This window comes from Stigmatopora nigra, chromosome 5 (genome assembly GCF_051989575.1).
Source record: "Stigmatopora nigra isolate UIUO_SnigA chromosome 5, RoL_Snig_1.1, whole genome shotgun sequence".
Taxonomy (NCBI): Eukaryota; Metazoa; Chordata; class Actinopteri; order Syngnathiformes; family Syngnathidae; genus Stigmatopora; species Stigmatopora nigra.
Window position 1 is genome coordinate 6,647,362 of NC_135512.1, and position 119,775 is coordinate 6,767,136.

Sequence of the window (119,775 nt, forward strand, 5' to 3'; positions counted from 1 at the left end):
TAAATGTTCCAAAAGTGTATTTAGGAATTCCATTAGTTGAAAAGTTTCCTCACTCAAACGTTTTTTTAGAATAGAATATACAATTATCCAAATGATTCTGTTTTTCAATATATTTGCATTTGTCATTACTAAATACACTTAAATACATAATGTTTATTTTACTTGTTAAGATTTACATGATAATCAAGAATGTGTCAAGTTGTTAACATCCCTGCAGTGCCTTAAAGCTTGATCTATATTTGCACAGTGTGAGTAAAAAAAAAGACTCTATGTTAAGTAAAAAAAAATATTGCAGTGATTAGTGAGTACCTTTGGTCTGCAGATGCATTCTCTCCTACTATAATGTCTTATGTGGTGCAAGTATAAGAACTCAACTAACTGACCTCACTGTCCATCCCTTTCCCAGGTGCGTCCGTGTCTATGTGTGTGTGCCTGCCAGCTTATGTGTGTGTGACTGCTGATTAATGAGCAACAAGGCTTGATGGATTGTCCTGATCACAGAAGGGACAGTCTACTCTAGACACACACAAACCAACTGGGTATAGGCAACACCAAAAAAAAAAAAAATACACACACACAGATCTAAATACAAACATATGTATGTGCACACACTCTTGTACAGACTTTTCCGGTTTGCTACAGCTTATATATACCATTACACGCATAACTCTTCATCATTTTTTTTTTTTTTTTTAGCCCACCTCACACATACACGCTTCTCGGACTTGGCCAACACCATCATGGTCTCATCTCTCTTCTGAAAATTGCAATCAATGGATGAAGGAAAGTATCTTGGCAGCAGCAGGTGAGGCGCGCCGAGACGGGCAAGGTCAAAGCGGCTGGTATGTTCCGCCTTAAGCAGTGAACAGATGTAACAATGCGCTTCATGTTACTTCCTTGACACGGCTGTTGCTTTGCACTTTGCCAGGGTGCCTGTTTGACTGAGTTCTTAAGGAGATTTCTATCGACCCAGCAGGGTTTTTTTTCTCAGCCCCGGTGCATCATATTTTGAAAGTCCCATTTTGCAACACAAACACATGCAAAAGTACGGAGGCGCGAGGCCCATATACATACACTCCCCTCGAGCAAACTGATAAGGCCGGCTTATCGGGAAAGAAATGGGAGGAGAGAGGAGGTGGGGTCGCCGTGTGATAATGGCTTTCACCAAATCCCTCCTCTGTCACAGATTAAAAAGCCTTGCTTGGAGAGCATTAGCAATCTCTCTTTTCATCTGTCTGCCCTTTTTTTCTTCTCTCTACCGCCGAGTACCATCGGATTTCTGAGCCAATCTATTGTCACAGGCCTGCCACACATACAAGGAGAAGTCAACCTCAATCTGATAGGCCATTGTCTTATTCTCCCCATCGCTGATTCCTGCTTATGGTATTGATCGCAAAGCTGTACCACCCCCCCCCCCCCCCCACCCCTCACATCTCATCACATGGTTCTGTGGAAGGACTGAGTTTGTCTGGGAGCACATATTTGGAGTTGTGTCACTCGTTTGATAGAAATTCTGCTTAAGACTGCATTGGAGGGATCTTTTCCAAATCGTGAAAATGTTGATAATGTACCTATTATCCGCTTTAATTACTGATGAATAAAATGATAAAATGTGCATGCTGAGACTAATCAGTTCCTGGTATCAAGGGGCTAAAATCAGTGGAATGTGCGCATACACAAGAAACTTTTATTCCGGGAATGGTTGCCAATGTGAATATGCAGATACTCAAAAATTTGGGGTCATCCAGATATGCTTTAATTGGAGCCAATTACATCCGACAACCAGACACTGACACAAAGCACACTTACAAATTATACAATTACTATTAAGGAAATGGGCTGATAGCTTGTGACTTTTTAAGCGGAAACAAAATGGTCTGGGTAACCCTAAACTTTAGGATTGTAGTATAAGTGAGCCCTCCCAGCACAATTGAGAGGGTGCCCTATCACAGCCCATAGTGGGCTCCAGCACCCCCCGCGACTCTTGTGAGGACAAGCGTTCCGTAAAATGAATGAATGTAGTCTATAGAAGTGAATGTTTAAAAATGGAATATTGATCTTGGTCTGTGTTTATTGATTGAATGTAAATGTCACCACTACAAGATAGATAGATACACAGCCAGAAAGTAACAGGGTTCATGCATTTTTATGCATTCAAAAAGACTGGTTCAATATATAAATGACAATAAATATAAAGGAGTAAGCATTCTACAAGAAATATATGCAAAGCGGAATACATACATATATACATACATTCACACAGATGTACATGTATACATATGGTTGGTCTCAATACCTAAGCACAGAAACGATAGTACAAGCATGAATTTCGTTCGTTAACCGATTGGGTTTGGGCCACAATTTAAGACATTGAAAAAGTTCAATTGAACATGTTGGATCACTCTGTGATGGTCTGCCATGGGCAAATACAGGTCTGATTAAAGATTGAAGTTTGTTGCTGGACTGCTTGTCATTACGTTGTGTAGGTGTACCTAATAAAGTGGCCAGCGACTGCCACAACTTCACCAGCAACTCTTCTTCCTCTTCCCTTCGCTTGCATTCAGCCCCTCCCTCCACCATGCCTCACAGGCCCGTCTGTCACCCCCCTATAATTATGAGGAGTGAGAGTAATGTGTCGCAGTATGAATAGGATTGTCGGCCTGATTGTGATGTATAGGCTTTCATTACCATGTCCAGGGCTGTGGCCTTCGCCATGTAGGAAATCCTATTTAGGCCCTAATTTGGGAGCCTCCCCGACCGTCCCGCCTGATAGCAATCACACACAGTAATTGTGTGCTGGGGCAAATGACATGAGTGGAGACTCAGACATGGACGGTGGGAGGGAGAGAGGAGGAAAGGAAGAAGACGATGGAGAGGGTCCTGACAATGACATATATATCTCCATATTTCTATGAGTTATTCTCTGCTCAACATTTTTCTTTTACATGTGCAGTGTGCATCCACTTGGGTGGTTTGTTAGCACAATTTAGGGGCCATATATGCTGAGTTGCATGTCAACTATCATGCCATGTTATGAGGGACAATTGTCGACCCCCCCCTCCCCATCCTTCATCAGTCCATCTCAACAATACCACTAATTGGGATGGGGGGATTGCGATAACTCAATAATTATGATTTATGGGACAATCTCTGGAGAATATCTCACATTATTCCCTGATTTGACAACAACGTGTAAGCAGCCCTGGAGCAATCAATATTTACACATTTGCTGTGTCTAAGTAGTTAACTTTTGAATATTTCATTAGTTCCTTTTTAAGCAGAATTTAGGCCCTGCGATAACATTGAAGCAGTTCTGAATCCACTTACAATGCTTGGAGATAATGAATGTCTAATTGACTCATTTAAATACTGTTTGCCTGCAGGAAGGCCTTTGCATTAAGTGTTTGATTGCCCTCATATTAACTATCATTAATCCCCTCTGCTCTTAATAAGGACTTTATGGGTCTTTTTTTTAGAACTTCATCTACCTTACTATTCTCTTTGCATAATTAAGTAGAATATTCAAAAATATGGAAATGAAGAGGCACTCAGGATTTTTACTAATGGTCTTTGTGCCAAAGAATTCCAATTACAGGAAAGCCACCGTATTTTATGTTCTGCATCGGGTCATGAATCGTTAGCTCGGGTCAATGCGGGTTGAAGCCTTTGGCTCTTTTTTTTTTTTAAATCCATCATACTGGTACACCAGTTGTGCTTGCTAACACGATCACAAGTCTGGTGGTGGGACATTAACACTTCAATGTGTCCTTCGAAGGAAAGCAAACTTTAGCCATTGGTTACAAAGCATCAGCAGACCTGACAGGGTAAGACGCGCAAACTTGTCTGTGTTTATTGCTATTATTCTTTACTACCATAAATTGCACTCTGCCCTAATCTTTGGGGGGATCTTACTGGGCCAACATGACAAATGGGGAGGAGAGACTCAGCCAAGCGTGGGCTCTGTGGAGAGTCTTCAGCTGCAAGTCGCACTAAGCCTACTTCGTTCACCCTGGATCATCTCTACCCTGGCTTGGGCTCACCTTACAAGTGAAGAGAACACACACAAACTCAATTAGGAGTCCAATGAATGTTGGGGCATAGACTATGAAAAAACTAAAATAAAATAAACCCATATCTTGCATTACAGTATTGCTCCATTGAGTATACAAGTACAATCCACCAAGCAGGAGTGTTTACTAAGATTTACATATTAATACAAATCAAAGATGGCATTCAAAAGAATACAAGAAGAAAAAACAGCACAACTTTATAATAAAGTTTCATTTCATGTGTTAAGATTTCCTACCTGTCAGACTAGAATTTTTTTTTTTTTTATCATTTCAAATTATGCAGGAAGGATGACATCTTTTGTACAGGGTTTTTTTCAGTACTTTTTTTGTAAAACCCATCTTGTTTCTTGAGTCTTTCTTGAATCTTGAATTTAGTGCAGACTGATTGGGCACCCCGTCAACATTGGAGAATATTTTAAGACTTTTAAGTTCGCCCCATGTATAAATAATATATCATTAATGAGGGGAGCGATTGGCCAAGATTGACGGGTATGGAATTTGATTTTTATTGTTAGGCCTGTCCCCGCATAACACCAAAAATGTGCATGTGATATTACAGTATGAATTTGAATTGTTTCTTAATCATAGATACCATGTGGGAGGAAATGTGAGTGCAAACCCAGGTACTACTATGTCTACGCCCACAATTCAATCATGACCAATCCGGTGTATAAATGAATCCACCCAAATGAAGACGAATGATCAGAAAACTAATGGCTATATGCAGAAGTTCTGATATTTATATGGCATTGGATATTTCTGTACCTATTGAAGTGACCCATAAAACACACATACACACACACCAAATCTTGTAGGTTTCCAATTTGCTCATGGATCCAGGCCGAATGGATGAAGCCTTGCCAGCTCTACTTTAGTACACGTATCGCATGAATACAAGCATGAATAAATGACTACAGTATAATAGGGTGGCTGTGTGGATGTACTCTGAGCTATGACACTGACAGCGCTTGGGAATATAGCGCATGGAAGCCCCGCAAACACCTCCCCACCCCCTTTGTGCTCTATGCTCCTCTGCGCCCCGCTGCCTCTCAGCCACGGGATCAGCTGCAGACGCTAATGAAACGTCAGTCAGGTAATTGAGGTTCTGGCGGTGGCGGGCCGAGCGGGCAGGCAGGCAGTCGGCCCGCGAGGGTGATGACACGAGGACGTTGGCAGGCACGGGAACCCGCCAATAGTCCACCCCCCACCCCCATGCTGAACCCAGCCCCCCTATGGAGTATCAAAGCAGCGGATGCTGCTGCAGAAGCAGCAGGCTGTAAAATATGGCGTTTATGCTGACATTTCTCCACGTCCTCCTCTTTGGACTTGAGGTGGGTGCAGCACATTGTTAACCACATGTAGTGCAAGCTGCCCAGGGTCGGAGTCAGAGGTTAAAATCCTTTGTTATTGCACCCCAGAGGGATGTTGCCAGCCTGGCCGTTTACTGACCTGCACAAGCACCTTGCAGTGAGTTATGGGTAATGTTTCATTCTCCTGCTGTGACAGCTGTGGATCCACATGGCAAATTGGATTTCCGCCTTTCTTTGGGTGAGGATTGCGTTTGAGCAGGTAGGAAATAAAAGACGTTGGCTGAGGTCTGTCACATTGGCCACGTGGGCCTTTCACTCAAATCAAGTTGCTTTCGGACCATCATTGGTTGACCTGCAGTCGAGCTGCTTTATCCAAGTTTATGGGGAGTGTGCAATCACATGCGTGACCCGGGCGGAGTGTTTTTGTCGTGAACCCGACAGGATTGCTGACTTCATCACGTCGTACTGTACATCCAATCATTGCAAAGTCAAATATGTGAACAAGGTGTCTTGTGTATCAGCCTGCGGTGAAGGAGAGGAATACGTCGCTAGTTGAAAAGGGCAAATTAATAGGATGACATTCCTGTTCATGTAGGCCATAATCCTATATTCCTGCGCATCTCTGATCTTTAACATGTTGGCTCCCTTCAAGTCGGCAGATTCTCCGCTTCAGACTTCCAAAGCGCCCATCCAATTTAAACCCGCCCCAAAAGCCAGGATTAAAATCTGAGGGTGGTTGAATGAAAGGTTCGCGAGATATGTGCAAATTGTCATGTGTGATAATATGCCATTTTTGTCATACGCAACAGGTTGCAGAATGAAATTGGAGTTGTTCTGGAGCAATATCTTTTATTGCCTGGAATTTAATTTAATTTGGGGATGACAGTTGGATTCAAAGTTTCCATTTTGTTTGGAATTTATGATCTTGAATGTATTTCCCATTGAGCTATTCACATGTTGCTCTCCATAAAAAAATAAAAAGTTCCCTTAAGACGTTACATTGGCCTTGAAGCGAATTTGAGTGATTTTTTTTGTTAAACAGTCTCTCAACTCAAAGTAGACATGTTAGCGAGAAGAACTGAATGAGTGCAAGTGCTATATTAAACGGACAAATTAATTATTAATACTGCATATCTTGCACTTGGTTACACGGGAAAAAAATGATCATGAAAAGTGACATTTAAGCACTGGTGCTTTAGAATGTAGTATTTTGAAGTAATGACCAAATTTAGACACAATGTACCGTTTTGCCATCTAGCAAAGTAAGAGAGCTTGAAGGACAACGGCTGTCCTCGGGCCAAAAAAAGCAGCATAGAAAGAGGGAATAGGAAGTCTAGATTTAGTTCAGTCTGTCCTCCCTAAACTCCACTCTCCTCTTCCTCCCGGGGGCTGGAATAGGAAGGAGGGGACAGTGAGGTTAATGCTTGGCTGTAAGCACTGCTTAGTACTAGCGATTGGGTTTACATCGTAGCAGGACTTCCCCTACAGGCAAAAAAAATCCAGTGGAAATGACTTCCACCGTCTACCCTCTGGGCCCTGCTGATTTTCCAAGTCCTCTTCTTTCCCCTTTTGTAGCTCTGCGTCCCGACGAGGCCACGGGTCAATTTGATGTGATGATTAAAAGTTTTCTCCCTCAAGGTGACCTCAATAGCGGTGGAGGTAAAAGACAAAGTCGGCCACATGAAGATGAGAGGCAAGCATGGAGGTGACAATCTGTTTGGTGAAGCACTCGTGCAGACACTACTACACAAGACACGCCGCTCCTACCGCCGGCTCCTCCTCCTCCTCCTCCTCCTCCTCCCATCCTCCTTTTCCTCCCCCCCGTTTGCGGCAATCAATGATTGTATGTGACATGATAGGTATAAAGTGCCACGCCTCGGAAAGGAAGCATCGACAATCTAATCATTGTCACGTCAATGATTACCAGAAGGCATGATGCATTTGAAGAGACTTCTATCACATCTGCAATTACCTGTCCCCACCTACATTAGGCCCCTCGGTACACAGCCTTTCTCTTAACTGCATGTTCAATCACTGGCGGCGGCCTATCGGTCCAGCCCAGAGACCCCTCCCTACCCGACACTGACGTATGCCCGCGATTAGCCTGGATACAGTTCAATTATTATAAACAGCCGGGCACCTGCACACCTCTTAGGCCGTGATTAAAGCTTCATCTGAGCTTAGAAAAAGACACACGATACACACACGCTTCCCACATGTGAAAAGTCGGGTTCGAGCCCCTCTTTATCATTCACACAAGAGCGGCGAAGCAATACTCCGAGCACGCCGATTTTCAATTTAGACTCTAGTATTTATTAATAATCTCCACCTTCTCGAAGGCCAATTTACACGATACACCCACAGCTGCCGCCCCGTAACTTAAGATAGGTTTGGATATTGAGAGATAATCGGCTGCACGGTTTTTGATGAATGGATGAGAGGTGATGAAGAGGAGATATCAGGAAGAGAGGAGCATTAATCTAGCATTGGGCCGGAGCTACGGAGCCGTTGGGGGTGTTGAAAGGGGGAGTCTACGAGGGAAGGAGACGGCAAAAGAAAGATAGCCTCTTGGTTGTGTTCTGTCAAGGGAGAAATTACACATTTACGGAGGTTTTTTCAAGCAACGACGGGCCCCATAGATCAAACCGCTGGATTTATGAGCCAATTTTCAACATGAAATATAGACACAGGGAATCAATTTTATCCATGTTTACTTGCTTTCTCTCTTCTTTCTCTCTAAATCAAACAGCATACACACACGTTTGTAACCCTACCAGCACATTTTAAAGAGGAAAATGGCATTCAAATGCATTATACTTTCAAAAAGCTAGTATAAAGTACTCCCAAATTCAAGCTTTTTCTATCATAATGCAGTACACTGAAATGTTCCAAAATAACACCGAATTATAAGATAATAGTAATAAGTTGGCTTGTTAAATCCCATAACGGCACACTGGCATTTTGGAAGGAATTACGACTTTGAAATTTAAGTTAACTTTAACATGTAAGTACTTTCTAAAATGCTTTCGAAATAAAAACACAAAGATTGAAGCATATCCAGGCAACTATGTGAACCCTGTTTACAAGTTATCTGTAATTACAGATTCCCCGTGATCCTTCTTATGGGCTAACATGTTCGTAATTTGCATAGAAATGATGTCAACATAGGTTAAACGACAGCATTGAGATGCAATTAGCAGAATTATCAGGAGGGACACTAATTACGATCCCATGACTGTGCCAACATACTGATCGGTGCTTAATTATTGCAGTAATGAAGTCGTTAGTTGTCACTTAATGTAAATGACACATAAAGTGAGGATGTAATGAGTCTACATTCTCCCTCGCAAATGCGTATTCAAAAGTGATTTTCATCGCATTCAAGTAAAAGGTGCCTGAAATGTGAAAGGTACATAGATTTAACACACATGGGCACAAAGTGAAAAAGAATAATAAGGTTTATTGAAACATAGACTCAAGTATCATCAAGGTCACTGGAGTACAAAAGAGAAATTAGACCAAACAAAAGGTAGCAGAGCTACTTAGAACTACAACAGTAGAGAGAAGAAAGAAAGAAAAAACATCTCCAGTCTACATTACAGCATTAGTGGGCTACCAAAACATGTTTCGGGCCTCTTACAACCCACGTTCCTCTTTCATTTCAATTACCAGGTCATTCCCATCTTCTTCCCCATGTCGCCATTAGCTCAGCCTGGCAATTTACAGTTGATCTTGCCTCATCTAAAGCCCAACGTCGGTAAAACAGGGGAGAAAGTAGTAATGGAATGAAATGTCACTCAGTCGTCGCCTTTGTCCCAATGATGCTGAGCAGCCTGAGCTCAGATGGGTCAGGGTGCTGCCATTAGTAGCTGAGATGTTGCGTTTTCCAATCTGTGTGTGTGTGTGGCAACCTGCTCTGCTGTGTCTCGATGCCGTCACGTTTTCTTAAGGTGAGTCCTTGTTCCCGTTCCCATATCGTCGAGTTCTCATCAAGGCTTCTTTACCTTCTTCACTGATGAAGAGCTGGATGCCGATTCTCGCCTTTTGCGCTGGAATGTGAAAAAATGACACAATCTTGTCAAATCCATTTAAGAAAATCTCTAATTGATTATCCCTTCAACATATGTCATTTCCATTTGTGGATCAGCTTTGTTTTTATTGGGCCCTTATCTGAAAGAATTATCTTCAGCCTTGCGATTGGTCCAAGAAAAAGCACGCAAAAATATATATATATATATAATTAAATCAAGGTATTACCAAAAATATTTGTTTATATTATAGATAGAGGGGGGAAATCATCACACTTGAGAAAATTGCTGTAGAAAAATAATTTCAGTAATATTTAAATATATATATATATATATATATATATATATATATATATATATATATATATATATATATATATATATATATATATATATATATATATATATATATATATATATATATATATGTTTTAATAATGGATGTGCACATACCACTGTAATGTGTTCTTTTTATTGGTGTTTGTGGACTAGACTTTGAAACTACACACGTTTATCATGCAAGTAAGTTTCAATTTTAATTGCACATTCTGCTCATTTATTCAAGTTTCCCACATCATGCATTTTTCATCGCAATTTAAAAAAATATATATTTTCTTAAGTACAGACAGCCAACTAACTCACCGAATTGGGCGTCAGTGGAGCTCCAACCACATCAATGATCTGCTCCTTGGCTTCAATCTTAATGTCATCAGTGCCGGGCCACGCCTGGGCTTCTCCCACCGGAGTCGATGCCGTCATGCTATTGGCGCCGCCGGGTTCCATGACTTGCGACGCAGACGTGGCCATCATGCCGCACGCCCCTCCGTTGCCGGCCTTCAGCAGAGCTTCGTAGCGGTGGCGCAACATCTGTTGTTCGTACTCACAATTGCTGTGCGCCTGCTTCAGCTCGTAAAGAAGCACCAGGTCGCTTCGCAGCTCGTTGAACGTCTGCACAATTTCTTCTGTCGGCATTGGATTATGATCTATGGTAGGAAAACAAATCTGTTCAAAAATAGTTCAATCAAACCTAACAAGGCCAAAAACAAACTAGAAATACAGTATGTGGAATGGCTCCAGACATGTCACATCTATTCCAGGTGTGGGCAAGGGCTACTTTAAATATTTAAAAAGTGAACAGATGGGTTAGGTCAGGGCTGATGCTCATAGTTGACTGGGATAGCCTCTAGCACCCCCGCGACCATTGTGAGGATAAGCAGTTTGGAAAATGAACGAATTAATATAGTGTGTTACTAAAACTACCCTACATGCTTATGATCATGATAAAAAAATGAAATATTTAAATATGTACATAAAACAGTTCACTAATGTCCCCATTTTCAAAAAATACAGGAGCTGTGACCATGTAAATGCTCCGTGAACAATAATCTACATCAGATACTATAAACTTTGAGTGAAAATTCATCTATTTGGTTTTTCCATGTTAAAAGGAAAACATTTAAGTACAGTGTAGTGTTACTGTTGCAATTGAGGAGTTCTATAAGATTTGCACTCACCCACTCCTTGATCCACCAGGATCTGCTCAATTGCCTTGATCTTCTTCTGGCCCACAGAGCCGGGCAGTTTCATCTTAAATCAGACAACAAAACAGAGCGTCAGGGAAAAACACACACACACAGAGATGTGATTTAAGGTAGGCAAGGCATATGATGATAAACAAATCCGACTTTTTAATTCGTATGAAATGCACTTCAGCGGGTCAGATCAAAACGTCTTCATTCACTGAACTCGATCTGACTGATTAGCAGGGTTGGAAATCCACTACATAGTTGGGCTAATGCATTTCCCATCGAGAGCAGCGCCTCCTCATCAGTTTTGATGATGAATCAGGCACCACCATCGCTGGCTTTTACAAATACCATCATGTCAACAGCAGAATTAATCATTAGGGTGCTAATGAGGGATAGCGAGCAGAAGTCAAACATTTTGGTTCAAGTCTCATGTAATTCTATATCTTGCTTGAAATCTTTCCGCAAAATAAACCACTATAAAACATGGCCTACAAGAAAGTTAGACACAAGTTACTGTACACAAGACGACAAGCCAAGAAAATATAAACTGTTGGAACTATTATAGTCATTTCTTATACAGCGGCACACCAGACAAACAGATGTACTTTACAAATAAAGTATTTTTTTTGTATTAATTCTAATGACGGTAAATAAAACTGCATAAAAAAAGAAAAAACACATTTCCAAGACTGAGAAAGTGTGAGAAATGATGATATTATCATGAATAAAGGTTGTGTTTGTTTAAATTTGGATACTCACCCTCTGGCTGCGAAGTGTAACTCCAGAAGATTTAAAGTCTGGGAATTTGATACCTGCTGTTTCTGGCACAGCCTAAAAAGTGGAGAAAAAAAACAAGAAAATAAATATCAGGCTCATCTTGCTATTCAAATGTAGTCACAGACTAAGTGGTAGAATATAATATTATCCGTATTCTTTCCAGTAGTTGTTCAATAGAGTATGTTTTTAAGTGTTTGTGCTCGAGTGCTCACCGGTTTCTCTGTTTCTCTCTTTTGCGGCAGTTTCTTTTTGGAAACTCTCTTTTCGGCTCGTCTCAACTCTGTGGTGGTGTCGGCAGCTTTTATGAGCTTCTGCAGATCTTGAGCGTTCTTTTCCCGTTCCTTCTTCCTGGTCTCAATCTTTCTCAGCTCCTGAATCAGATACTCTTCTTCTGCCACCTGTAGGTAAAACAGAAGACATACAAGTAAATATTGGAAGAATGATTATATACATAGAAGACAAACATATACATAAAAAGCAACGTTTTTTACTTGTTCAGGTGTGCGATTGAAGAGCTTGTCCAGCTGCTCTTTGCGTCGTCTTTCATGACCAGCGTCAAAGATGTAGATCTTGGGCTCAGTCCCTGAAGGTGCCCGGACCTTGGTCAGCTTGCCACAAATGGTATAGTAACGCTCTTTGAGGTCTTCCACGGACCGTTTCTGAAAGCATGACGAGAGATTCACTGACTTTATTTCAGAAAATTCAATTAGCCATAATCTTTCTGCTCTAAATCTGTAACCTTCAGTCCTTCGGCAGCCTGATGCTGGGACGAATTATGCTACTGAAAAATTGCATTTACTTATAATTAACCAAGTGTCTATTTACTTTTTTTTGCATTATTTTCTGATTATTGCGGAGGCCATTTACAAACTTTTTTGTATTTATTTTTGAGAATGTAGCCGAAGCTATCACTTAGGATAGTGAAATTTCCGTTCAATAAAACGATACTACACACAATTTACTATATCACAGCTGGGTTATCATTATTTGAGATCACTAGAAACATTTTAACTCGAATATCTTATGGCTAAAACTTGAATACATATTTGATTGATGTTAATGTGAAGAATTGCCATACACTGTTATTGGTGCAGAAAAAAAATAAATCATTATATGTTCTATTTCTTAGCGATTATGACACAACTACTCAATATAAGAATGAAAAACAACCTTCCTGTGAATTGTATTTGCAGGTTGAAAAGCGGAAAAAGTCCAGATTTTTTTTTTCTTTGGACTGGCCTTTTGTTCACATACGGAAAAAACGTTCATAAAGAATAAGGTGAAGTAATTACTCTGTACTGCTGGTGATCATAGCGGTCGTGGACGACCACAAAACGCAGGTCGAAGCGTTTACACAAATCGAACAGGTGATCTGTCTCTGCTTTAGTCCAGCCATCGTCATGGAGATGCAGTTGGTACTCCTGCTCAGAGTACACAGGTACCTGCACCGTCTAACCAAGGAAACAGGAGAAAGAACTTGTAATTAGTGGTAAAAGTGAGTGAGCGATGAGTTTCATTCCCACCTTGTTGAAGCGAGCAAAAGGGTAGTCTTTTCCCTCCTCTGCCACCCGTCGCCAGTGGTGGAATATGGCGCCATCTCTTCGAGCTGGATTACTGAAAGACATCCACTTCCAGGGTCGAACCTTTTTACAGCCCAACTTGGCTTTGACTGTCCTGTAGCCCTGGGTGGTGTCACTTGGAAGGAGTGGGGGTGCATCTCTGGGGATTGACGAGAAATAAACTGTAAACTTATTTCAATTCAAACTTTTTAAGAAAGGCATTCTTATTCCACCTCCAACTTTAAGGGCAAAAAACAATTCATTCTGAATCCAACACAATTCTGTCTTTCTTTTTTTTAAGGTTACATGCATTCAACAAAAAGTATTCATTCATTCATTTTATGGACCACTTATCTTCACATGGGTCACGAGGGGTGCTGGACCCTATCCTAGCTGACTCTGGTTGCCAGCCAATTGCAGGGCACGCTCATACTCATACCTAGGACCAATTTAGTGTGTTCAACAAGCCTATTCTGGATGTTTTTAGAATGTGGGGGAAAACAGAGCACCTAGAGAAAACCCACACAAGCCTGGGGCGAAGATGCAAACTCCACACAGCAGGACTGACCCGGGATTGAACCCAGGACCCCAAAATTGAGAGGCAAAAGCACTAACCACTCGGCCACCGAGCCACACCAAAAGTATTAAGTGAAAAATACAATAATACATACTTTTTATCCGAATACAGCAGGGCATAAACTTCTCTGTGCATTCCCTCTGGCCTCTTGAAGGTCAAGGTTTCATTAGTTTTCTTGGATTTTTTCTGGGATAGACAGATCATCGATTAATTGCCTTAAAGCACACCATAAACACAATGTATGATGGAGGATTTTTTTAAAATAGAAAAGTATGTTTACCTCATACTTTACATCAATTCAAAAGAATGCAAACACATAAGTAGTATTGTATCTCTCACCTTGTCGGAATTGATGAGGTCCTTCTTACTGATCGGGGCATCGTTATCCCCTCCAGTCAACTCCAAAATGTCCCTCACATCAGCACCGGTAGTCATGATGGGAATCCTATCAACTGACACCTCGCAGTACTTAGAAATACAAGATTCCCGTGAAGTAGCGCTTGTGCATAGAGTTCTACAGAACACATTGATCACTACGCGCTAAAGCTAACACCGCCATTTCTACTTATTTCTCTACATAAACGCGCAAAACCACGAGGCGGGGAAAATTAGGTTTAAGTACATTTTAGGTGGTTAAATGCGATTGTATTGTAACAATTGCAATCTTTTGGTTTAGTATTCCTTGCTATTGTTCTGTTTAGCTAACATTTAGGTACTATTTCCGGCTCCACCGTTGACGTCTGCATCGTTGTTTACGTTGCCTGTTTTCTATAGCGCCACCAAGTGGAGGGAAATGTTTTGTCGATCCTTAATTCAACAGTCATCAATTGACAGTAGATTTCCCATATAACAAGATTTTTGTGCGCCAATAAAATAAACGCCGTCGCTTTTTCGGCCATTCTAAATTGGGCAGCACAACAACATATACTTTGAAAGATCTATTTTACACATTTGGATTGTCATAAACCTCAGCAGCGCAGTAAAATATTTAGGCGTCAATAGATAAGCAAATACTAACCGAACAAATTAATAGTGTTAATAAAATATTTTTGTTTGACTTTTTAAAACTGTCAAGTGTTTTATTTTCAAGGAAAATTACGGAAGTGAATGTGGCTTCCACGTTCATTTTCAAAATTCGACATCCGCCCTTGTCGGATTTTTTCATCCGCCATTTTCAGGAGGTGATACGCAATTCAGTCATCGAAACTCAACCGCTGTCTTCTGAATTTTATTTTTTTGTAGAATTTCACCGTCTTCATTAGTATTTGGGTGAATCAACCGACATTATGTCTAACGAGCAGAGCGAGAACATTTCTGTAAAGGCTGAGCCCTTGGAACAGACGCCCCAGCAACAAGGGTAATGCCATCTGCTGCCTTTCTTTGTTAGCGCTAGCATACCGGCTAACGAAGCACACGATTATGACGATTTGGGACATCATGGAAACATCATACTAATTTTAATGCTTGCATAGTGAGCCTAGTGTATTGAACATTCCCTGCCATTTTCACGCAACTATGTTAGTCTATTTCTTGTCTCTATCTTTAATCATTCTATTTGCTAATGGCGTGCAGCCATTTTATGCTTGAATGCTAACCGACGACGCGCAAGAAAGGTTTTTTTAAAATATATTTCCCTTGGGGTAAAAGTATTACAATTTCAAAGGGATGTATTTTTACCACCATATTGTATTAATAGATTTCAGTCTTTGTTGCGTCATAATTGACTCTGGAGGCTGCGTTGTAAAGGATAAGTCAATTAACAATAATCTCGATCTTAGAAGAGTATTCTATGAAAATAAAATAAAAATGCCAGTAACTTGAATTGAATTATCAGGTGTTGGGGTCAAAATTACATGTTTTAGTAAGCAGCCCTTGTGTGTACTCTAAATTTAAGATTTGTTAACAAATGTAAATTTGTGCTAACTTAAAATTGATCTAACTTCAAATGTTAAAAATGTGTACGCTGGCAGCAGCATAGTTTTCCTTCAAAACCTGCTAGTGTAATAGTTCTGTTCAGTCAAGTTATTTACATTGTCCAGTGGAAAGTATCATTTTATCCTGTGTCTAATTGTACACTTGGGGGCAAAAGTAATTGAAGTAGTTTTTGTTTACTGTTGTTTCCACAGAGAAATGAATGGGAAGAGCAAGAACGAGAGCAGTTCTAGCAGGAAGGAGAGACCCCAGAAAAGAGGTGGTGGGGGACGTTTTGAACCTTATGGAAACGTCAACAAGAGATACCGGGTGTTTGTCAGCAATATCCCCTATGATGTGAAATGGCAAACCCTGAAAGACCTCATGAAAGACAAAGGTAAGATTTTTAAGATAAGAAGTTTGATTCAGTCCATGAGATTGAAATGGATAGTGGGAGTTTGGGCTTTTTGATTGGATTACTAGAGCTCTTTTAAGGGCTTTGGATTTTTCAGTTGCACATCCTTTTTGGAGAACTTGGTTCGTGGTTTGGAGAGTGTCCCAATTGTATTTCAGTGGTCATCTAATGATTTGTCATAGGCTAGCACTGAGGCTGTCCTCGTGGAGATTGGCCAGAAAGACCATTTCTATTGGATTTTTTTTTTGACTGAAAAAAACGATTAGTGGCTTTTTTTGAGATGCGTGTTTAAATCTTGATGTCACATTATAGATCAGTAATAGCCAATGGCATGTGCTAAATGAGATTTAAGTTAACGTGAGTGACAGAAAATCTGTCTTGATCACTTTTGTCTCTATGCAATAAAGTTTAATGTGAGTGTTCACATATTTTTTGACCTCCAAATTCTTGAAAATTGAATAGCCTGAAAACAATCTTGGAATTCCCTCACCAATGTATACTTTTGACTTTGGACTGAGTATTTTTCCACCCCTCCCTTTTCATTATTTTAAGTGACCTTGAATATTTAAAGAAGCATGTTCTGAAATGCTTTTTGTGGGCTAGTTTAGAAGGTCTAACTAGTATTATTTGACTGTGGAGTTACATTTTATGTTCTTCTTTTAGGTGTGTGCCCATGACAAGCAAAATGTTTTCTCAGCAGGTCTCCAAGTTGTGCCCCCCAAAAAAGATGTGTTAGGATTGTTTGGGGTACAGGTCTACAAAATGAAACAACTTCTTACTTCCTACTGTCCTTGTTTTTAGAGGTTTGGTCCATTTGTTGAACTAGGCCAATATTAGAAGTGAGCGCATGGCTGTGGTCGACGCTGAATCTAAATTGTAGTTACTAAACAGTGCTCAAAGAAATCCACTTTTAAGAGACTATTCTTCCCACTTATGTCATTACTCTTAACTGAGGCGATGGTTAGTAGACATTTCTAGGTTCCCCCACTCGGCTGTTTGACAAAGGTATTCATGCCTTGACCTGAGGTTTTCAAGGGTGTCTCAGTGCACACAGGTTAGCAATGAAGTGAAGTGAAGGTTTTGAACAGGGTTTGCAGACTTTCAAACCTTTTGTTAATCCTCAAGTCGTTGTTTCATTTCCTAATGGGAAGATTTCTGGCAAAAAAAAAAACCTGTATAGCCTTTGGTGCTTGGGAAGAATCCCTTTACAAGGACAGGGTAAGAGTACATTTGTTTGAAAGAAAAAGTTTGCCTTTTGTAGACCTGTACCATCTTGTGCTGCGACCGAGGTGCTGGAAAAAGGCTCGGGACTGCAAGTCTGAGCTCACCGGCCGCCTTTGTTGTTTCCACTCTAAACCCCAATTGTTCTCTCGGCTTCTCTCCCTTGGTGTGTGTCGTCTGGGATCTGATTTGTAGTGGGTGAGGTAACGTACGTGGAACACTTAATGGACGCAGAAGGCAAATCAAGGGTAAGTGCAAATATATACAAATACACCATTTTTGAACTGTCCTTGACAAACTAGCATTTGTCAGCTTTAGTTTCTCTTTTTTTTTTTTTATTGTTGGGCAATTGTCAGCTTCTGAAAACTGACGGCGCGGGTGAGATTGTGACCCGTCGGAGGCGTGTCTTTTGTGGTGTCACCTGTGACCTACTCGCGGGGGTTACTTTAGAGTTGATGCTCTTTAAGGACTTCAGCTTTTTTCCTTTAGCTCTGAGATAGCTATACGCTCAAACATTACATACTCTGTTGCTGGAATTTCTTCTAATGACCTTTAGAAGGTGTAGTCTGCAAGTGGTGGTCCGAGGTCCTAATGATGGTTGTTCAATCCAAAAATGTGTTTAGAACGAAGAACATACCTTCTGGAATAGTAAACTCCAATATTTCAGTACTGAGGAATCCAATTTCACGGTGGATTTCCTCTTTTGGTGTTGGAGAGAGAAAAAAAATAAGCAGGTGCCTGCTTTGTTAATCGCGGGGGATTTAAGTTATTGAAAAGTTGTGGCACTTGTTGTGGCCAGGGATGTATGATTTGATGTGCATGATTTTCATTTTGTGTTCAATATTTTGTGAAATGTAGTCTATTGTCATTTTTCTAACTTGGATCACGTTTCTATTCTGGGTTGGTCTGTGGTCTTCAATCAACAAAGGGTTGTGCGTAAGTAAACTCTTTTGGTCTCTGACCTTAATCTGCCATTGTTTCTGACATGTAATTGGCCATTGTGGTAATCATTTCTTATTTTGGTCTCTAGTGTGGTGGAATTTAGGACTGAGGAATTAATGAAGAAAGCAGTGGAGAAGGTCAACAAGCACAACCTCAATGGCCGTCCCCTGAAAGTGAAAGAGGTAGGCCACAACCACTATGTACACATATGAAGACCCTTCCCTAAATTGAGCATTTTTGATATATATATATTTTTTTAGGATCCTGACGGTGTGATCGCTCAACGGGAAATCAGCAAGGGACATGGGGGTGGAGGGCCCCATGGTGGCATGGGTGGAATGGATCGCATGAACATGGATAGAATGGGGCCTGGGATAAATGGCCCTATGATCAATATCCCACCCAGTTTGATGAACAATGCCAATATTCCCATGGAGATCATCCACGGTCTTCAAGCAGGGAGAATTGGCAACACTGTTTTTGTTGCAAATGTGAGACTTCTTTTGATGATGAAAACTAGATAAGATAACGGCATTGGCGCAATTTCTAACTGTTTAATCTGCTTTCAGCTTGACTACAAAGTGGGATGGAAGAAGCTTAAAGAGGTGTTCAGCATGGCCGGTTTAGTCGTGAGATCTGACATCCTTGAAGACAAGGAAGGCAAGAGCAGAGGGATGGGAACTGTGACATTTGACATGCCCATTGAAGCCGTTCAAGCTGTCTGTATCCTTCCTTACAAAACGGACTGTAATGGAGTTGTTGAGATCTTTTCATCCAAGTTGCAAAAAGTCTGGTGTAGCACAATTCTCCTACTTTCCTTAATCATTTCAAAGCCATGTTTAATGGACAGTTGTTATTCAACCGAATCATGCATGTAAAACTGGTAGGCTGACAAATTACACTCTTCTTTACAATTTGTCTACTTTTACAAGTATACATTTTTATATTGTTTTTGTTTTTCTCAAAGGATGAGAAGTCCATGCCCAAAGACTTTGTGCCACCTGACAGAGGTCCTTCTCTTCCACGTGAGTCTAAAATAATTACATGAAAGATTAAATGATTTTTCCTTTTCTGTCATAAACAAGGCTTTTCTTCTCTTTTTTTCCCAGGTGGCCTGAGTGGCATTGGTTTGGGGTTGGGACCTGGTGGCCAGCCTATAGACGCTACTCAGCTTAATAGAGGCGCAGCTGGAATGGGAAACATGGGTATTGGAGGTTATTATCTTCATTTTTATGATTTGGAAAAAAAAAGAAAATACATTTGAGTGCTCATTGGTGTCTGTTTTGACAGGAATGGATGGAATGGGCTTTGGCAACATGGGAAATCGTATGGGTGGTATGTACAAAAATTCAACCTATGTATGGGTGTTCTTGTCTACGCAACATTTTTTTTCCTGCTTGCTTATGTACTGTGTTTTGTGGTGGATGTTTAGGTATGGACAATTTTGGTGGAATGAACAACATGGATCGCTTTAGCTCTTCTGGAATGGGCAGAATGAATGGTAAGTAGAAGCTCCATACAAGGAAACATGTAAGGCTTGCTGAATCTCCAATGGTTGTATTTAATGTTTTATCAGATATGGACCGGGGTATTGGTGGCGGTGGCTTTGACCGGGACTTTGGTCGAAATGAAATGGGCATGACTCGCAATAATTTTGGAGATTCCTTCGATCGAGGTATGACATTTTCTTGGAGTCTCTACAATGTACCATAGACCGGAAGGCACACATTTGTTTCTCTTATTCAGGAAATTCAATGGGTATGGACCGCATGAATTCTGGAATGGAGCGTCTTGGAGGAAACATGGATAGGGTTGGAGGGATGGATCGAATGGGCATGGACAGGATGGACCGCGTGGCCGACCTGGACCGGATGGGCTCTGGCTTTGACAGGCTGGGTACCACCGGGATGGATAGGCTGGGTCCTAGCATGGACAGGCTTGGGAGCGGCCTAGACCGTATAAGCTCCACCATGGATCGTCTCGGCCCGACTGGGTTCGATCGATTGGGGCCGTCTAATCTGGATCGCATGGGTTCCGGTCTGGAATTCGGCACCCCAATGGGCATGGATCGCGTGGGCAACGCTGGGCTCGACCGAATGTCCAGCAATTTTGACCGCATGGGCTCGGCTGGAGGTCTTGACCGCTTCCCATCCGGCGGCCTCGATCGTATGAGCTCTGGAATGGATCGAATGGGATCTGGTGGTGTTGGTGCTCAGTTTGATCGTTCTTCAGACCTGGATCGTGGCTTCGGTGGCAATTCTTTTGGAGGAGCAGGAGGCCCTGGAAGTGGAGCAGGGAATGCCAGAAAGGGTTGTCAAATCTTTGTCCGCAACGTACGTTTCTTATCTTCTGTTCAAGATACCGGTATAACCTAGCATTCTCTTATTGTTTGATTAACCCTTCCTGGTTTGTTTCTTATAGCTTCCATTTGACTTCACCTGGAAAATGCTCAAGGATACCTTCAATACATGCGGTAAGGTTGATGACATTTGTTTGGAAAGACATGAATCACTGGGAAATATTTTAATTTCTCTGAGAAAGAACGTTCAAATGTTTACGTGTGGATTTCATTTCAGGCATGGTGCAGTATGCTGATATCAAGATGGAGAATGGAAAATCCAAGGGTTGTGGCGTAGTGCGCTTCGACAACCCAGAAACTGCAGATCGTGCATGTCGCACCATGAATGGCTATCGTCTGAATGGAAGGGAAATTGATGTTAGAATTGATAGGAATGCATAGATTGATTAGAGCAGTAAGCATTGAGTTGCAGATAGATTTTCATGGCCCTCTGGTCTGAAGCATCATAGAATTTCTTCACTCACTTGGTTTAGCATTTGTCAAATTGTCATAGTGAAACTGTTTTAGTTAACAATTTTTAGTTTGTAAATGTTACTTTTTTTAGACATAAGTTTATGTTCTGTCTGTATCTGACCTCTTTGATCCACAAAGTGTTTTGATAATAAACAGTTTGGCTGGTTATCTTGTGATTGAATATAGTTCTGGAGTCACGTTACCCAAATAGGTTTCCTTCCTTCCACATTCACCTTTTCAGGTCCAAGGCTTGTTTTGGGTGAACCCCATCGTCATTATGGATGACCTCACACCCTGCTCCCCAGTCCACAGTCAACGAGGACGACCTGCAAAAACTAATCAAGATCACTGAGGACTTTGGTCAAGAAGGCTGATCGCTTACCAGATTCTACCAATCGACAGGTCACACACACACACATTACATGAAGGTCATGTTAGACTGCAAGCTCTGATCGTTTTTTATACAGGGCTCGTTTACCATACTTATTTATTTCTCAGTTTGTTTTTATTAACCCTTATATTTTTCTAAGAACTCAGGATGAAATTATAAAAAACATAACTCATTAGTGGTGATAAAATGACCAATATATCTGATATCTATAATTCTTTATTCACTTTATATTTTGTTTGGCCACATGCTTGAGAAATGATGATCAACAAACATTGGAGCACACATTTGCTCAGTTTTTGCTTCTGTCATAGAAAAGTAGAAATATGACTCATTTTGAGTTTTGGAGTATGGGTGGTTTTTGGGTTGTATTAAAATGAAATCCCAAAACTCCAATTATTCTCTAGTTTCTATGTATATGTTGTATCATACAATTGAACTGAATTCCAAGAATAAACAGTCATTCATTAATGAATACATCTCTAAATAGTCATATTTATTTGCAGGGTCATTCATTATTTAGTGCATTTATCTTTACATATTTACTTGGAGATAAAAATGACATCCTTCTGTTTCACCTAAGGCCACTGTTAGTTTCTAATGAGAATATATATATATATATTTTAAATCAATCTGATGTGTAATTGCAGGTATTGTATAATACACAACAAAACAGAACATATATGTAACTGGCTCTCTAGACAAAGAAAATTGACTCAAAACAGTTATTGAAAGGAAACATACAATAAAAGGAGCTGCCAGTGTTAGAACAACACATTGGGAAGACCACACAATTGCACACTTGCAATATATTGGGGGGCCGCCATGCTTTTTGGGGGGAAGGAAAGTCAGGAGTGTAGCTAGTATATACTGAGAAGATGACATGAATTTGTGCTAATTGGTCGCTACAAAGAACTGGAAATTTTCTGTGTTCTACAACTAAAATAAAATGTAAAAGCACAACATAAGCACAACTTCAAAAAAATACAAAAAGTGAGATGTTGGTATCTGACAAATACAAAACACAAACACTTAATCTATCAACCTGATAATTCACTCTTCATTTTTCATTTCTTGAGCAGGGTTACATTGAAAGTGCGGAAGTTAATGGATTATTTTCGGACCATCCTGAAAGCTTCGCAGGCAGAGAGGAAGCAGAATGCTGCATGAATAAGTGGAGCAGAAACGAATAAATACTTGTAGTAGAAGAAAATCTGCACAATGGCTACTTAGAAGACGGAGAAGAGCGAGCCCAGCGCCAGACCCGTCGCCGCTCCCGCCAGCATGCCCATCGCTACATCGCCACCGTTATCACGCTGGCGCTCCTGGATCACCACGTGGTTGACGCCAGGCGCGGCGTAGCCACCTACCGAAGAAGACGACAGTCGGGTAAGTTGAATTTTGTGTCAAATATTGGGTACCAAAACGCGTCTTACCCTGATACTGATAAGGGTAGGCGACGGCGTAGGGTTTGCCGTCAGCTGCATAAACAATCTGTGTGGTTTGTGGAGAAGATGCCACATAATCTCCGTATGGGCCTTGAGTGTAGTACTGATAGGAGGGAAAAAAAGCAACCATGAGCGTGGACTATAACTACTTAACTTAAAATGTGTCTTACTTGGGGTGGTGGGGCGTATTCCGAGTATGGTGGCGGAGCAGAACTCATCACCTCTGGTGTGAAGCACACCTGAGGCGTCGCAACCATCTAAGGATGTTAAAAAGAATAAATCATTGTAATGATGATTAATACTGCAATTATTACTTCTAAAGTGAATGTCATCTATCAAAATAGTTAGTAAAACCAAAAGCAGAACCTTACCGCATTCATTCGGGCATCCTGTAATGCCATGGTCCATGCCCTGGAAATAAAAAACATAATCATAATGTTCAAGGCGTGTATTCGGCGTGAGTCATCAGCATGGAACAAACTCAGAGGCTAGAACAAAGTAACGAATGTAGTTTTCCCAATTATCAGAGATCTAAGAAATGTGTGATTTGCTTACTAAATAATATTTGGAAAAACTCTTTCACATGAAGGTCATTAATCAATACATGTTGTCTCTCCCTTTGAGTTGGCACATGAATAGTACACCAGAAACTACATATTAAAAAAAAAAAATCAAAAGTGGTCGTACATGGCATCATCCGCGCTGTCTGCACAAAGGCTAATGACTCTTCCGTCCCTGCACACAATCTGCAGCAAAGCATCACGAGTCTTCCCGTCCGGAGGGTTCAATTCTGTGGCCGAGCACAGAAAACCATGTCATGAACCAAACACGTAGTTATCGTGACATCAGAGGTGAAGTAAAATTGCACCTTGGCACGCGGCAGAACCGCGAATGTTGATGCAGTCCACCTTCATGTGGATGTCATCTTCCATGTCCCGTCGCTGCTGGTCGTTGTAGAAGATCAGGCGTCCGTCGGACAACAGGTCGAACCAGTTACGCTTCCAGCGTCGCAGTATGGTACCTGTCGAGTAGATCAGACTATTAGTCAAAAGTAATACTTATAATTACACTATATCAAGTTTCATTTGACTTTTAACTTTCACTCCAAACATGGAAACAAGTTATGAGAATTCTTACTTTGTCAAATTAGGGTAATTACATGCCGCAACAAAAACAAGAATGAAACTAAAAGGCTTAAATTCCACTAAGTTCCTGAATGTCACTTACTTTGCCTGTGAAGCCAACCACTCTTCACCATAGCCATTTTGGAGGAACCTGAACGCAACACAGTGAAATTGATCAATTTTACATAATTGATCTGAACTCTTAAACATTTCTTGATTACCCAGTCTATGAAAGTCATGTATGATGAAAAGCCAAACACTTAAAAGCTCCACTTTTTATTTGATAGTGTGAATATCTTATTTTAATTGCATTGTCAACAAAAAACAGGGAAACTCTGCGTCAGTGTGGACGTGGGTGTGGCGTGTCCAACCAAAACTTGTGACCTGCTGCTTTTCCATAAACTGATGTGTACAGTCGTCATATTTTAATGTATTCTTCGAGTTAGGATCAAATTAAAAAAACTCAAATCTATTATTAAATGGTTTGGGCAGAATACAATTCGATTTACTCCGCAGTAAAGCCATTTCAAAAACGCACCGATGACGACACGGTTACTCTTCTTTTTACTTAGCCTACGTTTGATTCATGCTTTGATCATATAAGATGTTGGTTAAACCACTTTTATTTATAAATAGCGTCCAAACGAGCCGTTATTTGGGGAGAGTAAATCGCACTTGCCAGGTTTGTTGTCGTGGAAATATGGAGGCTTCAACTTGAAACCCGAAGCGGAAGTTAGATGGGTATTTTATATAAAAAACACTGATGGTTCTCTCTTAGCGAAAACCCTAAGACAAATTATAATTAAAAATATTCGACTAAAAGGATTTAATTGATTTGGGTAATCAATTATCCAGGCTAATTAAGATTTTAACTTAAAAAAGTATTCATTAGAGGTGATAAAAACATGCCATGCCCCCGCGAGTTCATATTCTAATAATAAACGAGTGCTACAACTTATTTATAGAAGATCTTTGGTCTCTGTTTGCAGTGAAATATTTGTTGTTGATGACGTAAACTATCAGCTGACATCTTTGGAAAGTGCGAGCAAAATTTGGGGTGTGCTCACTTTGCCTGTCATGTTTTCCATTGTAGTCACGTACCCGAAATACTGTTTTTGATAGCTAAGAGGCAGAAACATAACGGTTTGACACAAAATAAATATATATTTTGTTAAAGTGCTCACAATTCACCGTATGCTTGTACTACGAGCGGGTAAATTCATGTTTAATCATACTTCCATTATTTAATCACATGCTTTCTTTCCCCGCCCGCCGACGGTCAGGCGTGTATGAAAAACGAGCGCAAACTCGCGCATCGACAGTCCATAGTTCACCAGCGCTAACGAAGTGACGTCACTCTCAACCACTTCTCAACTATAATCCGAAATGGCGACGGCAATATATCTCGAACATTATCTTGACAGTGAGTATACGTCCGGAGGAGTAATACTAATGTCATTGCGAATACTTGTGACATTGTTCGCTTATTTGAAGTAACTTCGAGCACTTCTTTACGTTTTGAGCTGCTAAGTGACAGCGAGTTACTGTCAGTCCGCAAGCCCATTTTTTCTAGCATTTAGCATACTTTATAACCCACTCTTAAATTAATAACATGTTTACAGAAGTTTGCCGAGGCGTCTTAAAATGGCGACTCACTGTTTTAAAGTGCCTGTTAACTAGTGTAAAATAATGTTTGTTTTTCAATATTAAACGGAAACACCATGCTTTGCAACATGTTGGTTGTGGGCAGCCGCCTTTTTGTATTAACTATTTCGGTGCCAGGCAGATTTTTGGCGTTTAAATTACGCTTCAAATAGTGTGTAGAATTTACTGTTTAAGGCCATGTGATTAAACAAGCCTGACATTTTTAGAAAAAGTATCAAACAAAAGTCAGTATAGGAAGATACAAACAAAATAAAGTCACATAACGCTCACTAGCATGATAAGACTGCTGAATAAACAATATGAATGTCATACTCATTTGTTATAGTAAAAAGCAGCTGGTGATATGACTTGGACGCCATGAGAGGTCAATGATAGTGACCATAACTTCTTTTTTTTAGGTATTGAAAACCTTCCATGTGAACTGCAGAGAAACTTCACACTGATGCGAGATCTGGACAACAGGACCGAAGGTGATAATAGTTTTCAATATTGGAAAAAGCTTTGTTAAAAGCACACATTTGTTATTGAAATGCTTTCCTGATATAAAAATATGCAATTATGGCATCCTTGCAGAAAAAAAGGTGGAAATCGACAAGCTAGCCGAAGAATACATCGCCAAGGTGAAGAACTTGGCGTCGGAGCAGCGGGTGGAACACCTGCAGAAGATCCAGAGCGCCTACAGCAAGTGCAAAGAGTTCAGTGATGACAAAGTGCAGCTGGCCATGCAAACATATGAAATGGTCAGTCCAATTAAAGCATTAAAAAAACACTGTTAGTGGCTAATAAATACAAATAGGCCTGCACAAATGATTATTTTGAAAGTGGACTAATCACTGATCATTTTTCACTATTTGGTTTAAATAGTCCAACTCATGTTTTTTGTTTTACTATATTGCTTTGTGTTAACATTAGCAAAAAAATAATCTATTCCAATTGATCCCTGTCTTTTTACAGGGCAATAACCCAAGCACACTGAGCAAAATCTTGTGATACTTTTTTGTTGACACAGGTGGATAAACACATACGGCGGCTAGATGCTGACCTGGCGCGCTTTGAGAACGAGCTGAAGGAGAAACTGGAAGTCAGTGGATATGAAAGCTCGGATGGACGAGCGTTGAAAAGTCAGTGCCATTGTGAAAAGCTCCCCATTTTGCATTAAAGCCCTTTCAAAGACAGTGGTCACCAGAGATGTCCCGATACTGATTTTTTGACTTCCGATTCTGTCCAATTTTTTCTTAAGATATTTTTTTGCCAATACCTATCCAGGGCCAAATTTGAAAATGATGCTTAATTTACTATACTACACTCAGCGGGACATAGTTGCCTAAGGGTTCGATTTTTATAGCAGCCAAAAACCATAATAGTACTTAAAAACCTGATACTGTACTAATACTCCAAAAATAATAGTCATTTCAGGCGCCAAAAACGATACTGTGCATCAGATCGGAACATCACTGGTCACTGCAGTAAACGGCTTTTCACTTAAGTAGACACAACTATTTTAGTTTATTATATTAATGTTGAATATTGATTTATTTATTTTTACCAACAGAGACGGAGTCCCGAGGCCTCCGTGAAAAACGTGGCTCTCGGGGACGAGGAAGGAAAGGCTCTGAGGAAGATTCACCGAAAAAGAAAAAGATAAAAAACAGGTTCATTAAAAAAAACAAAAAACAAATGGAATCTGGCGGTAGACTTAACTTGATTTGTTTATTTTCTTTTGGGGTGATACATAGCCCGGACATGAGCGACGCCCTCTTGCCCATGCAGCCATCGGACGTTCTGGACATGCCGGTGGACCCCAACGAGCCCACCTACTGCTTATGTCACCAGGTGTCGTACGGCGAGATGATCGGCTGTGACAATTCTGATGTAAGCTCACGCGGGACAGTTTGCAACATTTTAGGGGAACAGCATCATATCCAATGCCTAAAATTTGATGTGTTTGCCGCCAGTGTCCCATCGAGTGGTTTCACTTTGCCTGCGTTGACCTCGCCACAAAACCCAAAGGAAAATGGTGGGTACGCCCCCATGCTTTTCTCGTGGGTTTCATATTTAAATTAATGTTTCTACCTCAGGTTTTGTCCGCGATGCACTCAAGACAAGAAGAAAAAATGAGAAGAAATATTTGGATTATATCGTGGTGGTAATTGTGTACAGAAATATATTTTAGCTCGTCTTTATGCAAGCTTTCTTTAAAAAGCAGATTGTGGATTTTGGAAGTGTGCTACTAAGGGTGTAAAAGTCAATTAACATTTTTAAAGTGGCTTAAAAGCAACATAAAGTGGCAATTTTTTCGTTTCCTAAGGGAATATAATAAAACAATTATTATTTCAAATTATAGCATTGTAGAAAAGGCAAACACAGTAAATATTCTTGAATTGGCTTAAAATAAGCAACAACAAAAAATAGCAAGCACAAATGTTCATGTTCAATTACACCCATAATAGCTCCACTAATCCACATCATGTAGATTTCAAATTCACTTGAGATCTGTGACACTGGGTTTTTAGACATTTAAGATGGCATTTCCCCACCTTCATAAAGGCCCAAACTAAAGGGAATTCCGTAATTTAATTAAACAAGTGTGAAGTTTAATTCATTGGCTGCCATTGACAGTGCTAGACGTCCAATCCAATAGGGTCGTCAATGGCACTGGTGTGTTAAAAGAATGATTGAAAATTAGTTCTTTTTATAAAAGCCTGCTGAAAAATTAAGCTTATTTCCTTACCAAGATTAAAACTGACAATATATGTCCACTACCTCCAGGACCGGCGATGAAACTAGATCGGATTAGCTCATACCAACAAAAAAAAAAAACAATAGTGACATTTGTCATCGTTAAATGAATAAAAAGCGCGACCTTGTTGAATGTATTTTTGGTACCTGTGGTCAGTGATATTAAAAGCACTTTTAACTATGTTCCCCTTTTAGAGGTTTGAGACTGCAAAGATTCTTTAAACCTCATTTAAAAATGCACAGAAGAAATATCTGTTATGTCTAATTTGTTTTTTCCTCACTAACAAATCATTTAATCAGTTTTAATTTTTTTTCACAATTGACTGAACATTAGTCATGTAAGCTACAGAGAGAAAGCCAAAGGCAATCTATTTTGTATTGTTAATATTTTGTATATCAAATAAATATCCTCTATTATTCAGTAGTTGACTTGGCATTTTCAAAATGTTTTATTAAAATATTGTAACATTCCTTGATCAGGAATAAAATCAGCATACATTTATATTTTAAATTGACACAATATCATATTTCAAGTTCTGTTTACTGAAAAAAAACTTTAACACAATATTCGCTTTCTATAGTCTGATGTAAATATAAACAAGTTTATCACTAATAAAAGTCAAATCCATTTGAAGGTGTGTCAACGAATGAACCTTCATTTGCTGCCAACATCCCACTTCGACTGGATTGGACATCTTTTTTTTGAGCTAAAAAGGTATTTGTACACTACAAATTCATCATCCATTTTCTCCCATTGCAGGTTTTGGTTCATAATACTATTTTCAGTGCAGTTTTCCATTCTAGGTAACTAGTGTCATTGTAATCGTTTGTGGTTTTAGGATAGTGGAGCAACATTTTTAAAATCCATCTTCAGACTCCTCATCCCAGCTGCATTTTTCATCAGTTCCCTTGGGAAAATCCACCTCCAGGTCGTAAACAAAATCGGGATCTTCTCTGTGTTTGCGATTCTTTTCAAATAGCTCGTCCATCTGGTTTTTCTTAAGAGCCAAGTTCTTGTCGTCCAGCTTGTTGAGGTCTTCATTGGGGTCTTCGCTGAGGTCTACGTTGAAGTCTTCGTGGAAGTCTTCGTTGAAGTCATCGTCGTTGTCCAACGGCAGCGAGGTCAAGATGTCCTCCAAGCTGTAGCCCTGCAGGTGGTACTGCAGGATGAGGTGCAACCTCTCTAATTGACTCTGGGAGACCCCTTGCAGGTAGTTCTTGTGCCGATGATTGTTCTTCAAATTTGCTGCAGCCATTTTGTAGTCTTTGAGCAAAGGAAAAATATTAATGTCAAACAAGTAAAACATTTTATATCATCTAACTATGCCAGTAGTATACTAGTGTCAGGAAGGGGAATTAAATGCTTCTCTTTTTGATAGTAGATTTCCTTGTTTGGGGGCGTGGCCTTTTTTTTTTTAATTGCAATAGTAATCTAAAATAGGTAATATTAAGAGTTAAACGTACCAGAAGTGGATGCTGAGAAATTTCGCACGGGAATGACACGTTTTCTCAGTTTGTTGGTCTCTGTGTCTTTATAAATCAGAACTATGGAAGGTGGTCTGAAACACAGTCCGCAACGAATTGCCTCGAAATCCATGTTTAGTTAAATTTACGGAAATGTTAAGAGAAACGTCATCAGAAAGGACAGTTACTAATCATTTCGATCGCCTACCAACTGCCACTTGGATTAGGACCCCTCTCTCTTGAAAACATGCCTGATTCTTTTTACTTGTAACGATATCCAAGATATCAGACGGAATAGTGTTAACATCACTTGTTTTAGTTGTCTTTTTCTGTCCGAAAAAACTTTCGCACACTTTAATTTTCATTCATTGTTTGGATGCAATTTATTTAATCAGGCAGCATTATGGGCCCTTCAATTCCACCAAGGGTCCTTCAACTCACACTTCCGCAAACAGATGCCTGCTATACTAGTCCATGTTGTCTTAAATATATAATATTGCTCCCTTGTCATAACTATTTGATGCATTTTACACGTTTATATGCGACTATTTGGGGTATTTTATTAACATGTTATTCGGTTGTGAATGGTAAGCAATGTGGTTACACGTTTAAATCTTCAATTATCTTCGAATGCCTTTAAAGATATTTTACTAATATCCTCATTGTGTCTTTTACATAACTTGAATTTTCATAGGAGGAAACAATTGTGGTTCTCTAAAGACGTTGCTCCAATCAAGTGCAGTTTCACTGAAGATCAAGAGCAATGGTTTTCACAGGTATAATTTTAAGAAAAGGACAAACACGTCTTAATCAGAATTGCTTGATGTAAATGCTTAAAATGGTTGTCTAATTTTGTTTTAGAGAAGTAGAGTCGACAGTTGAGCTCCAGCCTGGTGCGTCCGGGCACATTCAGGTTTTGCTGGTTTTTAATTGGCCAAGGGGGGTCTATGTGGACCCCTACCAGCTCGCTTTCCTCAGTGATGCTGTTGATTGGCAGGTGAGCAAAAACAGCAAGTTGTAATAATACATAAAAACATGACCTTAGATTTTAATAAAGCATTAAATACTACAACCATTTCATGTCACTGTGAACCTCATGTTCCTTCAAATTAATGGTTTATGAATCTATCGTCATCAGATTTTAGTGGATTCCACCATTGACTTGGAGTTGCCTGCACACAAAGCTTCCAGTTTTGTCACCTACGTTTATCCCTTCTTTCGTGAGGAAAACCCTGGCAAAATCCAAGTTAGCATCCCCTTTCATGGCCGCTATCACCAGCCCACCTTTGTTGGGGAAACTTGGGAGTCCATTGTAATAGAACCCCCAAAGCTACTTTTGCGCTCAGAAAAATGTAAGTAGGGGAAGTTGGATTTGCTCTTAATTTACTGTAAATGTTTTCTCTTTTGTTGTTCTTTTATTTTTAGGTTGGCAACTGGGTGATTTGGAGCCTTATACGACAACAGAAGCGCCATGCCGTGCTGACAATGCTAGCGGATGTTTGTGGGTTCAAGTGCAAAATGGGCAGGTGATTTGCCAAATGAATGACACGATAATAACCTTTATATTTAATGAGAATAAGTTTCATATTATTACAAGATACATTTTCTACTTAAAATGTTTGAAAATCCTGACACCACATTTTCCCATTATCTTTTGGACTTCCTTCCCACAGAGTCCTGGCAGCCAAACATTCCGTTTACCAGTGGGCGACGGTTCATTGGTGGTGCCAATTTGCGGCGTGACGTTGGTGGTCACTATCATCTGTACCCTGTTGCTCTCAAAATACATGTGGAAGCATCGCATTGTTTAATGCTATGGAAAATCATACTTGAATTACAGTGTTAAATATCATTGACAGATATTCAGATGTTTGTCCTCAACATAAGCACTCGATCAAAATGGATGCACCGTGTTAAAGGTTGTCTTTCTTTTCCTGTCTTGTTTTTTTTAATTTTCTTCCATTTTACACGCAGAGGAAACATCTGGTTTTAAGATGTGATATTTTTTTCTCATTAACATTTTATTACTAATTGTGTTGTGTTGGAAATTAACTAAATTGTATTGGCTTTCAATTATACACTGGAAATAATGTTTGAGTACAGTTACAAAGTGTACTTAGTTACTTCCCACCACTATAGTCGCTAGTTCCGCTTCCCCCTTCTCGCCATAGCGGAATTCTCCTCGAAGGACCCCCAAAAGGCAGAAGCGGTTCGGAACAAAGTTGCCTTATACATATCTATCATTTAAAAAAAAACTATTCTTTTTATCGACTGATTTTCGAATTAAGTTTCGTATTTCTTTCGGCCTTGTTGACATATTTTAAATCGGCGAGGGACTTCCAGGAGTTCTCTTCACGTTTTAACTGCCGTGGAAGCTCTCCGGTGAGAAAGTGGCGAGAAGCCGGATGTTCGGACGGTCAGCTAACCGGGGCAATTCCCTCTTCTGGAAAAAAAATCATATTAATTTCCCTTTTTATTCACCGTTATGTTACTATGCTAAGTTGTCGAAGAGGGGTTCCCGTTAGCCGCTTGCTAACCCGTTCTCAGTGGTGATTGAGTGGAAATGCTAACGTTAGCTCCCGCTAGCCGCCCCTGTTGTACAGTAACTTACAAAGGGCCCATATTAGCCCGACAGGCCATCGAAGTATATATACTTGTACGCTTGAAAATAATACGTTCATTCATAGGTGCAAAAAGAAAGTTTTAATCAGGTATTCATACAAAGGAGAGATTTTTCCGTTATCAAATTCGAAGTTATGTGAGCGAACGTTGCCCCATTGTTATTCTTCCTGGGCTGGCCTGCTACAATGTCTTTATAAAGTACATTAGTCACAGTGCCCAACATTTGAGAGGTTTTCAAGACATAAATGAGTGTAATTGCTTATTAAGAGACATTCACACTATCATTTGTGTTGGAATTAAACAATGTTTATGTTTATCATATAGTTTTATTTTTTTCCCATTAATTATATTCCTTATAATAATCCCACTACATTTTAATTAGCCTTTACAGGTAAGGGTATGTTATTGTGTTGTATTTTGGGTTCATTTGTTGACAGTTATTGTAATTTAAGTGCTATTTTGCTCTTGAAGTAGTACAGTATTTTTCTGGTATTTTATGGTCACCTAGACGGCTACTTTTTTAATGTATTGTTATGAATCTGCGGGAAAAAACTTTTCCATCTTGGAATCTGCTGATTTGACTTGTAGAAATAACCTAAGTTATTTTACAGGCTCCAAACGTCACCTCACCCTATTTATTGTTTTTCCTCGTTATAGCTCTTCCTTCCTCCATCCCCCTGATCCCCCCACGGCACATCCTGCAGCGGTTCGGTTCATGAGCACACGTGTGCTTCATGCCGATGTGATCCTCCCTCTCCGCTTGCCGCCCTGTCCGTCCTGCCCCCTCCCCAACCCCGTCCCCCTCCTCATCCGCTGCTGAATCCACAAAAAAACAAAAGTCTCGCGTGAGCAATGTGCGACAACGGCGACCCCGAGGACAAGCCCCCGGCGCCGCCGGTTCGCATGAGCAGCACCATCTTCAGCACCAGCTCCAGCAAAGACTCATTGGCGGTAAACCACAGTTCCAAGCCGCTGCCGTCAGTGCCCGAAGAAAGAAAGCCCCGTAGCAAGATCATCTCCATCTTTTCCGGAGCCGAGAAAGGTGAGCGTAAATAGATTTTCAAGTGGGGTTAGTTTTTGGATTTGATAATGTTTGCCACTTTCAGGCGGAAGAAAAAAAGATCGAGACAAAGAGCGACCGGAGATTTCGCCCCCCTCCGATTTTGAGCACACCATTCACGTTGGCTTCGATGCCGTCACCGGAGAGTTCACTGTGAGTAGGATATTTCTTCTTCTGACTTTCTATTTTAAGATCAAATTCAAATGAAGATTATAGATGTAAAGGGAATATTTCTTGTTTCCCCTTTTTAAATCAATCATTGCAGAAGATTTGTACTAATTTGAATGTCAAAAAATTATTTATCGATCAGCACAATAGGAAAAAGCTGTTAATTCATGAATCGATTTATTTTGGCAGCCTCGTAGTTGGAAGACTAAACGTCTCTCCGGACGAAATCGAAGTTATGACATGGCCCGTGACAAAAAATGAGTTTGACACTCCTGCCTTACAGGGTATGCCGGAGCAGTGGGCTCGGCTACTACAGACCTCCAACATTACCAAGTCGGAGCAGAAGAAGAACCCGCAGGCCGTGCTCGACGTTCTCAAATTTTATGACTCGACGGGCAACGGGCGGCAGAAGTACCTCAGCTTCTCGTCTTCTGGTGAGATGACCCATCCTTATTTGCAGTGGGGTCTTGGAAGTTGTTAAGCACTTCATTTTTTATTGTTAATTTTTTATTCTTTAACAGAAAAAGAAGCTTTCACTCCAGGGCCACAGTCTGTAAGTACATGACAACTTTTGTTGGAATGGATTATCCCTATTTTCTGAAATTCTGAAGAATAAGATGTGCTATTCAAAGATAAACCCTAAAAAATTATTCATACCAGTCTTCTTGGTCTGTGTGAAATAACATTTAAGAACATGTATATTTCTATATTTTTGCCATTATATGAATCAGACCTAAGTATAAGCCGCAAGCACCCAAAATGTGCATTCCAGGAACAAGTATTTATGGTTAAGACATAAAATGTTGATAGAAAACAATATATATCACCTGTCATAACATTGTCTCATCTCCCTCTCTGTATTCTAGCCAGTGAAAAAAGGGGCGGAACCCGCATCTCCGACTGTCAAAGACATTGATGATGACGATGATGACGAAGCCCCACCTCCCATCGTGGCTCCTAGGCCGGAACACACTAAAAGCGTAAGATATCACCTGCATTTGTCAGATTTCAAAATGTCGCCAGTTTTCTTATACAGTGTTTTGTTTTGCGTTTCCAGGTGTACACACGCTCCGTCATTGATCCCCTGCCCGCGCCTACACCCAGCACGGAGGGGGATGCGGCATCCAAGGCTGCTGACAGACAGAAGAAGAAGGGCAAGATGTCAGACGAGGAGATCATGGACAAACTGAGTAAATGTCATTCGCGTTGTCACGCTGTAAAAAAAAAAAAAAAGTCTTGTTTCACAAGCTTTTCTCCGTTTTTCTCAGGAACAATCGTCAGCATTGGCGACCCTAAAAAGAAATACACCAGATATGAGAAAATTGGACAAGGGTAAGTCGTGGACGAGTGGCGTCGTCTTGCCATAAATTATTATTTTTATGGAGGACAAAACCAATATTTTTTTTGACTAATCAACTCATTTTGAAATTATGTTAACATTTATAATTAATACCCATAAACAGTGAACATAATGACTAATTGATTATCAAATTAGTAAACCAATATTGATATTCAATTTATTGTTAAGAGGCATTTCTGCCCTAAAAAAATGTGTAAATTGAAGCATTTGATGCGCCTTGTTTGGAGCATCCTCATTGAATTGTTGTCGGTCTGCCCCTGCAGAGCTTCTGGAACAGTCTTCACTGCCATTGACGTTGCCACAGGACAAGAGGTAAATTGAGCAAATAAGAATGTCATACAAACACGTAAAGGGACGGGTATTTAATCACCTGGATTATCTGTGTGTAGGTTGCCATCAAACAGATCAACCTTCAGAAGCAGCCCAAGAAGGAGCTGATCATCAATGAAATCCTTGTGATGAAGGAGCTCAAGAACCCTAACATTGTCAACTTCCTGGACAGGTGATACCAACGAGGAATCATGGGAGCCTTCCAAAAAAAAGAGCATGTCATCACGTAATACACTGCTTCTTTCAGTTTCCTGATGGGGGAGGAGCTATTTGTTGTGATGGAGTACCTGGCGGGCGGCTCGCTCACCGACGTGGTCACCGAAACGTGCATGGATGAAGCTCAAATAGCCGCCGTCTGCCGAGAGGTTTGCCATCGAAAAAGCCCGGCGTGGTGGAAAAGATCGCTCGCCCCGTACCAACGGCCGCGTCCCGTCTTTGCTTGACAGTGTTTGCAAGCGTTGGAATTCCTGCACGCCAACCAGGTCATCCACAGAGACATTAAAAGCGACAATGTGCTGCTCGGCATGGACGGTTCCGTTAAGCTGAGTGAGTGGTTGGAAAGTGCATGACGCCAAAAATGGCGGTCAACGGTTCACAACCTAAACATTCGGCATCTCTTCTCTCCACAGCCGACTTTGGCTTCTGCGCCCAGATCACTCCGGAACAGAGTAAGCGCAGCACCATGGTGGGCACGCCCTACTGGATGGCCCCCGAGGTGGTGACCCGTAAAGCCTACGGGCCCAAAGTGGACATCTGGTCACTGGGTATCATGGCCATCGAGATGGTGGAGGGAGAGCCTCCCTACCTCAATGAGAACCCCCTACGAGTGAGTAAACTTGATTTCCACAAAATCTCATCTGTACCCCATACATTCAATCATATATATATGGTTTTTTTTTTCGCTCTCAAAATATAAGGGCTCTTGTTCCCCAAATCTTCCTTAAAACTATTTGTTTTCCCTTCAGGCCTTGTACCTGATTGCCACCAACGGGACTCCCGAGCTCCAGAACCCCGAGAAGCTGTCGCCCGTCTTCCGAGACTTCCTCAACCGATGCCTGGAAATGGACGTGGAGAAGCGAGGTGGCGGCAAAGAGCTCCTACAGGTCACTCGCCGCTTTTCTTATCACGCTATTATTTATCAACAAGCCAGTTCATTTGACCTAGTTTTTCCTTCTTTGTTTTTCTTGCACACAGCATCCCTTTCTGAAGCTGGCAAAGCCTCTTTCCAGCCTCACGCCGCTCATCCTGGCCGCCAAGGAGGCCATGAAAGGCAATCGTTGAGACCCCACACGTGCATATACAGCCATTTCGAATTTGTGCCAGACAGAAAGGCTGAGTTTAAAAAAGTCACTGTGAAGACCAAAAAAATATTGACGACACATATTCATCATCCATCCGCTGTCCATATGAAGTCTCTGACAAACTCTGGTTAGGAATGGGCTTGTATTTAATGAAGAAGACGCCTCGTTCTAGTTCCTAGTCTTGTTGTTTTTAATCAACTGCCTTAAACAAATGCAAAAGTCTTGCCTAATGTATTGTTGATTTTTTTTGTTTTTGTCTCTTGTGATTTTTCCTACCATTTTGTAATTTGACCTTTCTCTGCTCTGTCAGTGTCTTTTTAGTTGGTTTTTTTTTATACTTGAATCTCTGTCTCGTTCAACTAGTTCACTGTTTTTATAGGAAAACTTTCCAGAGCACCACGGTGTCTTTCTGTTCATTTCACATGCACACAACAGAGCTACTGTACCACGTTAGCCCCTTGATAGCTGAGGTGCACCTTACGGGCAAGTTCATTTTACATGGACAGGGTTTATATTTTCCTCTCAATTGTTGATATTAAAAGTGGAAACCTTATTTTTGGTTTGACTCATGGATTGATCTGATACTCCTCAACTCTTTTTCAGCTTTTAATGGCACTCGACATCCAAAACATTTGAATTTTACTCTCTCACTTTAAATCAAAGAACTTTTTATTTTACAGTTGGGGGTTTCTGTAAGAAGCATAATAACATTATGCTTGTATAAAAAAAAAACGAAAGCCTTATTCTGAAGTTTCTACAATATTCCTAGTTTGGCGCTTTATTTTGAAAATAAATACCCGGAAGCAGATGGAACAACGAAGAGAAAAACAACTAAGGGTGAAACAAACACTGCAAAGAAAAGGCTTTCATTCGCCTCCTTAATTTAATTTTGGCAGTATTTACTTATAATGGCAGGAAATATCAAGGACAGAGAAGCGTATTTACGACTCAATTATCTCTACCAGGTGAGTGGAAAAACATCTGAACTGAAATAGCTATGTTCTAATGCCATTGGGAACGTTTTAATTTAACCCTTTTTAAAATTTTTGACAGGCTGCTCATTGTGTTTTGTCTCAAAATCCCCAAAACGTGGAGTTGGCTCGTTTCTACTGCTTTACCCAACGGACGGTAGCCAAACGTCTTGTTCTTCGACAGTAAGTTAGCTTATAGTTAGCCCCTTTTACCCTAATACGCTCGTTTTATTTTAAGGGCGCTGTGATGAATGTCATTACTTCCTGTAAATGCTATTTACTTTTATTTAACCAACAAAATATTTCATTTTTTGTTGTTGTGTAACTGTGGATATTTGACAGTGTTAGTACAATTTCTGTCACTCTAATGGGATAATTTTATTTCAAGATGATATCATTAATACTCAATCGCATTCACCTCTGAGTCTATAATTTAATACGTTTGTTCCTGAAAATTAGTTTACTCCTAAATTACGATTTTTCCCAATGGAAAATATTAACTTGTTTACCTCATCCAATTATTATCTCCCGAATGTTCCAATTTGAAATTTTCCAGAGATCACTCCATCAAAAGAACAATCTGCAAGAAGTGCTACGCCCTGCTCATCCCAGGTGTAACAGCAACCACCAGACAACGACGTATGTCGCATTCCCAAATACAATTCAACTTCTACTCTGTCTCTGCCATTAACAACATTAACAGTAGTATGTTTATTCCCAAATCAACATGTCTGCTAGGAAAAAAGGGCAAGAGACATTTGACCGTGATGCGCTGTCTCAGCTGTAAATGTACCAAATCACTCCCCAACAACCCGGATTATTGCTTGTGGCAGGACCGTCCGGAGTCCCAAATACAACAAAAACAACCAGGTAATAGAACATCAGTTAATGTGCGTCACAAATCATTAGGAGTTCATCGATAGTCTTTTATGGCTCCTGATACCGCATTTTTTTGCACCCTGGTATATTATCAGTGCAACAATACTAATTATTATTCAGGAACCTGAAACGCTTGATTTTTATTATCCATCTACAGATGCTGATTCTTCTGGTAAAAGTCAGCCCCCAAAGCCAAAACCTAACCAGCCGGATTGTTCCAAAGCCAACACAAGTTCTGCTACTATGACGTAAATAAGTTTGTGAAGTTTTTTTTTTTTTGGCTGTGTTATAATGGGAAAATGTGTCCAAATGTTTTTTTTTTGGAATACATTTAGTTGATGCTATCCATCATTTCTGATCAAAAAGAAACATTAAGTACGTTTTTGTTCAAAAATTCAGCATCCTTGCCTGACATAAATACTTAATGATTCTGTGATTTGTTTTATCAAATTTATTTTTTGAAAACATAGATGCAAAAATTAATTTGGGTCTTGGTGTACCATGAAATTAAAAAGGATCACGGTTCATTTCTTCTTTTCTTTTTCCCCTCCTTTGCGCACCCGCAAACGCGTCTTCTGAAAATAGAGCAGGTTCTTGGCAAAGAATCGCGGGATGTGACCCATGTACAAGAGGATGGCCACCATCATGCCTAGAAGTCAAACATAAAGCTTTTTTAGACATGTCTAGCACCCTTGATGGTAGCCAATGAGTTAAAAACTGATTACAATTTACCCATGATGGGGGCCAGCCAGTAGACCACCGCGTACTCGCCGAAGGTGAAGCCGCTGCAGTGGAACGTGAGCCCGTAAGCTAGCGACGGGTTCACGTAAGCTGACGTGTGACTTTTGGCTGAAAACAGACAAATACGGGTGCTTGTTAGATTACACAGGAAATCTTTATTTGAAGTTTAGGACTATTTGTTTTGATTTTGACTATTTACAAAGAAAATACCTTGGAAAATGCTAGTTTTTTTTAATACTGTAGCTAAATATAAACTGTCACCCACCCACTTGAAATGCATGGGATTTCTTCTTTTAAAAAATTCACCCACATACCCACGTGTGACAGGAAGGTGAGCATTAGGACTCCGAGCGGCACCCGTATAAAGGCCGTCCTCCTTCTTAAGATGAGGTGCACCACGTGGAAGAAGAACGCGCACACCCCCTCGGTGATGAAGCCCTGCACGGGTGACACCAGCAGCGACGTGCTGCACTCACTAGCCATCAAATTCTTGATCATGTGCATATCGGTCAGCTCCAAGCTCCAGTAGTATTCTGCCACCACGATAGCCAGCTGCGCCCCCAAAAATTGGCACAGCACCACCAGGACGGTGGCCAGCGCCGCGGCATCCAGCTGGAGGAACCTCTTGATGCTCAAACAGGGGTTCCCCGAAAGGTCGCCGCAGACGGCGCCGTGGACCAGCAGCACCGCCAGCAAAATGGTCAGCGTCACATCCGGGCCCAGGCCCCCGGCCCACTCGCCCACCTCCACAATGGTTTGCACCTCCAGCCGGCACGCCACCAGCGCGAAGGACGATGCCAACTCGGAGAGGAAGGCCAAACGGGGCCACCTTTTCACCAGAGCCCGCAGCATCGCCGCGAGGGCCATGCATCCGAAAAAGTAGCCCAGAGACGCGTTGAGTCCTGACATGTTTGATCGGGCTTCCCTCTGTTCTGACGACGTGGCGCATACGAAGAAACGTGCTTCTTATCTGAAATAGCGACCCACCGACATCTGCCAAAATACACATGGGCTTTTTGTGCAAGGTCAGGTCAGTGAGCAGGTCACTCAATTATCTTCCAACAACCAAAATTGAGCAATTTTTCGGCCATATATTTATAAAAACCCACTCAACACAATTTTTTCATATATGCACACGATAGTAATTAAGGCAAACTCACAATCTTTTCATTAGCAATTAAAAATTATTTCAATGCCCCGGAAAAACGGCGACATCTAGTGGCAATCATTGGTTAATAGAATGGCCTGTTCAGTAAAATGAATGGAGTTTAAAGATAAACTTAAATAACATAAGAAAGGGATGTAAATCAGTTTTGACCTATGTTGTGCAGGGTTGAAAATCAACTGTATTCAAACATAGAAGGATAATCACAAACGTTGACATCAGGCATTAAATAACACCGTTAAAAAGAAATGAGAATCTAATTAATACATGGATGAAAAGCAAAAGTCCTTAGAATTGTGTATTTTTTGGCTCATCTCGGGAACCCTATTATCAAAAATTCCCAGTACTCGAGCAGGAAAAAAAACGAATTGAGAGGCGTTCACTTATAATTTCAGACTCAGCGAGGGATATTTATAATTACGATACCACATGAAGGCATCATGAGATCACATGTGCCTGCAAAGCAGGAAAAGCGAGTAGTTTGGGCGGAAGTTACAGCGCGTAAAAATTGGGTTAAACCTGACTTGCAGACAAATCACAACAGTTATACTTTGTGTGTTTCTGGTATACTCAACGAATGTGGGAAAAAAATGCTTAACTATAAAGTCCCTTGAAATATCGGTGCAATCTCAAAAGTCGATGTGCGCACGCGCAAAAGCCGGTGGCAAGCAGCGAAGTGAATGGCAGGGCGGCCGAAGCCGACGCTCTAACAGTGCGGAATGACAACTCGTCGGGAATGGCGGACAAACCTCCGACGGTGTACTTAAAACTGCTCACCGCCGGCTTTTACGCCATTTGCTCCTTCCTCCTCGTCGTCGTGAACAAAAGCATCCTCACAAGCTACAGGTAGGCCGGCGTCAAAAACTAAAGCTAAATGGTTAGCCAACTTAGCGCAAGGTAACTTGAATGTAGTCGTTTAAATAGCTCTCTCTCACCCTCACACGGTATGACTTTTTGAGTGCATTTTTGTGAGAAAATTTCTCTGAATTTCGCTCTCTTTTTTGCATTCTAGCTTCCCTTCGTCGATATGCGTTGGAATTGGTCAAGTGAGTTTCGCAAGCGTTTATTTTTAAGCAAGTTTCATTGAGGTTGTGGCTGACATGCAGCTGTTTTTCTTCTAATGTGTGTTTTGCTGTGTGTGTGTGCAGATGTTGGCAACAGTGGTTGTCCTGTGGGTGGGCAAGGCTGCGAGGGTGATCACCTTCCCAGACTTGGACGAGAATATACCTGGCAAGGTAAAGACCACCTGTACAATAAGTTTTTACACTTTATTTTTGCACCTCCACATAAGGTTGTGTCCTTTGTTTTTTTGTTTTTAGACATTTCCTCTACCTCTCCTGTATGTGGGCAATCAAATTAGTGGTCTGGGTGGAACCAAAAGGCTCAAGTAAGTTATTTTATTAGTGGAAGAGTGGCCACAAATTATTATTTTTATTTAATAAGTCTCATCACTAAGGATGTGAGTCACCAATCTAATGGCGAAACGTCTGCTGAATTTGATTTAACGGGAAATATGACACTGTATAAATTAACTTCAATGGAAAGATGAAGATAAACTAACTGCTAAACTGTGTGTAGATGCCTGTTCTGTTTTTTTTCATGAATCATTATTTAGATATATATATTTTATGGATAAATACAATTAAAGATCAATGAATAAAAAACACAAGTGATACAATTAAAATCAATTAAAACACTGCCTTTTCTTGACATCAGTAAATGTCCAATTCATTTAAACTGGGTAGATTGACTGGAAATACTAACCTTTTAGTGGATATTGAATGGTGACCTCTCCCAGTACAAATGATTTAAACAAGTGCCCTTGTAAAAGACGAACTCATGTATTGCTTTAATTGAAATGTATCCATTTATTTTATGTTTCTATGGTGTTTCCTCTAGCTTGCCAATGTTTACCGTGCTCAGGAGGTTCTCCATCTTGTTTACAATGATGGCCGAAGGATTCCTGCTCAAGTAAGATCTTTGTCGCACAAATCGGGACTCTGGATTGCCTTTCATGTGGTGTCATTTTCCCATTTGACAGGAAGAAATTCTCCAAGTCGGTTCAGCTGACCGTATTTACCATGATACTTGGGGCCTTCATTGCTGCCAGGTGAGTTTTTATTTATTTATTGCATCCTGTTCCAGGTGTCCTGCTTCTTTAGTCACACCCCACTTAGAGAACAATGCCACCTTTCAAACATTAAACACTCATAATTGGAGGTGCAAAAATTGCTTTTGCTTTGGAGAAAACTGAAAACACGGCTTCCTTCTTTTTTTTTTTTATGTCCGACGGATCAAATTCAAACTAAAACTATTTGTTATGTGATATGCAGGCAATATGCAATGACAAAAATTGAGCAGAATGAGGAAGTAGGCTGAGTTCCTCCAATCTTAAATATTTCAAAAATTCAGCCCTGTTCAACCTGTGTTTGCGAGCCATTTCAAATTAAAACTGACAGTTTGTGAAAAACCCTAAAATGGCCACCTGTCAGTTGAAGGACACACTCGGCTCTAACATTGCAAAAAAAAGATAGTTCTAACCTTCTTAATCAACCATATGTATATACATATACAAGTATATACATTTTTTTCTTCTTCTTATAATCTGGGCTTTTTACACTTATTAATGATAACATGCATAACGTGGACACTTTGCATTGAAGAAATCTCCAGAGATCTGAAAATCTTTGAATTTAAAACTACGTTGCCTATATTAACAAATGTCATTCTCATCAAGGTTTTATCAGAAAAAATCACGTAAACCTCCAAAGTTATTCCAAAATCCAATTTTTCACACTGACCTAATATCACCAAAAGTTGATGTCTGCCTCACCTTGCACTGCGTTAGTCACTTTAAATGGTAATAGCGCCACCTATCACAATTCTAACTTTTTAACAATTCAATCTAGTGCTACAAAATGTTTCTTTTGATGAAACCAAACCTTTATTTATGCGCCGTGTTAACATTTTGTGTCTTCCTCATTGTGTCTCTATAGTGCAGACATGTCCTTTGACTTGCAAGGCTACATTTTCATCCTGCTCAACGACGTGCTCACGGCGGCGAATGGCGCGTACGTCAAGCAAAAATTGGAAGCCAAGGTACGCGGTAGCGACTGTGTGAATAGCGCTCATTGTTGGAATGGGGCTGTTTTTCAAATGGGGTGCCGCAGAGCTGACCTGCCCTTCAATGTCTGCTTTCAAGGAACTTAGTGCGTGCTTTGACTGAATATGTCATTGCGTTTACATTTTTTATCAACAATGTTTATTTTGGGTCAGAGGTGTCCAAAACTTGTTAAGAAAACAACTTGAAATCAAGTGGCGTTAAACCTCGCAGTTCTGGGGTCGAGGGTTCGACTCCCATTCGGTCCTTACTGTGGGGAGTTTGCATGGTTTCCTGGGCTTGCGTGGGTTTTCTCCGGGTACTCCGTTTTTTTCTTCTTCCTCAAACATGTCCCTCCATCTTTTACAGGAGCTGGGCAAATATGGATTACTATATTACAATGCATTATTTATGATCCTCCCCACTTTGCTGTTGGCTCACTTGACCGGCGAACTGCAGAAGGTAAGCCGAGAGTAAAACGGCATGGTTTTGGAGTGACCTGCTTGTCCGTGCGCTCGCTGTCTTAAGTTCCCGTTTGAGGCCCCCGTCGTCAGAAAGACACAAAGCTACCATTATGTACTTGACAAGAACTCCCTATATGTGTCGCTCCTTCCACAGACTGTGCAGTTTCAAAATGTTTTCTCTTTATAGGCTATCGACTACGATGGCTGGTCGGACGTGCTGTTCCTCGTGCAATTCTTCATGTCCTGCGTTATGGGGTAAGAAAAATGTACAGGGGTTGTTCACTCTTAGGTTGTCTTCTTGCAGGCAACACGGAATGTCCCCATGCAGACTTTTTGAATTCCAATGGGATTAAATATATACGTTGCACTTTTTAGGAGGGTATTTTTTATTTTATTTTCTTCTTAGAAACCAACAACACATGCATTAAAGGAACATTAGTAAAATGGAGAAAATTGGGCTAATTAGGTATCTGTTAAGACAAGATATTTAGACAATTATAACCTCAAATAAAAGCCCAACATAATAGGCGGTCATGCTCAGAGAGAGAGAAAAAGCATACGAGACCACTGTATCAGATCTTGTGATGAAATCCGATCCATTCCAACGCTCCCAAAATAGCTGACAGCCCTCGCTTGATGCTAAAGTTATAGCATTGATCTTTTTATTTCCCTCCTATCTAGTGCCGTGACTTTTTGTGTTTTTTGCACAGGTTTGTCCTCATGTACTCTGTTGTTTTGTGTACACATTACAACTCCGCACTGACCACCACCATCGTGGGATGCCTCAAGGTGAGCGATAATCCAAGGAAAACCTTTCTTTAAATTCATCCAAGAATTTATATTTCCCCATTTAAAAGCAGTGCTAACGCATTTACTCGCGTATAAGCCGCACCCTTAAAATTGTTGAATTTTACAATTTCTCGCGTCTAAATTTCGCGTCCAATTTCTCGATGTCCAATCCATTTGAACTGGGAGGTCTCCCAGTTCAATTGGATGATACGTCCATCGTCGACAGCAGGGCTGAAATGTGAAAACTAACCCCCCCTGCACCCACCTGCCATTTTGTAGAACGTCCTGGTGACATACATTGGAATTATGTTCCTGGGCGACTACATCTTCTCCTGGACCAACTTCATCGGTTTAAACATAAGGTATGAAATATTTTCAGCCCGAGCCACAGCAAAAACTCAATCGCTCCTTCGCCGTTGCTGAACGTAGTTTTTTTTTTTTTTTTTTTTTTTTATGCCGGCAGCATCGCGGCCAGCCTGGTCTATTCCTACATAACGCTGCGAGAGGAACCCAGCAAGGCGGGTGAAAACACTAAAATGGAGATCAAGGGCAAGGTTGTCGTATGACACTGGATTCTTTTTGTTATTATAATCTTGTATTTATGCACCAGGAGAAAGCGACTGGTCAAAATGAAACAAATACAGTTAGGATATTTTTTTAAACGATGGTAGTTTTGTACTTTTACGTCGTGAGAAGGGAAACAAATATTTATGGAACTTGATAAACTTTTCAGACATAAAGACACACACGAGCTGTTACTTTGACCTTTTAGCAGTTTACAGGGATTGTATCAAGGATGCCTTCAATGCCATGTATTTTTCGGTGCACTCTACCTTAATTTTGCACATGTACTGTTTCAGCATCGGGATAGGGTGGGGGGAACAAGCAGTTTATGCCCGGGTAGCGCTTCGAAATTCTTTTGTTCCACGTTAGTGCACTTAACTGGGCGACCAACTCTGTACCGCCAATGAGAGAGAGTTTTGTACTTAATGGGTGAACTACAATTTTCATGTTTGCTATGTTTTTTGTTTTTATTACTACATTTTTGGTTAGAAAAAAAATCTTCTTGAGTCAAGTTTTGTTTTTGTTTTTTTACCAACGAAAAAAAAAAGACATTACATTTGTTCCTGCCATCGAATTAAAAGATGAGCCATATCTTTTTTCAGCTAACTGTGCTTGATTGACTTTCATTTTTCAACCATTTTAAGATGAAAAAAAAAGGTTTGAAACAGTCACTTTTGCCAGCTTTTTGGCTTTTTTATTTATTTAACAAACAAGTACAAATTACACCAATTAAAAATGTCTACTTTGATTACAGTATGTAACATGCTGTCCACCAAATAAGATAGAAAGTCCCTCATACTGAGAAAATGACGTCATGTTTTCCTGAGCATTGAACAGAATTTAGCATTCATTGCCATTGACAAAAAAAACAAGTTAAAGTGAAGCTAAACATGGTTAAATTCTCAAATACATGATATAATCATACTAAAAAAACACCAAAACCTTACACATTTAAATAATGGCTAAATTGCATTGTCTTTGCATTGTTTTTCTGTGCAATCCACACAAGAAAATACACACACATACCAAGTGTGTAGTTTATATTTCCTTATGATGAGCCGATGTTATTCTTTTATCAAGTCCTTCAGCAGGGGTTCTTCAAAATCACTATATAATTTTTTTTTAATGTTTCACTTTTTACGAGACTCCCATGTTTCTATTATTACATATCAATCATCAATTACTAGAAATTACATTGCATGTGTATATATATACAAGTTATGCAGTGGGTGTGGCTTTTCACAGGCAGTTTAACCAATGCTGTTTCTGCTGAAGTAAGGGGCACCTGGCTGTAATCAATTGATTACACATGCAAGACATCAGATCGGTTTGGTAAAAGTGTTTGTATTTTTAACCCAAAAACATCATCTGATGTCATGTACTTTTTTTCTTTAGTGGTATTTGTGATGCCATGAATAAGAGACAGGTAGTATAATGGCAAAGAAGAGTGATGATGGACTTTGTGATGTGGAACACTACTACCAGCCCAAATTGACAGAACTTGGTAGGAGTAATGTTTTTTTTTGTGGGGGAAGATGGCTACTTACTATTTCAAGTTATTATTCAAGCTGAAATACTGCATCAGTCAAAAAATGAGAAGAATGGAGTAACAACCAAAAATTCTTCAGTGATTATTTTCTCCCCCTGATGTGTCATCAAAATGGTAAGTCTTTTTTTGTTATTTCTATTTTGGCTTGACTCCTGTTGAAATTGGAAAATGTGCATATTTTTTGTTGGTTGAAGTGTTTTTTGCAGTTTTCTGGCCAATGTTTACATGTTTCTTTCATTTGCATTTAAATCAATTCATTTTCTGCAATTGACAGCAACAGACGTCCAATCCATTTGAAGTGGGAGGGCAGGAAACTAATGGATAATCATTCATATATGCAAACATTCAGGCTAGGGAAAATAACTATTTTTTGACATTTTAATCACTAATTAGCAAAGAAAAAGAGACTAGTTATAACTCCCTTTTTTTCCAGAACATCATTATAATTAAAATTAGATTTAGCTTTAGCCTTGTTCTCTAAAAGTAAAAATAAACAGAATGATGCTTGTCCAAATCACCATTAATTTAACCCAGCAAAAAAAACATGGACGCTAAACTCATTGGCTGCCATTGACAGCGATAGATGTCCAATTCATTTGGAATGGGAGAGTTGGCAGCGAATGAATGCTTGATATACACACTTCAAATGGATGGATGGACGTCTACATATGGTAAAGCAAAATTGGTTGTCCCATGTTTTCTTCTGCCATCGTAGAGGGGGGGGGGGGGGAAGGATACGGAATACATATACTGAATTATAACTTACATTAAAACGCAGTGGTGGCGGTTTGAATTATATCGTGCTGAGGTTCTCCGCCATGTAACTGAGGCTATAGAAGTTGCAGGCTAAGCAACACACGTTGCACAGGGACGACAACAGCCGGTAGAGGCGCAGTCGCCCGCTCAGGTGGCGGTACTTGGCGTCCGATTCGCGCAGTTTGGCGTACGCCTCGCGGTTAGACGACAGGCCGATGTCTTGTCCCAGCCCACAAGCTTGCTCCACCAGGTGCATGTCGGCCATGATTTCCGAGGTCATCTGGCCGAACCACTGGGCGTTGACGGCCGCCACCGTCACCGACACGAAGAAGATGAAAATCTGGCGAGGGGGTGTGAAAGAGTTGGCCATGTTGGATGTTGAAAATCTATCAAATTAACGTTTAGGGGAATTTGGGAATAAGTTCCAGTTCATTTTGGATATGTGTTGTTGACCTAATGCAGTTCCTATTCATACATCACTGCTTGTTGATTTTAGGAAATGTTTCCTATTGATTTGAGGGCATTTTCGGGGCACTTTCTTGTCATTGGATGACATTGACAGTGATAGACTTATAATTAGTTATGACACATGGTGCATGGTGTAGAAAACCCACCTGGAATGCCTCTCGCTCGTCCAGCAAGTCGCGAGGATGGTACACGGCGTATATTGTGAGGTTAAAGAAGGCGCAGGCAGAACCCAGGTGAAGATAAAACGGGACCAGGCGGCTCTGAATGAAGGCGTATGTGTGTCGGTTCAGATGGCTGTCCATCACAAAGCCTGTTGGAACACCGGTCCAGATTTGTGCTTTTAATAGAAGCTCCAATAACTTGATGCCAATTAGTTTTCTGAGCCCACAATGGAAAAAACACAAATCTCTCATCTAGCGTGATAGTGGAGCATCAAGCTAATATTTGTGATGTGTAACCTTTGCCCCACTTTCTCCGTGATAGTTGTCACTAACGATCAAGGACACACCTTCACCTTGCTAGATAAACACGTGGCGTGGTTGTATTGAATGAATAAATGAGGGAGTCAAAAATGTGCTTTCTTCGATATCCCTTATTATTTTGAGGCGGAAAAATAGATGTATATTAATACGTTTTTAAATGGCTCATAAAGTGAAGAAAATGGCTCAGAGTGCATTCTTGTGTATGTATATTTTTGTTTATACATGTACACAGGTATGGTGGGTGTGGGTTTTCTCTGGGTACTCCAATTGTCTCCCACATCCCAAAAACATTGTAGGCTGGCTGAAGCAGTTCAGAAAATGAATGAATGAATGGATTATTTATAATCTTTTCTTTTTTTTTGTAACGCGGAATATGTCGGAAATACTAACATTACAATTGGGTTGCTCATCTTTTGCGGCCCCCCAGAGAACCAGCCAAGCTGGTGTGGGGGATTTTCTATCTGTTAACCTGAGGTATTTTAAAACTAAATAGCGTCATGCAACACATTACTTTTGTCTTCCACGCTTGCCTCGCCCAACCACACCCCTTAATAGCTGCAAACTGGCCCTCCAGGGTGCCCGTGTACAGCCACAACCCCCCAAAAGTCCGCCCCTGTTCTTAAAGGTTAATTTAGGACATTTCCTGCTGCAGGCCAAACAGGGCATTACTTTTTAGTGGCCAGCAGGAACTAGTTTTGCAACAACAAAAAAATCAAGTTTTAAAGTGAAACCGGTCAACTGTTCAAAATGGGTTGTGTATAGGTTTTATGTGGGTGTGGTACCAACTTGAAATGAAGGTAACCCAAATCTGCATTCCCCAATAAGTGGAGAGGAGCAAGAGTTGGGCCATCTTGATGGTGAAGGAGGGCTCCTGGTCGGTGGCCATATCTAGTTCAATGGGCACCCTCGCTTGGGTGGGGGGCGTTGTCCAAATCCCCCCTGAATGACGGGAGTGTCGTTCAGCCAAGCCTTTTGCCGTAAAGCTGTTTGGAAGACATGTCAAATTTGAAAAATTTGGCCAATGCCAAAGTCATCTTGTCAAATAGCCCATAAGGCTTTTGTCGGGAAAATTAGCATTGCATGCCTAGGTTACAACATTTTAAATGACAAACTAGAAGCGCAGTAGAGAAACGTATCGACAAGTTATAAACGTCACGTACATGCTGAAAGATTCACACGCGAGAAGTCACAAGTGCGGCGCAAGGTTAAAACTCCATACAAAATGTTATATGAGCATTAAAAAATTACTTTTAGTACCACGTATTTCATGTCAAGATTCAGAATAGTTAATTATTTCTACCTGAGTGACCGATTGCGAGGATTAATCGAATGCTTGACGAGTTGCGTTGACGGGACACCTGGGTGGACAATCCGCGTGTATTCCTCCGCCGCAACAAACTGGTTTAACCGAGATTGGAGTCAGCACGCCAAGAAACGCAGTTGTTCAGTAACAACACTTGCGTTTCAAGGACTATTTTGACACTTGGCATGTCATCTGCTTGAGTGTTTGGGAGGTAACAACGACAGAGGTCACGCCTCCTTTCTGTTAGTTCTTTTACAATTCCCACCTTGTCCTTGAACGCACCTACCATAGTTTTAGCTCATAGTATTTTGAAAACTGACAGCTACTTTTCTTTATGATCTTATTAACCTTTGAGGACATTTTTTTTCATTTTCAATACTTGCTTATAGAATCCGTTTTCCCAAAATAAATGCAATTTATCCACTTTCCCGGTCACTTTTTATATTTTTTTTATTAATAAAAATACAAATATAATTTGTGCATTGCATAAAAGGAATAGACAAGGTTTATTTAAAAAGGTTTAATAAAAATAAATCACCCAAATCCCTGAAGATATTTTTCAACAACATTTAAAAATCACAATAAAATCTACAGAACACATCACCTACAATGTAGAATATCAAAATAGCATAAAAGTTCATCAAAGAGCAAGTTATTCAAAGAGCATGAAAGTTCATCAAAGAGCATAAAAGAGCAAGTTATCAAAGAGCATAAAAGTGCATAGTCCACCACCAACCACCTAAAATTGATTCTTATAAAATACTAATAAAAATGCTAAACATGGGTTTGTAGCTTTTGTCCTCCACTGTCCATTGAAGTTAAAAAAATTCATAATGCGATTGTGGTAATCATTTGAAGTCTGCTTGGGCTTCATTAAAAAAACAGAGCATGTTGCAGGTGGAGGATGTGGAGGACAAATGGGCTGGCATGGGAATCTTGGGAGCTGATGCTGCAAATGCAAAGAAAAAAACAAACATTACAAGATGACTTGAAATCATTTGAGGACATACAATGCGATAATCTGCTTTTAATAAGATCAGAGTAAAATATGTTTTTTTTAATTGACTCAGCGGTTATAACTAGGGTCGTAGCCATCGCACGTTTTGGCATGCGTGTCGAGTCTGCGTCTGCTGATACCGAGTACCAATCTGATGCCTTGGATTTGTTTAAATACCTTTTCACTTGAGATTTTCCAAAAGTCAGTCGCTCAGTATTTGTCAACTTACATTAACAACTTGTTGTGATTTTTACAACTTCCTCTAAAATATACCATTTGAAGCTTCAACTGACACACATTAAGAATTAAAAAAAAAAAATCGCAAAATTCACATTACAATAAATAAACCCATCAAAAACACTCACATAAGCCAAAATCAAAACCCAATGAAAGAACTGTTTCTTTTCCAATCTGGCTATCTTTTGCATAAAAAAAAAAGTATCACCAAAGAAAACAAAGACATAAAAGACCCCATTGTCAACTGCCAACCACCTAGATTGAACGTAATGAAAAAAATAATAAAAATGAGAAAACATACCAGTTGGACTATTGCTAGGAGGATCATCATTGCTCCACTTTCTCTTCTTCTTTTTACCCTGCAACAAAATGGTATGAACATGACCATCGGCATGTACAAAGGGGCAAATACCCCACTGAATACCATAAATTTCAATAACAATAAGTTGTACAGTGTACTCACGTAGTTATTCCTGCATGACCAACCGGGGTACTTAATGGAATGCATCGTACTGAGCCGCTCCGATTCGGCAAAATATTGTTCCTGCCCCTCCGTTGTCAGCTCCTTCCACTGCGGACATCATCATCGTGTATGTCAGCACGGTTCAAAACGACGTACATTTTTACCGACACTCACCATCTGTCCGAGAATTCGATTGATGGAGGCGCTGTCTTTTTCGGCGTGTTTGGCTTTCACTAAAGGCCGCTGTTTGCTCATATAGACCATGAAGGCATTCGGGGGCTTTTTTATGTACTGTCCTTTGGTTTCTGAGGACTTTGAATGCGTTCTTCTATGACTGGTAATATAAAAAAAAATGCGTCAAACGCCGTCTTTGCATGCGATGAGAGACATTTTGACAGAGAATGCTTACTTTGGTACGGAGTATGGATTTTGGGGTGGAGTAGGAGGTGGGGTCAGATGAGGGGGGACGGAGTAGCAATCCACTGGGAGGTCATAGAAGACTTGTTCATTGCTGTACACACAAAAAACATGGGAGATAAGAGAACACAAATCATGTGTGAAGGAAGATGCAACCAAAATGACTACTTACCTAACCTCAACTGGCATTTGGATTGTCATCATTTCAACTGTGTTGACCTGCAAATAAACGACAAAAACATGGTTTACCAACCCGCTTGTTGTTATTAGTTTATCTGTCAATGATGGTTGTAGTCGAGGTACTAAATTAGATTAAAATTTAAATGATATGATATGAATATTATGAGAAATAAGTCAAAATGTTACAAAATTGAAATCATAATTACAAAAAAAAATCATAATATTACAAATTGATTTGTGATTACGTGCACCAGGAATTGTTTAGTTTTATGGGCTGAAACTTTTGCAACTACTTTTGGCGTAATATTAGATGATTGCCGTGATATTATGAAACAAAAAAAGATTATTATTAATGTATAATAAAACAGAATCGCAATCACTGAGAAGAGGAGAATTAGTTGAGGTTGCCAGGTATTATGTGTTCGCTAATAACGCACTTTTTACACAATTGTTTTAGAAGTACTTTTAAATAATGGCAGTTAACACGGTAACATGTTTTGTATGTATATTCATCTGATAGTGATACGTTTTTCAGTTATTCACGTAGTGACGTGCGTCAGGACGCTTCGTTCTGGCGTCATCGGAGCACTTCGAGCACACTCGGGAATCAGTTAATTTCGCCCATCACTACCAGTTACACTGAAATATGCTTGATATGAATGACGCAATATGCCATGTTCACCATGTAATTATCTTACTTAAGAAAGTTTGGGAAAACCGAATCTTTTTGTGCATGGAAACGTCCAAACATGGACAGTTTCAGATCGTATATAATCTGTAACAGACACCTGCAATATAAATTCAGGGCAAATGTAATTCCTCAGAAAAGATTTACCACACTAAATCTACTAAGAAGCATGACTGCAGATTTATGTATTTGCGCTTTGGTTTGAGGGGGGGGGGGGGGGGGGTAGTACGTTAATTGCATGCCCTTTCCGCAAAAGTTTAAAAGTTTCGACATGTTTTACTCTACAATCACATTTGGATTTGGACACTATTACAAAGAATACCAATGAAATCCACGAGTTATATATTGCATTTCGAGTGTTATTTTTGCATTATCGTCACATTAAAAAAGTTTTCGAAAGGGCGTTCAAGTTCATATCGATGAATACTATTCTCCCTACCTGTGTCTCCTCTTTACGATCCGTAGAACACAGGTCGGCGTTAATAACTTCCATGAGTAAATCCCAATCATCATTATTAAGTGGCGTATCCATCTTATCTCGTCCGAGTGGTCTTTGGTAATAAATTTTCGTTAATAAAGATGTTTCTATCAAACGTCCAATCCATCCAATCCGGGCCGCGGCTCTTGCATCTTTGTGACGTCATTACATCTCCCTCCATTCGGCAAATGACGGCTTCTTATTGGTTTAAAGGTAGCAAGTTAAATGCCCGATGATCGGAAACGGAGCGTTCTGACTACGATTTGTGGGCGGAAATTGTAAAGTCTCGTCCTCAAAGTCATTCTTTCGTCCGTTACGAAAAAAAAACGAAAAAAATATATACTTTTTTTCCATTTGAACTAGGATAGTTGACATGATTGCCAGTTTCTTCCATTGAATTAGTTAAACAATGAAAAGCATGTAGAATTTAGGTGTATGTTTACAAATGCTAAATATTCCTTTACAAGTCGTGGCAATTGCTCATAGTAGACCAATATTTAAATAATTTAAATACTGGTCTCAATTTTTTTTATTGTATTCAAGTAGTTTTTATAATCGAGATAGCTGCAATGTGCAATGTTACCACAAGATGCCAGTCAGACTTTATAATATGAAATATTAGTTTATTAATGCATTATGCCAGTCAATTTTGTTGGAGAAAACATATACTACATGAAAATCTGTAATTAATCAAAAAATACAATAGTACAGCTTGTAAATAAAATCCTCTTGCTCATACCAATATATTACATTACAGTGAAAATGCCAAGTACACAAATATTTTTTCAACTAGTGAATAAAACGTGTTACAAAAATAAGACATGTTTTTTTCTTTAAAAAAATAACTGGTATTGATTTTCCAACAGTAGCAGATTGTAACTTGAAGATCAAATTTAGCAGCAAGCTGATAGACAACGTTTCTTCATCCAGTGTTGGGGCCTAACGGAACTAGTATCAATGTCTAGCGGCTTTACAGATTTTGTCGTAAACTTCTGGGAAAGCGTCTTTGCACCCGAGCTCCTTTCTTAGTTTATGATACAGCTGTCCATCAAACATTTCCCAAAACTCGTCGTGTTCCATGTAGACATCTGCGTACAGCATCTGAAACCTGCAAAATGTATATAAATGTATATCTTTACACAAAACATTGTATCAATTAAGCCATGCAGTATATAGTCAAAATCATTCCCCTAAACTGATTAGTTTTTGGTTTTTGATATCGGGTTGGAACATCATTCGTGTAAACCAGTCAACACTGCGCGAAGCATACCCGTGGACATCTCGTACAAATTTCTCCAGCCGCCGCGTTGACGTTATCGCCTCAAAGTGTTTGACTTTGGGTTCACCGTATGCGCCGATGTCCACATAGAGCTCCTCCTCTTCGCCTTTGGGGTGGGTCATACCCCTGCCGGGTGGCAGGATGAACGGGCAGAGCCAGAGAGGATAAACCTGAGTATAGAAAGTCACTTATTTTTACCGGCTTGCCAATACTATACACTGGTAGTCGCGTGTGAACAGTTGCAATCCTACTTCAATATTCTGGTGAAAGCATGTGACGGCCGAACACAAGTCCTTCATGGGAACGAGCATGTCCTGGACCACGTGGTGCTCTTCATAAAGGCGCCGGATGGTCTCTCCCTGTGTCAGTTTCAGCAGGGAGATCTTGGGCGGGACCATCCACCCAAAGAGCCAGCGGAACATTGGGTGGTTCCCGAACGGGATGATGTCCTGGCGGAAAATAGGTTCCCACAATTTTAGACTGACTTCATATGGTCTCAGATTAGGTGAGTCAGCACTCTTCTGACCCGACAGAAGGCAATGGTGCGGATGAGCACCCGTCATACCGGCGCAATGCATAATTAAATATGCCATTAACTCACTGTGCCAAACCGCGCGCCCTCGGCTAATGGCCTAATGGGCCGCACGTGGGGGAGAGGTGAATGTGTGGATACCTGAAGCTCCCAGAAAATGCTGCGTGTGTGTCTGTGGTAGTATTGTCGAAGCGGGATGTATTCCACTCCGGCATTGCCGCTTGTCAGGTAGCCTTCCACGTGTTTGAAGAACCAGGGTTTGAAATGTAGGCCGATTCTGTTGATCTAAGGTAAGATAAAGAAGAGATCCTAGATGGGGGAAAAACTTTAGGTTGAGGTTGATATTTAATCCAGCAAGTGTGGAAAAAGTCTGTCTACAGTTGGGCAAATACTAGCAATCTGTTCCTTAAAAAGTCTATAGTTGATGAAAACAACAAAAATTCTACATTGTAATGGTGAAATTGTGTCATAACTCCTGGATAGATGATGACTTAGAATAGAATTTTCGCTAAAGTGGCACGTATAAAAGTCAACTGTTTGACACTTAAAGAGTTCAGGCAAATGCAATAGAAAATGTCATTCTAGTGCTAACGCAAATTAGCATTGCATCTCAATATTTTGCCTCTCCAAAATTAACATTCCAACAATAACCCAGGTAAAACTCACAGGCATATTAGAGACAATTTGGCTTGAGTTGATTGGCATTAAGAAACGATACCTTGTCGGGTTCGGCATGCTCACTCATGCTGCCTGTCATGATGACGGCAGAGTCCAGCGAGTATTGGATGCCCTCCACAAAAGTGTTGCGCTTGTCTCCGGACGCCTCGGCGAAGCGGCGGCAAATATTGTCCAAACCTCGCACGGGTTCGTACTTTAGCTTCACCCATGATTTAGCAGGGACAATTTTGATCTCGGCCGCCACCAGGAAGCCCAGTGTCCCGCAGGACCACGGGACGGCGTGGAACAGGTCTGAGTTCTCGTGCTGGAAGTCGGAACATTGTATTAGAACGAGTGAGGATACAAGCAATCATTTTTTTGCTGTATTTATTTTTTTTACAATAATGTTGCAGTTAATATTGTGCCGCCAGAAGACAAAAAGTTTTGATACATTGTCCCAAATCGTATCAAACAAACATTAGAACTAGTGGCTTTCATTTTAAAGTGAATGAAAAATACCATTTCAGTACAAGTTGCACCAGCCAAGAATGAAAAATAACTGAGTTGTAGCTAAACTGTAAAAAAGTGGGATTTATAGTCCAGAAAATACCCCACTATTCAAACTCTGTTGTAATCCCTGGCATCTGGCATCCAGTATTGATTGCCACATACCCCCTACCAAAGCTAAGGCCGCTATTTTCCATCAGAGGCTCACCTCAGTGCAGCGCACGAAGCTGCCGTCGGCCAGAACCAGCTCAAAGGCTACGCAGATGTGCTGGAAGAGACCGTAAATGTGAGAAGACGACTCGATGCCGGTGCCCATCACCAAACCACCTGCGACAGACCAGAAGGGGGCAACCAGGGATGCGGTGTGATTTAATTTCTGGCAGGGCAAAAACAGATGCCGCTCGCTATGTACCCGTGCACAAACGTCAGGATAAACGAATACACGGCGGCCTAATGGGAAAACATTAGGCCATGTTGATGTGAAGTTTATGGCATCAGGAAACCCATTATGAAACCCGACCCTGGGCGCCTCGGACTCCTCTGCCATTTCCGTCCCGCTTTTTATCTGTGCAGCCCCAGCGCGGCTCCTCTAATAGGATTAGTGACGAGGCCAAACAGGAAGCAGTGATGGACAGGAGACTGACACGTGCCCCTCCCACCCCTACTAAATTAATGCCACGTACCCACAGTGAGATCATCCAGTTCGGGTAGCACGGGCAAAGTCCAACCAATGGATGTGAGCCGCGCCGTCACCTGACCCATGTTGACAAGGGGCTCTACTCGCACCACCTGAGGAGTAAACATATGATAGGAAATCTTCCTTGATTCTGTGGAATCATTGTCTTCCCACCTGCTTTTCCGTGTCAACCTCCAGAATGTCCATCATGTTGATGGCAATGTTCCTATGCGTCTTCTTGTATTTGCCCACTCGCAGGGACACGGTCAGCCAGCCCGGTCGACCTGTGCACATGAAACCTTTGCTGCCCTCCTTCCGCCATTCACGCACCTGAAAGTGAGGCAAAATAAACAAGTGTGGGTTAATTTTTTTCCAAAAGTTGGAAAAAAGAACACTTAACTTTGCGGATGTTCCAATACATACCCATCCATCAACATTAGGTAATAAACTATACTGGACTAAGAAATAAAAGGCCTGTATAGCCCACCTTTTTTATACAAGGTGATGTATGTGATGCTTAAAATACATTATTATAAGTAAAATACAGTACAATGTATTTTTCTCAGACCCTAGGTTGAATCTGATACCAAATTATATTCAGAAATGACATATCTTGGTATATCAAAATATGTTACCCATATTGTCACCCACCAAAAACAATCAAATAAATGTAAGACCCTAACATTGTCACCGACACCCCCATAAAAATCATAATTGCGTATTAATGCCAGTAGATGGCAGAAAAAACATGCCCTATTAAAATATATCATTTCTAATTAAATACTGCTTTTCAATAAATGTAAAATTCATTTCAAGATTTGGTATTCTCATACAAAGAATGTCAACCGGGATAATGTAGGACATAAATAATTGTATCTTTTTCTTTGACATTTTCTCCTGTTGCGTCTACTGCGCATGCGTCAGATTGCTCACCTGTCTCTGAATGTCCCGCACACGCTGTTCGTGCAATTTGGGTGCCGAGCACATCTTGAAGATGATCCAGGCTCGTACGTAGAAATACAGGTCGAACACAACGGACATGGGCAGCAGGAACAGGCACACAAAAATCCATCGCTGGTGGACCAGCACGTAGTCGACACCTTTCACTCGGACCCACAGCAGAAGCAAAAGAATAGATAAAAATGCCACGCAGAGCAACGCCTCCATGTTGAGCAATGACTGGGAGTCAAGTCGTGCTGCACGCAAAACTGTAAAAGCGTTATTTGACAGACGCAGAAGAATGTCAGACCGAAAAAAATGCTAGGTTATACCGTGAGTTTATTTGGTGAAGGCAGAGCCTGGTCACCCAACCTCTGCGATAGGTGACTGTCCCTCAGGGAGGATAAAACACCACCATTTCAAGACGCTCATTGGTTGATTCAACTGTCCTGGTGGGAACAAGAGTAGATGCCTTGCTCCGATTGGTCGAGCGCTCGAGCAGGGCGAATTGTATTTTGGCAGCCTCCCCGTGCTTTGACCAATCTAATTTGAGAAAATCGGTCACACCATCCCACACTCATGGCTCCACTGTGTCAAATTATTTAGTTTAGAAAAAAAAGAAGTTTCAAATTATTTTGTGTAGAAAAAAAACACGTTTCTTACCTGTTGATTTCAAAGTATTAAATGTAAATACTACTGATGAATGTATAGAATTCGTGTTTTATTTTGTAATTATACCAAAGACAAGTATTGTTTTTAGCTCTGGGAGCTTATTTAAAAGTAATTTTTAGTGTGGAATACAAACCTGTATTCGGATTTACTCTATAAGGTTATAATTTATAACTACAATCCACCTTTTCTTAAAGAAATTACCCTCGCAAAGGTCACGGGGGTGCTGGAGCATATTCCCACTAACTATCTCCACCAGGCGGGGGACACCCTGAATCATTGGCCAGCCAATCACAGGGCAATTTTAGTGTTCAACCGGCCTATCATACATGTTTTTTGGATGTGTGAGGAACCTGGAGTACCAGGAGAAAATCCACGCAAGCCCAGAGAGACCATGTAAACTCCCCACTGTGAGGACCGACCTGGGATTGAATCGTGAACCTCACGCCTGTGAGGCCCAAACCCTAAACCACTCGGTCACCGGACCCCACACATTATAAAACAATATTAATCTGTAAATATTACCCATTATGCAAATAGAGAACTTGGCTATCTTTCCTGGCTACTCGTTAGCAAACATCACATTAACTGGAATTGTTACGACATGCAATCATTTCTGTAATTGACGTGACATGCTCGAATTCAGTTTCCATGTCATCATTTTTTTTTCTGGACACACATACATACACAAAGATGCTAAAGTGGTCCCCTTCAGACACATTAGACAGAAGAGGGTGGGGCGCCAGTAAAGATTTCTTAATGGGCACTTCGGTCTTTTCCTCCATCTGCTGTGATAAAAAACACACAGCTCGTCCACATCAGCCCGCTCCGTAAACAAAGTCCTCATTTGACGTCAAAAGGTCACTTAACCTCGCCAAAACCTGGGATTTTCCTCTTCTTTTTACATTTTCCCCTCACAGTGAAGAAAATGTGAGTTTTGGTGGATTTTTCAAGGATTACTTGGATGTCCGATCACCTCCCGAGCACATGGGGAGCTCAATCCCATCAGGACCCGAGTGACACCGTCCGTCCGACCTGGGCGCAATCGGGAGGATGCTGTCCCTCCACCACGGAGCAATCTTCATCGGCGCCTTCCTTATCGTGACCGGGGGCTCCACTGCTTTTTTGGCGTCTGCACAGAGCCGCCTGCAGCCCTTCTCGCTGTGTTGTGTGGTCTTGGGGGTGGTCATGCTCATCCTTGGGCTCTTCTGGGCCATGAACAGCAAGAACACCTCCAACTACAACCAGCAGGAGTTCGACCCCGATTGCCCTCACTACCCTTACAATGAATACGACGGATACAGTGGCCATGCCCTCTTTGCGCACGACGGGAGCCGCTTCCCCGAATCCCAGTCAGTCTTTCTGCCAGGGTGAGTTTTGATATTTTTTTGACATAATCCTTCAACATTCAAGCTACAAGAAAGAAGGAACAACTCCCTGTAGTCTGGGCCAAAAGTGTGAAATTCAAGGCCTGCTGGCAAAACCACTAAATACTTAATCGTATCCTGTATCAAACTAGCCAAAAAATGGCAATACCTATAAAAGCACAGTTAACTATTTAGGTTCACACACAGAATATATGTATTAGGGAGGAACCCATTTGATTGGGACTTAGCCTTTTCATTAAACCTGAAATGCATGTAAGAATGCTAAAGAAAAGCCAGAGCACCCAAACAAAACCCACAACAAAATGCTCGATTAGAAACCCCAAAGCTCAAAGTCATAGTTTCTGTTCCCAAACAGGACCCTGGACTGCCAAAGACGCACCGCTCGTGGCGAAGACTTTGATTATCCCCCAATGGACCCTGGTGGTTTCAGCCCATCGCCTCACCCTCCCCCCTGGTTGGGACCCCCGCCTCCTTACGAGGTGGCCATCAAAACAACATGCAGCTCCACGCACCTGCGCCGTGCCTATTCTGACACGCACTTGGCCGCCGAGCCCCTGTTCGGGCGATCCAGAGAGATCAGCTTCGAGGTTTAAAAAGAAGACGGATATCGTCATTAGTCAGCCAGAAGAAAAGCCAGACTTTGGGGCGAATAGCGGATAGGATACACCCTGCGATGGAAATGATGCTTTTAGAGTGAATAACACAACTGCTATATTTCTAATCTAGAACATTATAGTGTTTTTGTTTTTTTAATCTATATTTATATCTATTCATCCTTCATTTTCCTTCATTCACAGCCATTGATGGCAATGCACGTCCAATCCGATCATCAATAGCAGCCAATAACTTAATCGAATGACATTTATTTTTTAGTTTGTGCTTCTATTGTCATTCTTTCGGCAACACTACTTTGTCTTTTAAAGATATCTTTGGATATGTCATGTCTGTCGGTTTGTGAGTTATTTCAATGAGTTGAGGAAAAAGGAGGTTTTATGGACATAAGCATGTTTGTAATGATGCATATTGCAAAAACAACACCATACCACAAACACTCATGCAACAGATTTTAAGCACAGTATGTGTGAGAGAGAATGTGTCAATTGAATAAAATAGTGGGTGAAGGTGCAGTTATTTGTCCATTTTTTTTTATAATACTAATTTTTAACATCAAGTAAAATACAGTGGTGTCTACAAACAAAATGTTCAGGTTATAAAGCACCTCAAAGGGAACATGTTTCTGTCTCTGGATGACTTGAAACAAAAGTATTCTTTGTGTATACTCTTATTCTATTTTGAAATGGTCATGATAAAGTTGTTCTTCCATTGCCTATGTCCCAACAGCTTGCTGGATTCTCATTATCTGTCTCCCAACATCCCACTGGCCTCCCATTGCCTCTCTTCTCTCTTTATATGTGCCTTTGACTGGTGAGTTCTAACACAGTGTTTGGTGAGTTATTTACATTTTACATCATGGGCCCCAAGTAAAGTAAGAGTATGTATATTTCTCGTTTTTTTTATTAGATATAAATAGAATTACAACAAATAAAATGACAAAAAAGTAAAGAAAATCGCAACCTAGGTACCTCAATTCATTACCTGGATGTCCATTTAGTATTTTATTGTCATGTGAAACAAGATTTAAACATAATGTGGTTGCAAACGTTTGTGCTTTGCAGCTGACTTGTGAAAAAAGGGTTTGAGATTTTTATCCTTCTTCCTGAAACCACAAAATACCTCTTGAATTGCTATAATGTTAGGAAAACTTTTTTTTCAAATTGGTAGATGGAAGGAGGGGTTTTAGATACCCCACCCTCTTCTAATAAAACTCTTAAGGTACAGAATCAGAACCAGGCAGAACTTCAAAACAACAGCTTTAACATTCAAAACATGTTCTAACTTTATTCTGTGAAATTCAAAAAGTCACAGTAGTATAGTTATTTTCATAAAGTCTACAATTGATCAACTGAATCGATTAAATAATCCAAAAAGGTGAAGTCAGCATGCAGACAATGTCCAGCCCACCCGGGTCTCGTCAGAGAAAACCCCTCCTCGTGCAAAAACACAAAAAAAACAAGAGACTTCCTCTTTACTGCAGCCACAAAGCAGACCATAGTTCCACGCTATCCTCCACCACCGTCCACCCGGATATGCTCGCTCCCCGAGCGGCGACTGGTGGGTGCTTCTCCCCCTAGAGTAGGAGGAGGAGAAGCAGGAGGAGGAGGAAGCCACAGCATCATGGGAGTATTTTTAGTTGGAAGAGATGCTTGAGCGAGCGCGCACGTCTCGCCGACAGAACGGCTGACGACTCCCGGCGAAGGAAGGCAGGCAGGCGGGCAGGCAGGGTGGGATTTGCCGGGGAGGGAGGAGCGGGGCTTCGGCGATGCCGCTGCCCCAAGGCGCGCTGCTCCTCCTGGGCGTACTGTTGCTGGTGGCCGGCGGCTTGGTGGCCCTCTGCACGCCGCTGCCCGTGCTGGGGCTCTTCTTGGGCATGGGGGGCGTAGGCCTGCTGGTAAGTGGGCTGTGCATGACCATGAAGAACCTGCAGGCGGCGGTGCCGGGACATTTCCTGCTGCACCCGCGCACGGGAACGCGATTCAGCCCGCAACAATCGCTGGCTATACAGAGGTAGGAATTTAGCACTTTCTTCCGAGTGGAATAAGAAGTATCAACAATAAGTAATGACGTATGTAGGTAGGTAGGTAAAATAGTTGGTGGGAAAAGGACTCGGATTTTTTTTTTTTTTTGGAATGCACAAAGTGCTGATGTCAAATCTGGAACTTGGGTCAAAATGCAGTTTGTGGGGTAATTGAGTAGGGATGCTTTATACAGGGGGCCTGGTGGTTAGGTGGTTAGGGCGTTGGGTTCAATGTTCTGTGGTTGAGGGTTCGATCACAGGTTTGGCTGTCACTGTGTGGAATTTGAATGTTTTTTTTCCTGAGCTTGTGTGGTTTTTCTCTGGGTACTCCGGTTTCTTCCCACATCCCCAAAATTTGCAGGACATGGTGGTCTAACACTCTAAATTTCCTGATATTTGGTTGCAATTCTGCTTCTGCCCTGCAATTGGCTGTGCATAGATTCAGAGTGTCCCCCACCTTGGGCCCGTAGTTAGCCGGAATAAGAGAATTGGCTGTAGTCAAGGGCAGGCAGTGAGTTATTTTTGGGCCACTTACATGGAGAGGTCGACTAATATGGGAATTTCAAAGGTCGATACTTTTTTTTTAAATAGCAGATTGCTGATGCCTAAAGGCAATTTGTAAGACAATACTCCAGCCCAATATACTTCATTTAATTCACATATTGGGTATTCAGGAATCACTTCTTACATTAAGGACCTTTACCTGTGCATTTCTGGGTCACTTTTGTCCACATTGTGAAATTGTTATATTTACAGCTACATGCCTACATGTCTACAGCCATAGTAATAATAATTCCTATTGATCTCACTGACCTGGTGGTCCTGCGAGCATCATTTAGGTAGCAAAGACATTGAGCTGTTAGCATCAGTCATCTAACAATAACCTTAGGAGCGCTGTTCTAACACAAATACCTCCGACAGAGCTCCTGTAAGCAAACATGAGACAGAACTCATCCATTATTTACCCAGTTTTCCTTTTGGGATTGGAATTATCCAGTACAGAAATGTAGGAGAGCTTTATGGACATGGACTTGTTAATGAGTTTTCGGAAGTCAAGTCCTTGCCTTGTACTGACTAACATCAAAGGTGTAGGTATTGAACTCGTGACAAGCTAAAAATACTTGTGAGTGGTTGTAGACTACAAATTAAACTTGGATGATAACGATGTCCCGATCCGATAAACAATATCGATATTAGCGCTCAGTACAACTATTTTTGGACTATTGGAAAGAATCGGATTTGGTCAAAAGATCGGATCCGAATCAGGAGTTGCGTGTGTTTTCAGTACTATCGTGCTTTTAGGTTGGTGTAAATCAATTGGTCTGTTGTATGTAGTTTGTCACATAGTGGTGACAGCGTGAAGTTTTATGGTTTGATTATTGGACGTCACACAGAAAGTTTGACAGTCTCCATTGATGAAGTATCTTGCGAACGTATTAAACAAGGTGCTCTGCTTTGTGTTAATTGTCGCAATTGTTTTACCTTAGGCAGGATGTCAAACTCTTTTGTTTTTTTGTCGTGGGCCTCAATGTAGTTCATGTGCCTTGATTAGCGACAACCATTGGACGATTAAATGATTGACCTAAGATCTCTCCAACACTGCTCTAGCTTATTAATGGCAAATATGTTGTTTTAACTTTTATATTAGTTTTTATTCATTTATTTTTCAGTTGTATTCTTTTAATTCTCATTATTTGCCCGAAAACCGGCCAACACTAGATATTCCCGTTTTTCATTCTGTTGTGTTTGTAACGTAAAAAAAAAGTATTTATTCATGAAACATTTTCCAAAAGAAAGGGGTAAAGAAAAACTGAATATTGTCTGAATGATGAACTCATCGACTGCTATTTCACCCTCCGTTTTCAGGAGGTTGGACAGAATTCGTCGCGAGATGTCAACAGACTCCGTCGGAGGAGCGCCAGACCCCGAAACGGTGCCAGAACCGGCCCCGGAGCCGATTCTGGAGCCGGTCCTGCCGTCCACCCCGCCCCCCTGGACTATGGAACCTCCTCCGTCCTACGACACGGTGATGAAGATCCAACAGCACGGCGAACGGCTTTAATGGCACCCCCTGTTTAGCATTCAGACTTTTGGGCCTCGTGCATGTTGTGACTCAATCTAGTGCCTTAAATGCGACCAAAGACTTTCTTAAAGGGATACTGTCTATTTGATTGGCTTGCATGAATACACGTGGCCAGCGACTGTGGCTACGCAGCAATTGAGCTAACACTTAACAGAGCATTCCCAGGGCACTCCAATGCTAGGTGCCTTAATCTGAAGGAGTTATGACATTTTTGGATTTTGGATTGGAAGTAATTTACAATTACAAAGCACTAACCTGCATCCCGAGTTTTTCTCTGCCACAATATTACCTCAAAACGTCCAAAAACAAAATGATGTTGTTTGAGTGGGTCCAAAAATATTGTTTGCAGATTAAAACCATGAAGACTTGCAAATTATTGCTCGATTGGCTGTTAACATGCTCAATTTATTGAGTTATGATTGTTTGTTCTATAAAGCTTCTCCACATATTCCAGTGAATTACTGATATAGTGTTCAAATGCAGGTATCTTCTCATTCCAAAAATGTGTTGTTTCCCCAAAATGACATGTTTTCAACAGAAAATAGCAATTTGAAATTCAACATTGAGCTTCACGGTTTCATCCCATTTACATTTTCATTTAAAGGCAATTTTAACAGAAATGATATTCTTTCCTGTGATTGACTAGCAACTAATTCAGAATGCACTGCATTTTGGGAACCAATTCTGCACTACTCACAATTTTTTCTCCTCAGCCTTAGGCCTTAGTTGTCTTTTATTACAACCTTGTGATATCTTACAGCCAGAGAACCATATTGAAGTGAAGTTTAGAACTTCTTTCAATAGGGCTGCAGCACTGTCTAATAGAAAAGCACGCTTTATTTTCAGCAGAAGGTGACCTATCACAACCTAATACTTCTGTCCTTTCTTGACTTTGGGCTTTTACTGGCAGCAGAGCGGAACGTTAACCGCCTTCATACCCAAACACACACACACACACACACACACACACACACACACACACACACACACACACACACACACACACAAATGTGCCTTTACCTTCAAACTCGAGTGTTCCGCAGACATGGTGGAAGGGAAGCCCTACCGATATGGGCTTATCGTGACAGGCTGGTGTGTGGTGGTCTTGGGCCTCTTCATCATGACCAGTGAGAAGCCCCATATCTACGCTACCATGTGCGCTACAGGTGGCGCCTTGGTTCTGGTCGGAACCATATGGAGCACGTGCCAGTGCTACCCTAAGGTTAGTTAACAAGCAACTAGACGTGTGTGTTATTGTTGTACTGTGACTTACTGTTGTGTGTTAGATTGTTATAGCTCCAGGGATGTTGGAGAAGAACCAGAAAGAAGTAACAAACCAAAATCAATATGAAAGGTACAGGCATACACAGTAGTGTGTTTATTTTATAATTCATGAGATAAAATTGTCTTTATGTGATTTTTTTTTTGATAGAAGGGATGCTGAGGGTGCACCTGATTGGTGTGTCCGTGAACCCTTAAAGCGACACAATAGTTGTCCAACGCTGCATCTATTTTGACATCATTTCCAATTTGTCTATACCTTACTGATGGACAATTAGCTTTAAAAAGGTGGAAAATATTTTTGTTAGAGGTAACTTGGATTGAGGAATCATAGGTTAAAAAAATGTCTGTCCTCGCAAGGAACGGCACTATTTCCGGCCAACAATAATCCAAATTGAGTAGGCCATGTATAAGCAAAACAAATATACTATACCTTTCATTCATTCATATTCCATACCGCTTATCCTCACAAGGGGGTGCTGGACTCTATCCCAGCCAAATGGATCATGTGCAAAGAACTTTGCTTTGATTTCATTATCAGATTCCTAACATAGATATTGTATAAAACTAGGACACTTTTTCAACTTTTTAAAAAATGTTTTAAAATGTTACTGCTTATGTGGCATGTTGACCAACTAATAAATGGAACAACCCATGAAAGAATCCATAAATTATAATGTGTGAACGATTATTGCAACAATTTATATTTGTGAGATGGAAGATAAGAACAAAACATTCTGACTTGTGGCTCGTTGGTCTAGTGGTATGATTCTCGCTTCGGGTGTGAGAGGTCCTGGGTCCGACTCCCAGACGAGCCCCTTGATTTAACAAGAAAAATAAGTGGCCTTGATTGGCGGCTTGATGGTCTAGTGGTATAATTTGTGCTTTGGGTGCAACAGATCTTGGCTTGGGTTCAACTCGCAGACATGGCATTAGTATCCCTGCTTAAAGTGAGACAGAGGTGGGCAGCTCTGGTCCTCTGGGAATGGGAGAGGTCTTTGGTTTGACTCCCTGATGAACCCTGGAATCAAAATGTTTGTTTTGTTTCTTGGGAATGGGTATATGCATTCATGCGTTAGACTGATATTTTGTACGGTAAACAGTGGGCAGTCTAGTAATATAATTGAAAGAAAATATGGGGAAGGCTCTCGTGTGCCCCTAAATAGATTGCGCCCCGAGCAGCCCCTCTAATTGCCCATTGCAAAATCTGGCCCTGCACGCAGGCGTGGGGTAAACATGTAAACAATACCCTCTATCTTAACAATTAATTTCTGCTGCAGCCCCCAAAAATGCTTTAGTTGAATTTTGTAGTAATAAAAATATTAAAATTTTCTTTCAGTTTTTTTTAGGTGTGGTTTGTCCATTTTTTTCTTTCGGAAATGGTGATTTCCGAGGGTAGTGAAGTGTGCATAACACCTGTGTGGGCGCTGTAGTGGGGGAAGACTGATCGTGACCGTCAGTCAGCAGCGGGCTGTAAACATGGCGGCGTACACAGCTACAGGGCTGTGCCCCGAACCTCGTCGCTACTAGCGATCCAGGAGACACCCCGATCATGGAGACCGAAGAGGAGCAGCACATCACCACGCTCCTCTGCATGGGCTTCCCGGATCCCGACGTGATAAGGAAGGCGCTGCGCTTGGCGAAGAACGACATCAACGAGGCGGTCGCGCTCCTGACCAACGAAAGCCCGGGGCTCGGCTACGGATATGAGCCCATGGAGAGCGGGCCTGCCCCCGCCTTGAGTACGAGCGGGGACGGGGAGACGAGCGGGAGAACCGGCACGGCTGGCTTCGATCCTCCGCCAGCGTACCATGACGTCGTTGACGGCGAGGTGAGAACAGGCATGGTTTTATTAGGGCTGATAGATCCGAAACTTGAGAGCGGCTTCGCCCATTTGTGCTGCGCTTTAGCATCGACGTTAGCTCCGCAACTAGACCGGCGCGAGCTGTCAGAGCAGGCGGCTTGTGTGGCTCGCTCCTTCCCGGTTCCCTGGCAGATCGCCGGCTCGTAGTAACCCGAGGTTGAATGTTTACTCGCGGCTACTTTTAATCAGCGATCCCGGGTGATATTAAACTTAAGAGCTAACCACATTGCAGCTCCTTGCTTCATTGAGAGTCTTGCAAAAGGGAGCATGAGCTGCACCTCATTAGAGGGTATGCACAGATTTTTATTTTATTTATTTTTGCAATTCAACAAGGATCTGACTTGCTTGTAGATGCTTTTGCAGGATCTTAACATTTCTAGTGTGTCCTGCATTCCAAAGCAGCTGCAATCTATGAGCTAGTTTTGCAATTCTTGTAGATAACGTGGCTATTTTGCTCTTATGTATTGTTTGTTTACAGGAAGTGTTAACATTTTTTTCCCCATCTAATCAGCACACAAACAGCACTGCATATGTTTTTTTTGTCAGACATGTAAAGTCATTTGAATGTGGCCAATTCAGCTAAAAAACTAACAATAGTATTGGTGTTATGAGGTCTAAAGGCCACTTTGTAAAGGACTTAGTCACCCATGGCCTCTACTCAAACAGCTTAGTTGTAATTTAAAATGGAATTGCAATTATCATTTTACTGGTGTTGCGGTTTTTATTGAATGCATTTCCAATCATTCTTATGTCACCGTCCTAACCTTTTAATAAGGATTGTTTTATATGACGCCATATATTGGAGTATATCCCATATCCGATTCATACTGGCATACATGGCTGAGAAAAAAATAGATTCAATAAACTCTCCTGAAAATATACCACAGGCACATCCATGTGCATATATTTTTAATATGGAAAGATTATCCAAAGTTTGTGCTTTGATTTCACTTTCACATTGACATGTCAATCAGAGTTGTGAATAGCAGCATCCATGTAAACAACCTGTTGACCACTTCTGGCTGCCTCCCTCCGTCCAACTCCTAATCATTTGCTGTCATGCAAACTGTTAAATATAAATGACAGTTGTCATGTCGCTTCATGCACAAACATTTGCGAATGTGAGGACAAAGAGAGAGAGCGCAGTACATTTCAGATTAATGAGCACAACATGAGACAGTAAATTAGAAGGATTGTTGAGCTCATTTGGTTGAGAGCAGCAGTTTATTCATGATGATATCCTCCTATGTTGTTGTCATTTTGCAGGGCTACTAATGAAATTGTTTGTTTATTTTCTTTAAATTTTTTAAGCATCAGTGGCAAATCTGGCTTCTGTCACCATCATGACAACAGGCTGGCTGTTTGTATCTTCTTGCATTAGCTGAGCTCCAACATAGGTCATAGCACGTTAAGAATTTTAATAAAATAACCCTTTTGCATGGTGGTGTTTGGGTAACACAGGGTATCATTAAGAACATCTAAAATCTGCCATTCCACCCCCCAACACACGTCTACTCAGTTTATGACTCCTGCAGGTCGCTGGCCTCGTGTCATCCACCTAAATATAGCCCTGCAGTGTTTCTGACAAACACATTGCAGACTTTGCAGAGGGTCCCAGTGGGAGTCGCCGGGTGCATAGTAACGGCGCTGCTGTCTTGGAGACCTTTGGGTCATGTCCAGGTCCAACGTGACTAATGCGTACTGAGGTTGTTTTAATAAAGCTGTTTTTGTGCTTGCCAAATTTGACTGAAAAATAGATGCCATAAGCAAGATTTGGTTTGGAAAGGCAGCATTTCTTTTGTATCCCATCTGAAGACAGTGTGAAAGAGACTTAACATTTTTTTCACAATTTATGTGACATTTTATGTCATGATGACATAAAATTACTCATACACAGTGCTGTCTCGAGTAGCTAACTGATGTAATATATTCATGTGGATTAAACATATGACCAATATAAAGAAGCACTCAGACTGTTGACCTCTGCCCATTAAGCCAAATTTGATGCATTGCCCTATTTCTAACCTTTGACCCTTGACCCCTTCTCTTATCATTTCACCTAACCCAACAAATTGGAGTTAAATAGACTAATTGTTATCAAGTTGTCGCAAAATTCCTTTTCCGACCTCTGTGCACATTGAACTCATTAGCGTAAAATGTAATCACTTTCCTTTTTTATTACAAGAATACTGTGGTACCTCACACTGATTAAGAACTGACGAGGCAAAAAGTATAACAATATGTTCTTGTCAGGTATGTGTTTATTTCAAGGAAAGCACCTTCTGTGTAACCTTTGAGTATTTTCATTTAATTTAGTATAATTCAGACAGACATTGCTCATCCATTGGAAACAATGTCCTACGGTGTGTATGAGTTGAACTAAAATAGATAGACTTTACAATGAGATAAAAAACGATTTTAAAATGTAAACGCAATTTTTATCACATTATTATTTCATTCCATGTGAGTTTTTGTGCTATGCTGATAGACTACAAAATCATGGAAAGCTTTTGGGAAGCGACCTGTACTTTAATGCTGTTCTTTCATTTAAAGAACAAAATACCAATGCTATAAAAGTTGATTTTTAACTTACAGGCGGAGTGAATGCTTCCGCAATGAAACAACACTATATATTTTTCGTGTCAGACTGGTCGTCGACAATGGCGTCATCATATTTGGGTTTTTAATCTTTTGAAGACGAGGGTGCTTATGTTGCATTTTAGGGGCGTGAAAAGACACAACAAAATGTACAGAAAAAAGCAGAGAAATGAAAGATTTTGTCTAGAAAGATTATTAGTTGAGGAAATGGAAAGAAAAGTTGTGAAATACTGAATTTTGTTGCTGAAAATGTACTCACAAATTAGGATTTCGGAGTTCCTTATTATATATATATATATATATATATATATTTTTTTTTTTTTCTTTTTCAGAAGAGCAATGATGAGAATGGCAACTGCTCTGGGGGAACCTTGGAGTTTCCCACTACCAACCTCTACGAGCTGGAGAGCCGAGTGTTCACTGACCACTGGTCCATTCCGTACAAGAGAGAAGAGTCCTTGGGCAAATGCCTCATCGCCGCCACTTCCCTTGCACGACATGGTGAGACTCTCTGCTTGAAGACACAAATATTGTTTTATAAGCCGCAGTCAGTCCTATTGCTTCCTTTGTGGGAGTGGCTTTTTTTTTTCTCCTGTCACCCGTCAACTTTACTATTCTGCGACAGGATTTGCCGACGCCGATGAGAACTGTAAGAGGTTCGTGGAACGATGTATGCCAGAGGCCTTCAAAAAAGTGAGCCATCCCGACAGACTTTAACGATCGCACCGATGACGACTGGCTTTTTACATTTTCTTTCTTTGTTTTCCTGCCAGCTGCTGACCAGCAGTGCTGTGCACAAGTGGTGCACGGAGATCCATGAGGGAATATACAACATGCTCATGTTACTGGTGGAGCTGGTGGCTGAGAGGCTCAAGCAGGACCCGGTTCCTGTCAACCTAATGGGTGTCTTAGCAATGGTGTGTATACCTTTTACACCCTGATTATTATTATTATTATTTTTTTACTTTGTCTACTTGTTATTCCTTTTGTCTTTATGGAGGATGTTTGAAATAGTCCACATTCCGATCATTTTCTCCAGATAATGCAATACTTTCTTTCTTACCTGAGAGGTAGTATCACTTGCTTGCTCTTCCAGGCCTTTAACCCGGACAACGAGTATCATTTTAAGAACCGGATGAAGTCCTGCCAGAGGAATTGGGCTGAAGTTTTTGGAGACGAGGCCAGCATGTTTGCCGTTTCCCCTAGCAACACCTACCAGAAAGTAAGGGTGGACTTACTTGATTTGACACTCAGAGATCTTGCAAAGTGTTTTTTTTTAATGTTAAATGCACAAGATTAGGAAAGCTAAGGTTATTTTATTGTTGTTAGCTAAGGTAGCTTTATCGATCTTAAGGGAAATTCTATTCCACCCTTCAGAATTGGAAGTGGGTCAGATGAAAGCATATTACCATAAATGCCAATAAAAACAGGAGTGTGTGAATGTGTTTTGTATAACTGCAATTAAAAAACCCTCGAGGGAGCAGTTAAATATTTAATTGAGTTTGATCTAGTTATTCGGCAGTGTACGGCCGCTAGAATAAATGTCTTCTAAATTGTGGAGCCACAGAGGAATCCATAATTTACTTTTACATGAAGTTACTGTAGACACACATGTTGAGTTACAATAACTAATCAAGTCATTGCAGAAAGGAGCTCATTGAGCTTTTCAGCTGCTCTGTTTGTGTATGCACATGCTTTTCTATTTACATACACACAGTTGGGTGATAATGTGAAATAAACCCACTCAAATCCCAATGATCTGTTTCAGGAGCCTCACGGTTGGCTGGTGGATTTAGTCAATCAAGTAAGTACTCTCAACCTTATTTTGGCTGTGCTCCATCACAAATTCAAACTGTTTCTATATGTAGTTAAAAACACCAAGTTATTTATATAGTAAATTTTAAATTGGCTTGTATTAGCTATTCTCACCTTTTATATGGATAACCTCCAAATCGTGTTCATGTTCAAACCTGCAATATGGTATAGTATTTACATCATAATTCATTTTTTTTCGGCATTCATTTGGCTATAATTATACCAGGTTTGGATTCATGTTAAATTTACAATAGAGATTTCTTTTTAAAATGTAGATATGTTGTTTTTGGGCAAGTTGTTAATGTATACATTAAATGTCAGCAATATGCATGTTTCAGTGATGTTAAGCTAATCTGTCTGATGTGTGCATTTATGCTGCTGCATTGACAGAGGTTTATTGTGTTTATTTGAAGGAATTCTATGTTTTTTTTTCCCTTCTATTTACAGTACTAGTGTGCATAATCAAATGGTGCTTTCCCTAAAAAAGTCTGATCTGGAATTGTAACTTAGATTATAGGGTTTCTCACCCTAAGTAACGTCACGGGCCATTTTATTTTCTCGAGTATCTTGTCATCTTTGAGTTATAGTCCCACCTGTTGCTTTGGCATGCTCTTGACAACCAGCCAATACAGTTCTAAATGGGCATAGATACACAGGCTATATTCTTGTGGTTTTTTTTTTCGACCTCTTTGCGTTGTGTAAATATTTGTTGAAAACATATTGTGTATACTTGTGTCTTACCAGTTTTTTTCTGTGTGTGTTTTCTGTAGTTTGGAGAGTTGGGAGGATTCACCGCCGTTCAGACCAAGCTCAGTGCAGAAGAGATTGAAATAGCTGTAAGACTAAACCCCACATGATTCCCCCTCCCCATGTCTTGCGTACAAACGGTCTAACATACATAGTAATGGAATTCTTTCCACCCTGGTTCCCAAACTAAGAAACGATCTGACTCTGTGACTTGTGTCCCACACCCTCGTCTACTCAGCTGCAGAGATTGAGGTTCCACATGTCGTATAATGGCTGAAATGCTCTATTGTTTTATCGCGTATGAAGCGTCTTTGTACCGACGCTTCCGTCAGGGAAGCTTGTCGGAAGCACTGTGGTGCAAAAGCATTGATTTTTTTGGGGGGGTCTCTCCTTTTACCATTAGCTTAGTAAAACATTGCAAGCTAATGGAAGTGGACTAATGTTGCACTCATTGAGCATCCAAGTCACAGTCACAATTTATGAGGTTTTTCAGTTATGAGTGTTATCATCTTTATGGTAATACACAATCATTTAACATAAAAACTCCCCTGCGTAATCTATTTAAAGCACTGGCAAATATAGGAATATGGTTGCCATTATTACCGGACAGTCATACAAAGAGTTTATTTATATACCATGAAATGTAGAGTAACCCCTACATAGTCTCCTGTAATTGAAAAGGAGTACTTTTATGTACTAAATGGATTCTTGGGGTGTTTTGGAGACACTTTCAGGGTTCATCACCCCCAAAACCTGGTAGAGAGATTCACTGGTGGCCCACCTTGTTATGGGGAAAATAATTAAAGGAACTAAAATTTTAGGTTGACAAGCATTTTCATTTTATGGGTTGTTATAAGAAATATATTAACAATACTTAAACATAGACTTTTTTCTTTGCAGGGGGAAACCCATTTTTTTTGTACTATTTAATGTACTCCGTAGTAAGGGAAGTGAAAGTGAGACAAGAACAGAGCGAGTCAAGGATGGCTTGCTGTCTTTTCAGGCTGCCATTTATTTGTCTATTGGGAAAGAGGAAGTCAAGTGCAGCAGTGAATAGCTGAGGGGAGGCGGGCGGGCGGGCGGTTGGTAGCAGCACGAGACCTCAAGCTGACAGAACAGTATCAGATTAAAACACACAGCCCATTCATTCATTAAGTCCCTGTGATTTAACATTGAATGAGGGTTGGCAGCCGGGCCTTTTTTTGAAGATCTATTTACGCTCTCAGCGCCGCACTCCTCTGTTCACATGGCAGCCAAATTGGAGCGTATCAATTCACATGTACTACCTCCTGCCCTGCTGTCTCTGTACATTCTGTGCTTTATGAGCACAACCCCTTAATAACCCTGGGGAAAATTATAGCGCGATATAAGATCAATTTGTTGCCTTAATCCATTTCAAATACTCTACTACAAAAACATATATAGTCAAAGCAAAAAAGTTACTGTAGTTATGTACCGTGTTTCTCAAGGCATCACTGACCTCAATAAGTGACTTTTAGTCTGTGTTTCATTCATTTCTGTTTGGTAGACAACTGAACTGCTAACTTTTAAAAATGATTGACAGGCTAATTGAGTTTTTTTTTGTGTGTGTCCTGCAGTATATATCTGCCCTTGTCCAGCCACTCGGTGTTTGCGCTGAATACCTCAACTCAAGTCTTGTACAGGTAAGCATTCACATCATGAATTGGTGCTTTTGAACCGATTGAAAAGAAAAGTTCATAATACACAGATACATTCAAATCTATATTCATACCTTAAATTCTTTATTAACATTTTGTGATAGTCATGTAATTTTAATTATTTTTTAGGTTTTGTGTTAGTGCAGGGCTCGGGAACCTTTTTAACAAAGATAGCCATTAACAATTCAGATGATCAAAATATAATCTGTTAAATATCATTTCCAGTCCTTCAAGATGTATTGTTTATAGAACTCTTGCTGATTGTGTTCTCTTTTTTGTATGTTATATTTTTTTAACCTGAATTTGTGCTTGTTGCAGCCTATGCTTGATCCAGTCATCCATAAAATGATCACGTATGTACAAAACCTGGAGGAAAAAGACCTCAAGGACAAGGTAGTGTTTTGAGTGTTTTTACTCCCTAATTAAATTGACAAATGAATAAGCTTGTCGCAATAAGTCAATCGCACAGTAGCAATAAAAAAGTCTGTAATTTTCCTGACTTCGATTTATCACTGCTTGTGCCGATTTATCATTATTATTTTTAATAGTGAGTTTTAGTGTCATAAGCTTGCATTTGAATGTGCCATTTATTGGAGTTTACTGTCAATACATCTGTGATAAAATTGGCTCACTTCATTTTATTTTGGACAATAATATTGCTTATCCAATAAATGAGTTGACGATGTATTGCTCACTAAAATGTGTGAAATGAAGATGTCTGTTTTGAATTTTTTTAACTATTGCAATTGCAACAGCCTTTTCAATATACAGTGTTAGGTTTTTCTGCTCAACTGGAATAAAGCATCCAAGAGATGTAATTGTAATGCTGTAACCTCTATCACCTGTGTTCTAAATGTAGCGCCTGGTGAGTATCCCTGACCTGTTGTCAGCCATCAAGCTGCTGTGCATGAAGTTCCAGAGGGAGATGGTCACTGTGGTAGACGACCTGCGGCTCGACACACTGCTGCGCATGCTCAAAACCCCCCATTTTTCAACTAAAATGAACTCTCTCAAAGAGGTGAGCCACTGCAAACAGCTATTGTGGTTCATTTGGACCACTTTTACCCTGCTTCTTGTCTTACAGGTGACAAAGTTAATAGAGGAGAGCACGGTGGCAAAGACTGTGAAGAATGCCATTGATACTGATAAACTCCTAGATTGGCTCGTGGAAAACTCTGTCCTTTCAATAGCACTGGAGGGTAGGATGTTGTGAAATGATAAGGGATTTAGTCATTGAAAAGCTTATTCAAATCTAATTCTCATTACAGGCAATATTGACCAGGCACAATACTGTGAGAGAATAAAGGGAATTATTGAGCTCCTGGGAAGTAAACTCTCCCTGGATGAACTATCCAAGATCTGGAAAATACAGGTTAACCTCCCATTCACCTTTATATCGGTGTTTGTCTCGCCAAAGATTGACAGAATTTACGTCATTGCGCGTTTGCGCTTTTAGGCCGGCCAGTCGTCAACGGTGATCGAAAACATTCACACAATCATTGCTGCCGCAGCAGTCAAGTTCAGCTTTGATCAGCTCACTCACTTGTTTGTGCTGATCCAGAAGGTCAGCGACATGGAAAATGTTACTTCAAATGATAAGTGTTGTCCTTCCACTAAAAGTGCGTAATGTGATTCAGAGCTGGGAGGTGGAGAGCGATCGCGTCAGGCAGAAGCTGCTGAGTCTTATCGGCAGGATTGGCAGGGAGGCTCGCTCGGAAACCACTACCGGCAAGGTGAGCAAATATTTCTTTGCATAAATGAAGCAGCTGGACTCAAATGTGAGCATCTTGTAAACAGCTGGATTGATTATAATTTAGCATCCGGGGTAAATTCAGAATGACGTGCTAATGATGTGCATGGTGCGATGCATTCAGGTGCTGGAGGTGTTGTGGGAGCTGGCACACCTCCCCTCATTGCCCACCAGTTTGGTTCAGCAGGCCCTGGAGGAGCACCTGGGAATTTTGAGCGACGCTTATGCTGTCAAGGAGGCTGTAAAACGCAACTATATTATCAAATGCATCGAAGACATCAAGAAGGTGAGAGAGGAGTGGCCTGACAATTCATTCTTTGCACTTTTATCATGTATTTCTGTAGGGTTACTATGTTGAAGCGGTTCAAGGTTCAATGGCTTTGACCATTTTAAAGCAAATGCTGTTTTTTTCCCCCACCCGCTTGCCATTGGATTCATCTGAAGCGGGCACGTCCCCGTCAACTGCATTTTGGGTTTCTTTGTAGTGCGAACTGTGAGAGGCTCAAAAACGCACACACTGCAGTTTAATACTTATTCTTTTTTTTTTTTTAAATCTATTTTTGGTAGTTTCGCCTATGCACAGGTGAATCTTGTACCCCCTCCACACACACAAAAAAATCGATGAATGAATTATTACTGTTCCTCATGGTATGATGTTATGATGCCTGTGATGGTAGTAGCAGCAAGATATGGTAAAGCCTACCTACGTGTCTTGCTGAACACGACAATGTCATCATCCATTGTTTGAACCAGCTCAAACTAAATGTTTGCCGTCCAGACTCAAGAGGACCTAAAAGGCAGCGAGAGTCCAAGTTCTTTTCTCACAGGCTCGTGGGGAAAGAGGAAATCTGTGTTGGTGAAAGTAAGAGAAGACAGCCTACTTTTCTTTTGTTTTTTTTTACCTTTTTCAAATTCCACCCACTCTGCAATCTCACTGCTTCATGCCTGTCAAACCAATCGCCTCAAAGGGTCGTCGGGAGTGGGCTTTCATTGGTCACAGGTTGATCATTTTCCCTCTTGATTGTAAACATGAGCAGAGTGAAACAGGCAGATGTTAATTTCGGGTTTGGCACTTACGAATGATTACACGGAGGTGTTCATCAGTGGCCTGCGGGGAAGAGTTTTCTCAATCAAATAAAAAGGTCAGCTTTTGGTGGGTTGGGCTCGCACGTTCGCAAAGAAGGATCCAATCAGAGCTGTGGAGCTAAGTTAAATTTTATGTCTTTGGACTGAAATATCATATTTTGCATCCATGGCTCTGATTCACTTCCTGATTTGTGCCTTGCTCCAAAATCAAGGTTGGTGATGGCAAACTATGCACAATAAGAAATATATGCAGTGACAGGCCATCACGGGCCTGTATTTTTGTAGTGTTTGCGACTTTTCTCTGTATGTCTATTTGCCTTGTCTAATCACATATGGTTTGTTTGTTTGTTCCTGTGCGGCATGTACATGACAGGCTTCACAGCCGAGCAGCCCTCAGGCCGTTTGGGTCGTACCTGCCTTGCGTCAATTACATGAGATCACCCGGTCATTCATCAAGCAGACTTACCAGAAGCAAGACAAGGTAAGACCAGAAACCCAGTTGGGAAAATACTCCATCAGTTTCATAAGTGCTCATGATTAGCTTTCACTTTGTGACAAAGAGTCATTAAGATCGAAGTTTCCAAAATTTAGTTTCATTCAGTACGTGAACATCCTGTAATTTATAGTTTAACGTGATGGGCAACCAATTGCAGACTTTACTGACTTGAGGTGTACTTGACTAGCCACATTTTGAGGCATTTAGGCCACACACAAAAATAACATTTAGTATGTGATATCCACATACCAGATCACAATTATAATTAAATATTAATTAATTAATACATTTTTATTGTTGTAGCTACACATCACCCTAAATTCGATACATTATGAATAAAATATCATTAATAACAAGAACATTGCATTTTCTTCCTAAAAAATTGAATAAAAATGAATCAACATTTTAAATAAAGGCGATAATCACAGTATTTTTTTATTTTTATTTGAACAATCTACAAAAAAATAAGATTAAAATAATTCTTAATAAGTAGTGGACTATTTTTTCCATTAAAACGTGAACAATAAATTAAGTTTAAAAAGCAAAAATCATATTTACTCTCAACCTATTGACGATACCAGATGTCCAATTCCATTAGTGTGGGAGGACTGGCGGCTCCAGATGCTCATGTTCATTGACAGCCAGCAAAAGGCATCCAATACAGAAATGATTGCTGCTAGACCTCCTATTCAAAATAGATTGGACATCTAATGCTTTTCAACTCCCAATTAATACAGTGAGTTCCCTATTAAAAAAAAAAACTGCTTTTCTGCTTTATCACTTCTTCTCGCAGAGCATCATCCAGGATCTGAAGAAAAACTTTGAGATTGTCAAACTAATCACGGGTTCCCTCGTTTGCTGCCATCGACTGGCGGTGACGGCGGCAGGAAATAGTTGCCTGTCAGGCTCCACCATGGTAGATGGAAGATACACCTACCAGGAGGTTTGTCGCTGTCACTGCTTTTTTCCATCTGAATTAAGTTTAGCCACTACTAATTGTACAGCTACACTTCTTATGGGTCTAATTCCTTCTCCACTTTCAGTATCTGGACAGCCACCTGCGTTTCCTAGCATTTTTCCTCCAGGAGGCTAGTCTGTACCTGGTCTGGAATAGAGCTAAGGAGATCTGGGAGTGCCTGGTGTCTGGCCCAGATGTTTGTGAACTAGATCGTGAGGTACGTGGCTCTGGATGGAATATGCTCAGGTCAAACATTGTCCTTTCAACTGTCAAAATATTTGGAAAATTCCACTTTCTGGATTGTTAAACTAGATGCCTCTAGACATTCATGCAAAACGTCTAAAAAATTTAGATGCTTTGTCAAATGTGGAGGAGGCAATTCCTGAGGTTTTCTCCTTGACATCACATTTATGTTTCTTAACGTACCCATTAGAAGTATATTACGAATGAGCTCGTATCATTTTTATAGTAATCTTGACTTTGATCGTATGGCTTCCATGTATTACAGATGTGTTTTGAGTGGTTCACCAAAGGCCAACATGATCTGGAGAGTGATGTTCAGCAGCAGCTCTTTAAGGAGAAGGTTCTGAAACTGGAGCCCTATGAGATCACCATGAATGGTGAAGCCTGCTTTTATTGACCTTATAATTGAGTGGTTAATGCACCTACTAACATTATTATGCATCCCACAAGGCTTCAACCTATTTAAGACCTTCTTCGAGAACGTCAATCTCTGTGATCATCGACTGAAACGCCAAGGAACGCAGCTGGTCTGTCACGACTCGCGTGTTTTGTCTGTAAATAAGCCGCGAGAAGTGTGCTCAACGCGGTAATTATACGGTATGCTTTCAGTGTGTGGAACGCCTGGACCTGACGGGGATGGACTTTATTTGGCGCATCGCCATGGAAACTCCTGATGAAGAGATAGCCAATGAAGCAATTCAGCTAATTATTACATACAGCTACACAAACCTCAACCCCAAAATGAAGAAGGTTCGTCCAAGAAATCCCATAATGGGAATATAAGACATTTCTGAGGGAAAATATTTTCTTTATCAGTCAGATAGCTTGTGTGATGATTTTTTTTAAGTTGTATTGGTAAGCAAAATGGGCTAAAGGCTAACAAGATAAGACAACTATTGCATTTTTGTCTCCATGTAAACTGCATCACCATCGAAAAAAAACGTACCAATGATGAACTATGTGAAATACTCCCATTTTGTTGACACTTAAAAATGTCTGCCAGCAGCAATTTGATCTACTTTATGAAAATATTGATTAATAAGGTGTTCTCTTTGTACTTGAAGCAAGTTTTCAGATATATTCTTCACCCGTTGCTGGTACATTTAAGCCCTTCTTTGTCTCTTAACCGACACCCACTTGTTTCCGTCACAGGATTCGGTATCTTTGCACAAGAAATTCATTGCCGATTGTTACAAGAGACTCGAGGTGAGTGATACACTGTAACAACCAGTTGTCCTGATTTTTTTTTCCAAAACACACCACCTGAGACAGGAGGGCTTTCTATGTGTTGATATTAGGCAGCCAGTTCAGCCCTCGGTGGGCCTACTTTGACGCACGCTGTTACTAGAGCCACCAAGATGCTGACAGCCACCGCCATGCCCACGGTTGCTACATCTGTACAATCACCTTCCAGGTACATTTACTATACCAATAGCCTGGTTGGTATCAGAATTACTTTTTAGTTCATTTGAAAATCTCCCATTTTCTTCTTCAGATCCACTAAGCTGGTCATAATCGAAAGACTGTTGCTATTGGCTGAACGTTATGTCATCACAATAGAGGTAAAGCCCCACCAGTTCTTCTCATGAATATTTTTTATAGGTTGGCATTGTAAATGAGAAACTGTTTTTTTTCTTCATTAACCTACATGCATAAATACATACACAAGTCTGGTACTATTTTTAAAAAGCACAAATTCATTGGCAATATTAGCAAGGTTTCTAACTGCCAAATTAAAATTGAGTATAGTCGTTCTTTTTATATTCTATATTTTATTTTTTATTTTATATTCTTTTTATATTTCTTATATTATAGTAAATGGGGTAATAAATACACTTTAACATATTCTTTTGTAACAGTTTGAAAACTTTGTCATGTTTTCCCTCTAACCATTCATTTCATTCCTATTTACAGGATTTGTACTCTGTTCCTCGCACTATTCTACCTCACGGAGCTTCCTTCAATGGACACCCTATCTCTCTTCACATCACTTATGAGTCAACCAAAGATACATTCACCTTAGACGTATTGAAGCTGCTTTCTCCTTTTTTTCTGGAATACCACTTTATTGATTAGCATCTCGAGCAAAGATCTCCTTCCTGCTTTCCTTTCTGCCCGCAGACCCATAGTAATGAGACAATAGGAAGCATCCGGTGGAAGATATCTGAGCACTTGACCTGCCCTGTGGATAATGTCCAGATCTTTGCCAATGACAGTGTGGTACGTGTTGTTAATTATCAATGACAGGAGCATTGATTTGCTCTTTTTTTAGGGGTTCAAATACACTTTTTTATTTTATTTTTTTATCTCTCTCCCTCATTAAAGTATTGTACACCTTTCCCAGTCATACGTTTCCCCTGAAGCCAATGTCAATTGTAAATCGTTGTTATCCATTTGGCTTAAACGTCTATGGAGTGGCAGGGGGAAACACCACCTTACGCAACATCCCTGTTTTATTTTTTATTTTTCTCTCATTGGATCCCTCCGCTGTCCCTTCACCGTATGTTAGTTGACCATGAATCGGGACCAGAAACTGCTGTCCCAGCTTGGCTTTAGCGACGAGCAGAGCCTGACGGTCAAAAGCTCAGGCACGGGCACGCCCTCGGGCAGCTCGGAGTCGTCTGCCTCCGCTTCAAGTAGTTCCAGTTCAGCTGTCTTCAACTCGGCCTATGCCCTGGAGCAGGTAGCTTCTAATTTCAAGATGAAAAGAAGGCCTTAGTGTGTGGCTTTTGTGGTATTGATGTGTTTGTTTCTTACTAGGAGAAATCCCTTCCTGGTGTTGTCATGGCTCTGGTGTGCAATGTGTTTGAGATGCTTTACCAATTGGCCAACTTGGATGAAACCAGGTAGAAAAGCTAGTGTTTCCTACACATTCTTGGTTTAGTAATCAGTTTCCCTTTCATTTCATCAAGAGTTTGGAGTTTTTCCTGATTGGCAACTATACTGTTTGACTATTCATAGTCAGGAGATCAATATAAACATTTTAGGCAGATACGTCCATTGCTTGTTATTTTTATTTTATTTATATTTGTGAAAGATCTGGATCTTCTTTACACTACAAAATATGATTTTGACATTTTTATTTGGAGTTGTTGAAATGATATATATCCCCTAATATGCATTTGTATAGGGCCAAAGGTTTAGATTGGTTGACAAGAAAATGTATTTTTCCTCTCAGGATCACTCTGCGCGTGAGAAAGTTACTCCTCCTGATCCCAACAGATCCTGAGGTGCAAGACGCACTCGACAACTTTGTCCCCAAAGAATCCAGCGTGTGGAGCCATCAGGTAGAGTTGGCCAATCACAAAATCAGGATCTCAATTAATTCAAAAAATATAAGTGTTCTTGCAGGCCTTTTAAGTGTGTTGTGTCTCATCAAATCAGCATGGTGGAACTCCTTCTGCTCACTTCTATTCTTATCTACGTTGTAGAAGACCTTGTTTACCCTTGGCCAGGGGGCTGGCTCTCGCTCACCATCCACGGCCGCCAAGCAGCAGCACCAGCCCAGCGCCGCATCCATCCTGGAGTCTTTGTTCAGGTCTTCGGCCCCAGGCATGTCGACATTTAGAGTGCTCTACAACCTGGAGGTAAAGTGACACATCTAAAATAAATAAATAAATAAATTAATTAAAAAAAAACAACTTCAAGCTAAGGTGTTCCTGTATATGGTAATGATACAAGCACTTTAGATAAGGCAAAGCTTTTCCCCAAGCCATTATGCTCAGATTGGATTGACACTCAACCACAGCATATGGCTGTGTTTATTCTTTCTTTGAATTGTGCAAGTGTTTTGTTGTTGTTTGTAAATTCATCTGTATGGATAGATGGAAAATAATTGCAGATTTCCATGTAAATCTCAGGTCCTGAGTTCAAAACTCATGCCCACATCTGATGACGAGATGGCTAAAAGCAGCAGCAAGTCCTTCTGTGATAACTTCCTTAAAGCTGGAGGACTTAGGTACCACTCTTACATTAATAGTATAGTCATCTCCTTGGAATGGAGGGGTGGCATGACTTTAAACATCTTACAGATGTATTTTGTGCTTCTTTTAAAATTATTCTCACTATTCAATTGCAGTCTGGTGGTGAATGTTATGCAAAGAGACTCCATCCCATCAGAAGTGGACTATGAAACGCGACAAGGTGTCTACTCCATCTGTCTTCAGTTGGCCAGGTGTAGTACAATGTCTAAACATATCATTGGTCAGAAAAAAGGACCTCCTGTACTCAGCGTTTTTTTTAAATTTATAAATACGCAGGTTCCTTCTGGTTGGCCAGAGCATGCCTGCGGTACTGGATGATGATGTCATCCGGGACGGCGACGCGCTGTCGTCCCGACCATTCCGTAACGCAGGGAGAACAGGCCGCCAACTCTCTCTCTGTGCAACCCCTGAGAAAGCCTCGTATCGGCAGATGTCGCTGTCCGAACGGTCGTCCATCAGAGTGGAGGAGATTATACCTGCTGCACGTGTTGCTATTCAGGTACAAAATGACCAGCATGCCTAGTTTGGCAGACAAGTTTTATCAGGGTTTTTGATCAATTGAGATAGTAGTTTATAATCAAACACAACTGTTCAGAAGGGGAACAAGACTTTTAGCAAACAGTAAAGCAATGGATGGATAATCACTTCAATCTGGCAGGAACTAAAACATTCTTATTCTGTGATTTAGTCCAGTATGCCCTCTTTCAGTGGCATGTTATAACCAAACATGGGTATTTCTTCCAGACTATGGAGGTGGGCGACTTTACGTCCACGGTCGCATGTTTCATGCGACTGACTTGGGCAGCGGCGGCGGGCCGACTGGATCTTGTCGGCAGCCCACAGCCAATCAGGGAGACCCATGCCTCATTTCTTTCTCAGGGAGTTCGCACCCGAGTCAGTAGCACAGGTAAGAAATTGCATTTTTGTCAAAAGGAGAAATTGTGCAGATGAGAAATTGGACTTTTTAATAGCCTCTCACTCAATAAATAGTTGTTTCTCTGCTGGTGCAGCAAATAGCAATTAGGCAAATCCTTTGCCTGTATGGTTTTATCACTGGGCGCAGATTTCACAGAAGGGACTATGCTTATTAATTTGCAGGGAGTAACTGCAGCTCCAGCAGTGAGGGAGAAACGCCAACAGCATTGCATGCCGGCATTTGTGTTCGACAGCAAAGTGTTTCTATAAAAGACACCATCATCGCCCGTGAGGCGCTGTCGCTCCTGGTCACCTGCCTGCAGCTACGCTGTCAGCAACTATGTAAGAATTGAGTCCTTTTTGTCGTCTTTTCTGTGCTTCATGTTGTGAAGACATCTTAAATGTTTTTTCCTCCCGACAGCATCTTTCTACAACCTACCCTGTGTCAATGACTTTATCATTGATGTGCTGCTGGGTTCTCCCAGTGGAGAGGTAAGATGAATGATGCTTTGTTTTCACAATTCAAAACTGTTTTATGCTGTGTCTTTAGCACAGTTGTCAGATCAGGTTTTGATATATTTTTAGGAATAGTTAAACAAGATTAATTTCACAGTTGCTAGTGTAGGTTGGGAATCCATATTATTATAATATAATGTTATTTCAGTTGTTGGTATTTGGCTTGTCTTTTAGATCCGCCGCGTGGCCTGTGACCAGCTGTACACTCTGAGCCAGTCAGACACGTCAGGCTTCGCCGATGTCCAGAAACCCAATTTGTTCTTGCTCTCGGTCATCCTAACCGCTCAGCTGCCGCTGTGGAGTCCTACGTCGGTCATGAGGGGAGTAAACCAGAGGTAAGTTGGAAAAAGGAAAAAAAGATATATGAAAATGATGAGCAGCGCAATAAGCTAATGCCTTTTTGATTTGATTGTCAGATTGCTATCCCAGTGCACGGAGTACTTTGACTTGCGATGTCAGCTATTGGATGATCTAACAAGTAAGATTTCAATTCATGACTATTCATTTAGATTGGGAATATCTCTGAAGTAAGAAGTGGATACAGTTGAACTGTATTGAAATTGAATTAGGTTGAGTGGATGTTCACAGTTTGGTGTGAGATCATGTTAAATAAGGCTTCACTGTACTTTAGACTTCAAATTAAAAAAATGTACTACTACACCACTGCCATTGTGTTTACTCCATGCAGCTTCGGAGATGGAAGCATCACAAGTCATCACCGCCACCATGTTGGAGGATGAAATCTCTTGGCTGGACAACTTTGAGCCCAGCTGGAGCTCAGAGATGGAAACCAGCGAGGCGGACAACATCCTTCTGGCGGGACATTTGCGTCTCATCAAGACTCTGCTCTCGCTTTGCGGAAAGGAGAAGGAGCATCTTGGTGAGTGTGCAAGATCAAGGATCAGGGGGCCTGGCTTACAGGAAGGGAAAATGGAGGACGATGCGTAGGTGGTTGTTGTTTTTCAACAACCAAATAAAACTTCCATGTACTTCCTGACCAGTCATTTTTGTAGAATGAACGTCCCTTAGCCTAACTCTCTCCTTAGGCCCGTCTCTGATCCAGCAGCTTTTGGACGACTTCTTGTTTCGAGCATCACGCATCATTATCAACACCTCCAACTCCACCGCTTCCCCTGCCCCCAGCCACGATTTCCACCCCAAGTAAGACCTTAAAACAACCAGACCAAAAGATGATTGATAGGGAATTATCAAAGACAAAAAGGTGCACCGATCCATTGGCTAATCATCAGGAACAATTTCATTCATTTGGGGAGATCAGTGAACATTAGCCTATTACCATTTGGCCGCTGACATTCAGTAGTTGTTTCTGGAAGAAAAAAAAATCTGATTTGGCAAATTTTTTGATCATTTTTTTACAAAACGGGCAGTAAATTGTAATCGGTGCACCACTATCAGAAAGGGGAAAAATAATTCCCTGTACCCTGCTAAAGGTCTTCGGTCCAATGTCTTTCAGGTGCAGCATTGCCAGCAGCCGCCTGGCAGCCTACGAGGTTCTGGTGATGCTGGCCGACAGCTCACTCTCCAATCTACGCTTGATCACCCGAGAGTTGCTCTCCATGCATCACCAGTCCGACCCGTCGCTCTGTAAAGAGTTTGATGTAAGACGTTCATATCTGAACCCATCTTCTAACTGAGTTGTAAAGGTTAACTCTCTTATCTCGTCCATGTCAGTATCTTCCCCCCGTAGAGAGCCGCTCGGTTTCAGGTTTTGTGGGTCTGAAGAATGGAGGCGCCACGTGTTATATGAACGCAGTTTTCCAGCAGCTTTACATGCAACCGGGCCTCCCAGAGGTACATGCACTGCTAACATTTTTTTTTCTTTTTACATCCATCTTGTATATGAGTGTTAATGTGTGGGTTAAATGATTCTATAGGCTTTTCTGTCCATCGAAGACGACACAGACCAGCCTGATGAAAGCGTTTTCTACCAAGTTCAGTCTTTGTTTGGTCACCTGATGGAGAGCAAATTGCAGTACTATATACCGGAAAACTTTTGGAAGGTATTAAGATCATAAATTTAAACGGAAAAATCCTACATGTAGTTTTTGGATTCAATATTTTATAATCTCATTTTAACATGTATGTATTTTTTAGATCTTCAAGATGTGGAACAGAGAGTTGTACGTGCGAGAGCAACAAGATGCTTATGAATTCTTCACCAGCCTGGTGGACCAGCTGGACGAGCATCTCAAGGTATGATGATTTTGGTTATGTAGGAGGAGGATTTATTTGTGTGTTTGTGAACGCACACTTTAAATATGTCTCTTCCCTTCTGCCAGAAAATGGGCCGTGAGCAAATCTTCAAGAACACATTTCAGGGTATCTTTTCTGACCAGAAGATTTGTAAAGACTGTCCTCATCGGTTAGTTGGGAATTGCTACATTTTTGTTCATTTCCTCCCTTATATATATGTATATATGTATATATGTATATATGTATATGTATGTATATATGTATATATGTATATATGTATATATGTATATATGTATATATGTATATATGTATATATGTATATATGTATATATGTATATATGTATATATGTATATATGTATATATGTATATATGTATATATGTATATATGTATATATGTATATATGTATATATGTATATATGTATATATGTATATATGTATATATGTATATATGTATATATGTATATATGTATATATGTAAATATGTATATATGTATATATATTATTTGTGATGTCATTGAGACATGCCATATGAACTGTCTGTTCTGTATCTATTTTGGCAGGTACGAGCGTGAAGAGACATTCATGGCACTGAACCTCGGTGTGACATCTTGCCAAAGTCTTGAGATTTCACTAGATCAGTTTGTACGAGGGGAGGTTCTGGAAGGCAGCAACGCCTACTACTGCGAGAAATGCAAGGAAAAGGTACGTCAATGCGCTTTATTGTCAATTTGGCATTTCTCCATTGTCTGGTATATTCACATGTACAGAGAACCACCGTCAAGAGGACTTGCATCAAATCCCTGCCCAGCGTTCTTTGCATTCATCTCATGCGTTTTGGCTTCGACTGGGAGAGCGGACGCTCCATTAAATACGACGAACAGATTCGGGTGCGCTTCAATGGTGGTCCTTTTTGGAACCTGTCAGCATAAAAAGGGTGACAACTTTCTGTCTGCATTTGCAGTTCCCTTGGGTGCTTAACATGGAGCCATACACCGTGTCTGGCATGGCACGCCAGGACTGCAGCGGGGAGGGCGGCGAGGGACGAGGCGACGTTCCGTCCGGAGGTTCCCCCAGGAAAAAGGTCACCATTTCAGAAAACTATGAGCTGGTTGGCGTGGTGGTCCACAGCGGGCAGGCACATGCAGGACACTACTACTCCTTTATTAAAGATAGACGGTAAGAGAGAGAGTGAGACTTCATACTTGCCTAAAGCATTTTTATGCATATTTAATATACTTTGTCTGCAGTGGAAGCTCACGTGGACGTTGGTACAAGTTTAATGACAACGTGGTGGAGGAGTTTGACATGAACGATGAAACTTTAGAGTACGAGTGCTTCGGTGGGGAGTATAGGCCCAAAGTTTACGATCAGTGTGAGTAACATATTATGAGTAAATTATTACGATTTACAGAAAAAAGGCATCTGCAAAGTCTAGATTTCTTTGTCTTTTTGTGCAGCCAACCCTTACCCCGATGTGAGAAGGAGATACTGGAATGCCTACATGTTGTTTTATCAAAAGATAAGTGAGAAAAACTCGCCTGTCCTGCCCAAAAAAAGTCGAGTCAGCATCATGAGGCAGGAAGCCGAGGACCTGACACTGTGAGCGAACATCATCAGTTATTGTTGTTCGGAAATAGTGCAAATAAAGTTCTTTAAACTCATCACCTATATTTTCTAGATCCGCACCCTCTTCCCCTGATGTCTCGCCACAGTCATCCCCACGTCCCCCCAGGGCTAACAACGACCGCCTCACCCTGCTCACCCGCCTGGTCCGCAAAGGCGAGAAGAAGGGCCTGTTTGTGGAGAAAATGCCCGCCAGCATCTATCAGGCGGGTGTCCTGCTTACAGGAAACATTTTACCGACAGGGATGGAAAGCTAACTTCATTCCTGTTGTTTTGATTCCCACTTTAGATGGTAAGGGACGAGAATCTCAAGTTCATGAGGAACAGAGACGTCTACAACAGTGACTACTTCAACTTCACCCTCTCTTTGGCCTCTGTCAATGCAGTATGTCTTTTATATTGTTAGATTTATTTGACCATCATACGTACTCGGGTTTTTAAGTAAACTGGAGTTCACTTTAAGTCATTGTATCTCATTTTGCTCCAACCAGGGATTGAGCCCTTGTCCGCTACTATAACAACTGAGCTAAACAGTTTTTTTTAAATCAGTAAATGTGTTATTAATACAGTATTTTTATATTAGATGATACCATACAGATGGGTGTTAGCATCGAGAGCTAAAAAATGGCATCATTACAACACTCTTAAAGATCCTGGCTGAAAATGCATTTATGCAATAGTTTACTTTCCTCTTGATTAAAACTACAGTACAGAAAGAACCAGTATCTCAAAACATATAGTGGTATTATGATAGTGAACAGAATTACGAATACAACTTTTTATGATTTTTCTTATTGAGAAAAGGTTGAAAATGTTGGTGGTCTTGTGCCTTTTTCATTCAAGAAGACCACACGCTTGACAATGAATTGAAATGCAGTTCTAGAGTGACCTCATTTTGTTGTTCCAGACCAAATTGAAGCATCCAGACTACCAGTCCATGGCCAAAGAGAGTCTCCAGCTGGCTGTCCAATTCCTCCTCCATACTTACCTCCACACCAAAAAGAAGCTCCGGTATGAACAAACTTTACTGATTGGTAAAGCACACTTGCTTGATTATTGAGATGACAATCATTTAACAAACACAGCGTGGATACTGAAGAGTGGATGGCCACAGTCGAGGTGTTGCTGTCCAAAAGCAGCGCCGCTTGCCAGTGGATGATTCAGTACTTGGTGGGACCAGAGGGACGGGAGATGACCAGGTTGGAATGGACACATTTTAGTTTTTTGTTTATTTTTGGTCTTTTGCATCATAATAAAACATGTTTTCTTCTTTTGTAGGATTTGCCTGTTGGAGTGTGGCATGAGGGAGGTGCGGGTGGTGGTGGCATCCATTCTAGAGAAGACCCTGGAGAGCGCGCTGCACTTTGCTGAACCGGGTCTGGACGGTCTTACTGACGCCCTGCTCTCGTTGCTGGATAAGGACGTTCCTGAGAATGTGAAAAACTGTGCGCAGTATTTCACCCTCTTCAGTAACTTCTCTCAGAAGGTAACAAAGGCAATTTAACTCACTAAAATGTATGTCTCCGGATTTGATGATCATGGTTTAGTGCAATTTAAGGCGATAGGCATGGACTGTTGCCATCAATAGCACAAACTAAATGAATTAAACTTGAATACTTTTCCCATTGAAGTGTTGTAAGTGACGATGTAAAACAGTTCATTTATAAAACCAACTCCAGTTACCTTACTGTCAATAGCAGTTGATTATTTAAAGAGAAAGACAAGCTCTTTATTAGTATGTGCATCCGAGCAAAAATCATCTTAATAAGAACATATCTATATGATTTTCTCCTTTTTAATAAAGGAGCAAAATGTCAATGAATTTAAAAACAAACTTTATTTTGAGAAAATTGCCTTCTTTTATGCCTTTTTATCAATACTTGTGTTGATTTAACCCATCAAGTCCAAGTATCTCAAATTATTAATATCCACTATTACAGGGGCCTGGCTTGAATCTATTTGTATATATATACGTGGGTATAACTGACATGACAAAGTGACAAAAACTTGTTTTTATTGTCATTATTCTATACATAAACAAAATACTGTCACGTGTTTCCCCCACACAGGGCTGTGAAGCTTGTCAGCTATTGTTGAAACACTCGGCCTATCGTCGAATGCTCCTTTTCCTTCTTGGACCCAATCGGCAAAACAACCAGGTACATATATTTTTTTTAAATTTTTTGTTGTCGTTGTTTACACTCGCTATTAGCACCCATTGAAATTGTTCCTCAATGATCTACATGATTATCCTTCTCATGTCTGTGCAGAACCGCCGGTGGAGTCCAGCCCAAGCTCGAGAATTTCTCCAACTCCACAGCACGCTGGCACTTATCACTCTCCACTCGGACCTCGACACCCAGCGAACACACTGTGAGACGTTACCTTGACCCACTTTTTTGGGCACTTCTTCTCACAGTCTTCTCTTTCTTCCACGTAGCGCCGGAAGGTTTCACCCTGCACGTCAGCGGCCTCCCGTCCACCACGCCGCTCCTCCCCCTCCACTCGGACATCTTGGCATCTGTTTTCACCGCAGAGGGACAACCCTACCTTGTCGAGGTGTCGAGCTTTCTTTCACTTTCTGGCGATAATATTTCAAAGTTGTATTTTGACCAGGCTCTTTTGCTCATTTAGGTGATGTTCGCCATGCGCGAGTTGTCGGGCCCCTTGACGCCACTCATCAGCATGGTGACCTATTGCTCCTACTGCAATGAGCCTTTCTCTTTCGGCGTGCTGCAGCTTCTCAAGGTAACCCCCCACATGACACAACAGGTGTGGTGTGCCTTATGAAGTTTTTCATGGATTGTATCTTGTTAGACTCAACTGGAGACGGCACCACCTCACGAGTTGAAGAACATCTTCCAATTGCTGCAGGAGCTTCTGGTGAGTCTTCAGGCAACCTGGATGGAGTATTATTGCATATACATATTATTGATTTGTTCATGTTTTTCTTTTTAGGTTGTGGAGGATCCTTTACAGTCACAAAGGCTCAAGTATGCTTTTGAGTCCGAGAAAGGCCTGCTGGGTGAGTCACTATTGGCTTATTTTAAATGCTCAAATACTTCTTGACACTTTTTTAAGATGGTATTGTATTGCAAAAGTATCTCAATTCAGTTAAATGTCATTAAAATGTTATTGTCAAGAGGTTGTTTGATTTAAAAAAAAATAATAATCAACTGTTGTTTTCTTGAACTTGTGCATGTCTTTTGTTTTTTTTTAGTTTAATTTTGTTGCTTTTTTTCTTCTAATTGCATTCTATCCATAAAACTCAAAATATTTATCCAGTAATGATGATAAATGTCATCCACAGCTTTGATGCACCAAAGCAACAACGTGGACAGCAGACGTTGTTACCAATGTGTCAAATTCTTGGTCACGTTGGCCCAAAAGTGGGTGGCAACCACATTTTATATAATAACAACAAACAGTTCTTTTTCTTTACGTACACTTTTGTGAACATTTAAGACAAATCCAGCGTGTGTGCCAGCAGGTGTGCTCCCGCCAAGGATTACTTCAAGGACCTTTCTGGACATTGGAGTTGGGCGGTCTTGTGGCTCCAGAAGAAGGTCTGCCTTGAAACCTAAACTTGTTTTTTTAATGTTGATATTTGGAAGACGATGAGGTAATAATTACTCTTGTTACATTTTCCCTTTAGATGACGGAACATTACTGGACGCCGCAAAGTAACGTATCAAACGAGACCTCCACCAATAAGAGCTTCCAGCGTACTATTTCTGCGCAGGTACACCAGATATTTACGTCAGACAATAATGTCATTCATATTATATATTCAATTGTAGTAACAATGATGTCCGTCTTTAATGTTGAAAATAGTCATTCATTTTTAAATGAAAGTAATGGATTTGTTAAAAGATGCCATTTGTAAATTGAAATGTTTTGAGACTGCATTTAAAGAGTGAGAAGTAAGTAAAAGAGGTGGATATTTGGAGTTAGGGAGTTCCTGTGTTTAGCGGTAGAGTGACTAAATGTGTGTTTAAATCCCTGAAGGATACGCTAGCCTACGCCACGGCCTTGTTGAACGAAAAGGAGCAGTCGGGCAGCAGCAACGGCTCCGACGGAAGCCCTGCCAACGAGAACGCTGAACGCAGCATACGACAGGTAAGCCCAATATGTCAAACAAATGCTCTGTACTCAGGTGTACACTTTAAAGTCTGAAAATGATGGTAAATGCTACAGTCCAATTTGTGAGTCAAACAAAGAATTAGGCCAAACTGTGACTGATCACTAATCTCAATCGTGCCTAGTTGTTGTCATCTTGCCTTTAATTACCTAGCTGAAGTCCAATTTTGCTCCACCACAGGGGTCCGAGTCTCCCATGATGCTCGGCGATTCCAAAAGCGACCTGGAGGACGTTGACCCTTAGCCCTTGTTCTCCATTTGGAAGGCACGCGGGCTGAGTACCACACGGGCCCGATCTCACTCGGGCTGCTCCGACTGGCCCGAGAGACGTTGAAAGAAAGAAAAAAATCTCAAGAGAAAAAGCCAATTGCAACAACATGACGCGGAAGAGAGGAAAAAAAAAATGCCAAAAAAACAACAACCCAGAGAGAAACTCTTGAATTACTTCCATCAAGATGAATTATAAGGGCAGTTTGGATTACAGGGGGAGTGAGCAGTCTTCCTCCTTTGGTGATCGTCTTTTTACAGCGGGGAGGGGGGGGGGGGGGCATTTTATCTTTTTTTTTTTTTTTTCTTACCTATTTTCCCCTCACATACACATATTCACCCATAATCATTTGTTCAAAGATCATGTTTTAAAAGTCCTTGAAAGAAACTTTGGATGCAAACACAAATCTCCACTTATCCGCCAGCACTTGCGTGGACAAAGTGGGGGACGGGACAGGACAGGGGGTGAGCGTGGGGGTCTCAGTATGCACTTTATTTGCCACGCACACCGCGCGCTTCCTCATGTTCTTTTTTTTTCTTCCAATTTTATTTTCATTGCTCGTTTTAACACTACTCGCTACCCTTTCCCCCCCTTCTGCCTCCTTCCTTATGCAGGTTACTCTCAACAAAATGGGGATGGGGTCTAAAGGTTGCCGCCAATATGTCACATACACGCACACGTGTGTGTGCTTGGACGCGCCATGCATTCATAGCCTTTTTTTTTGTCTTTTACGCCATTTTTAACACATATTGCTCATAAACAATATTACCTCTGCTTTTTTTGGTGCCATACACACATGAAAGCGAATGCTTCTCAAAGCTAATATTACCTCTCCCTAGCTTTTACTTGCTTTTGTGCTGCCACAACACACATTTGCATGCTCCTAAATGCTAAAATACCCCCCAACATGCTTTTATTTGCCTTTTTGTGCCATTGAACTCTCTCTCTCTCTCACACACACTCACAGACACCCCCCACACATGGAGGAAGATGCATGTAGCGTTGACTCAATAACACACAATAAGTAGCCCAGTTATCGGGAGTTCCGAAGTGCCTTAATCTCCCGGTAACTCTCACCACCGCTACAATCAACTCATCACATCATATGCGACAATAATGTAGTTGACCGTGTGTGAGTGTTGGCCTTAAAAGGTCAATGTTTACACGGCGAGGACCTAGGAAGTCATTTGGACGGTCATGTTATCTATCACAGGCCGCCACAGGCTAAACGTCCTGTTGTGATGCGTGTTTGTGTGTGTTGAAGTGACTTAAAGAAAAAGAAACTCAGCCCTCACTGCTTTTCTCATGTGTTTAAAAGGAAAAAAAATAAAAACACTTTTTCTTTTTTAATGTCAAGAAGGAGGGTGGGGTATTGATGTAAGGGGAGGGGCATATGGAACTTGTGCAAGTTTTACTGTCAGTGGGATTTCTTTTTTTTCTGACGATTCACAATCTGCCATCACACGTTTTTGTGTGAGTGTGTCTGTAACGCATGTTAAAACGCCCGAGTTTTAATTTGTACGACAAAAGTTTGATTATGGCGGGGTTGTGGGGAGGGAGATTTGATATAAAATAAACTGGAATGCACACGTTTTTGTAAACTCTTTTTGTATGGCTGTTTTTTATTTTCAGCTGGGCGTTAGCCAGTATGGTTTCCAAAAAAAAGGAAGAAAATTCAAGTGATTGACTTGCATAAATCAGGTTCATCCTTGGGTGTAATTTCCAAGAGTATCATTGTCCTGGTTGCTATGTCACTTTATTGGATGTTCCTGAGGTGGCGCTCAAAAGTTATTTGCTGTTGTTTTCTTTGCAAGATATATATATATATATATATATATATATATATATATATATATATATATATATATATATATATATATATATATATATATATATATATATATATATATATATATATATATATATATATATATATATATATATATATATATATATATATATATATATATATATATATATATATATATATATATATATATATATATATATATATATATATATATATATATATATATATATATATATATATATATATATATATATATATATATATATATATATATATATATATATATATATATATATATATATATATATATATATATATATATATATATATATATATATATATATATATATATATATATATATATATATATATATATATATATATATTTATTATTATTATTATTATATATGAGTTTAAAGCTGCATTAGAGTACATTGTAGTATACACTGTTTTATAGCACTAAGACCACAAAAAAATAGACAAACCACCATCTTTTCCACATTCAATGTGGGCGTGGTTACGCCAATTGGTCACGCAGCTGTTTAAATTAGTAACATGCGCAGTACCTCGTCTTCCCCAATAGCCATTTCCATGCTGGCATTCAAACGATTCGCATCCCAACGAGGTAAGTTGTTGAGAAATATCATGGCCTAAGTGCGTTTTTATCACGCTACTGGGAAATTCTTTTAGGAATCGATGGAGCTAAAACGCCAACCAATGTGTTAGTTTAATACCAGGTTGAACAGATCGTCGATAATTTATGTTTTGGCTACTTTTCCTCACCTGTGTGCCACATGTGACTAGCTAGCTATCTTAGCATTAGAGTCAGGACAACGCTTTCCCATTTGATTTCAAAAGTATGTTGCACAGTTTACATTAGAGTCGTTTAGAAAGACTTTTAATTTAATCAACAAAGCCGAGACATCATCGGACAGTTTTCTGGGTAAAGGCTCACTCAAAAATGACATCCTGAGCTACGACTTCGTTCCTGGTGAGTTGGATTGGATGCTAGTTTTTACTGCGATTGCTAAACACAATTTGTAATTGTTCTGTTTTCACCCAAAAATCATTTATACAAAAATTTTTAAGCCAAATTTCTCCTAGCTGATAATGTCACTGTATGAATAATCGCCTTCTCTGAAAAAGGGGAAATAGCACTCACTAACTTATTTTCATTCTTTAACTTGATCGTTTGTTAAAGTTCTTGCAAGATTTCTCTTGCCTGTAATAATTGTTTGGCAACTCCCAATTAGCTTGGTTAAATCAAGTTTTCTCTTTTTAGCATTCAAGATGCAGCTATTCCTGTGTGCCCACAACATGGACACCCTTCCTTCATCTTACAAGAGAAGAGATTGGGCCAAATCAAGGTAAAAATAAAATAAAACAATCTATTGAATCTCCAGTCTAGTCTCTAGGTTAACTTTTGATTCTTCTTTTTTTTTGCATTCATCAGATCCGTGTCCAGACTGGAGTTTTCTAAGTGATCTTCCTTGCAAGTTGAGACTAAATTCTGCACAGTATTCATCCAAAGGCTGGCTAATTGAGGCACCAGACCCTTCAGGTAATTATATTAATAACTTGTTTCTGACACAACATTTAATGTGGGTTTTATTTGCAATTTACATTTCTTTCCTTCTTATAGGTAGAGATCCCTGGCTCAAGTTGGAAAGTGACAGACTGGACTCCTTTTGATTTTTTTTTTTTAATTTTAGTCAACAATAAATGAGATTTGTGTTGCAATTGATTTTTTAAAAACACTTGGAGAAAAAAAGACCCCAAGACCCTAATGGTCTTTTTTTTTCCTTTTAATTTTCGGTGTTTTTTTATATCAATTTTCATTAAAATTTGACTAAGTGTTTAAAAAAATATTCTAAGTGTTTTTTCTTTGTATAAGTTTTTGTCTGCATGCAGGAAAAAAAAATGTGCATAATATATACTTCAATGTATTACTAAGTGTTTACTTCATTGTATTATTAAGTGTTTTCTTGTTAATAAAACATAACTTCAAAGTATTTGTGTTCTTTTGCAAGGTAAATGTTGATGAGAAGACATGTTTAAGTTTCAAAAATATTTATTTTCCACAAATCAAGATGTTCAGAGTAATATGTCAATGGATGAAAAGTGTCCTTCACCTCAGGTGGAATTCTGCAAGAAGAGAAAACAGTCCAACAATTAAAAATTAAAACTAAGTATTTTCTATTATTATAAGTGTACTTAATAATGCCTTACACAAACTTTCATCCCATTGAAAAAGGCATGAAAGTAAACAATTAGACGATACACAACAATAAGTGTGTCTATAATAGGCATATCTAACTTCAGTCCTCAAGGGCCCCTATCCAGTCTATATTCCATGTCTTCCAACACCAAAATCAAATGGTCATGAGCAAGGTGCTGGACAGCTTGCTAAGGAGTTGATCATTTGATTCAAATGAGTGGGAAATATGGAAAACATACTGGACACAGGCCCATGAGGATCAAAGTTGGAAACCTCTGCTCTGTAAGGACAAGTACCTGTGAGGAGATGTTGGTGTCAAAGACTGCCGTCCTTCACACGCCAGTAGTTCACCGTGTCACTCTTTCTGTAGCGTTGATTTGGTAAACTTGGGTGGACCCTGAAGAGAAGCATACAAAATTAGTAGGATTAGTATACATTACATGAAAAAGAATAAATAAAACAACCTGAAACACACTAACCTACATTAATTTCCCCATGTTATTTCATCCTGGATTAGTTTTTCAGTCAATCATATAAAAAACACATGACCATATGTTTAAAGAACAGTCAAAATGTATCCCTATACTATTGTTGAACTAATGTCTCAAAGGTCTTGTCAAGACCATATTTAAAACTAAATATGAAGGGATAACAAGCCCAGGGTAAAAGCATATATACGTATATATATATTCTATAACTTTACAGTTTACTCAAGGCACTTGTGTGGGTTTGAGTTATCTACGACGGCTCTTGCTATCAAAAATCAACGCCAGGTCAGTTAGTATGTTTGCATTCAAAATTTGAATGTAACATTAATAAGTCAATTGAGCAAAGGCTTGGAATAGTGAAGGCTGACATTTACATTTTATACGGATGCAGAAAAAGGAAACTATTGAAAAATGTTTTGCATAAACAATTCGTTCTGCCGTCGACAAGCTGCTCCTTTTGGGCCGTTTTGACCACATTCTTGATGTTACCCACCATTTAACTTTTACACGGATAGAGAAAAGGGGAACCATTTTAAAGGAAAAGACTCACTTTGCTGAACATTAGCTCGTTATGGGTGTCGAGTTGCTCCTCCTTGCCGTTTTGACCACATTGTTGATGTTTCTCAGCAGTCTGCGCTCGCTGAGGACCTGAAATACAAAATGGATGGTTTCTTTTTAAATATAAAGAGTTATAGGTAACGCAATGTAGTCAATTTGTTGCAAACATTTCGATGTTTGCATCCACGTGGGGCTACACCACGCCAACGACGCATACTGTCGCCAAAAAGCACTCTTGAAATGAGAACTGGTGGTTCGAAATTCCCAAATGACAACGTACCAAATGCGCTGCATTGTCTGTAAGAAGTTTATCGGGTGTTTATTCGGTAAATCGTCAATTTTGAGCTGCTCTGCAGTACACAACCGTACTGCATCCTGGGTCGTCCGCCATTTTTGAAGATGGCGACGGCTACTTGAACTCTGACATTGGCCACGCCTATTAAAAAGATACACACACACAAAATACATTGTTTTCATAATGTGTTAGTCAGAAGCACGTCATGCATTTCACATTTAGGCTTTCAGGATTGCTATTTCTGAATCAATCAAACCCTCAATAACTATTTCATGGCTATAAAACAGACAATTAATTCCACAAAGGGCCACAGTGGATGCAGGTTTTCGATCTAACACATAAGAGGAAATCTTTCCACCAAACTGGTATTTTAGAAGTGCAATCAGGACCGGATTGCTCAGGTCTGCATGACCAAAAAATCATTTAAACCACTTTTTCCATTCCAAAAAAACAATAATACATTAAATATTAGGTGTTTTGGTGGCAATGCGCATGCTAGGTAGTAGTATTTGTTATGCCACTGTCAAATGTTCCCGAGGCAAGATGGACGGCAGACATTTTACGCCGCCGACTTCACTATTACACATCTAGATTCACATTCACTATATCTAGATGAGCGGGCAAAAATCACGTGTTTTCTGTTTATGTCACATGAATCATGTGATAGAAAGAGGTGGGGCTGTCTGAATAGACCCAAAATGGCTGCTATCGGAGATGATGCCGCTGCAATAGACAGCATTTCACGGTCTCCCGGGGCGCATTCAACGCTCCTTAACGATCCCGTGGATTCAAGAAATCCGGAGAAAAGTGCAGAGGATGTGAACGATGCACCGGTGCTTCTGGTTAAAAAACCCAACAACAATAGTGAGCAACAATGCGTTTCAGCTTCCGTAGCGTGCTAATGCTATCATTTAACAACAACGAAATGACAAGAAAGTCCAGACTAGGCCTTGAACCCGCGATCGCAGAACTGTGAGCCGACGCGCTAACCACTCAACCACCCGATCATGATATCATTTCATCCGAGTATTGTATTAATATCTTGAATTCAATATCATTTATTTTGTCTATATTACATATGATATTAGGGTACATTTGAACTCAAAACCTAAAGACACCCATTTTTGTATCGTGATTATGTTTGATCATGTTGGGTATGAGTGCAAATCTCCAATACATTTTTGCTAATAATTTAATAATTTGTTATTGATGAATTATTTTTTGCACTATAAGGTGCACTTAAAATACTGGCAATTTGTTGCATGTGAAGTACTGTTGCAGGAAAATTATTAAAACATGCATTCAAAGCTATAAAGAATAATACATTAAAACAAAAAATATAATATTTGTAACGTTAAAATATTCAGTACATTCATGTATTAATGCATCTTATCAGATGTCTTGTGCATGAAAATAACTAACTCTTAAATGATGCTTTTTAAAAAAAATCCAGTGTTGTCAGAAAAGTATGATAGGGAAACGGCTTAAAATTTTTCAGGTCAAAGAGTAAAATCCTGGATAATACTGGTGTTCGCATGCTTCGTTAGAGTTTTGGCATGATTTTTGTTTGTATTTTTACATTTCTTCAAGGTGACGGGGGTGTGGAAACGGCAGAAGAAGCTGTGGAGCCAGCAGAGCCTGACATCAATGAGTTATGTGGCGACATGTTTGAAAAAATGGCCATATTTCTTCAAGGAGAACTCACAGGTCGCTTATATTCACTTATGCAAATATTTTGTCTCAAACACAGCCACTTACCTTCATTCGTTTTTCTGTCACTGACACATTTTTTTTCAGCCACTTGCGAGGATTATCGCTTGTTGGAGAACATGAACAAGCTGACGAGTCTGAAATACATGGAGATGAAAGACATCAGCATCAACATCAGCCGAAACTTGCAGGACCTTAACAATAAATGTGAGTAAAATATGAATCTAACTTTCACCCTCAAGGAAGGTATAATCACCACTTGTCTATGTTCTAATGTGCCTTTTTTTGTAGATGCTAGCCTCCAGCCCTACCTGGACCAAATAAATCAGATTGAAGAACAAGTGTCTTCATTGGAACAAGCTGCTTATAAACTAGATTCATATTCCAAAAAACTAGGTGAGAGACATGAAAACATGTCCAAATCTGCTTTAAATTTTACTTTATGGGTATTTTAAATTGAATGGAATATTTTTATTTTCATTATACAAGTATAATGAGATTTTAAGTGCACAAATAACATGAAATAATAAATAAATATGTCGACAAGACAACAACAAATAGATAAATAAACAATTATAATACATAATGTGTAAAAAAATAGGTAAAAAGGAGAGTGGAGGGGAAAATAATCAGACATTTAGGAATATTTGCCAAATTAAATCAGTTATACTTTTACACTACTATATATACTACGTTTTCCATTCGGAATAAGTGATTTCATTATTGTAGTTAAGTTTTTTGAAGTTTCTCATTGGTCATCTGTTCGCCAGCAGGTGGCGCTATGGCACCACAAACCAACTGGATTTTTTTTCTTCTTTTTAAATGTATTTTTTTTTTAATTTGGTGTTCCAAACATGAGCTTGTTGCTTCTCATTGCAGAGGCCAGATTCAAGAAACTGGAGAAGCGATGAGGGCAGGAAGCAGCTCCACGTAGCTTCCCGTCAGTCACCGTGACTAAAGCCCATTTGACATCTGATACGACCCGGTAACCTGGGACGACACAAACTGACAGTCCAGGCTGCTTTGACTCGTAAACAACGAGTTAGTGAGGAGGGAGCAGCTCAAGGCTGCAGTGTTTTTGCTTAGATTTCAAACACATATCAGCGAGTGGGGCAGCAAAGGTTGTACAAGAGTGAATGCGCACTTTATTTATTTCAAGAGCCTCATCCTGCTTGGATGCTAGAATAGGACTTCACTTCTTAATGATCATCTTTCATGTTCAGATGACCAAAGGCAAACACGCCCCTGTCAAATAAAAACCCTGAAATGTGTTTAATACAAGTTTAAACCATGTTTTGTTGTTATCTAATACCTAAAACATTTTTTTCTTTTTTTAAAAAAGTGTACTTATTGTGCAGTCTTGGTATTCTATCATAACCGCAAATATGGATGACCTGTAAAAAAAAAAAAAAAATGACTGACATAATGCCAAGAATTTATCGACTTGGTCCACCTTAAGCATCTCCTTTTGAGTCTTTTTTATTTTATTTTGAAGTCATATCTCTTTAACTACACGTTTGATTAAAAATATATATTTGTGGCATATCAAAATGATGTGTGCATACAGTCCAAAAAATCTTTTCAATTCCTTCTCCAAAACACTTTCTTGTTTCAAAGTCATGGTAAGTGATCTCAAACTCATCCTCCACAAGAGAAAATGTGATAGGTCCTGCATACATGTGTTTATTTAAAAGCTAATCTAAAGCAGGTCTTTGTCATTAGTCCAGTTGAGGCCCTGGAACGCAGCGGGAACTCATTATTCATACTGTAACATTATTTACTATTGCACTATGATCCTTCCCATGTCTACTTTTGCCCCCCTCCCCTCCCCTGCTTGTTTGCAAGCCCCTCCGGGTGTAAATCCAACTCCATCTCTCAGAGGTTTGGATCGTGGTCTATTAAATTATTATTATTTTTTTCTGAATACATTGGAGTGCCAGCAGTTAGGCAAGAAAAGAGAAAGTAATTATTGGTAAATGTGGTCTTGGGTTACCGAGTATTTGTGGAGTAGCATACCAACAAAAGCACGTCGTACTTGAGAAAGAAAGCTGGACCTGACTGTTTATTAATAATAGGAATGCTAACTACAGTATAAGTTTTGGATAGAATTTAGTGAGCCAATTGAAGATATGATCACTTGTCACTATATAATCAGCTTCAGTTTCAAATACCTTACCTGGAATTGTTCTTTTTTTGCAAACATTGGCTGCAATTGTGACAAAACCTTGTTTGAAATTGTACAATCTAAATAAATTTGCTTTGCCTTGCTTAATAAAACACGACTCTGCCAGCTTTGTCTATCTATGACATGATAAAAGAAGCTAAAATCCTTGAAAGCGGCTTTGACTTGTCGCTTAGCCTTGCAGATTATTTCATGGGGGGAAAAATATATGGCGTTTCAGATCCATAAATCTCTATAAGTGGAAAGCAACAACAAGGCTGGCCGCCACGCCACAGAGTTGTGTAACGTACAAATCAGTAAGCAAAAAGATTGTGAAAGCGCTCATGAATGAATGCAATCCTCAGACACTTCAGTCCTTTTAGTGACCACATTTGTTTTGGTCTTTTTCCAGCAGTGTCCCAAACACATCAGATTGGATTGCAAAACATAGATTTTATCCCCTTGAGTGAAGGAAATAGCTGTATAAACTAACCTAAAGTCATGTTGAAAGTATCTATTTTGCCCCTTAAGCTGTCTTTTGGCTTATGTGTATTTCATATGGAAAGCAGACGAAAAAATGCCGTTAATTTTATAACTAAATTCCAAATATGTAGTGTATATGTGGTCGGTTGAATTAGGAATTAATGTAGTAGATGCTCACATGCTCAACTTTGTTACGTAACGCTGAAGAAGAGTTACCGGGCGACATTTGGGAGATTTTTGTCTAGACAAGGGGTCAAGAACCTTTTTGACAGAGAGAGCCATCAACAATTCATATTTTCAATTGTTATACATTGAGAGCCATACTCAGAATTTACTACAAGTCAGATGTGTGCATTTTTAGTCATTTCACTGCCTTTAAAGTAGAAAAAGTCTCAGAATTATGTTGACAAAATTGTTACCCTGATGCTAATCAATTAAAAACTGGAAGATTGAAGCAACTCTAGACGTAGTGTCCAGATTTTAGCTCACATGAGCCATAAGCACCCATCAAAAGAGCCACATGTGGCTCCCGAGCCATAGGTTTCCTACCCGTGGTGTAGACTTAAAAAAAAAAACTGGTCTTGTCACAGTTTGGCTGCAATTAAGATCATTTCTGGCCTCTTTATTTTATCAAAATAAAAAGAAGCACTTTGTAAAAGAGAAATGATCTTCATGTCTTGTGTTCCTAACCACCCAGAGCCCCATCTCTAGTGTAATGACTGCATCCTTTGCCGTGATTTAACTTGGGATTTTAGTTGAGGGGAGCATAATTATGAAACCTGACTGAGCTTGTTTGGGTCACAAAGTTCTGCGGTTTCTCATGTTTCTCTCGTTCTTTAAATTTGCAGAAAATGTTGGTCCAATTCGACCTGTAGTAATGGCTTCTATTCCAGAAACATGGATTGTTTAGGCTGAAAACGTATACGTTATTGTGCCATAAAACTGTAACCAACCTTGATTTGGCCGTCAAATCTACATAATCCAAAATAATGATCCGCGAATGATCTGAATTTTAGATTGAAACGGCTCAAAATCAAATCCCACTCATCAATTATTAAAAACATTTGTCCTCAAAAGTCTTTGGAGGAGGAGGAGAGGAATGCCTTGGACTGGTTGCCATCCAGTTTTGTGACGCATGTGAACAATTGACACTCACGCTTACAAATTTGGACCATTCCGCCTTCAAATAAACTGACGAAAAAGCGAAAGAAATACGACTCACAAAATAGTTAACGTCTCTACTTTAGTTTCACGTTTGTTTGTTTGAAAATAGAACATTAAAGCATAATATATTGGACTCTATTCAATATTGCGGCTGTTTTTAAAACCACTTTTGCTGAACATTTCCCAGCAATGTCCTCGCGTTGCGACACACCAGACGTGGTTTACTTGCATGCGCAGCACAATGGAACACAATCGTCGTAACTTTGCCGTCAGTAAATAATCAGTGACAGAAAAAGAAAGACCAAAAAAAAAAGAAGAATCCATGTCTATGAACTCGGCGTTTACGTCCCATAACGAAGCAACCAATAGCTCTGGGAGGTATTTGAGTGCAAATACGAGCCATATGTTGAGATCTGAGAGTCCCGACTTCAAAAAGCCTCCACGAGAGGGGCATGACAAAGCCACATGAGGTCAACATTTGGCACTGGAATCACTCACACCTTCATGCACAACGCTCATACACACAACGGCGGATGTAAGATGCAAGACTGTACGTCCAATAAAAGATTTTTGAAATTCAAGCCCACCTGCAGGTGTGTTGATCTTGGAGTGTGACAGCCAACGCAATCTATTTTGATTGCGGCAAACTCTGAACGCCATCATCCCTCCATCATTCAGAGTCTAAAATGGGAACAGATGGGAAGGCCGTGATAATGGTTAGTAACAGAAAAAGTGCGGGCGAAAAACTACGTCCAACCACGAAAATACGGCTCAAAATTTGTTGACCTCTGACTTGTTTGGTTTTGGAAGCAATTTTAGGGATGTAACAGTCACCATCATGACGCTATCGTTAAATGTATCCAGGAAATTCGAAGTTTCAGTCTCATGTATGCGGGGGACCTCGTTTACGACTGCTAAGAGGTCTATTAGACTTTTTTTTTTTTGGACTAACAAGCAAAGACGTTAGAAGTGAGCATTCTAACGGTGGCAATAAACTGACTTCCCGACAAGTTGTGGTTTAGCGAATAATGACAAATTCATTCACGCAGTTTATTGGCACTCACAGTTAAGGATTAATGGCAAACTAAACATACAGTGGCATGCCACTGTCAATTAAAGAAGACTGACTATAGATTTTCAACTCATTGCTTGCCATTGATCCCATCCATGCAAAACTTCCCAGTCAAAACGCACTGATCTCTCTCAACGACGCAGAATGAGGAGTTAAAATAGAGTTTCCGTTCATCCGGTGGCGTCTGGGAACGCACTCAGCGCTTCTCCAAGATAACCCACTCAGACTCTTTGGCACCATAAGCATCTGCGAGTATGTTTGTACCACAATGGGAACGCAAGCAAATACTGTCGAATTAAAGTCCATATGCGTCTTTGAAGACGCAAGGCGGATGCAAAGCATTATGTGACTCAATATAGCTTGAATGTAGGATGGTTTTGATTTTTTTTCTTTATTATTTGTACCAAATTTGTGGTCACGCAGAAAAAAAACTACAATAAAAGTATAGTGCAAGCGCAAAAGAACACACAAGATGCAACCATTAAACAAAATATGGCCATGGAGCAAATGGTCTAGCCAACCTATGACCTCTTTTGTTGCAATTACTCAGTAAATAGATTAAAGTTGAACAATTGCCCCTGTCTGTTTTGGTCCCTTAGGGTTCAAACTCCCATCAGACAGTAATTTAGCACACATGCTTTGGCCAAGATGGAACATTGATGATTGCACGGAGGTCATACTGCAAACATATAAATATGATACACATGGCTTTACACATAGCTTTACATAAAATGGAATTAAAATGCCTCCCTTTATTTCTTAGAACAATTTATTTGCCTGTAAGAGGTCCGAATTAATCATTTTTATACTCTACTATTAATTTGCTTTTCAGATTTTGTAATTGAATTTTGTCTTAAGAAAACAGTCCGCCCAAGCAAAACAACCTCTGCTTTGTGTTAACGTGATGTGTGTTTGTCCATGCCCAACATCTAAAAGAACATTAAATTAAAGCCAATTTTATTCCCTTTATGTACTTTATTGATGATATTTGAGAAGCTACAAAGAAAGCCCAAGCACAGCGTCGTACAAATCCAAGACACATTCTGGCTAGGATTTGTGTCTTCATATATACTTGATTTGATAATCCAATCCATTTGACATACTAAGTTGATTTTAAAAATAGACTGTCATAGATGCCAGATGCTTTTTAACTGGTCACTTTGCTTGAACTGCGAGTTCCACTCCCTGGTTGGAATAATATTTTCCCCCAAGGGAGCACAAACACCTGAGTCAGCAGTGCCCACCCGCTCACTTGTGTGTTTGCTGCTGGTAGCGTCACATTGCAGGTCAGAAACATTTGTTTTCCAACGGATGTTTAGTGTGGAACGGCATTTTGGTGACGTCCATTTGGAATCAGGTTAGATATACTCAAAATTTGTCACTGTGGAAGCTGGGCTGTCAGGCATCCAATGGTAGAGCTGACAAAGTCTAGACATGTACTTTAGATTAGATTAGATTAGATTAGATAACTTTATTCATCCCGTATTCGGGAAATTTCATTGTCAAAGTCGCAAGAGGGTGAGAATACAGACACAGGAAAAGACATTTTAGACATAAATAAATAGGTACTAAATAAGTCAATAAATTAATTAATTAATAAATAAATATATAAATAAAAAGGCCGATTTGGCTAAAACATACTATCCCAAGAGGGGTTGCATATGAAGTACGTTTAGTCATTTAACACACAACTCAAATTTAAACACACTCACTCATATGCTTTTATATGTTGTGTGATTTTTACATGTGTTGTTTATGAGTGAATGACTGGAAGTAGGAGTGTGTATTTGTGTGTCTGAGGGCATGAGCAAATCTGTGTCTACGCCTCACCCCCACTGACTAACCTGTTTTCTCTATTTTGAGAGAAAACAGGAAGACATTCTGACTTTAGCTATAGTGTAACAGTAAACACACACACACTCTCACACACACACACACACACACATATATATATAATATGTTCCTGCCCCATCGACTTGGGCGCTTGAAAGCGGAGGGGAGTCATGATTGATGGCCTGACCCCCTTAAGTTCAGAGATCCGAGTGCGGTCTGTAGCAACTCTAACCTTCAACAGATGTGCAGGTTTTCACATCTAGCTTCCTATGAATTAATACACAATACAGGCACACCCTTTTCAAAATATGCACGTTAAACTCATAGGAGATGCCAAATGGTCCATCGCCATGGTAATGAGTGTTGGTCTATATATTAAGATTTGCACGTATATCTCCTTTCATCCAAATGATGCTGTGATCAGCTCTCCTGCTAATTAATGTAAGATGGACAAACAGCACCGAAAAATACCAGCGAAAAAAAACTCTAGGTTTATCTGGATTGCCACCAAAATGATGAATCCCCCCCGCTGAGTTTCATGGAAATTGACTGTGCTTTTTCTAGGCGTAATCCTGTTAACGCCAATCCAAACTGTATTTCTATTTTTGCCAGCAGTCGTCAATCTACATTAAAGTCATTGGCTCCACTCAACTCGCATAAAAGTTCATGTTACACCACCACACAGTTATATCACCAGGGCCTCAAAACCAGTGGATTTCTTTTGTGAAGTCAACTCTCCTAAGGGAAAACAAGCTGGATGGTATATACATCCTTGCGATTCTAATTTGGGCCTTATTTTGAGTGGACCTTGGCTGGGTTTACTAGATTCCGTGTTTGTATGTGTGAAATAAGAATTGTATACGAGCATTCCTCAAGGTGTGTCCAATTCCCTTCTGCACGACGTCATGTCACTTCCACCCTTTGTTTCTCCCATTCTAAAAATGCCTTCTTGTTCAATGGTTCTCAACAGTCCTTCTTCCTCTTGTGTGTGTGTGTTTGGTCTCTTGATAATTCGTGTGTGTGACTGCATTTACACGTTTATTTTTTTGTGTGTGACTTAGATTAGGGGTGCTCAATACGTCAATTGGGATCTACCATCGATCAGATCGCCAATCCAGGAACTGATCGCCATGATCAATATGAAACGAAACTATTTTGTTTCTAAAAAAAGTACTTTTAAAAACCTTTAAATGCACTAAATCAGTACCAATGGATGACTATTTTGGCTCATGCAGTAATACAAGGTATATCATAGTAGATCATGGTTGAGCTACTTCAGGAAAAAAGGTAGATCGCTGAAATATGGGTCCATGGAAAGTAGATCTGTGGACAAAAAGGTTTGAGCACCCCTGACTTAGTGTATTGTGTGCGTGCAGGGTTTGTCACCTTTACCACATAGCCATCATGCACTTTAGTCCACATTAATAGACACAATAACCCCCAATTTGGTATGACTCTGTTGATATCAAGTACAAGTTGTGTTGTTTATGCCAACTGTGATTCCAGGGCGACCAGTCCTGGATGTACCATTCTGATTATCAAACGAGATACATGGTAGAGTGATAACATTTCCCCATATGTTAAATTCAAGTCTGCAATGGTTGAAAACAGATAAATAAATGATTCAAGAAAAGCACACATGCTTTTCTCTTTAGTGGACAAGTGGGCTTCACTCCAACACTTTCCCAAAACTTTGCGTTATGGGAATTGACAACAATGGCAAGGTATAGTATTCTCTGCTAAGTAAAGCCGATTAGCCCACCTCTAGGGACAAATGCTTCCAGTAATACGATAGATTATCAGGGAAATAAAGAGTTCTGATTACAAAAACACTTGACGGTCATTAAATATTAAAGGAGGCACTAGGGAAGGGTTACATTTTCGTTATTTTGGGGCTGGAGGGGGGGGGGGGACAACAGTTCAGTTCTTCGTGGAAAACGTATTGACTTGTAATTGAAATTTTCTTATGATATGTAATCTGCTTATGTTGGAGTATGGGAAGATCGTAAATTGACTGTAATCATCCATTCACAAACACCTAGTTTTCCAAGTTGGCTTTGTGGCTCCATTGGAACTCCAAGGTCAGTGACCTTTATGACCATCTCTGGATCTTTGTCTTTCTTAATAATTTTTTCTACTTTCCCCACCCATCTGTCACTGCAGTCCAGTTTCAGTTTGCAACAGTTAGATATGGACATACTACACCAAACAAAACTACTTGAGGACCAAATTTGATGACAACTGAGGTTGTACTTCAACACAATCTGGGCGAGTGCAAACTATTAGACATTTAGAACTTATAATATCTTTCTCCATTGGGTTCTCCAACAACCTGCCAGAGAACAACTTCCCAGTCCAATGGTTCCAGAATCATTGGCCTTTCTACTTGGCATCCAAAACCACCGTTGTCATGATTACCCAGATCCCTTTGGACCCTCAGATATGTCACTGCTGGCGGACAATCAAGAACAATTGTCAAAATGAAAGATCATTATGGCGAGCTTTAGGATTCTATACACATACAAAAACAAGATCAAGTGAGCTTTTGCACTTTTGCTTTAGAGGGGAGTTCTATTTTAAGTCCTCGCAATCCCACCTGTGTTACCATTTGGCAAACAGTTAAAGGAGCCATTTGCGTCTGAAACCCTCTCCTCTTTTTGAACCAGGGGGGATTCTTGACATGATAAGAGGAATTCAAAATAACACACGCACTCTTTCCCTTCATCATGCCATTTCCATTCACTCAATAGAAAATTCTGACTGGGAAATTCTATCTCAACACTGCGCCCCCTTGCACGACATCTTTAAGGCCACCGCGGTGCTTGCGGCTCTCTATTTTTGGACCCCGTGCGAGTGTTGTTGGTACATTTTCCGGTTTTGGCTCTCAGAAATAGCAGTGGCCAAAAAGAGCTCGCTCCTGGAGTCGGCCGTCTTCTGTGGGGGGCCAGATAAAGTTGATTTATGAAGAAACAACTGTCAATATGCTTTGTGTTCCTTGCTTAACAATCTGCGTTGGTGGAAGAAACAAAAGTACTAACAACTTGCGATCAAGTAGAAGGAACTTTCACCATTCCTTGATGTGATTAGCTATTAGAGACCCCCACGAGGCACCTTTTGCGCCAGATGGTGTTGTCAAGAGGCAAACTCCTGCTTTGCGTCTTTGTCCAAAAGAAACAGATTTCAAAAGCAGCAGCCTGCACTTCCACTCACTTCTGCCAATGGTGTGTGTGTGTGTGTGTGTGTTTGTTTGTACATTTCCCATGCTACCTGTTGTGTGTCTGGCTGCTGATCAGAGGACACCAGTGCTGCAGTTTTAATCCAAATGTTTAGCAATGTCCTGTGAGATTTGGGCTCCATCCCTCCACAGCGGTGCAACAACACAGTGAGACACAAGAAGACACCCAAGCACTGTTTCCCCAAAGGAAATGATGGAGGTCATCTGTTCAAGAGTCAAACTCAGGCCAGCATAATAGAGATGAGATAAATAGTCTTACAAATATGAAAATAAATTAACTACGGTTCATAAAAGACTTAGTTTGGACCGTTCCTGCTCACATCACTCACCTTTTTTTATTATAACCCTCTTGTACTTGAATAAACTTGTTTTATTTTGTCAGTTTGACGCAGCAAGTTATAGATTTGCTCTAAAATGTCAGTACAATCTCTTACAAGATCCATTACTCACTTAAATGAAAGCGTAAAATGTGTCCGAATTGGGGAAACATTCAACATTCTTTATCTTTAGATCGCATTATTCTCTCATTGTTGTAAAATGCAAAAATTGCTCACAGCTTTGAAGTCTTGCCTTAGGTACAGTTTATCATGCACGATAAAGGCATTCTGAAATATCATTAATATCATGAATAAAAAAAGAAATAAAATCCAAACTTGCACGCCTGATTCTGTTAAACAACAAAGAAATGCGCCATTTGGACGTAGAAAGCACAATGAGCGGACACGCATTCTCAAACACACATTGATGCTGTTAACTTTTGTTTTAATGACGCAAATATGGGATGGACTTTTTCAAACTTTGGCTTGCTCAAAACATTAACATCTGTGCAAGCATGCTTTTGGATGGTCGCCGCAAATCGAATTGTTTTGAATGACGTGGCTGGTTTTTCATGTAGCAAAAGGACAATGAACTCTTGCTTTTTAGAGGAGCGTGATTGAAAGCCACTAAGTAAGGAGAAAAATAATGGAAATAAAAGATGTCGCCCTATTCTCTTTGTAATAATTCCATATATTATTACAGGGACCAAATAAAATGTTATTATATAGGACATAAAAAGTTCATTATTTTGAGAAATTATCTACATGTGTTGCTGCATTGTGGTTAAAAACCAACAAACAATAAACAACAACCAAATTTTTGTTTAGTGGTTAGCACATTTGCCTCACAGTTCTGAGATCAAAGGTTCAATTGCCTTGGAGTTGCAACCTTCTTGTGTGGAGTTTGCATTCTCTCCTGTGTGGGTTTTCTCCGGGTACTACCACATCCCAAAAACATGCTTACTTGGTTGGTTGAACACTAAATCGTCCGTTGGGCGAGAGTGAATGGTTGTCTGTTTCATTGATGCGTTGTGATTGGCTGGCAACCAATTGAGGGCACCATTGTATTGTGGATACCTGATTACATATCATTGATAAAAAAAAAGTTAATTTCCACTAAAACAGAGATTTCTTTGTATAGCCGTAATATTATCATAATATTCCGTGTACTGCAATATTATCAGTACATAAAAAGTGAGAAGAAATAATTGAAAAGGATTTTTGTAATTGACTATCACAAACCTCACGACAAACGGGTGAATTTAAATTTGACATTTTTAGTCTAGATACAGAGCAGTTCTCTTCAAAGACCAGATAAAGGACCTTTGAAGATTAGGAAGGGGTTTTGGTCCTGGTCTTAAAATTCTCGGCAATCCTCAGATAGCAGAACGTAGAAGATGCAGCATTTTGCAGTTGTAGCAATACACGACTTGGCAATTGGCAAATGTGACTAAGACTGGACAACAAAGCAGCTGACAGGATTAGCAACGTAATCATGGGAAAAGGCCGGAAAGTCCTCAGTTAGTTCTGTCAATTGCCGATGGAGGGCGAAAGGCCAAGGTGTGTTGCTTGTTGCGGGTCAGTCGTTTAACGTCACAATCTCGCCGCTTGTTTGACAGACGGGATATCCTGTCAGCAGGTTGTTTACCTTTGGGGCTGTGTAGAATTTTAGGTGGGTTCCAAGGGCGTGGTCGGACGAATGAGATCCCACCTCAGAAAGGATGCGTCATTGCCGAACGTCACTTCCGACGTGGGTTGATCAACACCAGGTCATCGGTGGTTTCCTTTGGCCTCCCCTCAGGCCTGAACAACATCCCCTCGGTACCACCAACAGTTCAGAACCGTCACTCAACATCAGCGGGGGCTTTCGGCGTGCGCTCAAAAAAACACACCCCAGCCCGTTGCTCTGAGCTCGCACCTGTTTTCACTAAGTGGGGTTCAGAGGTCGGGTGTAGATGGAGCACTATCACAGGTCAGCCACGAGGCAGAGTCGCACGGAGAGACCAATCCCGGCGATCCGACAAGACTTTTTGATTGACAACCCATTCCCAGCGTGTGTTTATCGTCTCATCGATACCGGCCAATAACAGATCTCCGTGTGAGGCGGCTGTCGGTTGCGGAACAATATCTGTGAGCCTTGCCCCCCCCTCCCTCGCTCCCCAGCGACCGTTTGGAGCTCGGATAATGTTTGTCTTGCAACATAGAGCACCAGGAAGAAAACATGGAATCAATCAATCAAAATATTTAGTTTGAGCCTATTAAAAGACTCAAATAATCACTTTAAAGTGAATTCATAACTTTTGTATCATAACAATCATCTGCTTGAATTCTATCATTAGGCCACTGATGATAATTGGAAATGACTTCATGATGATTTCCATACTGGCGTGGAATGCACTTTTGAAGTGCTAAATAATGTGATAAATGTTTATTTTCATCATCAGCAGAACAAATAAGGAAGACTATACAGTCACTGATTTTAATCTGACTGACAACCAATGTCTTCCAGATGAACCAGTGGCTTGTCAGTACTTGGCACAAAAAGCTCTCTAGCAGGGTCCTGCTTATAATTACGGAATATTCTCATCAAATCGAACTCGGTCAGCCTAAGGCAGGAGGTAGGCAACAAGTTCCAGAAATTGTTGGACAGACGTCAAACCAACTTTTCTGACAATGAATTCTTGCGGTCAGGTGGCGACACGGCGTCGCCCCATACGAGAGCTCTGCCCAATCATAAGAAATGTTTATCCAAAGAATACGTATAGAGATAGATGTAGGCTTCATGTGACACGTCTTGTGTGGGAAGATATTTTTTCAAGAATTAAACATAACCATACTGATACTAATTTACATATATAGGTATTTATAAAAAGTGGTAAAAATCCAGTAATTCTTTTTCTAGTGTTTGCTTAGTTCTGAGGAAATTGCTGGGAAAACTGTGAATTTATGAGAAAATAACTCATACAGGTTTGTGAAATATTTAAAAAAATACAGAAGATAAATTAATTATTTTATATTATTAAAGTGAAAATATTATATTTTAATCCTTAATGATTATGGTCTCCAATTTGTCACCGATCTGTTTCCATTAAAATTGCAGGCTAGGTTGCATATGTTGTTTCTTTTCTTAGTTTAATAGAACATATTTTAAAATTATTTTCTAAATAAAAGTACGGATATACTATTTTATTCATTCACATTGATTTGCTAAATGTAAATTTAGGGATTAGGATTGTAAAAGAAATTACAATCAAAAACGTATTACTCTTAAAATGTAGTACTTGAAAAAAAAATTATTTTTATTTTTGTGTGTGTCAAAAAGTTGAAGATATTTAAAAAAAATAGTTCCAAAAACATTTGGATGCATCAACCCGACATTCCTGTGGTAAACTACAAGTGGGATTCAGTTTTCCAAGGAGTTCAACCAATTACACAAATCATTTATCCATGCAATACACTCTGAGACATTGGCTCAAACCTCAAAACATACTCTTAAAAGTCCCAAAGAAGAAAAAAAAACGGACTTAATGAATACACTTTGAAATCAGTGCTGACTCAAACAAAAGACGAGCAACACATGCAATGGTTTATGTCAAATGCTTGTGTGCACCTATCGGCTAGATTAATGTGCCCTAAGTGTAAGAGATAAAACACATGTTCTGGCACAGTGACCCACTAACCCGGCTTCGTCCCAAAGTTTCCATCATCAGAAGCCCCTATCTTGTGTTTTTCTTCCCTCTTTATCATTTACCTGCAGGCGTTATTGCTACACTGCTGGATTGTGTTACTATTGTGTGTGTGTGTATGTATTTCTGTGTGTGTGTGTGTGTGTGTGTGTGTGTGTGTGCAGACCCTACTGTCATGCAAAGTCCACATCTGCTGTTCATTAGTACTTGCAAAAATCCCATGTAGCCAGCACATACACACACACATACACGATGCACACATACAGTACACTTTTTTTTACCATTTAGTGGATCGCATATACAAAAAACAGAAACAATACTTATAGTTTCAAAAATTGTAAAAATGAGGTAAGTAGGTTGAAACCCCCTCAATATTTTACTGAAAAAAAGTGTTAAAAAAAGACTATGCCTGTCAGAAATGACAACTTTTTTAATGTACTATATTTTGAGGTAAAAACCAACTTTGGAGACAAAAAAAGAACATTGCATTTTCAAGAAGTTGCGTCTTTGTTATCACTGATTTCTCTATTTATGTTCTTAACAATCCCCACTCAACTCATGCCCTTGTAATTGGTCATTTTTCTCCAAATACAGTAAATGCCAGAGTTCACTGGGGACAAGAAAATGGATGATGCTGAAAGTTGAGTTCAAGTCAATCAAGGGGAAGAAGAATGAGTGTATAAATAGTGAGAAGCGATAAGGAACAAGGAAAGCGCAGGTGTGTTTACACTATGAGGCAGAGTGACTTGGCCATTACCGCATTTGCAAAGACCCCCGTGGGCTTTGTCCGTGAGGACAGCGGTGTGTGTGTGTGTGTGTGTGTGTGTGAATGGTGACCTGGAGGGCGCAAAAAGGATAGAACAACATATGAAATCTGAGTGCTATCAGTTCAGCTCGAGGCCCTAATTAACTTGTCAATAGCTCATGAAAATAGAACCGTTTAACGTGGCCTTTGCTTCAGTCCAGTGATTCCAAAACTTTATTGAGCTATATATTTCCCCTGAAGACTTATCTAAGTAGGAAAGTAGTACAGGAGTTGGTGTCCTGGAAGTTTGAAGTGGTACTTTTACACTAAGAGAAAAGTTTTTTTGGATTAAGTTTTTCCTGGGTTTTTAGAGTGACAGATTTGTGGCATGTAAATGCAGTAATACCTCAATTATTGCGGTTCTTAGGTTTTAATACTTCCGCGATAGGTAAATAACCGCAATTTAGGCAGTGTTTTTCCTTTAAAATATTTTTTGTATGATTACTATTTCAATTTATTTTCTAGAATGGATCTTTCAAATAATTCCTTTTATTTTAAATTACATGATTGTTTTTGCAAAAAAAAAACATGGCAGCAACACTAACACTCCTTTCAAATGGGGGCCCATAAAATAAAGGCAATAAAAAAATTAAGAAAAAAAACAACTATCACAATTGGAGCATGAAACGCTTTGAGTTCTAAATGATTGTGTCAATTCGCCATAGTTTGAGCTTTGCGGTCGCCTTATAGTTAAAATAATTACACAAACACGCAGTCATTGGCATAAACATCTCTGTAGATGTTGATCTAACAGCTTCCTCCAACAACACCAGCACGCACACACACACACACAGGATTTGGACTTCTCCACTTCTAAACCGAGTGCTGTTGTTGTTGGCGCACGGCGCTGCAAAGCCTGCTGGGAAAGGCGAGGCAGGCCAAATTGCTTAACTCACAACTTTCTCGTCGGTGAAACGCCCAAATAGAATTGAGACGTACAGTGAGGGAAGCTGGGCCGAGGGTTCAACGAACTTACTGTCGCTGTGACAAATATCCATTCGATTGGAGGAAACATATGGGCAGGAAGGACAATGCACGGTAGCTTATAAAAAAAGTCCAAAGTCTCACCAAGACAATGTGACACATCTTACTGTAATTCAATGGAGCTCTTTTGGGTTGTTTAAAAGGCTAATTTGCAAAACTAATAAAAGATAAACAGTGAACATCGGGAGCCAATGAGTTGACAAAGAACTAACTCAAAAATTTCTCCAGAAACGGTATTTTCTACGGACTCTGTATAAACAATATTTGTTTTAATGTTATTATTAATCAATAAATGGCTGTGAGCATTGTTTCTATACTGTCTACATGTTTTGCTCTATCACATATCATTCATGTTGACTACTTTTCTATTATGTTGTCTACTTATTTATTACTTATTGATGATTGATTATTACTCGATTATTAATTAGTTAGTTTTTTGTTATTATATGTGCACTTTGCTACTTATTTATGTTGTTGACTACGTATTTATTCATTGATTAGTGCTTTATTATTCATTGTTATTATTTATTGATGATTTATTTGTGTTTGTTGTTGTAATATGTGCACTTTAAGGTGAAGCGTTAAATATCATTATAATGACAATTCCATAGCGCACTGCTACATAGATGTTAGACTTTAGCTGTTGTTTTCTGGATTTTTTTTAATTGTTTGTTAAAAATAATTGAGAGGAAAGAGGAGCAAAGTGACTGTTTTAATGAGAAATTTGATCAGCATTTTTTTTTTTTTAGGTTAAAATAGGATTCAAGGGAATTCACCACTGGCATTTTAAGGGTAGGGATAACATCCCAATGATTAAAAGACACTCCAAAAAGCAAGTGCACAAGTATTGTTTCTTATGTTACAAAGCAATGATTCTCTTTCCAAACATGTATTGTGATACCTTGTTGCACATGTTATAAGGTGTAATGTTTTTAAGAGTATATACACAATAAAATCGCAGTTATGAAGAAGACGCTTATTTTGACAAAATATGGCAGCGGTTGCCAGATGTTTTCATTTTGGAGAAATACTGGAGAATCTGCTGGCATGTGGTTTTGATTCCATCTCTCTTTGCCACCTCCCTTTTTTCCTCTCACCATGGTACAGAAGAGAAAAAAAAAGGGTCAGGGGGGCCTTTGTTGACATACTATTTGAAATTTAATCATGCATTAATAATTTATTGATAACTTGTATATGGAGAATATGTAGAAATGTATTTTTACAATTTAATTTTATAATTTAGTCTTAAATATACAAAATTGCACTCTGGAATAAAATTTGGAAATGCATGTTTATAATATTTAACATATGTAAATTCATATCAAACAATAACCAATGTAACATTATATGCAATGCATTTTTAATGATTTAAATATTTGTTATAACAATACTGCAGAAAATACGTTATATATGAATGTTAAGAGAGGCAAAGTTATTACATTTATTTTATTTAGATTTTAATAATTAGAATAATTTAAAATAAGTGTTCTTTTTTTATAAATAGCATCTATTTTGCTTTTTAAAAATGTTTTAATTAATCAAAAGTGACCCCCAAACTATTAACAGATTTAATACATTTCATAATAATCATTACACTGAAAATGTCCAAAATAAACTTTTGACATTGCTAGATATCCCATCCATTTTAACTGGGAGGGTTTCAGTGAATGCTTATGTTTTAAGGCCATTAATGGCATTTAATACAAGACTAATTTCTGCCTGGTGACAGCTGACTTGCTGCAAATCTGTCTCTTTAAATAGCTAAAATGTTATTTTACTTTGTTGATTGCTGTTTTCGGCAATGAATTACATTGCTAGGAAAGAAATTTTGTTTTTTTAAAAGCACTCCCATTTAACCTTGCCTCCCTATGGACTTGCATCTTCTGCACAGCCCGCTCGTTTCTCATCGCCATTTCACAATCGCGCTCTCTTATTGCCTTAGCCCTGTCGCTCCCTCGCAAGACCCTGATGATTGGTGCCGATGAAGTCATCCGTGTGTGCACGTGTGAGGGTTTTTCATGATGCTGCTATTGTGAGGAAAGCGAGTTGGCTAACCCTTGCATTATCAGACCCAATGCTGCACTTGACACCCTGCAGGAGTCTTTTTATTTCCTACGTAGGAGTTTGACAACCCGTGACAGTTATCCCCATATAAAAAAGTCCAAACGTATCTCAAGTTGCAAGTGTTTCCATTTACAGTCGTGCTTACCAGACCCTTGAAATTCTCCAGTTAAAGACAAGATTGGAAACTGTAGTTAGTTACTATAAGTTTCACAAAAAAAAGTTGCAAGTTGGTAAATTCACCAATCATTGTACAAGAAAGCGCAGTCTCAGTTGCTGGAGTATTTTTGGTATTTAAATGCTAAATGGTGAGCACACACCAACACGTTTTTCCAAGTGCTTTTCATGAGCACGCATTCACTTATGAATTCTCACACCAATGGTTTCTGCTGCTATTCAAGACGCTGCGAGCCACTGGGGAAAAATTAAGGTTCAGTGTCTTGCCCAAGGGCCTTTCAAAAGTCGACACCTGGAATTGAACTGCTGACCCCTCGGTCAACTCAGGACAACTTGAGCTACCATTGGAGCCATGGCCTCCCACACACACAGAACATAACACTTACTACATAAGGGCGTGTCATAGAATACATGAACGGTAAAACATGATATACTTGCATGCAGACTTGCATGACTTTAAAAAGGCAGCGGGAGAAAACCTGGTTGTGCTTTATTGAAGTACCTTAGTTAACAATGTAATGTGTCATTTTTTTCCAGCAATAGTCCACAAACGCACTAAAGTCCTCATTTTTCTGTGAAATGAACAGTTGGGCTACGTAAACATCACGCCAAGTTCCCTCTCATTGTCAGAGTCATTCTTACCATAAGTGATGCTGGCTTTTGCAAAAGCTTAAACGACCAAATTATGGCTTAAGTCGCCCGAAACTGCCTGCCAGTTTTGGTAATGCTCTCTTCACCGGCGGTCATTGATTGCTCCCATGCCGCTCGTAAATAAATGTTTGAACGCCTCTTTTACACCGATGTCCAGGCTTTGGAATTCCCTTCATTAATGACGTCAAACTCCGAGTTCATTCACCGGACTTGGTTTTTCCTCATTGCGGCTGTTTGCACGGACTCACAGATCAACAAGGATTGGTCATGAGTGGAATGAAAACATCCGGCCTTTTCACAAACTTTGGCCTCAACAATGGCCACCCTCTTCTCTTTCAAATTCACAGATTTTTTAATTTGACATACACTTAAATCACCCCATCGAATTTGGAGATAATTTGAACTAAGTGTGCCTTATAAAAAAGGTAAAAATACGGTATACTAGACAATCACACATCACAAAAAAAATCACATCTCCCGGTGGCGCAAGTGGTTAGTGCTTCGACCTCAGAGTAGGAGACCTGGGTTCAAATCCAGGTCGGTCCACTTGGATTGAGTTTGCATGTGTGGGTTTTCTCTGGGTACTCTATTTTCCTCCCACATTCCAAAAACATGCATGGTGGGGCTGATTGGACTCTCTAAACTGCCCGTGAGTCTGAATTTTTTTTTTTGTCTCCTAGTGCCCTGCGATTGGCTGGCCACCAATTCAGGGTGTCCCCCGTCTCTGGCCCGAAGTCAGCTGGGCTAGTCTCCAGCACCCCCTGTAACCCTCGTGAGGATAAAGCAGTTCAGAAAATGAGATGAGAGTGTGTATATTTGTAAATGTCATTTTGTTTTGTGTGGTGTGTGTTTGCTATCCGTCTCATTTAATTCTCTCTTAACCACGAGGAGTCTAGTCAACTCAACCCTCTCCAGTTTCACCACGCGCTCAACCTCCAGTCACTTCGCGGTTGCTCCGCGGCCTGTTTGTTCCACTCGAGCATTCTTGAAATTAAAATGAAGAACAACAGAAA

General features: G+C 40.2%; 17 protein-coding genes, 2 long non-coding RNA genes and 1 other non-coding gene across 27 annotated transcripts; 12 read left to right on the plus strand and 8 right to left on the minus strand.

Moving 5' to 3' along the window:
* Window positions 1–8,820: 8,820 nt before the first annotated feature.
* On the minus strand, window positions 8,821–14,807 carry dmap1 (DNA methyltransferase 1 associated protein 1). Its single transcript, XM_077716381.1, has 10 exons — window positions 14,190–14,807; window positions 13,945–14,036; window positions 13,238–13,433; window positions 13,007–13,165; window positions 12,206–12,373; window positions 11,927–12,112; window positions 11,697–11,768; window positions 10,923–10,995; window positions 10,051–10,391; window positions 8,821–9,429 (listed from the first exon to the last, which is right to left on the minus strand). The coding sequence occupies exons 1-10, from the start codon at window positions 14,283–14,285 to the stop codon at window positions 9,370–9,372; spliced, it is 1,443 nt and encodes a 480-aa protein (XP_077572507.1). The 5' UTR covers window positions 14,286–14,807; the 3' UTR covers window positions 8,821–9,369.
* Window positions 14,808–14,987: 180 nt separating this feature from the next.
* hnrnpm (heterogeneous nuclear ribonucleoprotein M) lies at window positions 14,988–21,319 on the plus strand. 2 transcript variants are annotated; one of them, XM_077716378.1, is made up of 16 exons: window positions 14,988–15,207; window positions 15,977–16,158; window positions 17,593–17,645; window positions 18,326–18,333; window positions 18,428–18,521; window positions 18,600–18,830; window positions 18,909–19,062; window positions 19,173–19,222; window positions 19,307–19,364; window positions 19,449–19,553; window positions 19,630–19,674; window positions 19,772–19,840; window positions 19,916–20,014; window positions 20,086–20,672; window positions 20,761–20,812; window positions 20,916–21,319. In XM_077716378.1, exons 1-16 carry the CDS (start codon window positions 15,137–15,139, stop codon window positions 21,077–21,079), a joined length of 2,022 nt encoding a protein of 673 aa, XP_077572504.1. In that variant the 5' UTR covers window positions 14,988–15,136; the 3' UTR covers window positions 21,080–21,319. The 2 variants fall into 2 exon arrangements, with proteins under 2 accessions (XP_077572504.1, XP_077572503.1); XM_077716377.1 differs by lacking the exon at window positions 14,988–15,207 and having other exon boundaries at window positions 16,008–18,333; window positions 19,449–19,544.
* Window positions 21,320–21,740: 421 nt separating this feature from the next.
* Window positions 21,741–25,055, minus strand: plekhb2 (pleckstrin homology domain containing, family B (evectins) member 2). Its single transcript, XM_077716389.1, has 8 exons — window positions 24,791–25,055; window positions 24,215–24,262; window positions 23,856–24,008; window positions 23,675–23,777; window positions 23,359–23,398; window positions 23,158–23,244; window positions 22,976–23,090; window positions 21,741–22,905 (listed from the first exon to the last, which is right to left on the minus strand). The coding sequence occupies exons 2-8, from the start codon at window positions 24,249–24,251 to the stop codon at window positions 22,769–22,771; spliced, it is 672 nt and encodes a 223-aa protein (XP_077572515.1). The 5' UTR covers window positions 24,252–24,262; window positions 24,791–25,055; the 3' UTR covers window positions 21,741–22,768.
* Window positions 24,754–28,944, plus strand: ing5a (inhibitor of growth family, member 5a). 3 transcript variants are annotated; one of them, XM_077716388.1, is made up of 8 exons: window positions 24,754–24,852; window positions 26,175–26,246; window positions 26,350–26,516; window positions 26,786–26,897; window positions 27,329–27,428; window positions 27,513–27,648; window positions 27,732–27,793; window positions 27,855–28,944. In XM_077716388.1, exons 1-8 carry the CDS (start codon window positions 24,849–24,851, stop codon window positions 27,892–27,894), a joined length of 693 nt encoding a protein of 230 aa, XP_077572514.1. In that variant the 5' UTR covers window positions 24,754–24,848; the 3' UTR covers window positions 27,895–28,944. The 3 variants fall into 3 exon arrangements, with proteins under 3 accessions (XP_077572514.1, XP_077572513.1, XP_077572512.1); XM_077716387.1 differs by lacking the exon at window positions 24,754–24,852 and adding an exon at window positions 25,404–25,534; XM_077716386.1 differs by lacking the exon at window positions 24,754–24,852 and adding an exon at window positions 25,404–25,534 and having other exon boundaries at window positions 27,329–27,648.
* cep19 (centrosomal protein 19) lies at window positions 28,941–30,215 on the minus strand. Its single transcript, XM_077716391.1, has 2 exons — window positions 29,980–30,215; window positions 28,941–29,779 (listed from the first exon to the last, which is right to left on the minus strand). Exons 1-2 carry the CDS (start codon window positions 30,110–30,112, stop codon window positions 29,373–29,375), a joined length of 540 nt encoding a protein of 179 aa, XP_077572517.1. The 5' UTR covers window positions 30,113–30,215; the 3' UTR covers window positions 28,941–29,372.
* Window positions 30,216–30,368: 153 nt separating this feature from the next.
* pigx (phosphatidylinositol glycan anchor biosynthesis, class X) lies at window positions 30,369–31,912 on the plus strand. Its single transcript, XM_077716384.1, has 6 exons — window positions 30,369–30,566; window positions 30,674–30,755; window positions 30,841–30,976; window positions 31,118–31,331; window positions 31,405–31,505; window positions 31,653–31,912. Exons 1-6 carry the CDS (start codon window positions 30,383–30,385, stop codon window positions 31,788–31,790), a joined length of 855 nt encoding a protein of 284 aa, XP_077572510.1. The 5' UTR covers window positions 30,369–30,382; the 3' UTR covers window positions 31,791–31,912.
* A 299-nt stretch (window positions 31,913–32,211) lies between these two features.
* On the plus strand, window positions 32,212–37,373 carry pak2b (p21 protein (Cdc42/Rac)-activated kinase 2b). Its single transcript, XM_077716379.1, has 15 exons — window positions 32,212–32,361; window positions 33,259–33,643; window positions 33,708–33,814; window positions 34,113–34,263; window positions 34,351–34,382; window positions 34,696–34,809; window positions 34,887–35,019; window positions 35,098–35,161; window positions 35,453–35,501; window positions 35,579–35,691; window positions 35,767–35,884; window positions 35,966–36,065; window positions 36,149–36,345; window positions 36,485–36,622; window positions 36,714–37,373. The coding sequence occupies exons 2-15, from the start codon at window positions 33,454–33,456 to the stop codon at window positions 36,798–36,800; spliced, it is 1,593 nt and encodes a 530-aa protein (XP_077572505.1). The 5' UTR covers window positions 32,212–32,361; window positions 33,259–33,453; the 3' UTR covers window positions 36,801–37,373.
* Window positions 37,374–37,623: 250 nt separating this feature from the next.
* On the plus strand, window positions 37,624–39,106 carry rpp21 (ribonuclease P subunit p21). The gene is made up of 5 exons (XM_077716392.1): window positions 37,624–37,785; window positions 37,874–37,974; window positions 38,348–38,430; window positions 38,530–38,661; window positions 38,828–39,106. The coding sequence occupies exons 1-5, from the start codon at window positions 37,729–37,731 to the stop codon at window positions 38,920–38,922; spliced, it is 468 nt and encodes a 155-aa protein (XP_077572518.1). The 5' UTR covers window positions 37,624–37,728; the 3' UTR covers window positions 38,923–39,106.
* On the minus strand, window positions 39,107–40,634 carry aqp12 (aquaporin 12). Its single transcript, XM_077716385.1, has 3 exons — window positions 39,726–40,634; window positions 39,403–39,519; window positions 39,107–39,319 (listed from the first exon to the last, which is right to left on the minus strand). Exons 1-3 carry the CDS (start codon window positions 40,318–40,320, stop codon window positions 39,195–39,197), a joined length of 837 nt encoding a protein of 278 aa, XP_077572511.1. The 5' UTR covers window positions 40,321–40,634; the 3' UTR covers window positions 39,107–39,194.
* Window positions 40,635–41,045: 411 nt separating this feature from the next.
* Window positions 41,046–46,099, plus strand: slc35d1a (solute carrier family 35 member D1a). Its single transcript, XM_077716383.1, has 12 exons — window positions 41,046–41,422; window positions 41,589–41,622; window positions 41,725–41,811; window positions 41,896–41,963; window positions 42,476–42,547; window positions 42,618–42,686; window positions 43,573–43,675; window positions 44,046–44,138; window positions 44,328–44,395; window positions 44,851–44,929; window positions 45,209–45,291; window positions 45,393–46,099. Exons 1-12 carry the CDS (start codon window positions 41,313–41,315, stop codon window positions 45,493–45,495), a joined length of 969 nt encoding a protein of 322 aa, XP_077572509.1. The 5' UTR covers window positions 41,046–41,312; the 3' UTR covers window positions 45,496–46,099.
* A 62-nt stretch (window positions 46,100–46,161) lies between these two features.
* On the minus strand, window positions 46,162–50,233 carry LOC144196337 (transmembrane protein 205). The gene is made up of 4 exons (XM_077716390.1): window positions 50,049–50,233; window positions 49,535–49,731; window positions 48,413–48,576; window positions 46,162–48,138 (listed from the first exon to the last, which is right to left on the minus strand). The coding sequence occupies exons 2-4, from the start codon at window positions 49,632–49,634 to the stop codon at window positions 47,836–47,838; spliced, it is 567 nt and encodes a 188-aa protein (XP_077572516.1). The 5' UTR covers window positions 49,635–49,731; window positions 50,049–50,233; the 3' UTR covers window positions 46,162–47,835.
* LOC144196342 (uncharacterized) lies at window positions 46,759–64,807 on the plus strand. 3 transcript variants are annotated; one of them, XM_077716395.1, is made up of 3 exons: window positions 46,759–47,156; window positions 59,691–60,140; window positions 60,514–61,285. In XM_077716395.1, exons 2-3 carry the CDS (start codon window positions 59,824–59,826, stop codon window positions 60,749–60,751), a joined length of 555 nt encoding a protein of 184 aa, XP_077572521.1. In that variant the 5' UTR covers window positions 46,759–47,156; window positions 59,691–59,823; the 3' UTR covers window positions 60,752–61,285. The 3 variants fall into 3 exon arrangements, 1 of the variants encoding a protein (XP_077572521.1); XR_013326239.1 differs by lacking the exons at window positions 59,691–60,140; window positions 60,514–61,285 and adding exons at window positions 61,500–61,583; window positions 64,660–64,807 and having other exon boundaries at window positions 46,789–47,156; XR_013326240.1 differs by lacking the exon at window positions 59,691–60,140 and having other exon boundaries at window positions 60,514–60,661.
* On the minus strand, window positions 50,557–53,707 carry LOC144196891 (transcription factor 7-like 1-A). The gene is made up of 7 exons (XM_077717400.1): window positions 53,473–53,707; window positions 52,338–52,384; window positions 52,158–52,259; window positions 51,923–52,082; window positions 51,749–51,856; window positions 51,587–51,644; window positions 50,557–51,000 (listed from the first exon to the last, which is right to left on the minus strand). Exons 1-7 carry the CDS (start codon window positions 53,563–53,565, stop codon window positions 50,900–50,902), a joined length of 669 nt encoding a protein of 222 aa, XP_077573526.1. The 5' UTR covers window positions 53,566–53,707; the 3' UTR covers window positions 50,557–50,899.
* On the minus strand, window positions 54,114–58,508 carry dhcr24 (24-dehydrocholesterol reductase). The gene is made up of 9 exons (XM_077716380.1): window positions 58,096–58,508; window positions 57,337–57,492; window positions 57,170–57,275; window positions 56,695–56,813; window positions 56,041–56,304; window positions 55,464–55,607; window positions 55,042–55,239; window positions 54,782–54,960; window positions 54,114–54,619 (listed from the first exon to the last, which is right to left on the minus strand). The coding sequence occupies exons 1-9, from the start codon at window positions 58,327–58,329 to the stop codon at window positions 54,466–54,468; spliced, it is 1,554 nt and encodes a 517-aa protein (XP_077572506.1). The 5' UTR covers window positions 58,330–58,508; the 3' UTR covers window positions 54,114–54,465.
* On the plus strand, window positions 61,609–65,901 carry LOC144196341 (uncharacterized). Its single transcript, XM_077716393.1, has 2 exons — window positions 61,609–62,783; window positions 64,660–65,901. Exons 1-2 carry the CDS (start codon window positions 62,539–62,541, stop codon window positions 64,853–64,855), a joined length of 441 nt encoding a protein of 146 aa, XP_077572519.1. The 5' UTR covers window positions 61,609–62,538; the 3' UTR covers window positions 64,856–65,901.
* Window positions 65,902–66,903: 1,002 nt separating this feature from the next.
* On the plus strand, window positions 66,904–66,975 carry trnap-cgg (transfer RNA proline (anticodon CGG)). The gene has a single exon. It is a non-coding gene; the product is annotated as a tRNA-Pro (tRNA).
* A 95-nt stretch (window positions 66,976–67,070) lies between these two features.
* On the plus strand, window positions 67,071–94,655 carry usp24 (ubiquitin specific peptidase 24). Of its 2 annotated transcripts, XM_077717129.1 has the most exons (67): window positions 67,071–67,988; window positions 70,952–71,120; window positions 71,245–71,312; window positions 71,393–71,536; window positions 71,716–71,841; window positions 72,388–72,423; window positions 73,205–73,270; window positions 74,780–74,845; window positions 75,179–75,253; window positions 75,720–75,878; window positions 75,945–76,059; window positions 76,129–76,232; window positions 76,317–76,424; window positions 76,498–76,593; window positions 76,735–76,896; window positions 77,389–77,472; window positions 78,070–78,177; window positions 78,986–79,135; window positions 79,236–79,367; window positions 79,659–79,770; window positions 79,844–79,920; window positions 80,003–80,143; window positions 80,546–80,599; window positions 80,692–80,807; window positions 80,889–80,955; window positions 81,308–81,418; window positions 81,515–81,613; window positions 81,903–82,076; window positions 82,154–82,239; window positions 82,572–82,680; window positions 82,825–82,980; window positions 83,254–83,351; window positions 83,472–83,567; window positions 83,653–83,875; window positions 84,121–84,283; window positions 84,475–84,633; window positions 84,713–84,783; window positions 84,982–85,142; window positions 85,224–85,285; window positions 85,496–85,687; window positions 85,854–85,968; window positions 86,282–86,426; window positions 86,500–86,619; window positions 86,703–86,828; window positions 86,923–87,021; window positions 87,108–87,190; window positions 87,584–87,725; window positions 87,791–87,910; window positions 87,985–88,199; window positions 88,271–88,395; window positions 88,481–88,622; window positions 88,702–88,852; window positions 88,936–89,031; window positions 89,554–89,657; window positions 89,732–89,845; window positions 89,925–90,132; window positions 90,716–90,805; window positions 90,917–91,019; window positions 91,087–91,205; window positions 91,281–91,394; window positions 91,464–91,529; window positions 91,605–91,671; window positions 91,957–92,035; window positions 92,137–92,212; window positions 92,302–92,388; window positions 92,655–92,765; window positions 92,968–94,655. In XM_077717129.1, exons 1-67 carry the CDS (start codon window positions 67,710–67,712, stop codon window positions 93,028–93,030), a joined length of 7,854 nt encoding a protein of 2,617 aa, XP_077573255.1. In that variant the 5' UTR covers window positions 67,071–67,709; the 3' UTR covers window positions 93,031–94,655. The 2 variants fall into 2 exon arrangements, with proteins under 2 accessions (XP_077573255.1, XP_077573256.1); XM_077717130.1 differs by lacking the exon at window positions 77,389–77,472.
* Window positions 94,656–95,446: 791 nt separating this feature from the next.
* On the plus strand, window positions 95,447–96,865 carry LOC144196883 (uncharacterized). Of its 2 annotated transcripts, none has more exons than XR_013326395.1 (4): window positions 95,447–95,489; window positions 96,147–96,231; window positions 96,318–96,425; window positions 96,507–96,864. It is a non-coding gene; the product is annotated as an uncharacterized LOC144196883 (long non-coding RNA). The 2 variants fall into 2 exon arrangements; XR_013326396.1 differs by lacking the exon at window positions 95,447–95,489 and adding an exon at window positions 95,498–95,855 and having other exon boundaries at window positions 96,507–96,865.
* Window positions 96,866–96,917: 52 nt separating this feature from the next.
* LOC144196884 (uncharacterized) lies at window positions 96,918–98,553 on the minus strand. The gene is made up of 4 exons (XR_013326397.1): window positions 98,409–98,553; window positions 98,121–98,218; window positions 97,379–97,479; window positions 96,918–97,009 (listed from the first exon to the last, which is right to left on the minus strand). It is a non-coding gene; the product is annotated as an uncharacterized LOC144196884 (long non-coding RNA).
* Window positions 98,554–99,094: 541 nt separating this feature from the next.
* bloc1s2 (biogenesis of lysosomal organelles complex-1, subunit 2) lies at window positions 99,095–102,410 on the plus strand. The gene is made up of 5 exons (XM_077717115.1): window positions 99,095–99,287; window positions 100,014–100,130; window positions 100,221–100,340; window positions 100,425–100,529; window positions 101,013–102,410. The coding sequence occupies exons 1-5, from the start codon at window positions 99,122–99,124 to the stop codon at window positions 101,042–101,044; spliced, it is 540 nt and encodes a 179-aa protein (XP_077573241.1). The 5' UTR covers window positions 99,095–99,121; the 3' UTR covers window positions 101,045–102,410.
* The last annotated feature ends 17,365 nt before the right edge of the window (window positions 102,411–119,775 follow it).

What these genes read in the sequence shown, in the direction of transcription:
- ing5a (XM_077716386.1), top strand. Translation starts at nt 25,498, where the DNA reads ATGGCGACGGCAATATATCTCGAACATTATCTTGACA. An exon ending in CCATGCAAACATATGAAATG is followed by an intron (nt 26,517 to 26,785) that starts GTCAGTCCAATT and finishes TTGTTGACACAG; the next exon opens with GTGGATAAACACATACGGCG. An exon ending in ACAAAACCCAAAGGAAAATG is followed by an intron (nt 27,794 to 27,854) that starts GTGGGTACGCCC and finishes TTTCTACCTCAG; the next exon opens with GTTTTGTCCGCGATGCACTC.
- slc35d1a (XM_077716383.1), top strand. Translation starts at nt 41,313, where the DNA reads ATGGCGGACAAACCTCCGACGGTGTACTTAAAACTGCTCACCGCCGGC. An exon ending in TATGCGTTGGAATTGGTCAA is followed by an intron (nt 41,623 to 41,724) that starts GTGAGTTTCGCA and finishes GTGTGTGTGCAG; the next exon opens with ATGTTGGCAACAGTGGTTGT. An exon ending in GCCGAAGGATTCCTGCTCAA is followed by an intron (nt 42,548 to 42,617) that starts GTAAGATCTTTG and finishes CCCATTTGACAG; the next exon opens with GAAGAAATTCTCCAAGTCGG.
- LOC144196341 (XM_077716393.1), top strand. Translation starts at nt 62,539, where the DNA reads ATGCCGCTGCCCCAAGGCGCGCTGCTCCTCCTGGGCGTACTGTTGCTG. An exon ending in CAATCGCTGGCTATACAGAG is followed by an intron (nt 62,784 to 64,659) that starts GTAGGAATTTAG and finishes CTCCGTTTTCAG; the next exon opens with GAGGTTGGACAGAATTCGTC.
- cep19 (XM_077716391.1), bottom strand. Translation starts at nt 30,112, where the DNA reads ATGGATTTCGAGGCAATTCGTTGCGGACTGTGTTTCAGACCACCTTCC. An exon ending in TTTCTCAGCATCCACTTCTG is followed by an intron (nt 29,780 to 29,979) that starts GTACGTTTAACT and finishes CTTTGCTCAAAG; the next exon opens with ACTACAAAATGGCTGCAGCA.
- plekhb2 (XM_077716389.1), bottom strand. Translation starts at nt 24,251, where the DNA reads ATGGCTATGGTGAAGAGTGGTTGGCTTCACAGGCAAA. An exon ending in CGGTTCTGCCGCGTGCCAAG is followed by an intron (nt 23,778 to 23,855) that starts GTGCAATTTTAC and finishes GCTCGGCCACAG; the next exon opens with AATTGAACCCTCCGGACGGG. An exon ending in AGGATGCCCGAATGAATGCG is followed by an intron (nt 23,245 to 23,358) that starts GTAAGGTTCTGC and finishes TAACATCCTTAG; the next exon opens with ATGGTTGCGACGCCTCAGGT.
- LOC144196342 (XM_077716395.1), top strand. Translation starts at nt 59,824, where the DNA reads ATGCTGTCCCTCCACCACGGAGCAATCTTCATCGGCGCCTTCCTTATC. An exon ending in CAGTCAGTCTTTCTGCCAGG is followed by an intron (nt 60,141 to 60,513) that starts GTGAGTTTTGAT and finishes GTTCCCAAACAG; the next exon opens with GACCCTGGACTGCCAAAGAC.
- LOC144196891 (XM_077717400.1), bottom strand. Translation starts at nt 53,565, where the DNA reads ATGGATACGCCACTTAATAATGATGATTGGGATTTACTCATGGAAGTT. An exon ending in CAAATGCCAGTTGAGGTTAG is followed by an intron (nt 52,260 to 52,337) that starts GTAAGTAGTCAT and finishes TTGTGTGTACAG; the next exon opens with CAATGAACAAGTCTTCTATG. An exon ending in ATCGAATTCTCGGACAGATG is followed by an intron (nt 51,857 to 51,922) that starts GTGAGTGTCGGT and finishes TGATGTCCGCAG; the next exon opens with TGGAAGGAGCTGACAACGGA.
- LOC144196337 (XM_077716390.1), bottom strand. Translation starts at nt 49,634, where the DNA reads ATGGCCACCGACCAGGAGCCCTCCTTCACCATCAAGATGGCCCAACTC. An exon ending in TTGGGTTACCTTCATTTCAA is followed by an intron (nt 48,577 to 49,534) that starts GTTGGTACCACA and finishes GTGTTCCAACAG; the next exon opens with GCTTTGTGATGGACAGCCAT. An exon ending in ACGAGCGAGAGGCATTCCAG is followed by an intron (nt 48,139 to 48,412) that starts GTGGGTTTTCTA and finishes CCCCCTCGCCAG; the next exon opens with ATTTTCATCTTCTTCGTGTC.
- usp24 (XM_077717129.1), top strand. Translation starts at nt 67,710, where the DNA reads ATGGAGACCGAAGAGGAGCAGCACATCACCACGCTCCTCTGCATGGGC. An exon ending in CTTACCAGAAGCAAGACAAG is followed by an intron (nt 78,178 to 78,985) that starts GTAAGACCAGAA and finishes TTCTTCTCGCAG; the next exon opens with AGCATCATCCAGGATCTGAA. An exon ending in GCTACGCTGTCAGCAACTAT is followed by an intron (nt 84,634 to 84,712) that starts GTAAGAATTGAG and finishes TCCTCCCGACAG; the next exon opens with CATCTTTCTACAACCTACCC.
- hnrnpm (XM_077716378.1), top strand. Translation starts at nt 15,137, where the DNA reads ATGTCTAACGAGCAGAGCGAGAACATTTCTGTAAAGGCTGAGCCCTTG. An exon ending in CAGACGCCCCAGCAACAAGG is followed by an intron (nt 15,208 to 15,976) that starts GTAATGCCATCT and finishes TTGTTTCCACAG; the next exon opens with AGAAATGAATGGGAAGAGCA. An exon ending in GAATCATGCATGTAAAACTG is followed by an intron (nt 19,223 to 19,306) that starts GTAGGCTGACAA and finishes TTTTTCTCAAAG; the next exon opens with GATGAGAAGTCCATGCCCAA.
- pak2b (XM_077716379.1), top strand. Translation starts at nt 33,454, where the DNA reads ATGTGCGACAACGGCGACCCCGAGGACAAGCCCCCGGCGCCGCCGGTT. An exon ending in CTTTTCCGGAGCCGAGAAAG is followed by an intron (nt 33,644 to 33,707) that starts GTGAGCGTAAAT and finishes TGCCACTTTCAG; the next exon opens with GCGGAAGAAAAAAAGATCGA. An exon ending in ATTGTCAACTTCCTGGACAG is followed by an intron (nt 35,692 to 35,766) that starts GTGATACCAACG and finishes TGCTTCTTTCAG; the next exon opens with TTTCCTGATGGGGGAGGAGC.
- pigx (XM_077716384.1), top strand. Translation starts at nt 30,383, where the DNA reads ATGGGCCCTTCAATTCCACCAAGGGTCCTTCAACTCACACTTCCGCAA. An exon ending in ATGTTATTCGGTTGTGAATG is followed by an intron (nt 30,567 to 30,673) that starts GTAAGCAATGTG and finishes GAATTTTCATAG; the next exon opens with GAGGAAACAATTGTGGTTCT. An exon ending in AAGAGCAATGGTTTTCACAG is followed by an intron (nt 30,756 to 30,840) that starts GTATAATTTTAA and finishes ATTTTGTTTTAG; the next exon opens with AGAAGTAGAGTCGACAGTTG.
- rpp21 (XM_077716392.1), top strand. Translation starts at nt 37,729, where the DNA reads ATGGCAGGAAATATCAAGGACAGAGAAGCGTATTTACGACTCAATTAT. An exon ending in AAACGTCTTGTTCTTCGACA is followed by an intron (nt 37,975 to 38,347) that starts GTAAGTTAGCTT and finishes GAAATTTTCCAG; the next exon opens with AGATCACTCCATCAAAAGAA. An exon ending in AGCAACCACCAGACAACGAC is followed by an intron (nt 38,431 to 38,529) that starts GTATGTCGCATT and finishes CATGTCTGCTAG; the next exon opens with GAAAAAAGGGCAAGAGACAT.
- bloc1s2 (XM_077717115.1), top strand. Translation starts at nt 99,122, where the DNA reads ATGGCTGCTATCGGAGATGATGCCGCTGCAATAGACAGCATTTCACGG. An exon ending in TAAAAAACCCAACAACAATA is followed by an intron (nt 99,288 to 100,013) that starts GTGAGCAACAAT and finishes CATTTCTTCAAG; the next exon opens with GTGACGGGGGTGTGGAAACG. An exon ending in GCAGGACCTTAACAATAAAT is followed by an intron (nt 100,341 to 100,424) that starts GTGAGTAAAATA and finishes CTTTTTTTGTAG; the next exon opens with ATGCTAGCCTCCAGCCCTAC.
- dhcr24 (XM_077716380.1), bottom strand. Translation starts at nt 58,329, where the DNA reads ATGGAGGCGTTGCTCTGCGTGGCATTTTTATCTATTCTTTTGCTTCTG. An exon ending in AGCATGCCGAACCCGACAAG is followed by an intron (nt 55,608 to 56,040) that starts GTATCGTTTCTT and finishes ATCTTACCTTAG; the next exon opens with ATCAACAGAATCGGCCTACA. An exon ending in TTTGTACGAGATGTCCACGG is followed by an intron (nt 54,620 to 54,781) that starts GTATGCTTCGCG and finishes TACATTTTGCAG; the next exon opens with GTTTCAGATGCTGTACGCAG.
- aqp12 (XM_077716385.1), bottom strand. Translation starts at nt 40,320, where the DNA reads ATGTCAGGACTCAACGCGTCTCTGGGCTACTTTTTCGGATGCATGGCC. An exon ending in CACCTTCCTGTCACACGTGG is followed by an intron (nt 39,520 to 39,725) that starts GTATGTGGGTGA and finishes GTCTGTTTTCAG; the next exon opens with CCAAAAGTCACACGTCAGCT. An exon ending in CTGGCTGGCCCCCATCATGG is followed by an intron (nt 39,320 to 39,402) that starts GTAAATTGTAAT and finishes TTTGACTTCTAG; the next exon opens with GCATGATGGTGGCCATCCTC.
- dmap1 (XM_077716381.1), bottom strand. Translation starts at nt 14,285, where the DNA reads ATGACTACCGGTGCTGATGTGAGGGACATTTTGGAGTTGACTGGAGGG. An exon ending in ACCTCATCAATTCCGACAAG is followed by an intron (nt 14,037 to 14,189) that starts GTGAGAGATACA and finishes TGTCTATCCCAG; the next exon opens with AAAAAATCCAAGAAAACTAA. An exon ending in CTCCACTGACGCCCAATTCG is followed by an intron (nt 9,430 to 10,050) that starts GTGAGTTAGTTG and finishes TTCACATTCCAG; the next exon opens with CGCAAAAGGCGAGAATCGGC.